Below are 139343 nucleotides of genomic sequence, written 5' to 3'. Positions count from 1 at the left end.
CATCAGGGGCTGGGGGCCGAGCCCGCCAGGGCTGGCAGGGCGAGGTTGAGCTCTTCATTGGGCACTCGGTGGCCCCAGCCTAACTAGGGCCCTGTTCAGACTTGGCATGGGCCCCTGTCTCTGCCTGCTTTGCCAGACTTGGTCCCAGCTCCATCTCCGAGCCCAGAGGGCTGACACCACCTCTGGGAAGGCCACACCAGCTGCCCTGACGTCAGGTCCATGCCTGTCCCCCCACATCACCACCTTGAACTCATCAGTGCTCAGGCTTTGAGTCTGGTAGTCCCACCCACCCAGCCTCCACCCGAGGGAATAGCCCCACCTGGGAGGCTGGGGGAATGGACAGTGAGTGTGGGTGGGGGAGAAACACCAGTTGCCTCACATGGGACTCGGTGTAGGGGTGTGTGGGGAACACTGTGGTCTCTGGAACCTCTCTGCCTGCAGCAGCTTGCCCCCCCCCTATGGGGAGGGCCCTGGGATCTCCCAGGACACCCAGGTGGGGGAGGGCAGCAAGCATGCCTCCCTGGTCACCAGGCCTGTCCAGCTCCTGGGATGGGGTCCTGTGGAGCACACGGGGGCGGGGGGATCTTGCCCAGGAAGGGGTGCAACCTAGAAGGGTCTGCGAGGAACGAGGGAGGAGTCCAGGCAGCAGGGCCCAGTGGGATGAGACCCTTGAGGAGCAGTCTTGTCTCAATGCCCCCGCTCTGTCCCGACAGCCAGGCACTGTTGGGGCTGCTGTTCGTGGCACCCTATGCCCTCTCCCCTAGCTTGCTGGGTCCCTGCCATGTGTCCTGGTGCAGAAGACATAGCCCCCAAGGCTGGGGCCACCTGCCCAAGGACCCTCAGCAAGGGTTCAAGAGCTCTGCCTCGGCCACCCCCCGCCCTGGGCCCTGGACAGTGAGGGGTGTGTCCTGCCCTTTTCTCAGGCTCTTCCCTCAATGATCCCTAGGTTCCGGCCACTTTTGCGACTGCCTGGCCACTGGGCTGCTTCCTGCCATGCAGGGGCCCAGGGCAGCAGAGTGGCCAGCCCTAGGCCATGAAGCAGATGACCCAGGGTGCTAGGGAGGCCCCTTTGTACAGCCTGGAGGCCAGTGTGGAGAGTCAGCCTAGCCTTACCTGCAGCAGGGGTGTGAAGCACCTGCTGTGGCCCCTCACTGACCTTCTGGACTTGGCACACAGGGCACAGAGGCTCAGAGAGGTGTGGGAGGGGGGTCCAGGGTCACCCAGAAGAGGTGGAGTTGGGCATCTGGACCCCAGGTCCAGTGGGTTTGAAAGACTAGGCATGGACCTGGAACTACCATAGCCCAGGCAGGGTGGGCAAACTCGGGGCAAGTGGCATCAAAGAAGGCTGAGTGCTCAAACCCCATCTGTGGACTGGGCACTCTGTGTCCTCCTGTGTCTGTGTGCGTGCCGTGTTCCCGATGAGGTGGCCCTCACGGCCTCCTGAGGCCACAGTAAGCACCGTAGGGCACTCTCTGCCCATTTGTTTGCATGATTATTCTGGTCTGTGGCCTGTTTCAGAATGCCCTGGCTGCTGCTTTGGGAAGCTCTGAGCTTGTGCCCACTCCACAGGAGCAGCCAGCCTGGTATGGAGTCCCCTGGGGTGGGGGCTCCAGACTGCCTGGCCACAAATCAGGTCCCAGGTGATGCCCAATCTAGATGCCCTGCACGCAGGGCTTTGCCCTGCTGGCCCTGTTCAGCAAGAGGGTCCCTTGGGGGTGTGAGCCAACACTGTCTAAGGAGGGGCACAGAGTCCGGAAGCCTCATCCTGAGCGCCGTTGCTCGATCTCAGCTTCCGCCATCAGAGCAGGCCCTCACTGAGAGCCTGGGTGGGAGGGAAACTCCCTCCTGGCCCTGCTGCTCCCCCAGCCTGGCCCTAACCCGGCAGGCGGCGGCTGCTCTGAGGCTACACGCAGCCTTTCCTGCCCCCTCTTGCCCACGTACGCAGCGCTCCTGGCCTGAGCTGCAGGCCTCACCGGAGGCACCTGGGAGGGTTCGCCCACCTCACAGCCAGCCAGTGCCCCACGCAGTCCCCAGTTCTGTCTGCAAGAGCCCTGGGCACATTTTGCAATGACTCCCTTCTTGGGGTTCCACTCCTCCCTGCATGTCCTGTGGCGGGCAATGCTCACCCCCAAGTTACCTGTGAGGAACGTGAGGTGCAACGAGGCCAAGTCACATCTGGGGTGTACCCTCTGCCCTGGGGGTCCTCCTGCCTGACTCCGGCCCACCGTGCAGGAAGCTGCTGCCAACCTCAGGGGCAGGGACCTGGACACAGATGGCGGGGAGGGCTTGTAAGACCCTTTGGTTGGGAGTGACCAAACACTGGGGGGCAGAATGGGGGCAGGTGAATAGGCCTGCCCCTTCCCCTCCCAGCCCTGCCCAACTGAGGCGGCCCAGCTGCTCCACGTCTGCCCAGCAGGCCAGCCTGGCCACCAGCCAGTCCCAACCACAGCCCCCTCGGGACCCTGTTCCTACTGCCTTCTCACAGGGCTGCGCTGCCCAGTCAGAGCTGGGTGGGGGCTGGGTGGGCCAGCTGTCTGGACCTCAGTTTCCCCATTCCTGTAGTGGCGGGAGAGGGCCAGGGCTGGTGCAGAGGGCCTGGCTCTGGGTGACAGGAGTGACCCTTTGCAGAGCAGCTGCCAGGTCTGATGCCCACCACCTGGCTCCCCTGCTTCCCCTGCTCCCCAGCAGGGGTCCAGGGAGGCTCAGAGCTTACCAGGGCCTTGGGCACCCCAGGACCTTGAAGGTGAGGTTGGGGGGAACCTGACCCAGCTTCGATCTAGCAGAAGCCCTTGCCAAATGAAGGAGTTGGGGGCCCAGCAGGGAGAGGAAGGGCGGAGGGGCGCCCCAGAAGCCGCAGCTGGCAGCCTTCTGTGAGCCGTGGGCCTCACACTTCACATCCGTACAATGGATCCCTGCGCTCTGGGGCCCCCAGCTGGCTTCCGACTGCCAGCTTCCCAGGCTCTGGGCAACCTCCAGCAGGGATGTGGGATGTGTGGGTGTGATGCCTGGCGTGAAGTGAACCTACTTCCCAGGACCAGCGCTGGAAGTCCCAGTCTGGGGGAGATGGGGCCGCAGGGGGACTCACCTCACCTCGGTGCTGGCTGGAGAGCGGGCAGGACAGTCTCCTGTCTGGAGACCCTGCGGGACTGGGCTTCCTCAGACCTGACGTCAGCCAGCCGCAACTCTTTTGGGCTAGGGCGGTGGGGGCGGGGCTGCCTGCGGCCCCGCCCCCAGGACCGGTCCCAGGCTCTGCAGGATTGCGCCTGCAAGCATGCTGTCCCCTCTCCCTACTGACGGTGGAGGAAACTGAGGCACGCGGGGGCTGAGGCCAAGCTTGCCTAGGGAGCCTGGGGACCACGTGCGGGGGTCCGTAGAGGTGCACCCCCAGCTTTTCTTGCGGGGGCGGGGCAGGTCCTTGGGGAGCGTCCCCTCGCGTGGCAAGTGGCCAAACTGCTCAAGGGGCAAGGTCTCCCGTTTGTGTGTCCCCGCGTGTGTATCTGTGGCAGAGGTCGGCCTGCACACGCGGTCCCTGGGTGGTGCCCCCTGACCTGGTGACTGCCCCCAGGGCTGGAGTGAGCATGTGGGGAGGTCTGGGTGAGGGGGTGGGGGGACCCAGTGTAGTGGAGTCAGTAGTCTCAGCCTGAGCTGACAGACCCCGGTGGGCGGACAGGTAATGGCAGTCTGCCCAGCCCTGGCCGAGTCTGTGCCATCTTCTGGCTGGAGGCTCAGTCCCCTCTGCACTCTGGGACAGCCTGCAATGGGACCTCAGGACGGCAAGAATGCAGCCGGCAGAGGGGTGGTTTGCCTTGCTGACCAGCTCTGGGAAGAAGGGTACTGCCCTGAGGGGAGAGGCCTGCTCAGGGAGGGCTTCCTGGAGGGGGCAGGCCAGCACTGTGGCTCAGGGGTGCAGAACAAGAGTCAAAGGACCAGCTGTCAGGCAGCCCGACAAGTTGGGGGCCTGAGAGATCTTTGTGGGTGCAGTTCAGGGGCATGGGCAATTGAATTGGGTAGGGGCAGCTCCTGTGGACCCTGAATGGTGGTCTTGAACCCCAGGATGCTGGGGGGCCATGGAAGGATCTGGGGGAGGGTGTTTAAATGAGTCTGGTGCAGCCTCCCTGCCCCCAGGTTTCCAAGGCTGGACCACGGCTCTGCTGGGGAATGGGGGCAGTGAGACCCTGTGTGGCCGGAGGGGGCGCAATGGTCACGTGGTGCCGGTGGGCAGCAAGGGCGGGGACAGGTCCCCTTCTAGGAGTCAGAGCCCACATAAGTAGCCCTAGGGCACATTTCTGGGCTCCCCCACATCTGCATGTTGTAGACCCCCCAGTGTAGTTATGGCTCCCACCTTACAAGTGGGGAAACTGAGGCTCCAGGCAGGGAGGCCACTGAGCAGTGTTCCCCAGCCAGAGGGGCAGAGCTGGGCTCAGAGCCCGGCTGAATTCCTAACCACTACAATCTTCTCTCTACAGTGACCCAGAGATACAGGGTCCCCTCCACTCCACCCCCACCCCCACCCCCTCTGCCCCAGCCCCAGCCCCTGTAGGGGGGAACACAGGGCACACACCCAGGTGTCGATGGACACATATGCTCATGCATATCTACATGGATGCACATGTGTGCTTACGCATGTGTACACATAGTTGCACGCACAGAGCTCCTAAGTACATAGGTGTGCAGATGGACATATGAATAGACACAGACAGACATGTAAATGCACACACATGCAACAGATGCACAAGCCCCTCACACAGTCACATTTGCATGCACACAGATTCCTGCACACACTAGCATACACTCATGCAATGTAAACAGATGCAGACATGTACACACGCTCATGTATGCATGTGTGTTCATGCTGGCATGCATAACACACCCAGACCCACACACTGTCATACATGCACATGCACACAAGTGTGTGTGCACACATGGGTACGTATCATACACATGGGTCCCTGCATGCATGTGCACGCACACACGGGTGCAGACTGCACACAGTTCCCTGCACAGAGACACACAGGCATAGACACACCCTCCAACCTCCTGGGTTCCATCAAGTCCCCCCCGACAGCGTCCCTGCAGCCCCCCGGGGCCGGGGCCAGGACTGGGACGGGAAGCATTTCTAAACAGGAAGAGCTCGCTCGGGCGACACTGTGTCTTCTCCATGTCAAACATCTCCCGGGCCTGGCCGAGGAGCATGGGCTTCCTGAGGGCCCTACAGCCCCCTCTGCGGAGCTTGCCCAGATCTGCCTGGTCCTGGTAGCCAGGGCCGGGTCTGAGTGCAGGGCTGTACCTGCAGGGCCTTGGGGTGGGGCTCAGAGTGGGTCCCACTATCGTAACTCTTCCACAGGCTCCCCTTGCCTGTGGTGGCCTGACCCTGGGACTGTGGCCCTGGTGCGGTCCCCCCGCAGAGTACTTCTTTCATCTTGGTCCCCTTTAAGCCTGGCTGGGCCCCTCCCTGTTCCGGGGGTCTGAAGAGGGGTCCCATGGGGAAGGGCTGTAGCACAGCCAGCCTACACACGTGCTCATTCCTGTGAAAGTCCCCCAGTGTCCTGAGGGGTCACACAGGGACCACTGGAGCCTTGAGGCTGGGCCAGGACAGGCGGGGGAAGCATAGCCTCTGGGCTTGAAGGGTGGGGGCCATCTGGAGGACATGGTTTGGTCACTACTTCCTGCCTCCATGGGCTTGCACACCTGGCCCGAGCCTGGAGGAGCAAGGCGAGGGAGGCCGGGCAGCAGCAGGGGTGTGTAGGAGACACCCTAAGCTCACCCACTGCTTAAGTCTGCTGGGGCAGAGGAGTGGCAGCGTGACTGCCCTGGCAGCCCTGGCAACCCTGCGGGTGTGACTGAAGTTTCACAGGGTGGTCGGCGGGCTGGCAGCCCTGGTGGCCATGGACCCTACGGAGCACTTGCTCTGTGCAGCCCAGTGTTACCTGTGGGCTCAGTTCCCTGGACAACTTGCCCAGGGGGAAGCTTATGTGATGGGAGGGAAGGCCGGCTCAGGAGCTGAGGCAGCTGTCCAGGGGGACACTGCCTGGAAGTGATGGAGTTGGGGTCCAGGTGGACCCAGTGCTGCCAGGAGCCCTGGTTCTTGGCCACTTCTTCCTCCAGGGGCCCACCCCTTAGGCCAGCCAAGAAGACCCCTCACCTGGAGAGCTCCACTGGGTATGGGCCCTAGCCTTGGGCAAATGAGCACCCTGGTCCTGGGCCCACCACGTGCTAGCCGGAGCGAGCCAGGCCAGGCTCAGTAGAGTCAGGGACCAGTCACAGCTTTGCCTACCTCTGTCAGCACATGACGCAGGGGCCCTCTGAGGACCAGCCCCGGGCATCTGGCTCTCCTAACTCCCTGCAGAGAGTAGAAAGGAATTGGAAGGAGAGGCAGCTGACTCTCTCCAGACTTTCTCCTGCTTCTGAGTCAAAGGGAGTGAGCTCCCGGTCACTGTCAGCAATCAAACAGGACCTGGACTGGAGCCTTCTAGAGCTGCTATGAGGGCTGCCTGGCACTGTCTGAGCAGGAGGACAATGGCTGTGGAGCTGCCCACTGACTCAGCTTCTGACCCCTACATCTGGATCCTCCAGGCTGCTCTGCTCCAGGCCCTGGATTCAGGGGACTCAGGACAGGAGCTGTTAAGACACTGACCACTAGATCAGGCTTCCCCACCCCCACAGCACCCCCACTAGGCTTTCTCCACTGCCTGGGGGTGGTCAGGCTGCCCCACCTCCACACCCTAGGCCTCACTGGGGCCTCTGCCTTGAGGGCCTTGCACTTCCACACTGACCTCTCAGTTTCAAGACCACTTCCTCCAGGAAGCCTTCTGGTGAAGCAGGCCATCTCCTTAGGGATGGAGGTTGTTTTTTTTTAAACTGTGTTCATGAGGTCACATTGGTGCAGAGGCTGGGACAAGCCAAGTCACCTTCCAGACAGGCAAGCCGACTGGACACAGCAGCACACAGAGGTGGGCCAGATGGCAGGCCATCGGGAGAGGGCCAGGGACCGAGGCACAGAAGTTGAGGAGATAGAAGAGAGAGCCTCCCACTAGAGCCAGTGCCTGAATTTGGGCTTCCTGCCTCCTACACTGTGAGAGAGCAAATGTCTGTGTCTTAGAGCCCCCCTCTTGGGTCACATCTGGTGCAGTAGCTCAGAGCCTGTCGTCACTGGCCCTGTGGGCTTCTCCCAGAGTCTGATCATCTTGCCTGGATCTCCCTGGGCCAGGCCAGCTGGCTGTTCAGGTCCCTCCACAGCAGGACAGCAGGCGAGGCTCTGATAGAAGCCCTGGCTGGAGCTGTCGGTTAAGCATCGAATTGCTCACTGCAAGGTTGGGACTTCAGCTCCACCCACTGCTCCTTGGGAGAAAGATGGAGCTGTATCTATTCCTATAAAGATGCCCAGTCTCAGAAACCCATCTACGGTTTCTATGAGTCAGAATTGACTTGTTGGCAGTGGGTTTGGAATGACAGGAAGTTCTCCCTGATGTCTAACCCCATTCCCTCTTGTTGCAGCTTCATCTCACTCTGCTGGGACTTGGTCTGATGAGTGGATCTACTTGCCTTGTCCTTGCTCTTGGCTGGTGAAGGGAGCAGAGGGGGCGGGGAGTCGTTGCCAATATGAGCCTCCTCTGAGGGCAGGGTCTGAGGGCACACAGTTACTGGGAGATGGATTTGTGTCCAGTGGTCAGGAAGGACTAGGTCAGGCTGGCCCTTGTGGTGGTGAGCCTGTATTTCTCTGAGCTGACCCCTCCCCATCTGGAAGCAGAGAAGAATGGTTGGCCCTGCCTCAAGGGGACCCACCAGCCTGCCTTCTCCTGGACATTGGTCTGTCCACCTGGGAAGTGGGGCCCAGCTCAAGTGTGGGTCCGGGCTGCCGGGGACACTGCCCGTGCACTGAGGGAGCGACCAGCAACCTCTGGGAACGGGCAGGGAGGCCACTGTTTCTGTTGGCCAGCTCAGCCACTTCCCCAAAGCCACTGCCAAGTCTCCGGGGCCGGTGGGAGAACTGCTGGGAACCAAGTGGGGGCCCTGGAGGATGGCATCCCACAGGCTGGTCCCACATGCACACCGCGCCCCCCTGCCCAGGACTCTGGGGTCCAGCCTGCTCCTGGGAAAATGGCCAGGTGGTCTGCTCCACACTGGGCCACAGAGCCAGGGTACATGGGGTGACAGCCTGCTATGCACTGCAGGATGCCCTGTGCTCGCCTGAGGGGTTTCCCAGGCCCCAAGGGGCACCATGCCATGCACCCACCCACCTCTGTGCCTTTCAGGTCTCATCCTAACCTGTTGCCATCTGTCAGCCTCCACTCACTGAAGGCCTTGGGGGGTGGGAACTCTGCGTGAGCAGACAGCTTCCTGACTCCCCAGGCTGGGGAACCATCCACCTTGTGGCTACTAGGCCTCAGCTGGCCGAGAGCATCACCAGCAGGCTGCTCTGGGACACACGGACCTCCCAGAGTCCCCAGAGGAACCAAGACCCCCCCCCCACCCCCTCGGTACATTTCATAGACGAGAACGCTGAGGGTCAGAGGGCAGCCATTGTTTGGTGGGGTTGCCCAGCAGGGCTGGAACACCTGCATGCCTCCCTGCCCCCACAGTTGGTGTCCCCCACCAGACTAAGCTGAGCCATCTTCCAGAGAGGGCCCCTGGAGAGTGCCAGCCTTGCCAGTTCTCGGCTCCCCGGTTCCAGCTGGCACTGTGCTTGGTCGGTCCGGAGAGTAGACCCCTTCCCCACATGGCTTCCCACGACCCTTGGCCAGGCCCTCAGAAGTGCTCAGGAGGGATAGACCACTGGATTTGGAGTCCCAGTCCCACAACTAAGAAGCAGTGGGAATCAGACCAAGGGACTCACAGACTGACCTGGAGCAGGGACATCAAGCCCTGTCCCACCACACTCTAGGGCAATGTGGGGGCAGGGCTAAGGGTGGGGCCAGGGTTGGGGCTTAGAGTGTGAGCAGGACCAGGGCTCAGTGTGTGATCAAAGTCAGGGCTCAGGGTATGACCAGGATCAGGGATCAGTATGTAAGCAGGATTAGGGATCAGAGTGTGACCAGGATCAGAGCTTAGAGTGAGAACAGGTTCCCTGCTCAGAGTGGGCCCAAGGTCAGGCTCATTCTTTGGTTGACATCAGCGGCCATGCCCCTAAGTCTGGATGTGCATTACCCATCATCGGGCCTGGCACCTCTTAGAAAGGTTCTCCTGTGACAGGTAGCTCCAGGTGGATATTTGCCTCTGCCCTCCGATGAGAAACGGGAGGCTGTGGAGGCTCTGTCCCAGGCCACCCAGGCTCCCTTCCCCCTTGAATGGGGCCGTGGAGTCTGCGATCTGCCCACCCACCCGCCAGGGGCCTGCTTTGCTTCCTGCTTACAAGGCCCGTCAGGGGGACAGAGACCAGGCCTGGACGTGTTTAGAAGGGCGGGAGGGGGCTGAGGCAGGGAGAAGGAGCAAGGCTCGGCGTAGGGATGGAAGCAGTCAGGAGGGTGGTCACATCCTGGTTCTCAGCCTGGCTGGGCCCCAGCTCTCTGGGTGACCTCTGGCAGGTCTAGGCCTGGGTCTCAGCATCTGGTGGGAGAGCAAGGGTCAAGTTGAATGTCTTCCATCTTTGCTCTCCCTCCAGGGAACTGGACTCCGGCCTTGGTGTCCCTTGCTCCAGACCCTGGACTGTGGACCCTTACCTGATGGGGGGTTCTGTGAGAGCCTTAATCCATCCGGGAAATCAGTCAACAGACCCACAAGCACCAATGGTACAGGTCATCATCCTTATCCTTATTATTACCATCACCATCACCTTCATCATCATCACTACCATCACCACCGCCGCCGCCACCATCATGACCACCATCACCATCACCATCATTGAAAGCTGATGTTTTCTGAGAACAGTGGACCCCAGGCAGCTTCCGGGCCCAGCCTGGCTCCTCCCACAATACCCCAAGGATGGCTGAGACAGATGAGAATGACCATCCCCATGGGTAGGGCTGGATGGAACCTAAGTGACTGGGGCGAGTGCTGCTTGCGGCCCCCATTGCCCAAGGGAGCAGGACACCAGGAAGGTAGAGCTCGCAGACTAGCTGTGTCAGGGTCCTGGGGCGGGGGGGGGGGGTCACAGGACTGACCCTTCATGCTACGCCAGCTAGGAAGGGCCATTAGGCTTTCCTTGCCCACAGTCCCTGAAGACTTAAGCAGAAGAACATTTCATGCACAGAAGCACACACGAGACCACTATGGGGAACAGGCCCTGGGGCCCATGGCTACCTTCTCAGGCCTGGTCGCAGCTTCTGAGGCCCAAGGAGCCTCTTCCAACACCCCGGGGGCTTGCTCAGCAGATGGGGCTGCTGGAGGGAAAAGAAGATGGGGAAGGGGCAGGCGGTGTCCAGGCCCGGAGACATTGCTGATGCCCAGTTGCTGTGCAATCTCCTGCCACCTGAGGGCCCCACAAAAACAGTCCTCCTTGTATGGTCTAGAGTCAGGGGGAGGGGAGGGCACTGAGAAGAAGCAGGCATGGCGCTGGGTGGGGATGGGACCCCCTCAGGCCACAGGAAGTGTGCCTGTGTCCTTGACACTGGTCTGAGCTTCCCTCTCTGCTCCGTGCACGTGTGTGCGCGTGTATGACAGGCTCTTCTGACACCTTCTCCCAGGAGTAGGTTTTGTAGATGGCCAGTCTCTTCAGTTGGACCTCCCAGAGTCCCTCAGGCAGGGTCTTCCCCCAGGTCCTGCTTGTCCCATGTGTTTGTGCATGAACTTGCACAGGTTTCGACTGTGAGGGCCCAAGACCCCCACCTAGGTCAGAACAGGTGGTGGTTCAACCCCAGCACCTGCCAGGTGAGGTGCGTGTCAGAGTGAACGCCCTGTCTGCCATCAGCCTGCCAAGCACCCTGCCCCCAGCCCCAGTCCTGGCTGAGCCCAGTCCAAGGGAGGCCTGGTGGGCCCATCCAGGAATGAGGGGCTTTCTCTGCCCAGGGTTGGTTCACCGCAACAATCCTCCCTCAGGAAACCAGTCCTGTCTGAGCTCCAGATCTCGGTCTGAGCAGCCACCTGCTCCTTGTCTCCAGCTAGCAGGTTGTTTAAGGCCCACTGACAGCCCTCTCCTGTCACCTCCGTGTGCTGACACGGGGCCGGAACTCCAGGTGCAGAGGGTGCTCGCATGGGGAGCCACAGCTGCCTTTCCGGCCACTGTCCCCATTCCACATGAGTTGTTGGCAGCTCGGAGGGGCCAAGTGACCGCTGAGGTCACCATGCCCACTGGCAGAACTCCAGGGCCCTGCCTGCAAAGGGAGGAGCTCAGGAAGGCTGTATGGAAGAGGTAGCACCTGTGAAGATGGAAGAGGAGAAACTGAATAAGCATGGGGGACAGCCCGGGCTCAGGCTTGTGATGCTGGCAGGGGGTGGGGTGTGTGGAGAGGGGGCTGCTCAGTGGGGGTCTCTGAATTCAGCTGCTTGGCTGCATCACCTCCAGGCTGTGTGGCCTCAGGGAACCTCTCTCTACAGCTTTAGGCTGAGGGTAGTGACCATGCGAGAGCCCCAAGCCTGGAGCCTTCGATGCCAGGCTCGAGTGTGGGCTCTGGCCTGCAGGCACTAGGGAGCTATAGTAGGTGGGTGAGCCTATAGCTGTCCATTTGAGACTCAGTTTCCTCGCCTTAGGCTCCGTGTTTGTCTCCGCCTTCCTGACCGTGAGTGTGGGCATGGCCTGGAGTTGCCTACACCTGGCACAGTAGGTGGACGCCTGATACCCACTGGGTGAGGGCAGCGGTGGGGTCAGCCACTGGGCTTCCCTGAGGGGGCATAGTCAACAAACTCAGGACTCAGTGCCTTTCCCATCAGTGCTGCCCAGGATCTGTGCTGGTCACTGTCACCTGGGCCGGATCAGGGTGGGCATCTGCTGAAGAGGGCTCTGGAGGGCATAACAGCCTGGGTCCTCCTGTACTTCATAGACCAGCTCCCACAAAAGGAGTTCCCATAGAGCCATGGAGGACTTGGTTACCTTTGAGGACGGGACACTCACTGCTTCGCCAGGGAGCCACTGCTGGCTCTTCCCTACATCCCCTTGGACCCCCAGGTGGCTCCCCAGCCTGAGGGCATCACTCCTGATGCTTCTCCTCTGTCCCCATCCACTGCCCTTGAACCTGCTGCCCGTTCATGGCAAGGCCTCCAGCATTCCCTTGGCAGCCCTGCAGGTGGACAGTGGGCGTGGGCACAGGCAGTGTAGGGCATCCTTAGCTTCCCGACCCCCTGCCCAAGCACGGGCTTGTCCCTGGAGGCCCTCTGCCACCTGGGTTCTCCCAGCCAGCATGTCCCCACACCCAGCAGTCCCAGCCCACCTTGCTGAGCTGGGGGGCCTGCACCTTCCCAGCCACGTGTATCTGCACCTTGGAGCCTCTGCGGGGCTGTTCCCTGCCTGGATGGCTTCCCTGTCCTGGGGGCGGCAGCAAGATCATCTAGCCAGAGGTGGGTCTAGGGTGCGGCAGACCTGGCCCGCGGGGGCATGCTAGCCCCAGACTGCCCACTGTCCCTTCTCAGACCCCAGAACAAGTCATAAAGAGATGGCCCCTGGGTGCTCCAGTGGGAAGGGGATGGGGGAACAGCTTGGCTATTGCCGGGGTGCTGGAGTTGGCTTTTATCGTGAGGTGCTGTCCAGTGGGTTCCGACTCACAGAGACCTGATGTACGGCAGAACAGAAGACCGCTAGCCCGGCACCCTCCTCACCATGCTTCTCACAGCTCAGCCTATCTTCCTTTTACTCTGAGTGTTGGGGGTGGGGGAACTTACGTGGTGCAGAGGATTCCACATTAGGCTGCTAACCACAAGGTCGGCAGTTTGAATCCACTCGCTGCCACAGCCTCAGGACCCTGTCTGGGTCGCTGTGGGTTGGAGTCCACTCGATGGCCGTGGGTTTTGGCCAGAATCTGATTCAGCTAGACCCGCATTCCCTGCCCCATCCCTGGAGGCCCTCACCACGCACAGAAAGCCCCCTCCAGCCTGTCTGGTGCAGGGGTGCATGGGGAGGGGGCTGCATCTGCACCTCTGCTTGGCTGGGAGTGATTCCATGGGGGCTCACTACAAGAGTTTCTGGAGAGTGGAGGCTCAGTCTCCCTCCAGAGCTCTCTGGGGTGGGGTAGGACATGGGGGCAGGGGAGGGCCCCCTCCTGACTGTGGAGCACAGGCCAGCCCAGCAGCCCAGGGATGCCGATACTGCTACTTGGTGCTGCCCCCCTGTGGCCACTTCCCACAGTGCTGAAACCCTGCGCCTGGTGCCTGGTTCACAGCTGGATGGTGGGATGGGGAGGGGGTGGGGGTGGACAGTGAGTGGGCCATGGCACCAGACCTTGCCCAAGGAGAACACAGACAGGTAGATGGGAAATTCCCACTCTGGGTGGCCTCCCATGCCCCTCTGGGTCCATGTGGGACCTGTCCCCAAGTTAGCTCAGGGTTCAGGGAGGGGGGCATCTAATCCTGATGGGACAGGCGGTGAGGTGGGAGCAAACCCACCTACCCTGCTGACAACCGGGGAATCTCCCCCTGAGCACTGGCCCCCAAGACTTCAGGCAGGCTCCTCTGTAGACTAAGGTCTATGAGCAGTGAGTGTGCTCAGGCACAGCTGCCCCCCCCCCACCCTCCGCTGCAGGAACCTACCTGCCTCTGGCACCCCACCTCTAGTCCAAGCCCCAAGTCCCTCCCAAAGCTGGCCAGTGGGCCCTGCCTGCACCCTGCTTCCCCATGCCTCTGCATCCCATGCCACCCCCACAGATACAAGCGTCTCCTGGACAAGCTCTAACCAACCCCTTGAATTGCCCCTTGCCCTTCAGAGTCCAGTACAAACGCCCCTTTCCTCCCACCCCCAAGCTCCCCTCCCCCCATGTCCCTGACCCTCCTGCAGCAGCACTCCCTCCCTGCCCCATGAAGAAGGAGGACCCTCGCAGTGTCTGCTTGGCCCGCCCTGGACAGGGCCTGGGAGGGGCAGCTCAGTCAGCTGGGCAGGTGGTGAGCTCTCAGGGCAGAACCAGTCTTCAGTGCTGGGGTGGAGTCGGGACGGGACGGGGGTGTGTGTGGAGCCAGGGGTATCTCTGCATGGAAGTGATGGTGGTGGTCACCAATATGGGCTGGTGGGGGCAGCCCTGTCACTCCTCCGCCCGGTCCAGCTGGCCCTGGGGGTCAGAGGCAGCACAGAGCCCAAGCTGACTTCTGATGGCTGGGGTTGGGGGAGCTATCCCTTCAAGGACCCTGATGGGTGGTCTGGTGGAAGTCCTGCCTCCCTTTATACCTACAGAATGGAAGGGGCTGGGGGCTGGTCTGACCTACAGCCCACACAGCCCTTTCTTCAACAAGCCCCTGGGAAGGTGGGGGTCACTGAGGACCCCAGAAGCCTTGTGGCCACCTGGCTGTCCCTCTTGGGGGGTGTCAGTGGACCCTGGTGTCAATGACCCCAGCATGCCTCACTGCCCTTGGAGCTGGGGTCAGTGCACACGGTGGACGGCAGAGTGGTGGGCAGTGTGTGGGCCGTGCTGACCTCCCCGGGGGTCCTGGGCAAATGGGGAGGTGGCCTCGCATGTGTCCGTAGGTAGCAGGCTACAGTGAAAAGGCGGATTTGGAGTGGTGTTCAGGTAGCTTGTAGCCTGAGGGCTAGGGGGCAGACGCTGGGGCTGCAGGGACGTGGGCGTGGCCCGCTAACTGGAGGTTCCAGCCAGGGTGCAGGCGGCCACCAGGTGGCGCCCCGAGGCTGCTCACCCGGGCCATGGACCGTGCCACCTCCTGCAGGAAGCCCTCCTGCCTGCCAGCCAAGTAGTCTCCTGCCAGGCCCTGCGTGCCCACCTTCCCCGCCCCGCCCCCACCCACCCCCCGCTGTCCCCTCCCTGCAGGTGCGGCAGCGGGATGCTGGGCTGCACCCGGCTCACCCCTCAGCTCTTACTCCTGTATGGCGCGTGGCAGTGCGTCCACCTGGAAGCGAGGGGGGCGGACGCAGCGAGTGCCCCCGAGGACCCCCTTAGGACCCCCTCCACTTGCCCACTCAGCAGGCCCAGCCTGCAGCGCTACCTCGCATGAAACTCCACACCCACCGCCCAGAGCCAGGTCCCTCCACACCACTCAGGCCCCTGGGGTCGCTGAAGGGTGGGGGTCACACTTCTGGGAGGGCGGAGGAGCAATGTGGCCAGCCAGCTTTCCCCAAGGACAGCTCTTGCAGGGACATGGGTAGTTCTCGGTGCCCGCCTTGGCCTGCTGCAGCCCACCCTGCCCCCAGTGCGGAGGAACCAGGTCTGGTGTGGAGCCCCTGTTCCCTGTCCCTGAGGAGTTGACAGTGACGGTGACAGTGACTTGATGGCTTGTGCCGCCCCCCAGGTGAGGGTGCCTTTCAGGTCCCACCTGAGTCAGACAGGGCCATAGCGGGGTCTCACCTCAGTTCCCCAGGGCATCAGTGAATCAGGGACCAGCCATTGGCCAGGGTCTCCGATCCCCCTTCTTCAGCATGGGGGCTTAAGTCCTCCGTCTCCACGCCCCGCCCCTGTCTCCGCCCCTTCCGCTCCAACGCCCCCAGAGCCTGTTCCCACGGCCGCTGCCCAGAGACCCTGAGCTGGCGCAGCAGGCGCGGGTGGCCCTGCCCTGGTCCCTTCCCGGGGGACTTGCCTCCTGTCTCCTCTGGCCTGGCGGTGGTTCAGGCTTCCAGGAAGAGGATCCCTGGCTGCCCTGTCCCGGCCCACATCTGCAGGAAAGAGGCACCCTGTCCTCCCAGCCCCCACCCTGGCACGTCCACCCCCTCAGTCCTGGAAGGAGTCCTGCTGAAACGGACACCCCTCTTCTTCAACCCCTGCTCCGGGCTTGGCCTCTGAAACCCCCGGTGTTGGGGGGCAGGGCTCTGCTTCTCTGACTGGCTGGAATGGCTAGTCAGGGGGTGGGGTTGGGAGGTTTTTTTGGGGGGCACCCAGTGGCCCTTGCGGCCCCCTGGGGAGCCATGAGGTCCCCTCTCTGGGTGACCTTGGGCCTGCCTGTTTTCCTTGCACCTCAGTGTTCTAATCTGGAGGACAGGGAGTCTGGGCAGCAGACCTGGTGGGATGGGGCTTGTTGGTTAAGTGGTCCTGGCTTGTGCCAGTCGCCTCCGGTAGGTCCATGATTACACTGGGGATGCCGAGACCTTGGGGGGCATTTCTGTGTCACGCTGCCAGGCCATGTCGAGGGCGGGGCCTGTGTAGACTCTGGTGTCTGTAGGGCCAGCAACCTGCCCTGAGGGGACCATGCGGGGGTGGGGGGTAGGGGAAAGGGACATTCAAACCCAAAGCACACACTACTGGCCACCGACTGGACCCTTACTCAGGGCAGCCCCGCCAACGAGAGTCTGCCAGCCTGCCGTCATTGTTTCATTGTGTGGACCAGGGTTTCCGGGCTCAGGCCCCTGGTGGACAGACTGGTCCTTTGTCATCCTGCTCCCCAGGGCTCCCCTGGCCTGGGGTTGGGGAGTGGACAGACCCTCTCAGTGTTGGCCTCCACATTGTTCCCACTCTGGGCTCTTCCTCATGAGGCCTTGGACAGTCTAGGATGGGCCAGGCACTGACCCATGGACCCAGTGAACTGTCCGAAAAGGGCCTGGCTTCTGGGAGCCAGGTGGGCTGGGTGGTAGAGCTTGCTGCTCCTGAGTGGGGGGTGGGCATGAGGGCTGGGCATGGGGCAGGCCTGAAGGGGAGCCTGTGCTCTCGGTCTGGGAGTTTCTGAAGGGGCTGGCATAGCTGAGGTGCAGTCAGTGTGGGCTTCTTAGAGGAGGTGGTATCTGCTCAGAGCTTGGAGGTAGTGCTCAGGAGGGGTCACCCGGGCTACAGGAATGAGCAGGGGACCTCAGAGCCTGACTCAGGCACCCCTACTGGCCCTGGTGGCACAGTGGGTTATTCATGGGGCTGTTGCCCCCAAGGTTGGCAGTTCAAAGTCACCAGCTACTCACAGGGAGACACTGGGCCTTCTACTCCTGTACAGAGTGATACTCTCAAACCCCACAGGGGCAGCTCCACCCTGTCCTGTATTTGACTCGATGGCCACCAGTGACCCCCAGGGAGACCCTGCAACACCCCCCCCACCTTCCTCACTGTGATGGTGAGGACTCTGAGGGTCACTGGGGGTGCGGATGACCCCGCAGGGGTCTCGTGGTAAGGGATGGCGAGGCTTGACAATGAGTCCTTGCAGGATGGCCTGGGCTGCCTGAAGACTAGCTGTCCCTTCACGCACAGAGGTGGCAGGGAGAGTCCTCCGTCTGCAGGGTCTCACAGGGTGACCCAGCATACAGTCTCTGCCTTGGTGTCCCCTCTTCAGGAGTGCTGGGGGATCCAGTGGGACTGTGTGTGGGGGGATGGGGTGGGCAGGCGGCAGTAGGAGCTGTGCTGTTGATGAGAAGTTAAACCCCAGCCCCCAGGGCCGGGCAGTTCCCACGCCCTTCCCCCAGCCACAGGAACCATCTGGAGGCTGGCTGACCCCGCCCCCACACCCTGGCAGGGAATCACAGGAAGGAAGGGGTGTCCCCAGGGACCCTGGGCTTGGTGGTCCGAGTGGCCAGGCGTGGAGGCAGGGAGGAAGGTCCTGGCTGGCTTTGCTGGGGGGTGGGGGGTAGGAGTGGCCACCTGTCTATCCAACCCACAGACAGCCCCAGCAAAGTCCCTACTAGGATGGGGCTGCCACAGAGTCAGCCCAGGGGAAGAAGGGGCCAGGTGGGGATGCAAGTAGAGACCTCCAGGCACAGCTGAGGGTCTCACTGCAGGTGTGGGGGGAGGGATGGGCAGAGAGGTCCAGGTGAGGAGGGGGAGGCCCTGTGAGTAGGGGGAGTGAGGGTGGGCAGGGGTCAGGGGCCACAGGACGAAGGTGTGGTCCGCAGACCTCTCTCTCCCGGCAGCCCCTGGGCCGACTGCAGTCCGACTGAGCCGGAGCTCAGTACACCCCTGTGCCCACCAACTGGCTCAGGGGTGGCTGGCAACCTGACCATTCCCACAGCCACTGCCAGCTGGGCCTGCCCCCGCCCCAGACCACACTGCCCCTCGGGGCTCTGTGTCCTTGTCTTTGGCTGCCTCCTGGTGACAGCAGGTTTCCCTGGCCCAGCACCCACTCAGCCTGCCTCCTTCTCCCCTCTCTCCCCTCCCCCTTCCTTTTCTGCCCCCCTTGGAGGCCGCAGGTCTTTATGGGTGTTGGGGGCAGGGGCAGGGGAGGAGATGAGTTGGGGCCCCAGGCCCCTCCCTGAGAAGAGGACTGTGTGTGTGTGGGAGGGGGGCTCCCTGAGAGGCTGGCTGTGATGTAATGAGGGGAGTGGGTGGACCCTGGACATGTCCAGGAGGGTCCCTGCTCCCTGCATCAGGCACCTGCTATAGCACCAGGCCGAGTCTCCAGCAGCCCTGAGGTACGGGCACCCTGCTTCTTGGAGGAGGTGAAGGGGTTTAGAGGGTTAGCTACATCTGAAAGACCAGACAGGGGTGTGTGGGGGCAGTTGGTCTGAGGTGACAGCCTCCCCTGTCCCTGTCTGAGAGGCCGAGGCCAGCAGCAGGACTGGAGCTCGGGGGCATGGACAGCATTCCAGGAGGAAGTGGCCCCTGGCATGGAGCTGAGCTCGACGGGGTGGGAAGTGGAGATGGGGCATGGGGGCTGCCAACATGGGGTTGTGATGAGGGGGGCGGGGGCCTGTAGGGACCTGGCCTTGGACAGGGCATCTCCCCAGTTTCACAGGTACGGTTAGTATACTGAAGGTCTGACTGGGGCAGGGGACTACCACGCCCCCTTCTTTGGGGTCTCCAGGGAGGTGACAGGTGGGGAGCAGGTCTCTGGGGCCTTCTTGGGAGGTGGGGACAGTCTTCTGAGTGACAGGGGAAGAGGTCATCATGTGTTAGTAGGGGAGCGGGGTGCTCAGGACTCCAGGGGACAGGCTTCAAGTAGATTCTCCAGGTTTCTGGCCACCCCAGAGTCCCACCTCCCACCCCCAGCTCTCACTGGTCAGCAGCCTCCATCCTGGGGTTGGCCAGTATTCAGCCTGTTTGGTCCCGGCCCCTCAGGCACCTGTGGCCATGGGCAGCACAGAAGTTGGGCACAGATGCCCACAATGTCTGAGGCTTGGGTGCCTGCAGGCAAGTGAGACGGAGGGGATACAGGCCAGGCGTCCATCCCCTGGTGGACTGTGTGCCTGGCATTCTCGAGAAGCATGGGGGTCTCCTCAGCCCCCCAGGGTGTTCCAAGATGGTGGACCTGGCCCCTGTCCTGCTGAGGGCAAGAACATAAGGCCACAATCCCAGAGCGGAGCTGGCCATGGTGGCCTGGGGGTGGAGTAGGGGTGGGGTTGGTTGGGGGGCAGAAGCGGTCCTTTACGGAGCATCTGGTGGGCTTGGTGGGCTTCCCACGCCAGGCTCGCTGTTCACAGGCAGTGCTGCACCATGCCACCAGCAGGGTCCCTTTGGAAATGGGTAAAGGGAAAAATTTTATTTCAATAAGACCCCTCCTCACCCCACCAGGGTCTGACAACGTGTACACTTGCTCCCCCTACCCCCGGGGCTGCTGGGTCTGCAGCTTTGGGCGAGACCTTGCTGGTCAGGCTCCCAGAGGCTGTGGATGGGGTCCTCCTCCCGGAGGGACTGCTCTGGGGTCCAGAAGAGAGGGGGCAGGTCCATATTGCTGTCTGAGGGACCGTCAAAGGTTCATGGAAGCACAGGATGTGAAGATGATGGAATTTCCACCAACTTTCCAGAGTCTGCTGGAAGAAGCGACCCCTCACTCTTCCCTGTCTGAGGACCCCCTCCCGCGCCTACGCGGACCTGTTTGCTGCCTTTGTCCTGGCCAACGAGGGCCTGGTCCCACCTCCCACACCAGAGTCTACTTCTGAGACAGGGGCTGTTCTCTGGGTGGTCCTGTCCACCCCCAACTTGGACAGGGATGCCCTGCCCCCACCAGTACATCTTGGGGGAGACTGAGTGGGGGCTCCACATTGGAGGGGGGTAGGTGAGGGGGTACGGGCCATTCCCAGCTCTCTGTCCATCTCCTGTCCTGTAAGGGTCTCCCAGGTTGCCGAGGGGGAATAATGGGGTCACCCTGAGTGTACCCTACCAAACACTACCCACATGTCACTGAGAGCATTTCTCCCTTCCAGTAGAAGGTGCACTGGGGCAGCCCGGCCTCTGGTCCCTGAGGACATGGCCTGAGACCGCTTCCTGAGCCCTTGACCTGACCCTGCTGGAGAAGGCCTGGGACCCTCGGGCCTGGCCAGCAGCTGCCAAGTGGGGCTAAGTTCCCAGGCCCTGGGGGACATGTCCTGGGCTGCTGGCCCAGGGGTCACCGCCTGGACACGCTGAGGAAAAGTGTCTGTGATCAGGATGCAGGGAGGTGTGGGGCCATTGGCACCTGGAGGTTCTGGAAGTTTGGCTTCCAGGCCACCTTAGGGGTTCCCCAGGAGAATCCAGGAAACCACAGTCTGTCAGCCGTGGGCTCTGAGGGGCAGCCCAGCTCCCTGGCCCCCCAGCGGGATCCTGGGGTACTCAGGGTGCACCCCCCTACTTGAGTCCTGTGGATGGTGAACCTTCATTGGGCCTTCCCTCAAGCTCTGGTCACTGGGGACTGGTCTCCTGCCAGCAAACCCAGAGAAAGCTGTGACTTTGTGCCCGGCCTGGCAGTGCCTGGGCCCAAGGCCTACGTGCGCCGGCCCAGTCCTCACCCAGGCACTGGCTATTTTGGACACAGCCCCCTGAGGCCACCAGAGCCCTTTCCCGAGCTCCTGAGGCCCCTCTGACGTGTGTCCCCCAGGCCTTGGCTGGCAGCCGGCTACTTCCCTGACCCTTCACTCCCGCCTGTCCCTCGGGTCCAGGCAGCCCTGGGCAGTGGGCTGGGGCTCCCAGGCTTCCTTTCAGGGCAGGGCTGGGCTGGACTTCCGTGCCCCCCTCAGGAGTCTGTCTTATGGAGAACATTCTCAGAAATTGCCTACTGGGGAGGTGAATGCATGAGGGCCTGGCGGTGAGTGACTAGGAGGATTGAGGCCCTAATATAGGTCTCCCCACACCCCAAATTAGACTCTTACTTCTGTAGGTATGGGGGCCTGGGTGTGGCCACCTCTGGGCAGACCCAAGAAAGAGCAGCAGGGGGTCCCTGGCCATTCCCAGTGTTGCCCGCCCGAGCCACAGTGCTTTGTCCCCTCAAAGGAGGGCCTCAGATCAGAGATCAGACCAGCTGGGCCAGCGCACATGTGGCCAGAGCAGGGACATCAACGCGGACTGTGGTTGTGCTGGAAGAGTTGCTGGACAGGGCTGAAGCTCTGGACTCGGGAGGGGCAGAGCGAGCCCCTTCAGGACGCTGGAGGACTGGCAGCACAGTGGCGAGCCACCACGTGCAGCCAGAGGGGCCGTCACCTCTGACTCTGCAGTTCAGGAGGCTTGCTGCTAGGGAATGGACACACTCCCCTGCTTTCCTAGGAGGGAGGTTAAGTTTCCAGGAGGGCTTCCCCTGAGAGTCCTCCCACCCCAATGTCATTGCCATAGAACACACTTCACAGAGTCAGTTGCTTTCTGGCTTTGCTTCCTGAGTCATGACAGAAGCAGGAAGTCATCCCTCAAGTGGGTAGGTGGGGGGGGGCATCGCCCTGCTGGTGGGGGTCTTTGCCTCCCAAATTGACAGAGGCTGGGTCCGCACTTCCTTCCAAGGCCCCTTTCCCTGTTCGTTTTAATTTTAAAACGCTAAGTCTTTATCTGACTTAAACATAAGGGAGGAAGAAGAGCTGTAGGGTCAGGGTACCGAAAGGGGAGCCACTCAGAGGTGGGGGGGAGGGGCTAGCGTGTCCCTGTGGGTTTGTATGGTGTGCGGGGATGTCGTGGGAGTGCCGATCATGGCCCTGTGTTGCCCGCAATAGCCACAGATAACGAATGATTTAAAAATCAAGGGCAAAAAAGCCTCTTCAAAAACGAAAGTGTTTGCAGGCTCTTTGTGAATGCTCTTGGCAGTGATGCCCAGCCTCAGTTTCCCTGTTGCAGGAAGGGAGGCTGCCCTCTGGGACTCCACACTAAGGACCCACCTCTGGCTGGCTACCAAGGGCCACAGTGGGCAGCAGGAGCCGGGACCCACCAGTTGAACTCCTTGGTCACAGCAGTGTCTGTCCCCCTCAGGCCCACCTCTGTGAGCGTCTGATGGGCGACGAATGATTGTTCTGTCTCTGTCCCATGGAGAGCCCTCGTGACATCGTGGGAATGTGTTGGGTTGCTAAATACAAGGTCAGCAGTTCGAAACCACCAGCCACGTGGCAGGAGAAAGAAGAGGCTTTCTACACCTGTGAAGGATGGGAGTCTCAGAAACCCACAGGGGCAGTTCTCCCCTGTCCGGTAGGGTCTCCGTGAGTGGGGTTGACTCGATGGCAGTGAGTTTGGATTTTCGTTCTGTCCCCTGGGGGAGTGCCATACTATGACGCAGCTGCTGTGTGGTCCTTACATCATTTGGTGCCAACTTGAGACTATGAAGAGGGAAGGGGTAGAGTTTAGCCCGTCAATCAAGTTGCTGCTTGATGACCTCATTTGGAGGAGATACATAGCTTGCTGGAGGCGGGACACAGACACTCCCTGGGAGACTTTCCTGTTGACCAGCCACATGGAAACACACTGATGGAGCCAGAGCCCTGGAGCTGGAAGAGCCACGTGGAGATCCACGCTAGCACTGAGATGCTTCCACCATCACTAGATCCACATAACTCTCCACCCACTAGTCCGTGATCTTCCTGCATTCAGCATTATTGCATGGCTGCGTAAGTCTAAAGAGGAATTCATGGACATATGGGGTGATACCAGATTTATGGACTTGATCTGGACCAGGCTGGGTCATGAGAGTCCATGAATTTGTTTCTCTAGTCTACGCAGACTAACACAGGTTGGGGCAGATGTGTGCTGGGCCATCCAGGCATCCATGTGCCCTTGGAGGGGCTGGGCGCTTACGCATGTTGGTGTATGCCTGGGGCTAGAGCTGGCCTGGCCCACAGCTCCGTGGCTGCTACACAGGATGCTAATTAAAACACACACACGCACGCACACGCACACACACACACACTTTTGCTGTGGAATAGGGAAGGCTTACAGAGCAGATCACCCCCTTTATGTGCAACAGGCACACACGTGTATTTACCGGTGTTCCTTCCACACCTGTCCCTATCCCACTTCCTCTCCCTTCACGCCCCTACCCCCAGCTCTGTCCTTGGGTCGGCGCAGGTATTCTAAGTCAAAGGCTTGGGGACACTAACACAGACATGAGCTCCCTTCCAGACCAGGAGGACTAGGGCCACAGTCCTGGGGGGCCAGCAGCCTCTCTGACCAGGAGGGCTAGGGCCACAGTCCTGGGGGGCCAGCAGCCTCTCTGACCAGTCTGCCCGCTCAATTTTAGGAGTCTGAGTTCTGCTCCCCGGGCGTCTCCTACTCTCCCCATGGCCTCCAAGGACATCCCTTTCAGAGTCCTTGGTGTTGCCGGGCACCAGCTAGTGCAGTCTCGTGCAGAGGCCTGTGGGAGGCAGGGCCTGGATGTGGGGGTGGTCCTGGGCAACACTGATCTTCATCTGTCATGTTTGCCTTCCTCTTCTCCCTCCTGTCCCCTCCCTGCACCCCACAGGACCAGACACCAGCGAGGCCCAGTGGGGGCGGGGGAGTGCCAGGGCTCAGGGGCCCAGCTGTGAGGGTAGCAGGAAGCACCTGATATGAGCTCTGGGACAGGGTGGCTGGCAGGAGTCTGTGGGTGGGGCTTGGCCTGTCCAATCCCGCTCAGCGCTAGAGACAACCTGGGGGAGACCAGGGGCCTCGTCCCCCTCTTGCTGCCTGAACCTGCCCACAGAGGCAGTGGTTACAGGTCTGCCGTGAGGCTGTGGCCTGCCTGGCATGTTGGCTGCAGGCAGTAAATGAGGGTGGTGGCAGGGGCCAGCCTGGCTGGGCTGGCAAGGAAGCAGCATGCTGATGGAGGCCCATTAGGCCACGCAGGTGGAGAGGGCAGCCAGGGCAGCGGAGCTCAGGTGAATGCCTTGTGGGCCCCCTTCTCGGCCGCCTGGACAGTGGGCCCCAGCTGGTCCTGCCCTGAAGTCCCCACGTGGCCTCGGCTCTAGGCCATGAGCGTTGATGGAATCTCTCCAGGCCTTTCGTCGTCCGTGCCCGGTTTGAAACCTCAACCTTTCAATCAGCAGCCGCTCACCTCACTTGCTGGAGCTCCTTCCATGTGCAAAGGCTTGATTACAAACCACCTCAAACTGGGGCTTAAAACAACAGAGGTGGGTCTTCCTGCTCACCCAGAGGCCGGCGCTCTGAGACCCCGAGGTCAGCAGGGCCATACCCCTTTGAGGGGGCCTTTCCCAGCCTCACCCAGCTCCTGGGCCCGTGTTCTTTGTGTGACCCAGCCTCGGCCCTCTGCTCGGCCTAAGGACCTCACCCACTCTACCGCTGCTGACCTGGCTGCCTGCTTTGTGAAGACCATGGCCTGGTCACTCTCTGGGCAGTGCCAATGTGGTGGGGGACTGAGTGGACGTTCCTGACAACCACTACCTCTCTGCTCTCACCTCATTGAACCAGACTAACGGCATGGACAAGGACCCAGCCAGCATCCACATAAGGCCGCGTTCTTGGAGCCTCCCAAACCCGCTGTCAGGAAGGCCATGTGGACTCACGGCCACTTTGAGCGGGTTTCCCAGGCTGTGTGCAGCCAACCACAGAGCCGTGCAGTGCTGACCCTCTGCACCACAGGGCCCCACGGGGGACAGGGTCAGCCTGTCCCTGAGTGCCCAGGTGGGTGGGCCATGCAGGCCACCTCTTTCTGCACTGTGTGTGCTGTATCCTGCTTGCCAAGCACCCAGGCCAGATGTGGGGGGGGGACACCCAGGATTCCTTGGGTATCCAGAACTCGACCTTTGCTCATAAGGGGACACACGGGGGAGGATCTTGGGGCTCCAGGTCCAGAAGTTTCCACTGTCGAAGGCTGGCCAAGAGGGCAGAGTGAGGTGGGGCCAGGGTCAGGCCTGGACAGGGTCTGCCAGAGCACCAATGTGTGTACCCTTAGGCTGTGGGCCGTGCTGTCACTGCCCAGCCCGGTCCTGCCTGCCCAGCTAAGTGACATTGGCCAAACTCTTGTTCCCTGAACTTCCCATGTTGTAGTCTGCAAATCGTGGGCCTACAGGCATGGTAGGCGGCTCTCTGGCGGCTGGGCAGGAAGACAGTACAGGTAACGGTCAGGGAGTGAAGAAACCTGGAGTCAGGGCGGGGACTTGTGATTGGGGGTTAGACCAGACATCTGTGCCCCCAGCTCTGAGTCGAGGCCTGAGCACTCAGGGATGGCTCCCCACTGACACTGCTCCTGCTAGATTGCTTAGAAGCTGCTCTCCCCACAGATGGGGTCCCCACTCTCCCTCCCTGGGGGTCCCAACAGGGGCCCCTTCAGGTGCAAACAGGCTGGAAAGGCCCTTGGGGGTAGAGCCAGAGCTGTAGGCAGGTGCCCCAGGCTGGATGGGTACAAGGAGGGAGGGGTGCAGGGGCTCTGCCTGGTGGCATCCAGACAGCATTGGGATGGGCTAGGCAACTAGGACTGGAATGGCGGATTTCAGGGGGCCTCCCTTCCAGAGGGCTGGCCTTAGGACAAGCAGGGCCTCGGAGACCAGCAAGCCACAACATGAGACTCGGGTGCGTGGCCTGGCTGTGTGACTACGTTGTAGGACTGGCCGTCTGGATGTATGGTTATGTTGTTAATGGCTGTGTGACTCGGCCATGGGACCCCACATCTCTGCGCTTCCTCAGTGCCTGTGTGCAGCAAGGTCTGGCCCCGTTGTGCCCTCAGGAGTACAGAAACTGATGACCCAGAGCTGACCCGTCCCTGTGGGGAGGCCTGTGGGGTGGCATTCAGGGACATGCTGGAAGCCCACAGCTGAGAGGATGTATGGGTGGGGGTGCAGCATAGCTAGGGTGAGGAAGGGTCCCTGGACTGGCAGGTAGGTGGCCCCTGGCTTGCGGGGGCGTGGGCCTGTGGGCAGAGGAGCAGGACAGCCTGTACATGTGAGGAGAGCTGGGGAGGGACTGTGTCCCCAAGCTGGGACCCAGGCCAGCACCCTCCCCTCCCCTGGGCTGACTGCTGATTGCAGGGCCAGGCAGGCTGTCTGGGAGCTGGGCTCCGCGCCGGGTTCCCATCAACACGGGCCCCCAGGGACCCTGTGTGCAGGGGGACCCCTTTGCCTGCTCTGACCCCTCCCTGCGACCTTCATGGTGGTTGTGCAGGTTCAGGGCGGGTATTGGGTCCCGGGGAGCCCTTGCTCCTGGAGGCAAAGGTGGGCCCAACTGGGGGCTTTGTAGGGTGAGGGGATTTCCTCATTTGCTTAGGAGAGCTAGCAAAGCCCCCAGGCTGTCATGAAAATTGAATAGGACACCATCTCAAGGCGTTGGTGGGGCCCTGGCTCCCTTCCTAGGGGGGTATCAGTGGACCCTGGCAGTTCCTCCTGGGGGTGTCAGTGGACCCTGGCTGTCCCTCCTGGGGTGTCAGTGGACCCTGGCTGTCCCTCCTGGGGTGTCAGTGGACCCTGGCTGTCCCTCCTGGGGGGTATCATTGGACCCTGGCTGGGGGTGTGTGTCCTGGAGGGGGTGACAGTGGGCCCTGGCTGTCCCTCCATAGATGTTGCCCTGCCCTGTTTCCTATCTACCAGGTGCTTCCTCTCCCTCTGTGTGAGAGGGTGTGTGAATGTGAGTGTATGTGAGCGTGTGAGGAGGGGGGTGGGGGGACACCGGACCCTTGGCGGGCAGGACCCCGCTATATTTAGGCGGCAGGTGTGGGAGCCTGGCCAGCAGGGGTAGCACCAGAAGCCAGGTCGCTTCCCGGTCACCGGACAACCCCCTCCCCCCGCCCACGTGACGACTGGTCGCTATAAATAGCCCAGCTGGAGCTGCTCCGCATCCGCCGGGAGGCCAGCAGCGCAGTGCCCGGTTGGTGGCGAGGGTGGGCGCGCCCCACGCCCCCTGCTAGGTACGCCCCCTGCTAGGTCTCCGAGCCTCCGGACCGAGGCTCGTGAGCGCCCGACAGACTCGGGTTGTCCGGGACCGCCGGCTGGAGCACAGGCAAGGATGGCGGCTCGGGTGAGCGCGGGTGGGAGCCGGGGGTAGGAATCGAGATTGGGGTGGGGGGTACTTGTTGCGACCCCAGTCTAGCTATGAAGGCAGGGCACCCTCCCGCAGGCTGGACAGGACACCCTCCTGATCGCGGGGAGCGGGGTGTGCGGCGCGTGGCGTCTGGGCGCTCCAGGCCAGCTCGAGCTCCCCCAGCCCCTGGCAGATCCCGTTCCACCCAGCCCGCGCCTCGGCGGGCCCCGGACCCCTTAGTCCCCGCCAGCGCCCCTCCTGGTACCCCGTGCCCAGTCTCTACAGAGGGCAGGGCCAGTGTCTGTAGGTGGGAGGGAACCGGGCTGGGTCCCCAAGAAGGGGCACTCAGGGAGGTGGAGGTTTCCGGCTGGACTCTGGTGTGGTGACCAGTGGGGAGCCAGGGGTATCGGAGACCCGGGGCTGTGATGCCTGTTCTCGGAGGTGGGGGGCATCCCTAGGGATCCAGCTGATCATGGCGGGGCCCCAGGGGCAGCCCTGCGTAGATCTGGTTGAGGCACCCACCCTTGTCCCCCTGGCTGGCTCAGCGGCCTAGCTGCAGCGGGACAGGGCATAGTGGGTAGGGGGTCCGGCATCACTACTCTATCCCCTCCAGGGGCTGCCCTTGGCCTGCACAAGTGGGTGTGTGGCCAGCAGGGCCAGCTCTGTGGCTCCGGAGACGGTTCAGGCTCCTCCCTCTTTGGGCGGGGTCAGACTGTGTGAGCCTCCCCTGGAGGGAGGCCCTGCCAACGGACCCTGGGGAGTCCCGAAGCCCCTGGGGCTCTGAGAGCGCCTCTCTGCTGTAAACATGCACACTCGCCCCGGGGGGCTCAGGTGTTTGTGCTGGGGCGTCCACAGCAGCTCGGCCTTTTCGCTCAGTGCTCAGAGTGGGGTGCACGCGCAGGGATTCCTGCTGCCTGGGCTCTACTCAGCCCCCAGCCCCGCCCCCACTTTACCCCTCGGAGCAACAGTGCCCAGCCAAAGCCAGTGAGGTGTGGAGGGGCCTGTGCTCAGCGACCAGGTGCAGGGTCTGTCTGGTGTTGGGGTTGGCCCGCTGGAGGGGAGGTGCTGAGGCACAGGTAAGAGGTGGGGGTGGGGCAGGGGTTGGGGGGGGTCTTTGCAGTGGGAGGCCTGTGGAGGCCCGTTTCCTTTGGCAGAGAGGAGGGTTCTGGGAGCAGGCAGGAGGGGTCCCAGCAGGGAGGACCCAGCATCCTCTGCCAGTCTGGTCTTGTGCCAAGGGTAGGGTGGGTACGTGGGAGCTGAAGCACACAGAGGCCAGGGCTACCCAAGACCTCGGGCAGCCTGTGGGTGGTGGGGGTACTGGGTGCTCTTGCTGGACTCCTAGCCCAAGAGGAAGACCAGTGGACTTGGAGGCCTGTTCCTTCCAGGGCCCGGGCACATATGACCCCACGTCTGGCCACCTGGTGCCGTCACCACCTTGGCACATGCTTTGGCCTACTCTTGGGCACTGAGAGTCTCTGAGCTCAGGAGGGCAGAGCTGGGCATGTTTATCTTCAAAGCTGGCATGTCCTCTCGGGCTGCTGGGTGGGGGTGACTGCAGGAGCCAGAGGGGGTGCATGGACAGCCTTTTCATGTCCACAACCCCTCCACCCCCTGCCCTTTCCCCAGCATGGCCTGCTGTGGAAGGCAGGGCGATGTCATGAGGGGTGCGGGGTGTCTACCAGGCACAGGCTGGGGCCAGGGTTGTGTGGGCAGGGTCCCGGTCTGTGTTGTGGGGCTCAGGTGCTCCATGTGTGCATATGCATGTTGGTGATATGTGTATGTGTGAATATGTGTTTGTATGAATGTGTTTACACGTGTGTGGTAATGTGGATATGTACGTGGGTGCATATGTGTGTGAGCACGTGTACTTGTGAATGTGTGTGTATGTGAGTGTGCACATACATGTGTAGCACATGGGTGTGTGTGATGTGTAAGTATGTGCGTGCATGCATAAGTGTGTATGAGCATGGGTACCTGTGAATGTGTGTGATGTGTGAGCCTGTGTATGTGGGGGTGCGTATGTGGGAGTGTGTGTGAGATGTGTGTGAGCCCCAAAGCCTGATCTGGGTCCTGTCCTTAAGCCAGAGCTTGTCTGCATGGACCACTACTCCTGGCCCCCCAGCAGCCTTGACCAGGAGCTGCCCCTCCTTGAGCTCTCTGTGGGGAAACTGAGGCTCAGGAGGGCCAGTGGGAGGGAGCAGCATGGATTGTGATGTGGGGCAGTTAGGAGCCTGGCTGCCCCGTAATGCTCCTCTGTCCTCTTCCCAGACGTGGCCTGCCGCTGACCAGCCTGGCGTCCATGGAAGGCCCCGTGGGGGGTGCCACTGAGTACTGCCACGCCCAGCACTACCCTCACGGTCAGTTTTGCTGAAGAGGCCGTGCCGCTGGCCCTCACCATTGCCCTCGCCCGCCCCTGGCCGCCGCTGCCCGGCCTGGGGCCGGCCCAATCACTTGAGCCCCCTGCCCTCCTCCCGGACTCACCGTGCCCCGATGGGGTAACGTGATTGGTGCCCCAAGCCTCCCCTGTGCCACCTGTTGATTCAAGTGCACACTGAGCCTCCTGCGGCTGCTGGGCTGCAGCCATCCACCAAGGAGGCACCTCCAGGGCACCTCGGCAGGGACACACCGCCCCCCCCTTCTGGACTGAGTGGCTCTGGCTTCTTCTGGTCCTTGGTGACGGCTGTGCTCTGGGAGTCCGGCTCAGGGGGGCCCTTGGATTTCGGGGTGGCCATTTGGAGCCTTTATTTTGTAAAGAGGTCGTGGCTTTGCTCTAACTGCCTGAACTCTGGGGGAGCCCCCTCCCACTATTGCACAATATTTGTGCGGGCCAGGGTGGGCTGGGTGGGGTTTTTAGGCGCTTCCTCTCTTGAACAAGCATAGCCGCTCCTCTCTCTGGGGTTTGGGGGCTGGTGGGTCCTCTCATAGTGACCCCTGCTCCCTACGGCCATGGCTCGCATGAATCGGCCCGCCCCCGTGGAGGTCAGCTACAAGAACATGCGATTCCTCATCACCCACAACCCCACCAACGCCACCCTCGGCACCTTCATCCAGGTGAGCGGGGCCTGGCCTGCAGCGGGGACTGGGGGCCGGCTGGGGCATGCTACAGCTGACCACATCAGGGTCAAGGGTGGCGCTTGAGACCAGACCTCGCTGCCCTGGTCACAGGACCATGGTGACCCCTGGGGGACGGCAGGGCAGACCAGTTTCGATGTGTGACAACTCTTGACAGTACAGGTGTGGCCTGAGCTCTGAAGCCGCCATCCTCTGCCCACCCAAGCCCACCTTCTGGCCTCTCGGCACTGGCGGGGCTGGAAGGAGTCGGGGCATGTGTGAGGATGGGACAGGTGGGTCTCAGCCTGTCACCAGGACCAGGGCTCAGTGTGTGAGCAGGGTCAGGGCTCAGGGTGTGGCCAGGGTCAGGGGTCAGAATGTGAGCAGGGTCAGGGGTCAGAATGTGAGCAGGATCAGGGTTCAGGGTATGGCCAGGGTCAGGGCTCTGAGTGAAGCTGGCCACAAGGGCTTGCTCAGCTGATGGATCCTCTCTGAGGCACTGAGGCGCCCGCCTACCCCCCCCCCCCATGCTCTAGGATGTCTTCTCTGAGCCTGGTGACCCCGTCCTGTGACCAGCAGGCCCAGCAGCTGACTGGTCACTCTCCCAGAATAGCTGTGGGGGTGGGGCAGCTGCACGTGGCCCCCGTGGAAGGGATTCCCCCTCTGCCTGGGTATAAATATCCCTGCCTAGTCCGAAGGCTCTCACCTTTCCCCCACTGGGGGCATGTGTGTTTGAGGAGCAAGGCTCCCCGCAGGGGCCCCCACCCGAGGCCCTGTTGGGCACCAATGTGGTTGGCTGACCAGTGTGGGCCCCTTGAGTGGGGCCTGTGCAGGACTGCCTTAGCTGGGGGTCATCTCAGGTGTGTGGGTGGGCCTCTGTCTGCAGAAAGGTGTGGCAGGGGAGGTTGGCGGGGGTATCTGGGAATGGAGTGGGTGGGGTGGGGCGGCAGTCCCAGAGGCTCAGGAAAGGGGAGGGTCAGGGCCCATGCCATGACTGGGTCACGACTGTGGGCCTTAGCCTTTCTGCCTCATAGAGGGGACCCAGCCCTGCTCAGAGTCCAGTCAGGGGCCCTGAACCCTGAGCCCTGTCTTCTCCCAGCAGGACCTGAAGAGGTACGGGGCCACCACCGTGGTACGCGTGTGTGAGGTGACCTATGACAAGACCCCCCTGGAAAAGGACGGCATCACTGTGGTGGTGAGACCCTCACGGTGGGGTGCGGTCCCTGCTGCCATGGGGGGATGCCATAGGGACTTTCATGGGGTCCCTGCTGTCATGGGGGCTGTCAGTCATGGGGTCCCTACCACCACGGGCTGTGATGGGGTCCCTGCTACCACAGGGGTTGCTGCTGGGGGACTGTCACTGGGGGTGTCCTATAATGGGGGGCTGTCAAAGGGGACTGTCACAGGGGAGGGGGGGTGAGGGCGCCAAGGAGCCCTGGCTGAGTCCCGTCACCAGGAAGCAAGCCGCCTGTCACCTTCGTGTGTTTGCTTGGGCCACCTAAGGGTTAGGACACCTGCCTTGCCCCGACTTGTCCTCTCTCCCTTTCCTCTGTCCACCCCCACTGTGGGCCCGAATGTCCCTGCCCTGTTGCACCGGGGATCTGCCTTGAGGGTCTGGAGAGGGGTCCTAGAGGACCCTTCCTATGGGATCTGGCAGGTGTCGGGTGGTCCCGAGGCCATGGCTGGGGCCCCTGGCAGCCCTACTGGCAGAGACCCCATAGCCTGCAAACCCCGCACCCCCCTGACCCGGGCTGTGGGCAGAGCTGGGTCCCAGTGGGCAGAGCGTGGCTGCAGGTGCCACATGGGCCTCTGCTGGGCCTGTCCCTCTGGCCCTCCAAGTCTCCATGCCCGGCCTTGTCGCCCGGCAGCCGATGGGGGTGGCGGGCTTGCCAGCGCAGCAATGGGTCCCTAGAGGCTCTGAGGAGGCTAGGGGAGGTAAGTGTGGGGGCTTGTAAGCTGTTTCCCTGGCTCATCTGGTGCCTGCCCGGCCAGGCAGAGGGGTGGTGGTGCATGGAGATCCAGGGTCAGCCTGCAGGGTCACTCTGGCATGCAGGGTACAGACTTCCCTGACCTTGCTGGTGGGTCCCAGTGGGGTGGCTTGGCTGGGCCTCAGAGCCCCCTCTGCCCCCTTCCCCCAGCTGGGGCTTGGCCTTGGGTGGGGACAGATCTGGATTCTGGGGTCAGAGGCTGGGTTGGATGGCCCAGCCCCTCCACTTGGGGTTGGCCCTGTGAGGTTCAGTTGCTTAGAAAGATGAGGGCCGTAGACACTCCGATTCTCAGCAGCAGCTCCAGGCATGTCTGTAGACACCCTGGTTCTCAGAAGTAGCTCCTGGTTTCAGGGCCACCTGACCCTCCCAGGCACCGAGGGTCAGTGGGAAGGACCCCAAGGATGCCCCCAGCAGGCCCTGAGGTGGCTAAGGGTTTGGAGTCCAGCAGGGCCCCAGGTTGTTTCTTCTTCTTTGGGGTACCCGGGCTGTGTCACAGGGTACCTGCTCAGCCTGGTGTGGGGGCAATGACCATGGTTGCCCTGCAGACAGGATGGCCTCAGGGGACAGGGCCCAGAACCTCTGGGGCAGGTCATTACATGGTGGGGGTGGGGCCAGGGGACCCCAGAGCCACAATTCATTGTGTGGGGAGGCTGCCAGGGGTCCTACTCAGTGGTAGAGGCTCTCAGGGCGGGCTTCCTGGAGGTGGTGGTGGGTTGGTGAGCAGGAGGGGTGCCCTCTCTGAACAGTACTCTCCAGGGCTCCTGTGATGGCCCCCCCAGGACTGGCCCTTTGACGACGGGGCACCCCCGCCTGGGAGGATTGTGGAAGACTGGCTGAGCCTGCTGCAGGCCACGTTCTGTGAGGAGCCTGGCAGCTGTGTGGCGGTGCACTGCGTGGCCGGCCTGGGACGGTGTGTGTCCACTCAGTTTCTTGGTCCTACGCGGTGGGTCAGGGGTGGCCTCACTGCCCCAGAGCCCCCTCCTCGAGGACTCCAGGGTCCAGAGCTTTCCTGCGGGGTTGGGGGCTGGGAGGGGAGCCCTCCCGGCTTGGGATGCCATGGGAAGGATTGGGGTGGACTCAGGGTACAGATTCTTGAAGGGCCAGTGTGTCTGGCTTCCCCTTCACCCCATCTCCAGCCTCCCACCCCATGTGGTGCTGTCAACAGCACAGGATCTTGAGGGGCCGGGTGGGGTGGTGGAGCACACCCTGAGTGCCAGGTCAAGATCCCCTACTACCTTCATGCCCTGAGTCCCACCCCATCTTCCCAACATGAGATTTCACGCCTTGTCTCTGACACCCCCACCCCCAGTCAGAATGTCCCCACCCCTGAGATTCACACCCGGACTCTCAGCTGCCAGTGTGTCGTGTCCCCACCCCCCACCCCCCTGATTCTCGCCTTATTGCTGAGTCTGGGTCAGGATGTGTTTCTGCCCTGCTCCCCTGATATTCACGCCCTGACTCTGAGCCGCCCAGGGTCCCCACATCAGATTCCCAGGCTGTGAACCCAGGTCAGGGCCTGCTGGCGTGGGCACTGGGCACCGCCCCTAACCTGGCGCTGTGTCCCCAGGGCCCCTGTGCTGGTGGCGCTGGCCCTGCTGGAGGGTGGTATGAAGTACGAGGACGCGGTCCAGTTCATCCGACAGTGAGTGGCTGCAGGGGCGAGGGCGGGGTCTGCTGGAGGGGCCTCCCTTGCCTTGCGGAGCTTGGGACCTGATGCCTGTCCCCTGCCTGCCCTCACCCCTCCCTCATGTGCACACCCCACACACATCCCCACACCACTCTCACATGCTCTGACGTGCACACTCGAACACACTGATGCTCACACACCATCCAACACACACAAGTGCACCTCACCATATACACCATTTACACAGATGCACACACGTCACGCACACACGCCACATTCACATGCATCTTGTGCTCACACAACACATGAATCACACGTGTCTCGTGCCCTCTTTCCAGTCTCCTTACTCGACCTCTCAGGCCACCATGTCTACCTGCAGGCCGTGCTCGGTGTGTGTCTGTCCCACAGCTGCTGGTTGGCATGGCTGCTGCCCCACAGTGACCGGCAGGCCTCCAGCCCCTGGGGTCCCCCGGCCAGCCCTACAATTGCTCAGTGAGTCCCCTTGCCCGGCCTGGGGCTGGGGCTCCGAGCCAGCTGGCAGAGGAACCAGGGCTGACTGCTCTCACACTTAGTCAGCCTTGCCTGAGGTCAGGGAGGGTGGGACACAGTGTCCCTAGCCTGTCACATGGCTGTCACCTGGTCTCAGCCTGCTCCTGGTGTCCCCCCCCTCCAGGAAGTGGCAGCTGCCCCCTGCTAGGTGCCTGCTGTCCCTCAGCTGTCCCAGACACAAGCCAAGAGCAGAAGGGACAGAGCCTGGCAGAAAGCTGGCCAGGGTCCAGGAGAGGTGGGGGCGGTGGGCCTGCTGGGAGACTCAGTGGGGGAGGGCTTGGGTGTTTTGAGTGACACCTCAGGCAGGGGGGTGAGCGCCTGGAAGAGCGGGGGTTTGAAGAGAGGCTGGTGGTGGCCTGCGAGTGGGGAGAGCAGCTGGTTTCCCTGGGCTTTGCCCTGAGGGGCACATGGCGGGGGTGGGGGGGGTGGGGCAGTGGCCAGCCTGCTGTGATGCTCTCAGGGCCCCCTCCCAGCCCTGGTGACACCCTTGACCTCTCAACAGGAAGCGGCGGGGTGCCATCAACAGCAAACAGCTCACCTACCTGGAGAAGTACCGGCCCCGACAGAGGCTGCGGTTCAGGGCACCACACGGCCATCGGGTCAGGTGCTGCCTCATGTAGCTCAGGCTGCCTGCAGGGGCACGGCTGCCCGAACAGCAGCTCTGGCACCCTGCCCCACCAGCTCCCCCACCCCTCTATCCTGGGGCCTATGACCCGCACTCCCCATCTGGCTGCCTGTGCCAGCCTGTCCCTCTTCGCTCATGTTCCCCACTCTTTTGCCCCTGCACTCTCTGTACCCCATGTCCCCACCTCTTTGACTTTTGTCTGTCTCTGTGCCCCTCCTGTCATAACCTTGTCCCTTATGCAGTGTGTCCCCATGTCCCCGAGCCTCCCGCCCAGACACAGCCCTCCCTGGAGCCTGCTAATGGGGGTGCCTATTAACCCTGGGCAGCAGCAACTCCAGCCGCACCCTGACCTGTTCGCAGCACCTCACACCTTGGTGCTCCTGAGCCCTGAGCAATAAAGAGGAGGCATGGCTGTGTGTGCAGAAGTGCTGGGGCCATCTCTGCGCGGGTCGGTGCAGGTTGGAGGGTATAGGCTGGTAAGGGGTTGGTATAGTTTGGGGGTGCAGTCTGCAGGGGGTGGCTGGCACAGGTTGGGTGCAGGCTGGGGGTGTCAGCGCAGGTTGGGGGTGCAGGCTGGGGCCACGACCAGCAGTTCCTCCCATCTGGTCCTCTTTCGCCCCCTGGTGGCCATGGCTGGCCCTATGCCTCAGGATCCGGGAGTCCAGGGCCCCAGCTGCCCTCGTCCACAGGGCTGGGATGGGGTGGGGGGTGGGGGGTACACATCGCCTTTAGACAGAGCTGTCTAATGGGTTCACAGTGTCACTCCATTGTTTTGGAAGCTAGGAGCAGGTGAGGCTGGATCTCTGGGGTGCCCCCTCTGCCTGTGTGGGGTTTCATGGAGCTGCCCCCTCCACCTAGGCTCACGTGGACACCCCGACTTCCTGGGAGTGGACTTCCTGGGAGTGGCAGCCAGCCCCCAGCCCTGAGGGAGGGGCACAGGAAGGGCTGCCGGGGGCCTGAGAGAGGAGCATGGGGGTGCAGGGGAGACCCAGGCAGACAGTTTGGGCTCTGGCTGTCTGACAGGCCTTGCTGTGGGGCAGGCTGGGTCTGCTCCAGTGCCCCCTTCCCCACACTTTGAAGATGGCCTCCCCAAAGGCCAGGACTGACCCCCACTGAAGGATCTGCAGCCCCGGCCTGGGGTGTTGGCCTCTGTCTGGGGTTGCCTCCCCCCGGCATCTGCCCACCAGTCTTCCCTCTGCCCTCCCAGTCCCCACACTGGGACACTTAGCCACCAGGGAGGTTGTGCACTGGGGGCAATCTCATGCCCCTTCCCCCAGGCCCAGCTCAGCACTTGAGATATGTCCTTGGGGGTGACCCTGGGGACACAGGCCTGGCCCTGTACCAGTGACCTGGGCAGTGCATGGATTTCCCCTGCAGCCATGGTAGATAGGGGACCCTCACCCCAACTTCCCAGAGCCTGGGGGACATGCCCACCAATAGATTGGGGCCCCGCTCCCAGTCCTGCCACCAGCTCCAAGCATGTGTGGGAGTGGTGGTGCTGGGTGGGTGCTGCCCACTGCCATGAGGTTGCTGGAGGGCATTAAGTTCAGGAGGGGCACTCTAGCAAAGACCCCTGGGGGACCCTGCCTGCACAAGAGTGGTTCTGGATTCCACATCTCCTGTCCACCGGCTGCTCCAGGTGCATCCTCAATGGCCCTGGGTCCCCGAGGAGTCTGTGCCAGAGGGAGAGGCCAGGCCCAGCTCAGCACCAGTCACAGCTGTTGGGGAGCCCCCCAGGGTCTCCCTCAGAGACAGGGGCAGAGCTGGCTGGCGGCCATCACTGGGCCATGAGCTCCTGGGGAGCCTGCCAGCTTGGCTGACCCTGTGGCTTCTCCACAGCCCTGAACAGAATGGATTGAAGTAAATCAGAGGTTTGGCCTCGGCCGCTGTATTCAGTCCATCATGGTGTTTGGGGTCCCCCTGGCCCTACTCTGAGGGGCTCACAATCTAGGATGTGGGCAGGGATGGGGTGCAGGGTGAGCTCAGCCTGGGGGATTAGAGATGAGGGGCAGCATGGTGCAGGGGCTGCCTGCAGCAGGGCCCTGCAGGCTGGGTAATGGGGACACATCCAGATGGTGAGGGTGGGGTCAGAGCTCAGAAAGGAGGGGCCGAGGGACAGGTGGGGCAAAAGGTCAGGGTGGGGGCAGGTTCATGGGGTGTCACCATTGGGGTGGTTGGCTGGTGTGGCAGGGGTCTTGGGACAAGGTGCAGAAGCTCAGTGTCTGGCCTGGGAAGGCCCATCTAGCCATTTCACAAATGGGAAACTGAGGCTTCAAGGGGAAGGGACCCAGGGCCCGGCCAGGAAGGACTCTTCTCTGGAGCTGAAATTACCAGCCCACGGCTCAGCCCAGGCTGAGCACCAAGACCCCAGGCCGGGGGTGGGCTCCATGAGAAGGGTGTTGGGGCCTGGTTGGCAGTGCCAGCCCCTGGTTCTGAGACCAGCAGGACAGCAGTGGGGAGAGGGAGATGGCAGGGTTCAGGCTTGAGGAGGCTGGTCCAGGGGCAGGATCAGCTCCCTGGTGCTGCAGATCCGCCTCTGCACAGCCACACTCCCTAGGGAAGGTGCTTAGAGCCAGTGATGGGGCCAGATCTTGGAGTGGAAGGGCTACCACCTCCCAGCCTGTCGCCAAGGTCCTGGCCTTCCACCCCCACTGTCCTGCACCCTGCCCACAGTCCCCAGGGGTTCCTCTCGGTCACAGCAGGGATGGTCATGGGGCTACTGGGCAGGGAGCTGACAGGGGGGACGCCTCTGTTGAATGTACACCTTTCTTAAGGAAAAATGCTGTACAATCAAGTTCTGGGATGGGGAAGGGCTACAGGGGTTGCTGGCGTCAGGGATGGAGTCTGGCCCCCACCTTCTGCAGGAAAGAGAATTGCCTGGCGGCGAACTCCCGGATTGCTGGCTCTGGGTCTTTCTTGAGCTCTTCAAAGGCTCCAGGAAAGAGGGGCACATCACAGGGGAGCTGAACTGCCAGTCACCCGTGACCCACCCTGTGGGGGGGCCTGGGACCTCTCTGTAACTTGAGAGGTGCCCAGACGCTGTCCCGCCACAACCAAAGCCTGGGTTGCCTCCCTCCCAGGCTCTGAGCTCCCCCTGCTCATCTGTCAAAGTCAGTCTGGGGAGGGCCCTCCTGCCCACATCCCCTCTGTCACCACTGAAGCTTGGCAAGGGGAAGGGTCTCCCTCACCCCCCAGTGTTGACCTGGCCGAGGGGAGGGGGGCTGTTCGGGAGGCCTGGCTTCTGATTGTGTGTGTGTGTGGGGGGGGCTGCTTACTGTAGAGGAGTAGGTTTGTATCCATGCTGGTCACCATTTGGGACACAGCCTGGGGGTGGTAGCAGATGGTGTAACCTGCAGGACAATTAGGGGCAGAGTCGGGGGCTGGGGGCTCCCCCGCACCCCGAGGCCTCTTCCCTCATGGGTGCGTGGGCAGGGCAGCTGGACGTGGGAGGGGGAGGACCGCAGCCAGGGGTCCACCTATGAAGAGTGCTGCCCAGGTCCTGATGTGGAGGTGGCCGCTGTGCAGGTAGCAGAGCGCCTGGCCCAGGTGGACGCTGAACTCCTCCTTGCTGTGGGTCATCTGCCGGCGGGGGACGTCTGTCAGCGGCGGGCTGAGCACCCTCTGCAGCTGCTACCTGCGCTGGCACCCTGCGCCCCCCGCCTCCGCCTCACCGCGCAGCTCCAGGGTAAGTGGCCAGCGCTGAGGCCCCGCCCCCAGGCTGGCGTCCCCGCCCCCGGGCTGGCGTCCCCGCCCCCGGGCTGGCGTCCCCGCCCCCTCAGGCAGCTCCAGAGGAAGTGGCGGGCGCTGAGGCCCCGCCCCCGGGATGAGGCCCCGCCCCCGCCTCACCAGGCAGCTCCAGAGGAAGTGGCGGGCGCTGAGGCCCTGCTCCCAGGCCAGCGTGCAGTAGAGCGTGTGACGCAGACGCCAGCGCAGCAGCACCGCGCAGCGGTAGAAGGCGAACTTGGCCTGCTGCGGAGGCAGCTGAGGGTTACCGCCCCGCACGCACAGCCCAGTGCCCCTTCCAGCCCCGGGACCTGGAGGGCCCTCCCTGCTCCACCCTCAGCTGGGACTGCACTGTCCCGGGGAACCTTCCAGACCTCCTCCCAGGCTGCAGAACCAGGCCCCCTGTACCCCCTTCCCCCCCTCCCCCTGCTCTCCAGCAGACTGAGGGCAGGAACTCAGACCCTCCTCCACTCACACAAGTGGATCAAGGGCAGCACCATCTCTCCCCTGCCCCATCTTCCCAAGGAAGACCCAGTGTGGGCAGCTCTAGTCTCAGGTGGCTGCCCTTAACCCTACTCCCTCTGGCTGGAGCTGGGAAGCTGGTGGCTCTAGTGTGTTGTCACATCAGCATGGATGTGGGCGCTGCTCCAGGGGGGTCATGTGTGAACAGTTCCCCCAGGACTTGGCACCTGGTGGCACAGTTGGAGTGTGTATGAGCATTCGTGCGTACTGTGGGAGGAGCAGGGAGGACCTGGGTGGGACCCACTGCCCCATGGAGCACCCCTCCACCGTGGGCACTCCCCCTGCTGTGGGCACTCCCCCTGCTGTGTACCTGGCCCATCTGATCGTCCCAAAGCCCCAGCCCCCGAGCCCCTCGGGTCAGAGCCTCTGGCCTGCCTTGCCACCGAGGCACTGACCGTGGCCACGGCTGGGCAGTGGTCCTTCAGGTGCAGCAGCAGGGGGACCAGGCTCTGGTAGACCTGGGCTCGCAGCCCGCTCAGCTCGTGACCCACCATGGCTGTCACGAGGTCCCCAAACAGCGCCATGGCGGCTGCGCGGATCCCATCACGATCCTGCAAGGAGGTGGCTCAGAGCCAGACCCTTGGGTCCAGCCCATCCAGCCACGGCAGGACCTCTCTCCCAGGGCTGGGCTCCTGGGGAGAACCTCACACCCCCCACTCACCCCACCCCAGACAGGACTCTACAGTGTGCTGTGCCTCCCCCCTCGGACTGGACCCTGAGGAGGGGCGTGCTCCTCCTTCAGACAGGATTTGAGGGAGGGCCTACCCCTACTCAGACAGCATTCCCAAGTCGGGCTGTGCCTCCTCCTCCAACTGGACCCTGGAGATGGGGCGTGCTTCCCCCTCAGACGGGATATGGGGGTGCCCTGCCTCTCCCCAGGGAGGATGTGGGGACAGCCCCCCATTATATTTCTCCCACCACAGGCCATCCTGAAGCCGGGGCGGGGTCTGTCCCCCAGTGTCACCCCGAGGGAACAGCCATCCCAAGTGGCTGTCCCAGGGAAGCTCAAGGCCCATGGTCAATGCCCAGACCAGGCCCAGGGCTCTGCCTGGCGGACCTGGGCCCCCTCCGGACCTGTTCCCAGCCTCCATCTCCTGCCTTGGCAGGAGGGTGGCCAGGGTCGTTAGCCTCTGGAAGGCTCTGGGGTGGGGCTGCTCCCCGCCTGCCCGCTGGTGTGTGCTCACGTCATCGAAGAAGGAGCGGGCGTTGATGGCGATGTTGAGGCCCTGGGTGCCGGCACCCAGCCTGCCCAGGCGGTGAAGCACGTCCGACACGGTGCCCATGACACGCACCACCACCTGCTCACTGTCCTGGAAGAAGCCGGCCAGGAAGGGTGGCAGCTGGCCGAGGAGCAGGCTCCCCTGGGGACAGGCACGGGGTGGTGGTGGTGGCGTGAGGGGCCAGAACTGGTCGCCCAGGCACCCTCCAGACTGCATTTGCTGCTCCTGCACCCACGGGTGGAGGGGCCCTGCTTGTTCCTGCTGTGGGGAGCGGTGCTGTCCACCGCCAGCTCAGGGAGCCTGGAGAGGCCCAGTGTGCTGCCCACCAGGATCTGGGGGTCCCCTTGGGCCTACAGGAGTTCCAGGGGCCCCTCGTCAAGCCCCAAGGGCCTGCTCTTCCCGACCTCTCTCCCATGGGCTCACACTGTCCAGGGGTGGGAGAGGGAGAGGGGCCCAGTGTGGGCAGGTAGGACCAGGGGTTGGACAAGGCCAAGACCAGCCAGCTGTTCTCAGCTTGAAAGGTCCACCTGGTGGTGGCTTCAGGCCTCTGGGTTATCACTGGGCCCTTCTCTGTTCAACATTGGAATTCATTCTCACCTAACCACCTCCGACCCACTCATCTCACCGCGCTGCACCCCCAATCTCCTGAGGGGCTGCTGGGAAGGGAGGTGTGGGCAGGCCATGCTGTGGCCCAGCCGAGGTGACGGGGTGAGGATGAATTCCAAGGTTGAACGGAGGGGGTCTGTTCTTGGGGGGAAGTTGGTGAGGTGAGCTGGACTGCCCTCTGGCATCAGCTGTTTCAGGGGCTGGTTTGGACCCGTCTGGCCTCTGCCCTCTGACACCCAGCATTGAAGCTCAGACCCCCTCACCTGGCTGGGGTCCTGCCGTGGCTGCCAGCCTACATTCCACTTGCACAGAGACCCAGGCCAGCCCCCTCCTTTGCTCCCAGAGCCCGCAGTGCCAGCCTGTGGGGGCTGGCCACTGCCTGACCCTGCTGGAGCACCCGGCCCAGCCCTCCTCTCACCTTCTCAGGGTGGAAGAGAATGTTGGCCAGGCCCTGCAGGCTCCACACCCGCACCTCGGCGCTGGGGTCCCTCAAGCTTCGAGCCAGCACCAACAGGGCCCCCTGCTTAGGAAGGGCCTCCAGCAGGACGGGGCTGTAGAGGAACTGGGCGCCCAGGCGGAGGTCAGCCCCAGCACCTTTGTAGGGGCATCCGGCCAGGGCTCCAGAGGGCAGCAGACCCTCACTCTGGGGATCTTGACTCCTGCCTCTGAAATCTACTCCCAGGCTGGCTCCCCTTCAGTAACCAGCTGGGGATGCAGAGGCTGGGGTGGGGGGGAAGGTGTCACACAGCAAGGCCCACATAGGTCCACAGCCTGGCTCCAGGGCTCTGCCCAAGTGGGCCCCCATGCTGGGGGTGAGGGCAGGGCTGGGAATCCTGCTGGTTCTTCTCCAGCTGAGGCCAGTGGAGGCCCGGCCCTGGGTGGGGTGCAGGCTGCCGTACCTCCGTGAAGATGAGCATGGCCACCTTCCTCTCCCGCTCTTCCTTGCACTGCAGGTTGGGCAGCAACTGGTCCAGCACAGCCTTGATCTGTGAGCAGTGGTTCTGCACCATGGCCCTGGGGAGCAAGGCAGGGACAGGTCTGGGCTGCAGCTGGCCCCCTGCAAGCAGGCCCAGGTTGGAAGGGGTGGGTGGCGACAGGCTGGGGTGGGGCGGGGGGCTGAGGGATGTTCTGAGTGGGTACACATGCTGAGCCTGCCTACTGTGTTCTCAGGCCAGCCCTGGGACCCCCAGATTCCAGGTACCCCCAAGAGAGACTGGGGAAGAGATGACCGTACCTGGCAAGGAGGCTCACGCCCTGTGGGTAGGTGGGCATTGTGGCGAACAGCTCCCAGGCCCCCTGCAGCTCTAGGTGGGCGAAGTCATGCCAGTGGCCAGTGGTGGACAGGAGGCTCTTGAGTGCCTCCAGTGACGTGCTGTGGATGGACAGGGTGGGAGTCAGGCCTGCCTGGGGCCATGGGGCCACCCATGCTCCCACGTCGGAGGCCATATTCCTACTCCAGCACTTGGCTGCCCCGGGCCACCCTGTGAGCACTGCTAGGGGACCCCAGAGGCAGATTTGTTAGGTTTGCAGGGAGAAGCAAGAGGGGCCTTTGAGACCCATTAGGCCCAGGCTCAGAGCACACTGGGATGGAGAGAGGGGTGGGTGGGGGTCTTCGGGTTACTGAAGTGGGGCCACATGTGAATGTGTGTGGTTGCTGACCAAAGACTTGATGGTTAATCCACCCAGAGGCAGTTAGGAAGAAAGGCCTGGAGATCAATGGGAACTTGGGCCCCTGAAGTGCCCGGATGTCCTGGTTGGCAGGGGTCACACCCACTCCCCAGCACCCAGGCTGGCCAGGAGTCATGTTCACTCCCTGAAAACTGGTGTTGGGTTTACTGAGGGGCTGCGGTGAGTGAGATAGGCACATAGATGCCCTGTATCCAGGGCACCTCTTCTATGAGAGCAGATAGCCCAGCAGAGAGCAAGGCTGAGGGGCTCAGGTTGTGGAGAGACCAGAGCAGGGAAGGGACAGGCAAACGTCTCAGTGGCGTGGCAGCTGAGACCTCCCAGTGGACTCTGGGCAGACACCTTCGGGGTGAGACTCTGGGGGTAGGGGGTGGGGAGGCTCCAGAGAGTGGGGCAGCTGTGCAGACGGGGGTGGGTGGGCCAGGTGGGGCCCATGGGGCCTCATGGGGACCTGGAGGGAGCAGGAGGGGCTGTGTATGCAGGCACGATGGGCGCTGACTTGGGCTTGCTGGGTGGGGGCAGCAGAGCTCAGACAGTCCCTCCACCCACCCTTAGCTCGCCTCACCCCCTCAGTTGCAGGAGGACTTTTGTTAGCTCGTTAGGGAAGATTCATGGCCTTTGCTGGGTTGCTCAGAACACAGCGAGGGACGTGAGGCTGGGAGAAGGGACAGAGACCACCCTCAGAGCAGTTGGACTGACAAACGCCGATGGGCGTGGAGCACCTCACGGAGTGAAGCACCAGGGTCCCGGCCCGGCTGCTGTCAAGGAATTCTGACTGGATTTCTCAAACTTAGACCTGGCAGTGGGCACGGACCATGCAAGCAGCCCCTCATGGTCTGTGGCTCCCACACAGCTGGGGGACCCCTAGGGTGCCTGGGGTGGCATTGGGGTGCTATATCAGCTTTGCGTGGACACCCCTGGGGCCCAGGAGCCTCAGTTTGCATGTCTATAAAGCAGGAAGGTGGACAATGGGCTAACAGGCCTCTCAAAGGCCCCTTGGGGGAAGGCCACAAGGGAGCGGCTGCCCTCAGTGTAGGCTCCTGGGGGCTGGCCCTGCTGCCCACCCTGGCCCAGTGTCCCTGCTTCCTGGCTGACCTCTGGGGGCTGGGCGAGGTCTCCTGGGCCTCCGGGTGGGGCTGTGGCTCCTGGGGCAGGTCCAGCTGCAGGACGTATAGCACCTGGCTCAGCAGGGCCAGCAGCAGCTCGGGATAGGTCTCCTGCACCGCCACTCTGTACTCCCGGGTGAACTGCAGCTCGTGAAGCGTATTCATGGCCTGTGGGCAGGGAAGGTGCCAGTCTGCGTGCACATGTGAGAGCATGTGCATGTTGTGTGAGCATGAGTGCACGTGAATGTAAGCATGTGTGTGCATGTGTGCAAACTACCTCATGGACCACGTTCATGACTTGTGGGCAGGGAGTGTTCAGGCATGTGTGCACCTAAGTGTGAACAAACATGCACGTGAGCATGTGTACATGTGTGCACGCTAGTGTGAACATGTGAGCATGTGACCATGTGTGCAAATAGTACCTCATGGACCACGTTCATGACTTGTGGGTGTGTGTATGCATGTGTGAATGTTTTTGAACATGAGTGTATGAGTATGACTGTGTGTATGACCTGCACTCATGGACACGGTGCATGCATGCATGAGTGTATGTATCCATGGCATGCGTGTAGGGGTGTGTGCATGTGTCTCCCCCAGCCATACCTCTCGTCCACTTCCCCTGCTCAGCTCCCAAGGCCTCCAGTGTTCTCAGGGACTAGACCCAATGTCCACCGGCTCCTCCTGCTGTGTACTGCCGCCCCCCACCAACTCTGGAGCCCCCACTGGCCTCCCTTCCAATGCTCCCCTCTGCAGGCCATGTCCTTCTGGCCTGCTGGGCTTACGAAGCTGGATATGGGGTCCCCCTCCCAGGGCCTAGCCTGAAGGTGGCTGGAGGTGGGAGCGGGCAGACTTACGGCCAGCGAGCGCAAGTAGGCCTTGTCCTTGGGCTGGGAGCCGCCCTTCTCCCCCATTGCAGCTGGCAGAGGCCGCTCCTGCAGCACGGTCAGCAGAGTGGCCAGCACGTGCTGGCTCAGGGGCACATCAATGCCCATGGCCCTCCACAGTCGGGAGGCATGGCTGCAGTAGACAGGGTGGTGTGAGGGCAGGAAGGGCTGGACTACTCCAGGGCTGTCCCTGCCCCCTCCCCCTCAGCACAAGGCAGGGTCCCTCCATCCACTTGCTCTGTGTCCTGCACCTCCACACGGGCCCTTCGACCCCTCCCCCTCAATCCTCGGTTGCTCCCTCAGCCCAGTGGTCACTGCTTCCTTCTGGAAGCCTTCCCTGACCACCTTTCTCAGGATCTGGGGCCCCCTGCCCTGCCCAGCCCAGGTAAGTCAAGTCCAGGGTCACCTGGGGCTCTTCATGGTTTGTACAGCCAAGGAGATGGGTGATAGCCAGGGAACGTGCCCTGCCTGGGGTCCTGCAAGAACCAGGGAGCTGGACAGAGGCCAGGGCTGCCCACCCTACGATTCCCCCTGCTTCCCGGGGCATCACGCTGATCCCTCACCCTAAGTGGTCTTTGGACCCCAGAGTACTGAGGACATAGGCGAAGGACATGATGCTTGGTAAGGTAGGAGCAGTGAAGGAGAGGAAGGCCCTGGACAAGACAGATGGGCACTGTGGCTGCCATGGTGTGCTGGGACATAGGCCCAGTTGTCGGGATGGCACAGGGTGGGGCAGGGGTCCATTCTGTTGAGCACAGGGTTGCTATGGGTCTGAACCAACTTGAGGATACTTGACCACCACCACAAGCTGGACGAAGGGGCCTAAGGGGGCCGTGGAGAGGGTGTGGGCCTGGGAGCCCTTTGGAGCCCTGCAGGAGCCCCTCCCTTGTCCCACATGACCCTGGGTCTGTAGATTCTGGGAGAAGCAGGCCTTTGGAGCCAGAGAGGCCTGTGCTCAAATTTGAGGTCTGCCCTTGCTGGCTGTGTGACCTTTGGCCGGTCACTGACACTCTCTGGGCCTGAGGCTCCCGACTGCACAGTGAGGTGGAAGGTGTCTGCGAAGGGCTGGGCTCCCAGCCACAGTGTCCTTGCTGGGCGTTCGTGCACTGCCCCTCTCCCAGCACAGATGAGCTCGCGGGAGTGACCCCCAGAGTGTGCAGATCAGAACGCCCCTTCAAGATGCACCTGACACAGACAGTGAGTGTATGTGCACCCAGGGGCCCAGAGCAGACACACAGAGGACACTTCCGATGGCCACAGGGAGCCCTGGTTGCCCTGCAGGAACATGCACCGTCACTCCCAAGCCCTGGACCTGTGGGGGGAGCCCCCGAGAGGCATCCCATTTCCCCGAGTGACGCCCCAGCCTCCTGGGTATGAGAGGGCATGCTCTGTCTCCTTAGAGGCGCCCCAGGGGACTGAGACAGTTAGGGCAGGAGGAGGAAGGGGCCATGGGTGTCACATCCGGGTAAAGGTGGACCAGATGCCGGGCGGGCTAGAAGAGCAGCCTGGGCACAGAGCGCACATGCCGAGCAGCTCCGATCCCCACTGTGCTGCAAGGTGGGGCTAAATCACAGGGAAGTCGGCCCCATGCCCTGCTGAACCGACCACCTCAGTCAGGGCAAGTCTAGGGAGGAGGGGGTCTCTCTGGAGGACTTGACTCGGGCAGCGGTCTGAGTGCAGACTGCCAGGTGGCCCTCAAGCTTGCACAGCCATGCGGCTTTCCAGGTGGTGGCAGAGCCCCCAGGTGACTTGCCGGCAGAAACGTGATAAGCAGACGCCCCCGCAGAACACACAGCGATGCCCGGGAGGTGGGGACAGAGAGCAGGTCTCAGTACCACTGCGGAGACACCTGCACAGCAGGTCTAAGTACAAGGGTGGCTGCCAAGTCCCCGCCTTCCGACACATCCTTGGAAAAGAGTAGACAAGAAGTGGAGCAGAAAGCTTGACCAAGAAGCCAGTCAACCAGGCGTCCAGCTGCTCCAAAAGCCGTGGGGAAGAGGGACGGAGCGTGGTCACACGGAGCCAATCAACAATACACAGAGCGTGGTGGGCGGGGAGTCTGATGGGACTGAGGGGGAGCCCGACTCCCCTGGTCTTTTTGCAAAAGCACAGTCGTAGGCTGGCTTCACAGGATGGGAGCAAGAGGGACCTGTGAGTCCCTGAGAGACGTCCCTCCCTGGGGGCACGGACGGTGAGCGCTGTCGTCTGGAGGGACCGTCGCTGGAGAAGGACATCAGGCCTAATATGGCAGAGGGTCACCCACAGAGGAGGCCCTCAAGGAGAAGGCTGGACAGGACGGCAGCCTCCGGGAGGAGGCTTTTGTAGGCGGGGTAGCTATGAGTTGAGCTACCAACACAGCAGGACTCACCCAAGGTTGGTGGTTCAAACACACTCATGAAAGAAAGGCCCAGAGAGCTAGTCTGGGAAGGTCAAAGTCAAGACTAGCCTCAGGAGCTCAATCCTGCTATGGCCATCGGCCACTGCGCACCAGGGCAGGCCCACAGCAGGGGGCGCCGAAACAACACTGCTCCGTGATTTAGTTCCGTTGTTGAGACATGACCCGAACATGCTCCAGGTCAACAGCTTTTGCACGCGCACGTCTGTGATGTTGACCGCGTGCTCTGAGTTGTGCGAACTATTCTCGTCCCGCTTTCCTGCGCTGTCCCTTCCCCAGGAAGATAAACTCCTAGGAAGATAAGTTCCTCTCTCACCTTCAACTTGCTGTTGCCAGTCTGACCCCAGAGAGGGGACCTGCAAAGGGCCAGAGCCCTGCTTGGTTCAAGGGGAATGCCAGAGGTCTCTTGGGACTAAGGTTTAAGGGTGACCTACCCCAGACACACACACACACACACACACACACACACGTCCCCTCACCACACCTCCCTCAGACAGACACACATACACAACATACCTGCCCAGACACACACACATCCTCTCCATACCTTCCCCACACACACAACACTACACAAACCTACTCCAGTCACACAACACACACCTGCCCAGACACACATCCCTCCCAAACCTGCCCTAGACACACACAACTCTCCCACACCCGCCCCAAACACACAACACACACCTGCCCCAGACACACATCCCTCCCACACCTGCCCCAGACACACACACACACACAACCCTCCCACGCCCACCCCAAACACACACACACACACACACACACACACACACACACACCTGCCCCAGACAGACAGAGACACACACTCTTTCCCCCTATCTTCCCCAGACACACACACAGAATTGACTAAATTATGGGACTGAAGAGGGTGCTATTGAACTTAAATTCCTAAAAAAACCCAAAAGCCCACTCTAGTCACATATGCACACTGCTGATACAAAGAATCAGAAAATAAATGTCAGTACCCATGAACGTGGCTATGTTCCCCCCACCCCAAGACAGAGAGGAGGGAGAAAACCAAACCATACGGCCAGACCACACCCCCAATTCTAATCAGCATGCTTAACCCAGCACTGGAAGCTGAAAAGCACCCCAAATTAGACATTCAGAAAGAAGACAAGCAGAAGAGAAGAGAGCTGATTGTACTAAGAAAAGCAATGGAGGAAAAGGCAAAATTATCTCAAGCATGAAGAAAAAATTACACGGTGCCCGAGGGAGATAAGACGCAGATGAGGACTTAATAACGGGCTTTGGGGAAGGGCAGAAACACCACGGGCAGAACGAGAATGAATGTAAGAAAGAGATAAAGAGCCCGGGAGAAAGCAGGGGCTTGGAAGAGAGACGAGGAGGACTGAGATTTGGGTCACCGGAGTCCTTCCACCACTCAGCGATCGGCGTGCGGCCCTGCGGTGGCGTGCCTGCGGCTGCGATGCTGGAAGCAGGGCCACCACAGTGAACAGGTTTCAGCCGAGCTTCCAGACGAAGCGGATTCCCAAGAAGGGACAGGCTGTCCGATTCTGAGGGAGCAGCCGCTGCAAACCTCATGAACAGCGGCTGAGCACGGCCAGCTCTAGTGACCGCCTGAGCCCCTCCGCTCAGAAGGCCCTCAAAGTACATTGAAGGAGGAGCTGCCTTCTTAAGGTTTGACCATGAAGACGCGGATGGAGTGACGCTCCGGGGACTTTCCCGTGCCGAGGTCATGACTCAGACCGGGAAGAAAGAGCTGCAAACATGGATCCATCATCAGAACGTGGGGCGCATGAAGCATGAATTTAGGAAAACTCAAAGCCCTCACAAATGAAATGCTTCAAGATGGCTCTCCTGGGCGTCAGTGAGCGGAGCGGCCGGCCGGCCACGTGGGGTCAGATGGTCATGCAGCCTCCTGTCCCAGGAATGAGGGCACCCCACCAACCTCTTCAGTGTGAAACAGATCAAACCTGCACTCGAGATGCATGGATAACGATTGGCACCTGGCGGGGAAAGCTGGAAAGAAAGAGGAGGGAACAGGTGATACCAGCGACGTCCGAACCCGCAAGGCCCAGGCCTTCATGGCAAATACCTTTTTCTGAAACCACCAGCGGTGACCATGCACGCGGGCTTCCCCGGAGGGAACCCACAGGGATCCAGTGGACTACGTCTACGGGAAGAAAGGACGGAGAGATTCACGCTCAGCCGCCCAAATGGGGCTGGCCGACTGTGGAGCAGGCCGTCTGTCGATTGCTGACATAAATTCACGTGGAAGCCTCAGAACATGAAAACAAGTTCACGAGAGCCAAGATCCGGACACGTGAAGGACATACTAGACTCATCGACACGAATGGCAGAAAACCTGATGAGTGCGGTAAGACCGAAGAAGAGCAAACACGCGGAAAACAGAGGCCACTGGAAAGACAGGAAAGGAGGACAAGACGGCAGCGGAGGTCAGGAGAGACTCGGAAACCTGCTCTTGGACACAGAGCAGCTTAGGTGAAGACATGAGCGAGCCAAACAGCTGATTTCCGAGGGCAGCCAGAGACAAAGTACTGCCAGGAAAATGTGCAGACACTTGAGGTACAAAGCACAAAGGAGAGCACGCTTAGCATCTTAAACTGAAGCGAGAAAAAAAACATTCAACCTCGAGCTGAAATATGGAAAGATTCTGTGGGCAAAACACTGAACGATGCAGTAAGCATCAAAGGAACATGGAAGGAAAATGCCGAGAGTGACTCACTGAACCGAAAAGAAATGGTCGACATTAAACCACTTCCGGAGGCAGCATAGATGGAGTCCTGAGGATACGGAAGGAAGAAGTCCACGCGCCCCTGAAGGCACGAGCCCCAAACAAGGCTGCTCCCGGAGTCCACGGAATCCCAGTGGAAATGTGTCAATAAGCCGAGGAAGCCCCGGAAGCTTGGCATCCATCGATGTCAAGAAATCTGCAAGACAGCTAGCTACCTGGCCGAATGACTGGAACAGGTCCATCTCTGTGTCCATTCCAAAGAAAGGTGACCCAACAGAATGTGGAAATTACAGGACAATATCATTAATATCACAGAAAATGAAATTTGGCTGAAGATCATCCCACCGCCTCGGTACACTCACAGGGAGCTGTCAACAATTCACGCCTGCTTCACAAGAGGACGCAGGGAAAAGAAGGCATTGCAGGCGTCCGACGGATTTGGCTGCAAGGGGAGAATACAAGAAAGATGTTTACTTGTGTCAGGCTGGCCAGGTGAAGGCGTCCACTGTATGGACAGCCTTGAGAAGAATGGGAATTCCACTTCATCATGCTCCCTCCATGGAGCGTGGCCATGGACCAAGAGGCTGTCGTGTGAAAGAACAAGGGGACAGGCACTGCCTGATTTAAAATCAGGCAACGTGGGCATCAGGGTTGTCTCCCCTCCCCATACTTCGATCTGTATGCTGAACAGATACACCGAGAGGCTGCAGATTATGAAGAAGAATGTGGCATCAGGATCGGGGGCGGCTCACACCCATCCTTGCGGACGACACAGCCTGGTTTGCTGAAAGCGAGGACTTGAAGCACTTGCTGACGAACATCAAGGATGGCAGCCTTCACTATGGATCGTAGCTCAATGTAAAGACCACCCAAATCCTCGCAACACGATGCATATAAACACGATGCATCAGGATCAACAGAGTGAAGGTCAGAGTTGTCCAGGATCCACTAGGATCCACATCCAATATTCATGGAAGCAGCAGTCAAGAAACCAAAGGATGCATCACTGGCCAATCTGTTGCCCAAGACCTCTTTGAAGTGTTGAAGAGCAAGCATGTGACTTTGAAGACTAAAGTGTACCTGGTTCAAGCCACACTATTCCCCCCACCTTATCGGCACGTGAATAAGGAAGACCGAGGGAGAATTGGCGCATGTGCTATGGTGCTGGTGAAGAATATTTTAAGTCCTGTGGACTGCCAGAGGGACAAGCCCACCAGACTCGGAAGAAGAGCCAGATTGCTCCTTAGAAGCGAGGATGGCAAGGCCTGGCCCTCATACTTGGAGCATGCTATCAGCAGAGAATGGTCCATGGAAAAGGAAGCCATGCTTGGTGAAGCAGAAGGGCAGTGAAAAAGGGAAGGGTCTCAAGAAGACGAATCAGTGCGGTGGCTGCAACTGTGGGCTCAGGCACAGGGACGCTGGAGAGGAGGGCGCAGGCTTGGGCGGTGCTTTGTTCTGTTGTGCACGGGGCCCTATGGGTCGGAACTGACTCCAGGGCACCTGCCCACCACAACATAAGAGTCCTGTAACCCTTTGGATTCTAGATCATTTTCTGCTTTAATTTTTGTTGGTGCCATGTGCTCTGTCATGGAGGGCACACTGAAATCAAGGAGAGAATTGGACCTTGAGGCAACGGGGGGCATGGATGTAAATATGAGAGACACTTATGGCCCAAGTGGACCCTGGAACTAGGACTGGTGCAGTCCGTTAGGCTCATTTCTTCGGGTCTGTGCAGCTTCCAGGTGCCGGCCCCTCTGCTCATGGGCACAATTGGTCGAAACATCTGCTCTGGTATTCTGTCAGTTCCTGAAGCCCTTGCTTTTCACAGTGTCTGCAGTGCAGCGCCGTTTCCTCCTTCAACGCTACCAGGTCTTGACCGTATTCTACCTCCTGAAATGGGTGGATGTTGAACAGTTCTTTGTGATACAGTAATTCTGGGCATTCCCCTTTGATAATCTCTGTGTTGTTCGTGGAATCATTCAATAGTTCAACTTGAGGTTTGAGTTTTTTCTTCAGTTCGTTCAGTTTGAATTATGCACAGCAAGCTTTTCCCTTTTGGCTTATTGGGAGAACCGCTTCCCAAGAAACTCAAGAGGCTGGAAATGTTAGCGAGCCGTTGATGCCCCACAGGTCATGGGAGGGTCGAGAACAGTGGGACAGACCCACATAGTTCTGCAAGGGCAGAGGCCACCAGGAAAGGACTCCCACGTGAGTCCACGGGGTAGGGCCTCTTTGGTTTCACTCACACTTTCCAGTTTTGTCTTTAAAATTACATGTAAGAAAACTTCACAGGAAAAAACAGAACAAACAAAAGTATGTGAGATTCTGAGGAATCCTGAAAATGAGACTTCAGACTCAGAGGGCCCTTTCTTCCTCCTCTTCCTCCTCCTCCTCGTCTATCTATATTAGATAGGAAAAGTAAGCAATCCCAAGGAGAAAACAATGGGACCAGGTTCTAGAGGTGGGCAGGGGAGGGGGTGGGGGAAAAGGAGGGAACCAGCAAACCCAGGGACAAGGGAACAACAAGAGATCTGAAATTGATGGTGAGGAGGGTGTAGAATGCCTGGTGGGATTTGATCAAGTACAATGTAGACAAGAGGAATTACTGAGAGCCAAATGAAGGTCAAACATGATGGTGGGACAGGAGGAAAGAAAAAGGAAATAGAGGAAAGAACTAGGAGGCAAAAGACATTTCTAGTGGTATAAATATAGGCAGGCATATATGTAAATATATTAATATATAATGATAGGGATATAGGTCTATGTGCATATATTTAAATGTTAAGTATAAGGTAGCAGACAGACATTGGGTCTCTACTCAAGTCTTCCCTCAATGCAAGAACACTTTGTTCTAATAACCTGACACTCTGTGATGCTCACCTTCCCGACATTATCACTGAAGACAAATGAGTGCATAAGAAAATGTGGTGAAGAAAGCTGATGATGCCCAGCTATCAAAAGATATAGTGTCTGGGGTCTTAAAGGCTTGGAGATAAACAAGCAGCCATCTAGCTCAGAAGCAACAAAGCCCACATGGAAGAAGCACACCAGCCTGGGTGATCATGAGGTGTTGATGGGATCAGGCATCGGGCATCAGAAGACCCTGAACAAAAAACCATATCCATGCGAATGGGGCGGGTCTGAGTGGAGACCCAAAACTCATCTGTTGACAATTAGACATCCCCTCACAGAAGGGTCACAAGGAAGGGATGAGCCAGTCAGGGTGCAGTATAGCACCGACGAAACACATATTCCTCTAGTTATTTAATGCTTTATCATCGTCCCACCCCCACTATCATGACCCCATTTCTACCTTACAAACCTGGCTAGACTGGAATATGTACACTGGTGCAGATAAGAGCATCTCGACACAGAATCCAGCATAGACAGATAAATCCCTCAGGAGCAAAAATGGGAGTAGCGGTACCTTGAGGGTAGGGGGAAGGTGTGGGGAGAAAGGGGGAATCGATTGCAATGATCGATGTATAAACACCCCTCCCCCAACCAGGGGAGGAACAACAGAAACGTGGGTGAAGGGAGACAGAGTAGGGTGTAGGATATGAAAATAACAATAGTTTATAATTTGTGAAGGGTTATTGAGGGTGGGAGGCTGGGGGAGGGAGGGGACAAAAGAGGAGCTGATCCCAAGGGCTCAAGTAGAAAGAACATGTTTTGAGAATGATGAAGGCCACACGTGTACCAATGTGCCTGATACAGTGGATGCGTGGATGGTCAGAAGAACTGTCAGAGCCCCCAATAACATGATTCTAAAACAAACCCCCAAACCCCTACGTGAGTTGCATGCTGATGAGACTCACTGGGCTTTCTGGGAAAACTGACTCAGCTGGAAGCGGTCTGCAGTCAGAGGGTCGGTTTCAGAGAAAGTTCTTCAGGTGTCCCGGCTTGGCGTGCGCTCCCCCAAAGTACAAAGCAAGGAAAGGCGACCCAGGACAAACCAGGCAGTGGGGTGGGTGGGGGGGCGTGTTTTCCATGCCTGAGTGAAAGCAAGCTGCCCGTAGGGGAGCAGCTGAAGCAGAGCAGAGCAGCCAGAGGAGAGCAGCCCCGCGGCCCCTCCACCCGGGTCCCCTCGGAGACGCGCGCCATCTAATGGGCGACTTGATGACACAACTTTCTGGAGAAAGGACACGCACACACGTGGACGCTACCAAGGAGGAGACAGGCGTGTCGCTAGCCACTGGAGCCAAGGAAGCAGTGGGGGAAGAGCTCCCACTTCCCAGGCCACAGATGGGCTTTTGGGGGCCACGGCCGTCACAGCAGAGGGGCCGTAACAACGAATGGAAGGGGAATACAAAGGAGCAGATGGAGGCCATCGAAAGGTTAAGAGTCAAAAGTAACAGCCAAGACAGACGGTAAACGCTTCCTATGTGAACGCTGTGCGTGAGATGGAAGACCAGCGCTCACGTGTCCGTCCGTCCATCGTGGGGGAAGAAGGACCAGCAGACTGACTGACACTGTGCGGCGTTGGCAAGCTGCTCGGGCAGCGGCAGGGTCCGTCTGGCACACATGGCCACGGGGACGCAGGACCAGACTCTCCTGTGCACTGAACACCACCTGCAATGCAGGGTCTTGGGAGGTGAGGCCACAGAGGTGGGCAGACGGGGAGCAAGTAAATAGAAGCCAAGGGACTAGCAAAGGTGGTGCCCACGGGGAAGGGGATGACGATGCAGCCGGTGATGGGTAAAGCGAGGCCAGCACTGTGTCCCCAGAGCCTGACCTGGGCATGTGTGTGTGTGTGTGGGGGGGGGTGTCCTTGCCTGTGGAGCCCCAGGGACTGTGGGGGCGAGGCTTTAGATAGGGCCTGGGACCAGGCCCCACCCCTACGCAGGCAGAGCAGAAGGTGGGCATGAGGAAGGGGGTGGGTGGGCAGGCTGGGGCTAGGCACCTGTCCAGCGGTATGGAGAAGTCCAGGAAGGCGGCCACCAGCTCGGTAGTGTGGCTCCGGGCCATGAGTGTGATGGCCTGCAGAGCACTCTCTTTGGCCTGGGGGACCCGGACAGAGCAGAGTCCAAGGTGGATGGCCCGGCCCATCTTGGCAACCTGTGGGGGCAGGGAGATGGCCCCTCTGAGGGCAGAGGCTGGCTCTGCCCTGGGGGGGGGTGTCTGAGGGGGCAGACATGGTTCTGTCTAGGGGGTCCTGAGGGGAAAGACACAGTTCTGTCTGGGAGGTCTGAGGGAGGGGTACATCCTTGCCTGGGGCGGGCCTGAGTTTGTCTCCCCATCAGATCTGTGTCCAGGTGTACCCCCTGGGCCCGTGGGCCTGAGCCTTGATGACTGACCCTTCCCTCTGCCCCATCCGAGTGGTGCCCCACCCCCTCACAGTGTCCAGCTTGGGCCCGTGGTCCTGGATGACTGCCAGCAGCATTTCAGCGGCCGCCTGCACGTGGAAGGGGCTGGGCAAGCCCAGGCCGTCGATGGTGGTCCAGATGAGCTCGATCAGCTCGGGTTTGCTGAGGTGCTTCATGGTCTCCTGGAGCCATGGGAGGTGTGGGTCACCTCAACTCAGTCCAAGGTCCCCCAGACTCTTGGATCCCCAAGTGTCTGAGCCCTCAGACTCCTGGGCCCCTGCCGGAAAAGGAGCTCAAACAGGAGAGCAAGGTGGAAGTAGGATGCTGGCAGTCACAATGAGGCAGCTGGGAAGCTTGCCTGTGTGTGTGTGTGGGGGGGGGGGGGACGGCGGGTGGTGGTATGGGGGATGTGCTCACGCCATGGGAGCAGCGGCCAGGGTCCCCGAGGGCTGAGAGCACTTTGTGGAGTGGCCAAGATGTCCAGCCCTGCTCCTGGGGGCCCTCCCGGGAGTCAGCGGGATGTCCTTGGTACAGGAAAAGACTGAGGACAGAGAATGCCTAGTCTATCGATCCTGAATCCCGGTGCCCTGGCCCTGGTAGGGGCGAGGGCTCCCCTAAATGCTCTCAGCCAAACAAGTGGGATGCAGAGACACACTGGCTCAGGGAGCAGAGCACGAACATCTCCTCCCCCATCCCTCCCCCTAGACCAGCCCAGGCGCCAGGGCTTTGACCTTGATGGCTTGGGAGCTGCCCAGATTGAAGATGTGGTCTTTGGGGGGCTTCTGCCCCGGGGCGTCCTCAGGGGCCTCCTTCTCGTCACCGCTGCTCAAGAGCTGCTTGGGGGCCCCCGAGTTGACCTTGGATGCTTTCCCAGCTGGGCAAGTGATTTGGGGGGTTAGAGGTGTCGTTAGAGGTGAGCCCCCGGCTGAGGGTGGGTGGGCTGGGGTCATGCTGATGTCACTCAGGCTGGGGTGTGCTGGGATGGTCCCGAGACTCACTTTTGTGGCGCATGAGCAGGAGGCAGAGGTGGCCCACCCCTTCCAGGCTGGAGCGCTGGGTGGCCCTGTCAGGGTCTTGACACAGAATCCCCAGCATGCCCAGCAGCTGTCCCATATGCCTCAGCTTCTCCTCGGGCTGCAGTGAGTGACAGAGGGACCCACGATGTCACTGTCCCTGGCCCCGGGTCCACCTCGTCCACTGCATCCCCCGGAACTGAGTGGCAGGTTGGGACTAGGGTGTGAAGCCATCACTCAGCGATGGAGAGGAGGATATTTCAGCACAATGTTTTAAAAAATGGAAATGAGCAAGTGGGATCTGACCCTATACCCAGGGCTCTGGTCGCCTAGCAGGTTAAGCATTGGGCTACTAAGCACAAGGTCAGCAGTTCAAAACCAGGAGGCTCTCCGAAGCAGAAAGGTGGGGCTGTATGCTCCTGTTATGAGTTAGCCTCGGAAATCCACCGAGCAGTTCGACTCTGTCCTATCGGGTGGTAATGAGTCGGCACTGAATGCAGAACTCTTGCTTAATCCTGTTCACTCACCTCACCCTCCTGCTGGCCCTGGTCCTCAGAGCAGGCACGCCTGCCTGGCACCAGGGAGGTGACCGGCTCTGTGTCCTGGGAGCCTCCAGGAGGAATTAGTGGTCAGTGCTGGGCCACGCACTCTGGGCACACAGATGCTTACCATTGGCCCCCAGGGCAACAGGGACAGCCCCTAGAGGGTGAAACTGTGATCTGATGGGCCTCTGAGGTGGGGTGGGCTGGGGTGCTCAAAGCAAGGGGCGCCAACCCGAGTCTGGGAGCAGGGCCTCCACCTCTCCTCACTTCCTTATTCTAAGTAGAAGTCGTGCCCCTGTTTTACTGGTAAGAAGCTGAGGTTCAGGAGAGAAGTACTGCTCCATGTCCAGGCACAGGAAGCAGAGACCAGGCTCTAGGGCCAGCGTGAGGCCCAGGGCAGGGGTCTTTCCTGGCTGAGTCTGTTTCCTGTTTTGGCAATAGGCCACCAAGCTTGCCACCAGGCCAGGTGTCACCAGGTTCAGAAAGCAGCATGTCCTTGGACCCCGTGAGCCTTGAGGAGGGCGAGGAGTAGGGGGAGGGCAACTCTGGCCAGGCTCCTAGTAGGTCCTGCTGCAGGGGAGAGGCTGGTGCTCACATTCAGGGAGAGGTGCTGGTTCAGGAACTTGAGGAGGTTCGTGCAGCTGTGCACCGCGCGCTGCCTCTCGTGTGCCTTCTCCGACATCAGCCACGTGTATATGCGCTGCAGGGTGCGCGGGGGGGGGGGGGGGGGAGGGGAGGTCAGCAGGAGCAGCTTGGGGGGAGCCCAGCCCAGCCCATCACGCAGATCAACAGGCCCTGCCCACCTGAGGCCACACCTCAACTGAAGACCTGCCCAGTGCAGGGCTGGGCTCCACCCACTGAGGGAGGCTCCACCCCAAAGCAAGGATCCACCCAATGCAGAAGATGCTGCTCCTTAGCAAAGCTCCACCCATCAATGGGGCTCCTGGCTTCCTCTGGGCCCAGGCTCCACCCGCCTTGGCTCAGGCCCCACCCCCTCAGCCTTCCCTTTCTAGGACTAAGGCGCACTCTCCCGCCGATCTCAGTGTCCGAGGCCGACAATTGCTCAGTCCAACTCACTGCACCCCTTTTGCCCCGAACTACCACGACCCCTATACCGGGCCGCCCTCTGGCCACCCGGACCCCAATTCAGGCCCTGCCTCCTCCACGTGGTGCTCCCAGCCCCTCTGGGCGCCTCGCGCTGGGCCCCCCTCCCCTCACCGACAGCAGGAAGTGCAGCTCGTGGGCTGTGGGGTTCTGCGCGAGCAGGCCCTGCAGCAGCTGGTCCAGGGCCCCCGCGGTCTTGTTGTACAGCACCTGTGAGGACCGCGTGGTCAGGTCCCAGAGCCGCAAGCATTGGCTGTTGGTGCGTGGCCTCGCTTCCCGTGCTCGCGGTCGCCCCGCCCCGCCCCGGCCCGCGCACAGTGCTGGCTGTAGCCTGGGAAGTAGTCATTGGGCAGAGCCCCGCCTGCAGGCCCCTCATTTTTCAGACCCCACCTGCCTGCCTGCTCCTCTCCCTTCAGACAGATCATTCCATGAAAAAGCACACAATCCCCTCACCTAGGAGGTGCTCTTGTGGCCCTGGCTGCCCACCTGGGGCCCACCTGTTGGCCAGCCTTTCCTGGGACCCATGCGGTTGGGAAGCTCAATGTGCCAGCTCCCTAGCACGCCTCACTCTCCCCCACTCTCCTCCTCCTGACCTTGCACCCGGATCTGCCCAGGCCTGGGCGAGCATCAGTGCAGAGGACAGCGTTGCCCAGTGGAGGTGGGGTGCATGGAACCCTGTGCAGAACTGAAAGGTTTTCCAGGTGGTGGGTGGTCACCAGGCCTGACTTCCGAGGTGTTCCTGGGTGGTTCACCTGCCATCTTTTGGCTTGTTGCCAGGCGCTTAACTGCAAGTGCTCCCAGGGACACGCTGGCACTGTGTGTGTGTGTGTGTGTGTGTGTGTGTCTACTCTCAGGGGCCCTGTGTGTCTGCATGGCTCCAGATTGTCTTGGGCTGTCATTGCTACGGGGGTAGACCATCAGTCGATGGGTTTGAACCAGTGACCTTTCCATCTGCAGTGGAATGCTTCTTACTTGTGCCACCAGAACCCAAACCAAACCCACCGTACGTCCAGCTCACAGCAACCCTGTAAGGCAGGGCACAGCTGTCCCACGGGGTTCCCAAGGGTGCTGTCTCCGGGGGAGCAGACAGCCTCACATTTCTTCCACAGAGCAGCTGGTGGGTTTGAACTGCCTACTTCTCAGGTGGTCATGGAGCTCACCCCACCCCAAACTCCTAAAACTAAACCTACTGCCACTGAGTCGGTACCAATTCATAGTGACCCTGTAGGGCAGAACCGGCCCTGTGCGTTACAGGCGCTGTAACTCATTTGAGGAGCCGAAAGCCTCATCTCTCTCCCTTGGAGAGGCTGGTGGGTTTGAAGCGAGGCCCTGCAGTTAGAAACCCAAAACGGATGCCGCCCCCCCAACCCCCTCAACTAGGGCCCTCCATTCCATGGGTGGACAAAGGACAGGCAGGGGACATGCCCAAGGTCCCAGTCCAGATCTGTGGGTTTGTCTGGGACCTTGCCCCTCCCCCTGCCCATCCCAAGTCACTTGGGGCCTTGAGCAGGGTACCTGTGGGTCAGGTGGCTCCAGATAGAGGCAGGTGTGCTTCTCCAGGACCTCCAGCATGGGCAAGGCAAACACACTGCGGAGGCAGACGGACAGGAGCCGCGACTTCCGGTCCAGGTCCAGCGGGGGCCTCAGTTTACTGTGAGCAGACAGAGGTGCAGTGCAGGAGCCCGGCAGCCAGGCAGGGACCCCACGGGAGCCTGGCCCTGGGCATCCTGGCTGCGAGGCCCCGTTGTCTCCATCTGTCCCTCACACTGTCCATGCTTAGTACGCTCTTCCGGTCCCTGCACTGCCTGAAGGGCTGCTCAGGGGGACTGTGGTGCTCCCACCCAGTCTGGCCTTTGGGCGAGGGCAGGTGCTCAACCTGCATGTGACCTGAATATGTAGGACAGTTGAGGGCTGGAACTGGTGGAGGGGGATTTGAACCTGTGTCTCTGCTCTCACCCAGTGCGCAGCTGCCTCTGAGCTAAAGACTCACCCCCTATGCCTTCCTCCTGGAGGGGTGGGGGTGGGAGCACGAGGGAGCATGGAAGAGTGACACCTGGGGCATTTAATGGGGACTGTCCCCCCAGTGGGGTTGTCATTGTGGGGGATTTGTGGCAGGCTTTGGATGGTGGTGGTGTCAGCTGATCACCCTGTCCCCACATTGGTCTGGCTCAGATGCTGCAAAGACTATTCTGTTTCCCCCCCCCCACCCCAGGACCAGGATCTGAGCCCCAAGACACCAGGGCCTAGTGTCTGCCTCGGGAGACCCTATGTCCCTGCAGCCTCACCTGTCCTGGCCAGCAGGGTGGCCAGGTGCACCCTGGCACCACCTGCAGACTCCTCAGAGCTCACCTCTTTCCCTCTCCCCCTCCCCCTCCCCTGGATGCTGACCGGGTCCAGACACAGGGTTCCTTTTTGATGCCTCTCTACACCTGCAGCCTGCTGGATACCCCCTGCCCATGCCAAGGGCTTGTCACCAGTGGTCACTGTGACCTTGAATATCTCCTGGTGTCTGTGGGCTGGGCTCAGCCTGGGTAGTGGTTCTGTCCCTGATCACAGACTCTGGCCTCCACCAGTTGCTCAGTCCTCCCAGCCCCACCCAGTACAACCACGACTTATGACCTCTCCAACTCCTCTGGCAGTGCCCCCAAGCACCCAGCCAGAGCGGAGATGCAGGAAGGCCCGTCAAGGGGCTGGGTACCGACCAGAGGCTGGAGGCGATGAGGATGGCCTGCTGGCGCGCTGGCGTGCACAGCGTGTCAGGGCACTCCTTCTCCATGAGAACCTGCAAAGCCCGGGCCCAGGCAATCACAGGAGCACAGTTAATCCCACTGCTGACACCAGACTCAGGCCTGCCTCAAAACCCCCCTGGGCGATATGACCTTGCCACCCCTTACAGCAGTGGTTCTCAACCTGTGGGTCGTGACCCCTTTGGGGGTTGCGTGACCCTTTCACAGGGGTTGCCCGATTCATAGCAGTAGCAAAATGACAGTGGTGAATAGCAGTGAAAATAGTTTTATGGTTGGGTGGGGGGTCGCCACCACAACATGAGGAACTGTATTAAAGGGTCATGGTATTAGGAAGGTTGAGAACCACTGCCTTAGAGAATCAGAGTTTGACCTTGTCATCAGATTATGGACTAGCTGTGTGTCTATGGACAGGTGTTCAAGTGTCTCAGCATCAGTTTCCTCATCAGGTAGGATGCTATTTCTCACAAAGCAAGGTGTGCACAGCAGGTACCAGTGCCTGGCCCACAAAGATGGGAGCTGCTCTTGCTGGGATCATTGGCCAGCCGCTGTGTGGTCTCCTCCACTCCCCTCAAAGCTCCCTTTGGCCAAGCTCTCCAGTAACCAGCTAGGCCAGTGCTTGCAGCAGGCATGGGCTCAGCAGCTGTGAGGTGGGTGCTTCTGGCCGGCTTGGGGCCGCCGTCAGCCATGTGGGCATGTTTCCAAAGGAGAAAGCTGGTGTGGGGGGTTGGGCACCCCCCAGAAATCCAACTCCACACTTCCCTGGGTTGTCTGTCCAGGAATGCTGAGGAAGGGTTCTACCCCCGGCCCCTGGAGCCCTCTGAAGCCCTGGACTTTGCTCTCACCATCAGACAGTCCAGGAGCTCGGGGGCCTGGGCAAACTCATAGCTGTGGGCCCCCTCATTTCTGTGGACAGCCCCCATTAGCATCAGGACAGCTGCCAGGAAGCTCTGCTTCAGGGTGTCATCCTAGAACGAGGGAGCTGGTCAGACACTGCATGGGCAGGGTCATCGCTGGATATCTGGTGGCCAGCATGGGGGCCTTTCTGAACTCAGAGGGTTAGTTAGAAATCTGGGCATTTTGACAAATTTTCCCTGGCATGTTGACATTTTATGTCCATGTGACTGGGCTAGGATTGGCAGTGGTTTGGCAGTTTAGATCCAATAACCCCCGTGAAGAGGTCTAATATAATGTAATGCTATGAGCAGCCAGTCAATTGAAAGGATGTCTTCCTGAGGCTGTGGCCTGCTTCCCATCTATATAGACACTGTGGAAAAGCTTGTCTGCTTTTTGTTGTACCTGGATTCTTGCATCTGGTTCATCATCTGAACATTGCTTGCCACATTGCCTGTGGATCCTGGGAGTCATCAGCACCTGCTACTTTACCCACTGACCTAGTAGAACCTTCCACCTTACCCACTGACCTAGGATTCATTCACCTCTGCAGCCAGAAGCTTGCTAGCTGACCTGCTGATCTTGGGTTACAGCCTGACATCTGACTCATTGACTTAGAACTTTTAGATTTCTGGGAGCAGTGGGAGGTGGGGAGGAGGGTCTAGATTCTGGGCATGCCTCACCCAGGAGCTATAGTGGAAGTAGAAGATCATCCTGGATAAGATGTTGTCCACCCACGGGAGGATGTGGTCCTTGGCCTTGGCTGCCATCTGGCCATACGTGAGCAGGGTGGTGCTGCTGGCCCATTTCCACCGGAAGTCCTCTGAACACTGGCCGCGGCAGGCGGGGGAGGGGGTGAGGGGACACACAGGGGCAGAGCAGGGGCATCAAAGCCCTGTAGACCCTTGGTGTGGGGACATTGGGAGGACCCCCATGCCCAGAAGTCTGTTGGTGGGACTGGGGAAGTAGGGAAATGAGATGAGGCAGTCTCAGGGAGCTCACTGGGCTGTATGTGGGGAAGCTGGCTCTGCTGGAGCTCTTTGGAGTCAGAACACCTTTTACCCCATCTTGTGTGTCCCTTCCTGGAGTCTCTCCTCCCTTCCTGTTGGGCAGGAGGCTGGGGCCTGGGGGCTGAGCACGGAGCTATTATCTGACCAATACCAGAGTGCCGAACAGGGTGGGGGCAGCTGCAGCGACCATGAGTGGAGTTCTGGTCCCTGCTCTGCCCATGTTGGCTGTGTGGCCCTGAGGAGGCTGCTGGCCCTTGCTGGACCATCAGTGGTTGACTATGGCCATTCTCCTGAACAGACCTGGCAGTCGGGAGGCCCCTTTCCTGCCTTTGTCCTCCCCATGGCACTGCTCTGGTGCTGATCCAGTCAGCTTGGGGGTGTTTGAGGGAGCAGAGAGGGGGCCTGTCCCTGGGGGCTGGGGGAGGTCTCCTGCCTCATTCTCCCGTTTCAAGAAAGTCACACGGCAAACCAGCCTCTGAGCAAACTCTAGCTCTGCACCCAGAGGCCAGGGTCACCCAGCAGGTGGGGGATGAAGAAGACAGGGACCTTCCTGTCCCTGCCAAGGTCCCTGAGGCTCTCCGAGTGCACACCTTTGGGGAGAAGCTGTGCAGACTCCACTTCATGGGTGCACTCCGCCCAAACTGCTCCAGGACAGCCCAGACATCGTCTAAGTGGCGGGCGGCAGTCAGTCCCATGGTTAATGCAATGCCCTGTTGAGGAGAAGCCACGTCACAGGCTGACCAGGCCTGGCCCCTTGCTGTCCAAGGAGTGCTCACCCAAGGTCACAGGTGACCTCTTCCAAATATGTCACTCTGAGCCCAGTGGAGGGGGTTCCCTAGAACTCACTATTATGATCCCAGACCTGCCCAGGGGTCAGAGTGAGGGTCCAGCAGGGTCAGGGCTATGTGTGTGAGCAGGAATAAGGCTCAGAGTGTGAGCGGGATCAGGGTTCAGTGTGAGCAGGGTCAGGGCTCAGGGTGTAAGCAGGATCAGCATCAGCGCTAAGTGTGTAAGCAGGGTTAGGACTCAGTGTGTGACTGAGATCAGGGCTCAGAGTGTGACCAGAATCAGAACTCTGTGAGCAGGGCTTAGGGCTCAGGGTGTGAGCAGGATCCAGGCCCAGGCTGTTGTCACCCAGGCTCACCTCCCTCTGCTGGGGCCACTGGTGGGACGTCTCCAAGAGCACCCGCAGGTGTGTCCGGATGGTGCTGCTGCTCTCCGCAGCCTGCAGGACTAGTCCGTAGAAGGTGAACAGGAAGGCCTGAGGGATAGTCGGGCCTGCTGAGCCTGACCCGGCCCCAAAAGCTGCCCTGCTCTGAGCAGCCTCCCTGCCACAGCCTGCCACCCTCCTTGGCTCCTGCTCTGCCCAACTTCCTAAGAGGGCCCACTCATCCTGCCTGGGACCCCCTCATCCCCACCTGCTTGGAGCCAGAGCAGGTTCAGGCTTGAAGGCCCTGTGGGGAGGGGCCCACCTTCTCTGGAGGCTGTTCCTGCTGCGTTCGCTCGGGCTTGGTGAGCATCCTCAGCAGCTCCTTGGTCCACACGTCGGTGTTCAGGAAGGGGACCGACTTGGCAGCTAGCTGTTAGCAGACCAGGTGGGCAGGGCTGGGCCATGGAGAGCCCTGTCTCCATCCTCCAGACCTCTCCCCTCTTCAGAGTCCCTCCTACTGGTCCTCAGCCCTCAGGCCTCATCCAGTGCAGTGCCTTCCCCGAGGGACTCCTGGCGAACCTGGGCCCGAGGCCACCAGGCCTGCCCGCGTGCCTGCTGGCGGGGTATCCTGGGAGACACCACTGCTCAGCAATAGCGGGCTGCGAGGGGGGACCACCAGCCAGGCTCTGCCTGTCCACGACTGGCCGTGTCTCTAGCACCCAGACACAGAGTGGGCACCCCGCCCTGTGTTTGGAACAAGGAATGCACAGCAGGACGCGCAGAAAGTCCTGCCCTGACGGCGTGACTGTAGAGCAGGGGTTCTCAGCCTTCCTCATGCCGCAGCCCTTTAACACAGCTCCTCATGTTGTGGTGGCCTCACCAACCATAAAATTATTTCGTTGCTACTTCATCACTGTCATTTTGCTACTGTTATGAATTGGGTGACCCCTGTGAGAGGGTCATTCGACCCCCAAAGGGGTCATGACCAACAGGTTGAGAAATGCTGCTGTAGAGCATTGACTGATGGGCTCCCTGATCCCAGGGACCCCCAATTCCACTCGTCCATCACCCACCTTTTTCTGCAAGATCTTAGGGCCATTCACCTGAAAGCCTGATCCTCAAACCTGGGATCTTCTAAGGGAAGGCGGAGAAACATGCGGACACGCGTTTAAGGAGTGTGTCTGAGCTGGGCACTGGCCCCTCACAGGAAGGACGAAGCCAAGGTCGTTGGTTCGGTTGGTTGGATTTATAGCGTCACCTTCAAAGCTGAAGCCACATGGCCAAGTCCATTCCCACTCATCTCGACCCTTGGGGGCAGAACAGAACTGCCCCGTGACCTTCAGAGGCTGCACATCTTTTACAGGTACAGAAAGCCTCCTCCTTCCCCTGCAGAGCGGCTGTTGGGTTCGAACAGCTGATCTTGCGGTCAGCAGTCCAACCTGTAACCTGCTCCACCGCCAGTGCTGCTCCTGTCACCGCTGACCAAGGATCAATAGCCGTAAAAGACAGGAGCTCCTCCAAACTCAATAAGAAAGAGACAAAGCACCGTGTGTCAATGTGAAGGCACAGATGTGACAGAGACCTGAGCCGTAAACTCCACCTCACGAGCTCATCCGTGCCCGAATTTGGACAACGGTGGGCAGAAGCTAGCATGAGGAGGGTGGCAAGGGAGCATGGGGTGAGGGGTGTGGCCCCCCTTGCCCTTTGAGGGGAGGCCTGGGGGGTCTACATTTTTCATTCACTGCCATCGAGTCAATCCTGACTCATAGTGACCCCCTCCTGTGGTAATTGGTAATTGTCCACAGGAGCAGAAAGCCCAGTGTTTTCTCCCGAAGAGCTGCTCGTGGTTTCGAACTGCCAACCACGCCGATCGCAGCCCACACATAACCACTGTGCCTCCAGAGCGCCTGTGGAAGGCTTTTGGCAAGATCAATATGCGATCCTTGCATGCACCCCCCCTAAGCAATTGCATTTCTGGGAGGCAGCCCTCTACAATGCAGCGCTGTCAGCAGGGCTCCCGCAACCTCGTGAGGGGTAAGACAAGCTTGAGGCATTCCCAGTGGGCCGAGCCATTTGCTCCCCTCTTCCCTCGCTCCTTTTGTCCCTGACATGGAAGCTTCTCCCCACTTTCTGCAGAAGTAGTGGACACGTTGTCAGGAGAGAGCAGTCCCTGGAGGACATCACGCTCGGTAAAGCAGAGGGGCAGCAGTGAGGCGGATGGACCCGTGGCTGACCATGGGCTCAAACATAACAATTGTGAGGCTGGCACAGGACCAGGCAGTGTCCCGCTGTTGTCACAGGATCACTGTGAGTCCGGGCAGACTCGGTGGCACTCAGCCACAGCAGTCACAAAAGACAGAGGACTTGTTGGGCCAGGCTGCCTCCTGGCCAGCCCATCTGATTGTCAATGCATACAGCAGGCCCTGAGCCCTCCCTGGCTTTCTTGTCCACAGGGCAGGTGTCCCAGTAGCCTCTGTCCTTGCTCCCACATCTGTGTGCACCCCCACAGACCCCAGACGGCAGCCCCTTACCCAAAAGGCATGTTCAGAAACTCAAAAGACCCTAAACCTCTCCTGCCTTTGCTGCAGCCTCGCCGAGGTGCCCGTATGCACGGGGGTGAGTGGCTGGGCTCAGCAGGGCGGTTTTGGGTGGCAAGGCTGGGCTGTTGGTGGTGTTGGATATGTTCCTAGAATATGCAGCCAATGGCTGTTTATTTTCCAAAAGCCTGAATTAAAAGCACACCTTTCCTTGAGGCTTTTATTGTCTGAGAGTTTTGTTGTAAACTAGAGGCATCTCTGGCCTCTTGTGCTCAGCTCAGACCTCTGAGAACTGTATGGAGCCTCCGGCGCCCCTGTGTTCAGTGGAGAACTGGGCTCAGAGGGGTTTCAATGGCTGACCCCTCAAAAGCAGAGCTCCACACCTTTCTGGGAGGGACTGCACTGCCAGCCTGTGGCCAGCCCCTTCCCTGGGGGTGACCATTGAGGTGGACTGTGGCTCTTCCCTCCTCCCAGCTGCTTCTAGACTTCCCTGGCCTTGGCTCTGGCTGGCCTGGGGTTGGGTGGGAGGACCTGCTGGGTGCTAGATGAGCTGCTTAGCACCCAACCCCTAGGAACCCAGTCCCCACCTGCAGCGTCCACTAGCTTATCTGTGAGTGGGGATTCCCCCTCTCCTGCCTTCTTGGGGTGCTGGCCGCTGCAGGTACCCTCTCCCCGGGTCCCCATGGCAGCCCTGAGCCTGCACCCCTACCTGGGCCAGCAGATCCTCCCAGCATGCCTTCTCAGTCTTGCTCAGCAGCTTCTCTGTGGGGGGCAGGGGGAGGAGTCACAGGCCAGGCCTCAGACTGGGAGCACCATCCTCCCCCCTGCTTCCTGGCTTCAAACACTACGGGGAAGATTCCATGGGGCTAAGGCCCTGACCATCTGAACCGGACTTTCAGGAGGGAGCTGCAGCCCGCAGAGTGCTGTGATCACAGGCCTGCCACGCAGCCCCTCTGTGTCCAAGGCTCAACAACGGGGCAAGGAGGGGCCCCTTTGAGATGCACTGGGGGAGCAGTGTGGGGCTGGAAAGCTTCGAGGGCCTTTGGAGACTCCACTCAGAGCCAAGGGCTGCTCAAAGAGACAATTCAGAGTCCCACCCCGAGGGGCCTGCACCCAGACTGCCAACCCTGGGGCTGGGGCACGGCCGACAGCCTGGTGGCTTCCCGGTGCACTCAGCATCTGCCACAGCCACCCTGGGGCAAGCACAGGCCTCTCCCCTCAGACTCCCACTTGGCAGCCTCCTCCAGGAAGCCCTGCAGGTTGGCCACTAAGGCAGTGGTCTCTCCCCAGCTGCCCCCGCTGCACACCCTCAGGGCTGTCCAGAATGAAGGAATGAGTGAGTGAATATGTCAACGGAGCAGTGTTGCCCCTTGGGGGACCATGGGCCTGTGGGCGGCCTCCCAGAGAGGAGGGGCCACATGCTCCTGCGGCCGAAGGAGAGAGCACGGGCATAGTGCCAGGTGGCGAAGGTACCCAGTGGGTGGGGGGCTCTGATCACCTCTGGGAACTTCTTGGTCAGTCGTGGCCGTGCCCAGGCTCATGGACTAGTGACAGACAGGAAGGGCACGCACGCCCCCTTGCAAGGGAGGCATGGGGGATGTGGCATGGCAGCGGTGGGGCCTCTAGAATGTGCGCCCCGCCTCCTCAGCCCCGGGCTGGCCCCCAGGACCCACCGCTGGAGGACACCATGCCCATCACATAGAGGAAGCTGCGGTGCGGGAAGTTGCCGGTCAGCACCTCCGCCTCCAGGTGCTGGGCCACCGCCCGCCACGAGTGCTTGCAGATGGCCACCAGCACGTTGCCGGCCGAGTCCTGGAAGACGTCCTCCAGCTCCTGGGCCGAGGTTGGGGGACACCAAGGCAGACAGGGAGGGTGGGAGGCGTTGACACAGCTGTCACGTGGGGCAGGCAGGCTGGCGGCTGCCCACCTACTGCTCTCAGAGGCCCTGTGAGTTGGAGAGGGCCAGGGGGACCCCCACAGCTGACAGGTGAAGGGCGGCCTCAGTCCCTGGTCTTTGGACCCCATTTGGGGAGGGCACCTGTTGCCCTGTGGCAGGGACTCTTTCCTGGGCAGTGCCTGGCCTGAGCCTTAGCCTGCACCTGTAAGTGGGGCCAGAGCACCTGCTTGGAAAGCTGAGTCCTGCCTGTGTCTGGACTTCCACAGGGTTTTCCTGCCACCCAGCCCCTCAGACAAACTGTACCCACTGCAAGCGAACCTGGGTGGCCCTTCCGCAAGCGAGTTGCAGAGGTTGCAAGTCTCTATGGAAGCAGACAGCCTCCTTCTGCTGAGACAGAGTGTCTAGTGGGTCTTACGGACCAACCCCATGGCTAGCAGTCTGATGCTTACCTACTCTACTGTTGGCCAGCAGGGGCCCATCAGGTGGGAGCTGGGGGCTGAGTCAGGGCACTGGCTAGAGTAGCAGGTCTTAACCTGGGTGTCAGGACCCTTTTGGGGGTTGAATGACCCTTTCACAGGGGTTGCCTGATTCATAACAGTAGCAAAAGTACAGTGATGAAGTAGCAGCAAAAATAATTTTATGGTTGGGGGTCACCACAACATGAGGAACTGTATTAAAGGGTCATGGCATTAGGAAGATTGAGAACCACTGGGCTAGAGGGTCTCATGGGGGCTGGAGGGTGGAATGCAGGGGTGGGTGTGGAGAGGGAGGTGCTGGAGCTGGGAGACCCAGAGCCCACCACAGGGGAGGGACACCAGGTGGGCTCGGCCACTTCCTGGCTCTGCAGCCTCAGAGGAGCAAAGCTGTCTATGAAAGTGGACACCTTGCCCGACCGCGCCCCCCCCCCCCGTGCCCTCCTTCCCCCATGAATGGAGGACAGGGGATTGGCCCTCGGGAGGGAGCTGGTGCCAGAAATGGGGCATTGGCCAAGACCCTGGGCAAACCACCCGCAGGGTGTCTGGCTCTCCTTGGGCCCTGGAGTCCTGGGGTCTGGGGCCTGCTGGGCAGGCGGGTGGCCCACCGTGACCATGGTCATGTTGTCCAGGGCCAGCTGCATGAAGGTTTTCTCCCAGGTCTCCTCCAGGAAGTCACTGGCTCTGATGACAATTTCTAGGACCTGGAACAGCCGGAACTTGTGCCGGGTGGTGATCTACGGGCAGCAGAGTGGACAGAGGCTGGGGGTGAGCCGATTAGCAGGAGGATGGGGCTCTGCATGACCCGAGGGGGGTGGTGATCCATAAAGGATGCTTTTGGCCATTCGCTCAGAATTGAACATGCACTGGGCCCCTACCGTGTGCACGCCCTGGACCAACTGCTATCAAGACAAAAGAATACAAGTTTCTCCTGACCTTCAGGTGGGTGGGTGGGTGGGGAGGCTTCCGTGGAGCATGAAAGCCGAAGTCAGCTCCTTCATGTACTCATCCTCTCAAGGAAGCTCTGACGGGCCACCCACCCCCCACCTCCTCGAATGGAGGCCTCTGTGACTCGGAGGAAGATGTCCCCTTCTCCAAGCCTCAGTTTCCCCACCTATGGGGACCACAATCTGCCCCGTGAGACGACTGGAGGGTGATGGATCCTCTGCCCTCCCACCCGTTCGGCCCGTACGAGGGCACAGCACTGGGGCTGCCCTCCCCGGACCCTGCGCCCACCCAACCTGTGGGTTGTCTGTGAAGAAGTCGTGGATGGTGTCCAGCACCAGGCTGGGGGACGCGTGTGCCATGGTCTTCACTTTCCTGATGATGTATTTCAGGCGCAGCGGGTCTGACCCACTCAGGTCCCGGAGCATCTTGAAGCAGATAGCTGCAGGGGGCAAGGGCGGGTGTGGAGGTGGGCCGTCTGGGGGAGGTCCCATAGGACACGGAGAGGGGGCTTGGCATGGGAAGGGGTCCTCCTGGCATTCAATCAGCCACACTGAGCACGAGAATAATGCAGGCAAGTGACCGTTGACCAACGGGGACTGTCTGGCTGTAAATCCTTCTCTGCTGTCTTATAACTCTGACTCAACATGCCTGTGCCTATCTTCCCTTGGGAGGGCATTTTCCACTATACTAATGGGCAGGAATAGGGTGGTACTAGGGCTTGAGCTGGCGGCCTAGTGGTTACTCATTGGGCTGCGAGCCGCAAGGTCAGTGGTTCGAAACCACCAGCTGGTCTTAAGGAGAAAGATGGGGCTTCCTATTCCCGGAAACAGTGGCAGTCTCAGAAACTCACAGGAGCAGTTTTGCCCTGTCCCAGAGGGTCATGACGAGTTGGCATCAACTCCATGCAGTGTTTGTGTTTGAGTGGGGGGTGTGAACTCAGCTGTACCTGGGTTTCCTTGGGGGGCATCTTGAAGGGCCCTGCCTGAGTAGAGGATGTGGCCCCAGCACACCCTGGGCTTCCCAAGTAGAGGGTGTGATGGGCACCATCCTTTGTTTTCCTCGCATGGCACCACCTTACTGTACTGACACACCTCCCCCCGAGAGCCAGCCCCTGTTCCCTGACTGAGCTGTCGGAGAAACAAGAAGACTTGGTGCGGCTTTTGGACATTTTTGGCTTCTGGCTCCTGGCCCTGCATCTGGCCCGCCTCGGCCTGACCCTCAGATTTGGAACTAGGCAGCAAGACGATTCCTGAGAGTTCCGTGAGTTTCTGTGGGAGGTGGCGGCGGTTCCAGAACCCAGGGTCCTGAGGGAATGTGGTCGCTCGAGAGGCGTGGGGGGAAGTGGAGCAGAATAGCCTCTTGGGAGGCTTGGGCATGGTCAACCTCCAACTCCTTGGGACTAGCCTGGTATTGATTCTTCTAGAAGGAATAACTGCAGCAGATAAATCTGTTCTTCCTGTCCAGTCACCCCTATTACCATCCTGCATAGAGCCAGCCATCTTTTATCCATCCATCCATCCATCCATCCATCCATCCATCCATCCATCCATCCATGTATCCATCACCCACCTATCTCTGTACCCACACATCCATCCATTTGTGTCTATCCATCAATCTATCTACATACCTGTACACCCATCCATTCATCCACTCACCCACCCACCCATTTATTCATATGTCTGTTCACCAACATATTCATCCATAGGATGATTGCGAATCAATCTGTTTTTCCATATGCTTGCCCATCCATCTGTCCACTTATCCACCCACTCATCTGTCCATCTACCACACGTTCATTCTTGTGCAGCTTTGTCCACCAATCCATCTGTCCACACACCCATTTACCAATCCATCCACTCATTCAGGTATCCATTCCCTCCTCCCTTCATTATTTCATTACGCCAACCCTCTCTTCTCCATGCAGTCAACTGACACTCAGTGATGTGCATTCTGTGTGGGCCTGGGCCGTGGTTATGGAATGAAGGTGGAGTCAGGCTCATTTCTGGCCCAAGGAGCCTGTAGCCAAGTGTTGGCGGGCTTTGGGTCATTGGGTGGGTGTGTAAAAAGGCTATGGGCAAACACACAGGAAGCATGGACCCGGACGGAGGTCAGAACTGGTTCCTCATACGAATGGGCTTTCAAAGCATCCCCAGGCAGGGGCCAGGCCCGAGTTGAGCTTCTGAGATGAAAGAGCCCTACTCCTTTGGCATACCTAAGCACCCAGAGAGAGCCTCCCTCTAGTCCTCACCCCTGTTAAAGCCTGGATAGAGGGGTAGGATGGGACCTTCCTGACCTTGACCCCTGTGGCCCCCAGCCAAAGTCCCCATGGTCACCTGCATTGTAGGCTTCCTCCATGAACATCTTGTGCTCCTGGGGCACCAGGGCAGCCTGGCTGCTCCGTGACTTGTGGAGCAGGATGGTGGTGGGGGCTGCTTGCCTGTCCTTGTGGGCAGAGCCCTGAGAAACCCTCATGGAAGACCAGTCCTTCATGGTATTGGGGGTACAGGAGATTCTGAAATGGAAAAATGGCCCTCAGTTTCTGCGTCTGGATTCGCTGTGCCTCAACATGGCTCCAGCCCAAGAAGGGACTGGGGTCTGAATCAGGCTTGACAGCCTCCCCCCACCCACCATCCCCCTCACCCATTGGCCATCCATCTTTCCACCAAATCCATCTATCATCCACCAGCCACCCACCTCTCGTCCATCCTTCCATCCAATCCATCCATCCATCCACCCATCATGCATACAATTGCCCACTATCTACCATCCATCCACTCACCCACCTATCCATCCATCACCCATACATTCACCCACTCACCATCTACCCATGTATGCATCTATCCATCACCCACCCATCTATTCACCATGAATCCATCCACTATCCACCATCCATCCATCATCCATCCATCCATCATCCATCCATCACTTGCCCATCTATCACCCATCCATCTATTTACCATTAATCCATCCACTATCCACTATCCATCCATCCAACCATCCATCACCTGCCCATCTATCCCTCACCCACCCATCTATTCACAGTGAATCCATCCACTATTATCCATCCATCCATCCATCCATCCATCACCTGCCCATCTATCCATCACTCACCCATCCATTCACTATGAATCCATCCACTATCCACCATATATCCCATCCATCCATCCATCCATCCATCCATCCATCCATCCATCCATCACCTGCCCATCTATCCATCACTCACCCATCCATTCACCACGAATCCATCCACTATCCACCATATATCCCATCCATCCATCCATCACCTGCCCATCTATCCATCATTCACCCATCTATTCACCATGAATCCATCCACTACCCACCATTCATCCAACCATCATCCATCCATCACCTGCCCATCTATCCATCATCCACCCATCTATCCACCATCCATCCATCCTCCCTTCAACAAACTGAGCCATGGGAAGGATGCAGGAGTCTTGGGGCCTCAGGACAGAGTTGTGTAGGCAGCATCATCTGTGGGGCTGGTGGGGCCTGACTCTAGCAGGTGCTGGTGGGACAGATGTGGCTGCAGGGATGAAGGAGGGATCTGAGAATGGGAAGCCCAGTTCCAGCTGGGGCAGCCAGTCTATTCAGGAGCCCTGTGAGACTGCCCTGGGGGCTCAGGCAGCTCTGGCCTGGGTCTCTGAGGGAGGCCAGAATGCTATAGGAGCAGGTGTCGTGAAGATGGGTAAGTTGTGCCATAGGGGTGTGTGCCCCACCCTCACAGAGCAGCCAGGTTGAGTGTGTGTGTGTGTGTGTGTGTGTGTGTGTGTGTGTGTGTGTGAGAGAGAGAGAGAGAGAGAGAGAGAGAGAGAGAGAGGTGGAGAGTGAGCTCCCAGCATTGTTAGGGTCACGGAAAGAGGCCTTAGCGCATACATCAAATGGTGAGGCTGTTGTTTCCGGATGGATCCTCAATCCGGCACTGCGCACTTCTGAAGTCGGTGTCTCCATCTCTCTAGCCCCCACGCCCCTAATCCTCGGCGCTTCAATTTACACCCTGTCGGAGCAGCAGTGTTCCTTTCCAGCGTGTCCTTTGAGTTTGGGGACCAAGAAGTGGTCTGAAGGGCAGCGATCAGGGCTGCAGTGAGGACAACGTCTGTGTGGAGTGTCCCCAGGGACGTGCTTCTGGGGCCCCAGGCTGCCCTCAGAACGAGCAGGTGCCAGGTCCCACGGAAGCCAACATTCCTTAGTGCACCCTCCTGGCCTCTCCATTTTCTGAAAACCTCTTCCTAATAAACCTCCGGGATCGTCTTCAAGAAAATCAACCAAGGCTCTCCCTTTAGAATCCCCAAAATGGGTTCCCCTAAGTTTCTGAGCTGCGGCCTCTGTCTTGAGGTGACCTGGCCCAGCAGATCCTTTGGAAAGCCACTGTTTGGATTGGTGTCCCGTCCCACCCCTTTTCCTTTTGAAGACACCCTAATGCAGTGCTTCTCCACCCTTGCACACAATTCCCCCTCCAGCCACAAAGTTACTTTCATTGCTACTTCATACCTGTAATTTTGCTACTTTTATGACTCATTCAACCCCCAAATGGGTCGTGACCCACAGGTTGAGAACTGCTGCCCTAATGAGACTAGGACACATGTTTTACCGACAGAACTTGTCTGCAGCCATCCCCGGACTGTAGAGACTTCTTGCAACATGTGGAACAGGCCTATGTGTGTGGGACCCAGGCTCTGGAAGCTGTGCCTTTTGACCGACCCTCCCACAGGGCACCTCCACAACTCCCTCCTTCCCGGACAGCACGAGCAATGTTTTCTCTGACTGGGCTTTGGTGCTGCCCAGAGTCGGCCTTCATTGAGAAGTCACTGCTTAGTGAATAAAAAGACAAGCCAGGGACGGGATAGCAATTTTTGCCAAACACATATCTGATAAAGGATTTTACCCAAGAGCCACTTCCATAAAAAGGCCTTACGATCCAGTGATAAGAGCCCACATACAAAATATGCAAGCAATCTGAACAGGCTCTCCACCAAAGAAGACCCAAACGCACTGGGGCTGGGTTGATTCTGACCCGGCGCTGTATGGGTGGAGCAGAACTGACCCCCAGGATCCCTCAGCTGTGAATCTGCCCAGGAGCGGCCAGCAGGGTACAGCTACTGACCTTGCATGTGACAATATACATGAGCAGTCCCATCTTCAGCCCACTTTTATACCAGGCCTCCCTCCCCTCTTCACCACAGCAGACACTCCCAGGCTCCAACTCCCCTGCCCATGAGCCCACCCCGAGTCACCATGACCCTGGAGGTTTCCTGGGCTGTAACACATTGGGCTCCTCACTGCAAGGTCAGCTGTTTGGAACCACCAGCCTCTCCGTGGGAGAAAGTTGAGGCTGTCTGCTCTCCACCAGACAGACAGCCTGGGATACAAACTCACAGGGATGGCTTTACTCTGTCCGTAGGGTCTTATGAGTTGGGTTTGTCTCCACAGCAGTGACGTCTTTTGTTTTTAATTCTTGACTGCAGCAGACGGCCACACCTGTGCCCTGTAGCACGGGCGGTGGGCTTCAACCACTGTGCTTGGTGTTAGCAGCCCAGGTCTCACCCCTCGGTGGCGCCAGGGTTCCTTCTGGTCAGACAAGGGTCACTGGGTCACTGAAATATCGCCCATGACAGGGAGCGATGGTCAAGTGGCCAGACGACCTCTGGTCACAGCTGGGAACTTGGGGAGACCCTAGAAAGACAAGGCCTTCCCGAGGGGTATCAGCCCCACAGGTGTCACTGTGTTGGTGACGACAGCGGATGGGAAAAGCAGCAGGTTATGGTCAGAGCAGGGGCCATGTCCTCGGTGGGGATACAGTGCCAGACGTGGTGGAGGACAATGCATCTGACCACATGTGAGTGGGAAAGGGCACGGAAACCAGTATAAACAAGAGGGAAGGGCAGGTCCTGCCCCTTCCTTCTAGAACTGACCGTAGAGAGAGGGGAGCCCAGGCCACAGCTGGCAGAGGGGAGGGCCGGCAGCCGGCTGTGTAGACAGCAAGGTGGCTGACCTGGGGTTCTGGGACCCAGATGACGAAGTCCATGCGGCTGATGAGCGGCTTTGCGGCGGGTCAGCCTGCTGCCTGTCCATGGTGGGGCTGCTGTCGGGGAGTCTCAGGCCCCAGCACCGCCTTGTCCTCGCTCGGGCAGCTCAGCCCTGTCTCTGCGTGCCCCTCCCCCGCCCGCAGCCTGACCTCACCCTGAGGTCACAATGGCTCCAACTCTGTGTCCCTCTGCCGGACAAGGTGGCGGGGCTGGCACCGGGTTCTGAGAATGGTGCAGGTTGGCATGTGCCAGCAGGTGCAGGCAGAATATGCACTGGACCTGGCACACTGGCCCTTGGTGGTGGTGGGGGGGCATGGCGATGTGGCAGGTCAAAGTGATGCCTGCCTGTTCTGTGACGTGCTGGCTGAGACTGCTCCAGGAGCTGGGTGGTCGGGGACAGACCCCATCCTCGGTCTAATCTCTAATGGTGTCTGTGTCCATCATGTCCTCTCCCCGTGTCCTCAGTCCTGCCTGTGGCCGTGATGACCTGATCTGACACCTTTCAAGAGTCTGCGATGGTCTCCTTTGTCTGCTGGACTCAATCTCAAACCCCCACCCCCGCCGCCATTGAGTTGACTGGCAGCGACCCTGTGGACAGGGCAGAACTGCCCCCAGGGATCTCTGAGACTGTCACTCTTTACGGGAGCAGACTGCCCCGTCTTCCTCCCGGGGAGCGGCCGGCGGTTTAGAACTGCTGGGCTTGTGTATTGCAGCGCAGTGTGTAACCCCTGCGCCCCCCCCCCCACCCAGGGCTCCTTTCTCGTTGGGCTGCTAACCCCAAAGTCAGCCATTTGAAAGCACCTTCGGACACCCACAGGGGCAGCTCTACCCTGTCTTGTGGGCGGCTCTGAGTCGACAGTGTCTGCGTGCCGGGAGTTTAGAATGAGCCACGTGACCACAGTGAGGACCGCATGCCGAGGGGCTCGCTCATTCCCATGCACAGCCCTTGCCCTGAGCCAGCCTCAATCAGCGCGTCTTTATGGAACGTTCACAAAGATCACGGCCCCTTTTAGTGGAGGGCTACGCAGCGTCCCTGCATCGCCCCTGGATGAAATACACTCTTCCTGCAGGCGCGCCGATGGCCCTGGCCAAGCGTGGGCGGCTCAGCCTGCAACACCACACCATGGAGCCAGGGAGGGGCCCTGGCCCAGTCCAGCCTCGAGTGAGACCTAGTCCCACCTGGCAGCTTGGTGATAGCCTCGAGAGATGTGGAGACAGGGGCCCAGCAAGCCTGGCGGGGCCTGATCAGTACGTGTTGCTTTTAGCGGCTTACTTGGTCACGTTTGTCACGGCCTTTTGTGGTTGGCATTCTGCGTGATGTAGACATAGGGTCACCCCTTCACACCCAGCTGTGGTGCTGAGCTGGGCCTGGGGCTACACAGCTGCAGGGCAGGCATGAGTCAGAAGGCAGCCTAGGCGCTCCCAGTAAGGCCCGCGTTCCTGTCCCTGCAGCTGGAGGACTTGGGGCTTCTTAGCCCGCGTGTGGCGGGTGAGGGAGGGTGCTCCAGGCTTGGTGTGGAGGGTGACTCCTGGGTCAGCTAGCTCACCCCTGTGCCTCAGCTGGTTGTGGACTGCCGCGTGCCTGCAGCCAGGGTCAAAGGGGAGAAGCTTCAGAAGCAACAGAAGGCCACTGTCCACCCCTAGAAACCATTGGCCTTTGGAGCTGGTCCCTAGGGTGCAAGTCCCTGTTCTGGCACTCCAGGCTGGGTCCCTCTGTCCCGGGTCAGTGCCACCTCCCCCTGAGAGGGCTGGGTGCAGGGTCTGAGGGAAACCAGCCAGTTCTCAATGTCCATCCCAGGAGGTGGCAGGGACACCCCTCTGTCCTCCCTGGGTGGTGGCAGGGGTCCCAGCTCGTGATAGGGTGCTGACAGGAGGATGGCTGGCATGACCCGTCCCCCAGGCCTTCCCCGGCCCCAGGAGCTGGCAGCCGCCAGGTGGCACCTGGTCTGAGCCCTCATCCTCCACAAGGTGGGTGCTGTTCTTGTCTGAGGCTGAGAGGGGGTGTGTATCCTGGGGCTTCCCTGAAGGGCAGAGACCCCCAACCCCCGGAGTCCTGCCTTTCCCCAGCCCACGGGGGGCAGACAAATGGGGTGCTTGTTATTCCACAGGCAGATGATGACAGACTGTGGCTGGGGTACACTAGCCTGACATGGACCAGGGGCTCCCCAGATAGAACATGAAAGCAGGGGGGAGTTCACTGGCTTGTGCCATGTAGAGACTCCAGGTCTCAGGGCACCCAGGACCTGGGGAGCCAATCTTTACAGGGCTGGCCTGCAGAGCCCTTGGGCTGGGCAGCAACCTCACCACCTAGGTATAGGATGGCACTCAGGCTGAGGGCAGTGGTGGGCCAAAGAAGCCCACATGTCCAGCTGTCAGCAGGAGGTCTATCCTGAGGCAAGGTTCCCACTTCCACTCAGCCTGGAACTCTGGGGGGGGGAGGAGGGGGGGGCTGGCCGACCTACCTCCAAGACTCCTGCTCTGACAGCCCCCCTCCCCCTCTGTTCCTTCGCCTTCTGGGCGGGGAGGGGGAGCGGACCTCCGGGCTGCGCCTGCCGCTGTCACCAGCAGATGGCAATGTGGGCCCGGGCAGGAGCCGCGCGGGAGGGGAGGGGCCGCGCCAGGGGGAGGGGGCGTGGACCGCCCGCCCGCCCCCGCCTCTGGAGTAACGACTAGGCAGAAGCCAGCGGCACCTGGGCCTGGAGCCACGTGCGTGGGGAGACTGTTTCTCCTTCCCTCCCGCCCCGCCCTCCTCATTTGTCAGTGGGCTCTCATTGCTACCTGGGACCACCATAGCTTCCTAAGCCCCTCCCAGCTCCGGTCTGGTCCTCCTCTAGCCTGTCAGACCCCCTACCCCCGCCCCCCCCTCCAGCAGGACTGGCCCCAGCCAGGACTGGCCCCAGCCAGGACTGGCCCCAGCCAGGACTGGCCCCAGCCAGGACTGGCCCCAGCCAGGACTGGCCCCAGCCAGGACTGGCCCCAGCCAGGACTGGCCCCAGCCAGGACTGGCCCCAGCCAGGACTGGCCCCAGCCAGGACTGGCCCCAGCCAGGACTGGCTCCTCTCCTGCTCCCCCAGCTCCTGGGTCAGCCCCAAGCCAGGCTAGCTCCCAGCCCCCAGCTCTGTCCCCAGGCAGGTCCATCCACAAAGCCTTGGTCAGCTTTTAACTACATCAGCCTCCCCCACCCCTCAGTCAGGTCCCACCCTGCCCAGAGTTCCTAAAGGGAATCCCTCAAGGGTGTCAGCCTAGCAGGCACCACCTCCGTGCAGCCCTCTGGATTTCTCCGGACTGAGAGCTCTGGCTTCCTTCATCCCGAACTCCGAACACCTGTTGGGGCTGGCCCAACAGTCTGGGGTCGGGGTGGTAGTTTCGCTGTTGGGGGTAGGGGAGGACAGTGTCCTCACTGCAACCCCCACGGGCTCCTCCATCTTTTTTGCTTCGCTACACTCCCTCGTCCCCCCTGTAATGGCTCACACACTGCCCTTTCCCAGGGCCCAGGCCCCTGATGACCCACTCAGTCAGAGGGCCCAGGAACTCATTGTCTCCATTGCTCGACCTCCTGGGGTAGGGGTGTCCTGAGAGCCCCTGGGGTCAAGTCCTCCCTCCCTGGATCTCCCTGCCTCTTTACTCTTCATGTCACTGCTTCCAGAAGCTTCTGTCCCAGGCCCTGCACCATGACCAAGAGGTCAGGGCTGCAGAATGGGGTCTTGTCCTGGGCATCCTTGGGAAGGGTGGGGGTGCAGGGCCAGCATCTGGTCCCTGTGTCCCCAAGAGGACTGCCGAAGGACTCCTCCTTCACACACACACCCCTAATCCCTCACAGAAAAAAAAATCAAGAGGGAAAATAGGAAACGGGAAAGGTTTTCTCCTCCACTTTCTGAAATGAGATTTTAAAAATAACTCAGAGGCAGTGGCCGGGCCAGGCAAGGATTATTGGGGAGCGTAGAGGAGTGGGTGTGTGGTCAGCAGCCGCACCCCCCCCCCAGCAGCCCCTCTGTATCTCTGGGCAGCATGGAGGGAGCCCAGCTCTCATGAAGGGGGAGGGAGGAAACGAGGGGCTGTGGAGAGAGGAGGGTGTTTGGATGATCATGAGGACCCTGGGCTGTTGTCCATCAGCTTCTGGGGGGTGGGGCAGGGGGTGCTGCATCTCTGGAGGGCCATGTCCTCTCAGTGTCCATGTCACACTTCCAGAGGTGGTCCTCTGCGCCCTGCTGGCCAATCTATCTCCAGGTTTTTAGCAGGATGTCTTCGACTTCTGTATTAACCTGTTTGTGTGCTTCTCCAGCTGAACTGCTACTGACCTGAATGGGGGTGAGGGGGTTGGGCAGGCACTCTTGTGCTCCCATCCACCCTAATCCGCACCTAGGCTCTGACCCTGTATCCCAAGGCAAGCACCCCCATTTCCTTGTCTGCCTGGCACGGCCTCTCCCATGTTGGCCAGGCTGGGTCGGCGGCACCCTTTGTCTGGTGTCCCTCAGACCCCCGGCCTCTGGCAGTGATCTCTTATCTGACACCACCTGGTCCCGCCTCCTCCTACCATGGGTTCTTAGGGTTACAGCCCTCAAGCCTTGTCTTGGGGTCTGTGTACTCAGGTGCATGCAAGACCCCCCAGAAATCCACGTCCCAATCTGGGATCCTCTGAAGGTGACCTTGCACAGCAAGGCTTCAGAGATGGGGAGATGAATGGGTGGGGCCTTGAGGTGGCTGCCTGCATCCTGAGAGGGAGGTAGAGGGTTCTGGCATAGGGAAGGAGCCAGGCGGGCACCATGGGGCCACATGCCAAAGACCCTGACCCACGGGCAGCTGGAAGAGGTGGGGGCTTGGGATGCTGCAGAGCCCTGGAGGCAGCGCCCCCCACCCCCCGGCCCCTGGTGCCCTGTGAGTGGGTTTGGTGGGGGTGGGGAGGAGCAGCAAGCTTCTATTGGTTTAAATTCCAGTGTGGGTCAGGGTACAGCATGCTTCTGGTGGTGGTGGATGGGGGTGAGGCAAGAAAAGACATGGCCTTAGTCACTACGGGGACTGGGGTCGGTAGACACTATGGGGCACAGGGACCATATGACTGATCACCCCCACAAGAGGAGGGAGGGGTACAGTTCCCTCTCACAAGTGGACAGGGGCAGTGCCAGTCCCCGGTCGCCTTCTTGCCCTCTCTCCAAGGACAGGGGGTTGTGCGGTGGTTGGGGTTGGATGGGTTCACCTTGCAGACAGACGGGTCTCGTCGGACAGAGCCCATGACCTGCCCTGGGGACTGCGTCTGGGTGGCAGGCTGTGACAGGCACAAGGGCCATCAGAGAAGGTCTTTCCAGCCCCGGCCTGGGGGTGGGGAAGCCAGCCTCGTCACATTGTATCCTTCCTTCCCTCAACTGTGCTTCTTTCCTGTTTCACTCCATTCCCTTCCCTTCCAGTGGGTTCTTCTCTCAGCCACGCAGCAGGACACAGCAGGCCTACCTCTGTGTGTGTGTGTGTGTGTGTGTGTGTGTGTGTGTGTCTGTGTGGGTATATGTCTGTGTGTGTGTGTGTGATTCTGTCTCTGATGGGCTCAAACAACCAATTTCCTGGGTACCAGCCCTTCACTTCAGTGCTACCTCCCAACAGAGACCAGAGCCACGGGGCCGGTTCTGACCCACAAGGGCCTGCCTGCACAGGGTGTCCGAAGCCTTTGGTAGCAGAGAGTGAGTCTCCAGGCTCCTTCATTTGACCTGGGGGCTGTTCTCTCTTCCCACTCTGCCCTAAGGATGCTGGGTGCTGTGAGCAGAGTCAACGATGGAGACGTGGCCAGGTGAGACATTCAGAGCCCTCCCAGCTCCCGCCCACCTCAGTGGGGACCCTTTAAATGTAGGGTTCTTTCCTAGAAACCAGCCCATCCCCCGCCCCTTCCCCACCGCAGCCAGGGAAACAGATGCCTGACCCTTGGGATACTGCCATGGCTTCTCCCTGTGCTGGGGACCCCAGCCCCGCAGGTCTGCCGCCTTCATCTTTGCCCTCCACCACTCCAGGTGAGGCTTTGGAGGGGAAGGGAGAGAGGAGGGAGGGCCAGGTGGCAGTGGCAGGGTGGGGTCTGGCTTTCTATCCGAAGTCTAGGGACTCCTGACCTGAGAGCTTCCAGGATCCACCCACCCCTGCCCCTGCTTATGAACCTCGCGCTGTCAGACTATAACCCCCAATGCTCTCTCTGTCTGACAGTCCTGAAGCCCCTAGGCCCTCTGTCTCCAGGTAAAAACCTCAAGCCCCCACCTCACCACCCGCTTAGTGCCCAAGCTTCCCTTGGCAACCAGGAGCCACTGGAAGAACTCTGCACCTGGGTCTGTCCCAAGTGTGTGCTTCCTAGGCACCCCAAGGCCAACTTCCTGCTGAGCCCAGCGCTCCTCCCACCAAGAGGGACAGCTAGCCAGCCCTTCTGCCCAGCACAGGACTGCCCCCCTCACTACAACCTCCCCTGCCTCAATAGCACATTGAGCTCACACCCCCTGACCCCTATCTTGGCAACCACTGCCCCCAGTTTACAGCGAGGCCACTTGGGGGCTGTTTAGACTTGGCTGCCTCCCAGTCACTCCTTCCAGCTTGCTCTTGAACACACGCTAATCTGCACTTCACTGGGACAGCTCAGGCTCAGGTCACCAGCACCACACGCTGCCAAGGCCCAGGTCACTGCTTAGGCCCCATGGGGGTGGGGTGCCTCTATGCCCTCCTCCCTGAATGCGTGGGACGGGGTAAGGCACGTCTCCTGGTCAGGCCACGAGCTGGGACAGGCCCCTGGCAGGCTGTGGCCATGGAGGGAGAGGCTTCAAGGAACCTGACACCCCCACTCCTTCTAGCCAGGGGCCAAGGACTGTGTTCCTATAGGATTGTGGGACATGGGGGCACACGTTACCCCCAAAGGCCATCAAACAGATATCTAGAGGTTTCTGGCTTCTTCTTGGACCACCCTTGGAGTCCAACAGAACCCCAGCCAGACTTCCCCAGTGGGACCGCACTCCTGGACCCCCACTTCTGCCAAGCCAGAAGAGGCCCGGCCTCACCCTCCTCCCAACTTCCAGCTCCTCTTGGGTAGGCCTTCACAGAGATGCTCCACAGAGGCTCTGAGGGCCTCCCCAGCCCCCGCCCCAACAACGCCCCCCACCAGGCAAACCCTCAAATCTTGTCTTGGCTGTGAGTTCCCTCATGATCATCTGATCAGACCACCCAATCTCTCCCATCTGGAACTTGCGACTCCATCACAGCTAGGAGTGCACAATGCTCCTCACACTGAGCCTGCTAGAGGGGGGACTTCCATGTCTTTGCTGCTGCCTGCCCCTCAGGAACGAGGCTCGGGCCCCTCCGTCCATGCCCCTCCCTGCCTCTCCGGGCCCTCCAGGTGGCACGTTTCAGGAGCTTCTCCAAGCTCCCTGGAAGGTTGGCCCCAGGCCTGTGCGTATTCCCATACTGTCCCTGCCACCACCCCATCCCCCGCAGGTGTGGCCGCCGTCCCGGAGCCCCCCTTCCCAGACATCTACGGCGGGGACCCCCAGCTCTGGGAGGCGCACTTCCGAGGCATCGGGCGCGCCTACCGCGCGCTGGGCAAGGAGGAGGACTTCGCTATCCGCGTGCTGACAGAAGACTTCACGCTGCCCTTCCCATTCGCCTGGCCGCCGGGCCCCGACCCAGCCCGCGGGCCGCTCTTCTATGACCCGCGGGACCGCGCAGGTTTTGACTTCCTGCTGCGAGGCCCGGGCGCGCCACCACCGGTGCTGCTTCGCCCCCTGCACCTCACTGCGCAGGCGGCCTTGCGCAAGAGACGCCTGGAACGGCTGGCGCTGAGCTATGCCAGCGCCAGCGGCCCGCGGCCCAGCCTGGTCCTGCTCGCTCCTGAGCCTGGGCCCCCCGCCGCCGCCCCGCCCTGGCCTAGCCCGGGATGCCAATAAAGAGCGGGACCCCCAATACAGAGGCCTCCGCTGTGCCCAACCCAGCCTCCTTGCGTGAGGGAACGGAGCACGCACCTTGCGGGGGGGATGGGGGGCTCCAACATCTTAGCAGGACTCCAAGCCCAGCCCTGTCGGGAAGACTAGGGTAGCCATGGAACCCCTGCCATCCAGTCCAGTCCGTGGCAATACCGGGTAGGTTCCTTAGGCCGTCCTCTCTAACTGCACCAGCTTGCCCCCTGGGAGTTCCAGCTCTGGGTTAGTGTAACCCACGGTGCTACCAGGTGCCTCCTCAGAGTCTCCACAGGGATGGTGGACCACTGCTGTAGAGGGGAGAGGAGGTGGAAATGGCCTGGTGCTGACGCTTGGGAGGGAGCACCTCCAGTACCCCTCATCCACCTGCCTGCAAGGACCAACGTACGCTTGGGAGGGAGCACCTCCAGTACCCCTCATCCACCTGCCTGCAAGGACCAACGTACATGCTACAGGCAGAGTCCCTGGGGTCTCCACACCTCCTGTTGCCACACTCGGTGAGGGCCTGAGGGGACAGCAGTGGGCAGAGAGGAGGGGGAGGACACAGGCCTGGGAGAGGGGCAGAAAAGGCTGGGAAGCATTGACAAGCAGGGGTCACCAAGGTGGGGGCTTTCCTGCAGATGACAGGGATACAGCTCCCACTCGCCCTTGGGCATGTGTGCTCAAAAAGGCCACCAGTGAGCAGGTCTCCCTCTGGTGAGTGTCCCTCTTCTGGGGACAAGCCCTGCTGGGGCTGGTGGAGGGGCAGAACCACTGTGGGACCTGGCCTGCCCTCCCCAGCCCCTGGGCAGGCGTCCACATGGCATATAGGGAAGATGCGCCCCCGCCCCTACGCCCCCTGTGTGGAGGCTGGCTCCTGCGTGTGTTGTGCCGCTAGGGTAGCCACACTGGATGGCACGGAGAAGGGAACTTCCTTCGTAGACTCCAGCTCTCCCCTGGGAGACAGAACAAGTTTCCCCCAAACCCTTTCTGGAGCCTGGGGTGTGACTGCTCTCTGCTTCTGCTTCAGTACCATACAGTGAGGTTTACCCCCTGCTCTCCTCTTACCCTTTTTCCCTTGGCTGCCAGGATGCTCAGAGCACAGTGGTGCTCAGATCCTCATTGAGCTCAGGTCCTGGTGGCCGGCAGTTTCGGAGGTCTTCCTGTCTGGGGGCAGCGGGAGGAAGGACACTCCACCCAGTTGGGAAACAGGAAGGAAGCACTCACTGCCTGTCAGCCATAGATTTGGGGGTCTGGGAGTCAGCACTTCGCCTGCTGCCTTTGCCCCGATGCACCAGGACACTGGTGGCTTTGTCCTGAAAGTCTGAGGGGTGGTGGCATCTGCTGTGCCCACTGGGGTGGGTGGGGCCTTCTAGACTAATACTGGAGTCCGGGCTCCTCACCAGCGTTGTCTCCTCACATGTTGCTGGGCAACCGTGAGAGACAGCACCTACCACGTCCCAGGCTCAGCCCCTGCTTTCCTGTCTCCTTCACTCAGCCCCAGGTCACCCTTGGGCTCAGGGTGCTGAGCCCCCTCCTGCCCAAGTGGATAGGAGGAAGTGTCCTTGGGACCCTGAGAGCAGAGCCCTCCCAGGGCCCTCTGTAGCCAGGCCTGGCTGCTGTCTCCTCTCTGTCCTCCTCTGGTACTCCTCCAGGGCAGAGTGGGTTGCCTGCCCCTTGCCCCCAGCTCCTGACCACTCTCAACTAGTAGCTGCTCAATGAGCCTTTGCTGTCATGACTGGTCCTAACCTCGCTGAGCTCAGGGCGGGGGCTTCCTGGGATGGGCCCCTCCTCCCCCGAGGGCAGGCTGACGTGGAGGTGGGACAGCAGTCTGGGATTCCCAGTGAGTGGGAGCCTGCCTGGGCAGAGGTTCTAGGAGCCGGTTCCCTCCTGTTTGATGCCGCAGATTTGGGAACAGGCATTGGAACCGCCCGCCGGCCCCCACCCCAACCCCTCCCAGGGCCCCTCCCATCGCCAGGAATGGACTTGGAGGATGTTTAATTAATTGCAATTACAATCTTCAAAGGACGTGGCGAGTTGAAAGTTGTTCCTAATTACTGTGCTGTGATGTCTGCCGGCTCCCCAAATTGATTGTGTTAGACTTTCCGATGAAGGATTAATTGAGTAGCTGTGAGGGCCTCCCCTCCCCCTCCTTTAGATAAAGTGGGTGCTAAGCGTGGGCCGAATGACAATGACATGAACTGGGTATGGCCTTGGTGGCAGACCAGATGAGGAGGTCAGTGGGAGGGGACCGGGCCAGACCTGACTTGGGGCTCCCAGGCGGTAGGCCAGCTGGGCTGGCTGGTGCACATCCACCGCTGCCCTGGCCTGGGCCTCATCTGCTCCTCCACTCAGGCCGCTGTCGTGTAGGATGTGGCCCTTGGCTGGCCAGCGGGTCCTGCAAGGTAACCTGACCAGTTCTGGGCCAGAGCATGGGTGGTTGCACCGGACTCTGCTCCCCGGAGCTCCCCCTCCCCTGGGCTGGCGTGGGAGGGGGAACAGCTGCTGTACCTGGGGCTGCGGGCTCTGCGTCTTAACCTGGCCGTCCTGCGGACGCTGGCGCCCCCCTGCCCTGTGACTCAGGGCCAATGGGCCAGAACACTCAGTAGAGTGGCCACTGAGCGTGACGGCAGGGGCCGTCCTGAGCTGGGCGCCCAGCACAGAACTGGGTGGCTTCTCAATGCTGCAGATACTGGGGTGGATGTGCCTGAGCTGTGCTGCTTCCTTGCTCCATGCCTTAGTTTCCCCACCTGTAAATAGGAGGCTGGATGGAAGGCCAGGGGCGGGGGGGATGGGATGCTTGTGGCTGTGTGGCATGGACTGTGGGGACCTGTCCCTTCGTCTCAGGGACTCGCTGTTCATGGACTTCATTTGTTCTCTGGGGGACCATCAGGCTGCCAGGCTGGGGGTGGGGTTACTGTTTCTGGCAGATGGCTGGGACCTCCTGAGACCCGAGGGGGTGGGTGGCCGGGCAGAGAACAACGGGGAGGACATGGGGGGCTGTCAGCCAGTGGCCAAGTGTGGAGGGGAGATGGGTTTGTGAGCTTGGGGTCTGGTGGAGGTGTGGACGCAGGGCCACCTCCCAGGTGCAGGACTGGGTCAACTCCTGGGGGTGGGCACTGACATCCTCAGAGCGGGTGGGAGCAGAGACCAGCCAGGGTCCCATTGGTGCCTGGGAACCCGGCTCGTAGAGAGAAGGGCGCCCGAGGGGCATTGCCGGCTCCGGGGGTGAGGCGGGAAAGCGCGCCCTTCGTGGAGAGCTTGGTTGTGCTGAGAGGTCTCGGTGGCAAATGGCCCAGGAGCCTGTGTGGGGAACCAGAACCCCCGCCACCGTGGAGCCTGCTGGGCCTTACTCCCAGGACACGGCGGGGTAGTCGAGCTGGCCCCGTGGCTTCTGAATTTGCCATCTTGACAGGAGCAGATGACCTCTTCTTCCCCCCTCGGAGCTGCTGGTGGGTTTGAACCACCCACCTTGTGATCAGCGGCCCACCGCTTGTCACCGGGCGTGACGTTGGAAAGGAACCCGTGCAGGGAGGATCGTGTTGGACTGAGTGGCGAGCTGGGATGGGGGATGGGCAAGGATAGAGGCAGGGTGGCTGTTTGGGGGCGAGGTGGGCACAGCACTGCTGCAGTGACCCAGACGAGGTGTTGGCGAGCCTACGGGGTGAGTGATACGTGGGGTGGGAGCAGTAGAGGTTCGGAAGGTGGAATGATGCTTTGGGATGAAGTGAGGGAAAGTGGGGCTACAGAGTGCCCATCTCTGAGGTAGGGCTGCGGATGGGGCAGTCTGTGTGTGTCAGGGCCCCCCAGGGCCGGCGGTGCTGGAGGGAATCGAGGCTGGTGCTGGCAGCCCTGGGGCACTTCATCTGTGAAATGGGTCCGCTGACACGTAGCAGGGGCGGCAGCTCTTACTCTAGCCTGTCTGCCCATTGCAGGCTGGCGTGACTGGCCTGCTGTGGTGGGGAGTGCTCCCGAGGCCCTTAATTATGGAGTGCTAACGAGCCTTGAGATTAAATGAGCAGAAGGAGCTGCTCAGCCCCAGCCAAGGGGAGAAACTGAAGCTCTGAGATGCCCAAGCCAGCGGGGTTGCCCGGGGACCCCTGAGGCAGGAGAGGGGCCTGAAGCGGGGGTACAGGGCACTGTGCCACTCTGGTGTCCACTGGACGGCGCCTGGGCCTATCATCCTGCCATCTACTGGCACGAGGCAGGGTGACCGTGCAGGCAGGGTGGCCCTGCAGGTTCCGGCAGCAAATGTCTGCCCCAGGCCATGGACAAGTCCAGGCACCAATGAACCTCATCTGAAATGAGGGAGGGGGCTCTATCTGGAACCCATGGGGCGGGGGCAATGGTTGGACACCGTCTGGGCCCAGTCCTCCCAGCTGGATGGACAGGAGCCCCAGGTGGGGGTTCAGAGGGCAGCATCAGGTGTGGCCGCTGCTCCACCTGGAAGTGTCCCCGGGTCCCCGCACACATGTTGCCTATCCGGTGTGGGTGCTGCCGCCCTTCGCTCCAGCAGAGCGTCCCAGCTCCGCTCCTTAGCGGCTTCCTTTACATCCATCACGGCTAACTGCTGGAGGGAGTCGCTCCTGGGAATAAAGAGACGTAAAAGATGGCCCCACTCAAGGAGCCCCAAGTTGCCTGGGAGGGTGCCCTGGTGGGCAGAAGGCTGCTGGCCAGTCCCCTTGGTCCTGGCTGGCCACTTTCAGGGCCTTTGCAGGCGTGTGACCAGAGGGTGCTCTGGCCTGAGCACCCCGGGGGCCACGGCGTGACGCGTGCCCCCACTGCGCCCACATGCTCCCGGAGCGGTTGTGAGTTTCCTTGAAACCGATGAAGGGTTTTTCTTGTTTTCTTTTTTTGGCAACAGCAGCTGGGAAGAAGTTGACACTTCCTAAAAACTGCCGCTTATCTCTCTGAGGACTGGGGGTGGGGGTGGGGAAGAGTCTGGGGGGGCATGCCTCAGAACCTGCAGCACAGCCCCACCCAGACTGTGCCTGCACTTGGGAGGGTGGTGTCTGTCCTGGCATGGGGAGCACCAGGCAGGAGGCAGGACAGGGCTCCAAGGGGCCCCTCCTAGGATTGTTGGTACACACACACACACACACACACACACACACCCCTGAGCGTTCCTTCCTACTGGCCATGTGGGTGTGTTCTCACAGGCAGGGGTTGTGTCTAAGGGCACTTAATATGACAGAGGCTGCACAGTAACATGGGCATGACAACACAGATCCTTCTGTGCACGTGTGCTTGCACACATGCGTGACCATGTGCTCACCTGCATGCAACCACATATGACACACATGCACACACATGTGTGAGAGCACACGGGTGCATGTATGTGTGCATATGTGCCGGTGTGCACATCTACTACATACATATGGGCACACATGTAGGACATGCATGTGTTCATGTGCATGTGTGTGTGTTCATGCATGCATGGGGCCACATATTTGTGCAGGTATGACAGTGTCCCTCAGAATGTTAAGCTGCTCCTGAGTCTGTCAGAGGTGACCCTGTAAGGACCCCAGGGCCTGAAGTGGGGCAGTGGTGTAGTAGGCAGGCAGGGGAGGGGGCACCAAGACAGGGATGTCATGGGTTTTATCACTGGTCATCAGTATAGGAACATGTCCCCCTGCATCCCTCCTGCTCAGCGGGCTGTGTGAGAGCCAAGAGGCCATCTCGTCTGCCTGCCTGCCTTTGGCCAAGAGGAGGATCTTCACCTTGGCCAAGGGGTGTGGGGAAGGTTTGTGGGGAGCTGTGAGGGGCTGGACTGGGAGGAAAAGGACATCTTGCTCATCCAGGGGGCTGGTTCCCTGGGCAGCCTGGAACCTGGGGGTGATGCCATGATTGGCTGCCTGGGGTGACAGTAGCCTTGGGGAGGCCACTGTGGATGGACCTGAGCAGCTTTCTCTGAAAGCACCCCCTCCCTTTGCCCTACCCAGCCCCCACCCCCACCGCTGGCTGGGGCCTGGGGGAGCATCCCAATACTACAGGGAGGAGGCTGAGCCGAGGGCGCTGAGGGCACTGGACTGAGAACTGCCGGCTCCTTCTGGGTTCAGGTCCTTCCCATGCCCACGGCCCCATGCATATGGACTTGGTGGCTGTGGAGACAAGGAAGCAGGACAATGGTCTGAGGGCCCCCTCCCCAGCTTTCCCGCCCCTTCTGGCGGTCTCTCCTCGTTTCTGGTCTCCTGGTCCACCTCCACCTGCCCTGTCTTCTGACCCAGCAGCTTCATGGGGGTGCACCCCAAGCATGGCTCAGCTCACTCCCCTGTCTGAGCCCACTCCCCACTGGCCTGGCTCCTGACCCTTGCCATCTGAGCAGCCAGACCCTGGGGTCTCTAGGCCACCTTGCGCCCTCCTCATCACCTTGCTCATGTCCCAGTCCTAGTCTCCTGCTCTTGTGGGACACTGCTTCCAGGGATTCCCCTGGGGCCTCCCCACACGCCGAGCTCAGGACCCCAGGTGGCTATCCCTCTGATACCCTGACTCTGCACCTCTGCCCGCAGGCTGGGCTCGTGGGCACAGGGAGCAGCAGGCTGGGTGGCCTCTGAACTTCAGGAGGAGAGCAGCTGATGGTTGCCCAGGCTGCAGCGCCAGCCTCACTGAGCAGACCGCCAAGCGGTGACTGGCATATACCAATGCCAGCACTGGCATCACTTTGCCCTGCTGCTGTGTTGGGAAGGATCCTAAGGCTCAGCTGGCACTCGTGCCCTGGTGGATCTGCGATGTCTGCTGGGTGAGGGGGTGGTGGTGGTGGCCTGCGTCCCATGGGGTGATTGGCCTGTGTGGCCCCGGAACACCCGAAGGGCAGACGTAGGGTCTCAGTCTGTGTGTGATGGTGCCAGGCCCGGGGTCTCAGCAGCAGGTTCTCCTGACACCTGAAAGGAAGGGTCAGAGGGGAGGACATGGAGGAGAGTGGGACTTTGAGCAGAAGAGACAATCTTGGGGGACACCCCCATCCTCACCACCTCCACCCTGGCCTGCTGAGCTCATGTGACCTGGGCTTTCTGCTTTTCCAGGGAGAGGCCCTGTGGACCCATCAAGCCTCCCGAGGGCCTCTTGGGGCTGCACCGCCCCTCCTTCCTGACCCTTGAACACCTCTGCATGGCCCAGGGGGTCTGCCTGCCGTGGTGGCCTTTTGCAGGCCAGTGGGCAGCCTGCTGTAACAGGGGCACCCCCAGGAGGGACTGCAGCACACACCTTTATCCTCCTCACATCGAGGAGGAGGGAAGGCTGCAGCTTGCTACTGTGGTGGGAAAAAGAAACATCTCGTGCACTTTCTCACAGGTCTCTATGTGGGCCATGCCACCCTCAGGGCAATGTCACTCTTTAATATTTGTGTTTTTCCTGTCACCTGTACCCACCTTCTTCACTCAACAGCAAGGGCCTTATGGAGGGAGACGCTGTGTCTCCAACACACCTGCATGGCCGAGGCCCGGTCCCGTGCCTGGTGTACAGTCGGCCTCCAGCAGATTAGAGCAGCCCATTCACGTAGGAAAAACACGCTGCAGGAAAACAAGATGCTTTGCTTGGTCCCTTCTCTTACAAAGCCCACGCTCCCCCAAGTCTGCCGCCACGGTGCTGACCCCGCTCCTGACACCAGCCATACATACAGCACAATGGTGTCCGAGCCTCCCCACCCTGGGCGGGAGACAGGAGAGTCAAGATCAGCATCAGCACCCCAGGTTGACCTCCAGGGCGTGGAGGCCAGACCTGTTAGACGCCCCTTCTCTCTCTTCCTTTCCACCAATTCTGACACCAGCTATCGCTGTCTCCCCCCACCTCTGGCCCGCTCCACCTCTCTGTAACGGACACAGGGAGCGTCCCAGACCCACTCACAGTTATGAGGATTAGGGATGTCATAATAGGTTCCAATTCTGGCTCAGAGTTGACTCGGGATGAAGTTCTTTGATGGGGACAGACTCTTCTCAGCTGTGCCCATGAGGAAATGGCATGCTCCCCCGGGGGGGACCCACATTTGACCTCCTCTAGCTACACAGAAGGGAAGGAGAATCCAAGTCCAGACCAGCCCAAGGCCTACTGCCCCTCCAGGCAGAGGCCAGATGCCTCTACCCGTCTACCTGCCACCCTTCTTCACCCTATTCGGACACCAGTCACTTCCTATAGCACTCGGCCACGCTGCTAGCTTCGATCACGCACGGAAATGGCCACACAGAACGCACAGGCCACCCTCATGGTCACGGGGGCTTTAGGAAAGCTAGCAGGTGACAACATTTTAAGGTGACTGTTGTTCGTTGTCCACCACGCCTCTTCTTGATCATGGTGGCAGGCAGATCTCTCTCTGGTCCCTGGCCTCTCAGCCATGTGCTCCCGTGGCCTGTCTCAGTGGGCCAGGAAGCCCACCGCTCTGACTCTTGGTCCTGGTACCGCTGCCACTTCAGATGGGGATCCTGTCCACTCTCTCCTGGTTGCTTTTCTGCCCTGATGTCACAGGATTCTTCTTCCTGCTCCAGAGACGGTCCACCTAGACATGCAGTGGGATGGCAACGGACAAATCGCTTCCATGAGTGTTTCACATACCCGATTATTTGGTGGGAGGCATGCCACAGATGCCCAGTTTCTCTTCACTACAACCCACAAGCAGGGCGCTCTCTTGCCCCCAGCCTGGCCTCTGCTCTGCTGGGGAAGGAGTATGAAGCTCTTTAGCACCACCAAGAAGTGCCAGGGGCACCTTACTCTGCCAGGAAGCCTCAGCCCCAAAGCATTCAGCTCTCTGGGTTCTGCATCCGACCCATTGTCTTCTGATCTCCACCTCTGGGCACCTGAGCCAGCAGCCTGACGTCTGACCTGCAGAATTTTAGGTTTATCAGTCCCTGAAACCACATGAGTCAGGAGAACACCACCCTTCCTCCGCCAGCCTGATGTAGGACCCACAGAATTGGGAGTTGGTGACCCCCACAACTGCATGAGCTGTTTCTCAGAAAGAAATCTCTCCCCACATGCTTATATCACTGTCTGGTTGATGCTGGGTGGGTGTCTCCCAGTCATGAGCCTCAGTTTCCTCATCTGCACAGTGGGGTGCCAGGAACACAGGGTGGGGTCAGGGGTGTACTGCTATGAATGAGTACCCAACGACTGAAGACTAGGGGGTGCGGGACCCATTCCGCCTTGCTACTGGGATCCTCCAGGCAGGTCTATGGAGAACCAGTGTGCCGGGCACCTCGGCAGTTAGGAGTTTCAGCTAAGGACCAGATGGTGTTTTGAACATTTTAATAAGAGCTATTTGCAGTGTTGCCGTCATATAAAAATCCTGCTTAATGAGCAGATGCATGTTGGTAGCCAGTTAAAGGCGCTCGGATGTTTTAAATATTATGTACGTTGTGTTCGCGTTAACAAACCTGATTTTTAATTACACCTTCCTCTGCTGCCTGGCTGGGATGAGGGTAGGGGAAGGGAGAGAATTTCAGGCAAAACAAGCGTGGTTTGTCGGCAGAAGCGACAGCCCCGTCTCCCCAGGATCTCCCCTCGCAGACGCGTGCTGATCACACATACACACACCAGAAGCATCTTGGCAGAAGCGTGTGATGGTGCCTCCTCCCCAGCCTCATTTGCAGTCAGACCGTGGAAGCATACTAAGCCGTGGTCCTGGTCACACTCTGAGCCCTGGCCCTAGTCACACTCTGAGCCCTGAGCCTGCTCACACAATGAGCCCTGATCTTGCTCATCCTCTGAACCCTGACCCTGCTCACACTCTGAGCCCTGATCCTGCTCACACCCTGGACCCTGACTGTGCTCACACCCTGAGCCTGATTCTGGTCACATTCTGAGCCCTGATCCAGATCACACTCTGAGCCCTGACCCTGCTCACACACTTGCTTCGGACGTCAGACCACTCTTGCTTTGCTTGTTTTTCTGCCCCTTTCTCCTACCCTTAGCCTGGCCAGGTAGCAGGGGGAGTCTCATTAAAAACCAGCCCTCCCCCTCTGGTACGAACATTATTGTGATATAGCATCCATCAGTTTCACCTCACAGTGACCACAGGATGAAAGGCCAACTGGTCCCGAGGCACCCTGACTGCAGGTCTTATCTTTGAACTCACTGTTGCAGCCACTGGGTCAATTCAATTTCCGAGAGGGTCTTCCTCCTCTTCGATGGCCTCACTGCACCGAAGGACCTCATGCCGTCCGCTATCTCTGCGGCTGCTACTTCACAAAGTAGACGTGGTCACTCTGGGCAGTGCGGCCCCTCAAGCCCCCCTCACTGCTGTGGGCAGTGCAGACTGAGCTCAAGGCTACTGCAGAGAGAGAGCAGGAGTCTCCAGGCCCAGTGGCCCCGGTGCTGACCACAGCAGTGTGGGCGATGCGGAGGCCCAGCTTAAGTGTGATCCTGCTCCTGGGGGACTGAGGATGCAGTCACAGAGGCGTGAGGGCTGGGACTTTGGGGCTGCTGGCCCTGAGTGTCAGGGAGGAGGTGGAGGACGTGTCTGGGTCAGAGCTGGCACCGTGGTCCTTCCAGCTGTTGCCCCTCCTCTCTGGTCACATGTTCTTCCTTCTCCTTGTCTTTGGCTGGCCTTCTTCTGGGGCTCAGTCCAGCTGTCCGCAGCTCCCCACCAGGAAACGGCGAAGAGTTTCCGAGCTCTGCTTCAAAAGACTCCCAGAGAAGGACCTGATTGCTTGCTGTTAGGTCATGTTAGGTCTCCCTAGCAGCAATGGAGTGGAGGAGTGCACAGCCCACTGAGCTGGGCTTCGGGGAAGGCGTGGAACCCCTGTCCCCACCAAGGTGCCCATCTCAAAGTCCAGAGCTGCACTCCCGGAGCAGGCCCAGCAGGCAGTGAGTGGGGGTCGGGCTGATGGGCTGGTGCCCAAGCCTCAACCCTCCTGCCCCGCAGCTCTGATGGGTGATGCTTCGAGGTCACCTGGCCGGTGCAGCCTTCTCCAGGGCACTGCAGCTCTGTAATAATGTTGTCACAGCCCCCACACCCCAGCTCTGAGATAATGACATCACCATCTGCGTGATGACATCGGCTGTGTGCAGCCAATCACTGAGAGGGAGTCCCCTAGGGGTGTGGCCTGCTTCCCATAAGCCTGGGTGCTCTGGGGGAGCTCTCGAGAGGGCTCCTGGCTCCATGTGGATCTGGCATCCGGCTCATCATCTTCCCACCTGCGGCTCCCTTGACTTGGCAGCCTGTCCTCTGAGCTGCCCTGCGTGGGCTTGTCCGCTCCAGCCGCCTGGGACAGATGCGTGACTCACAGACCCACGTGGGGGTTGCAACCGTGGGAGCCACTTCCTTGGGGCCTCTCTATACACACACGTGCATGCACATATATGTTCACACATATGTATTCTTTGCCAACCCAGCATTAGATATGCAGTATATGTTGCATACCAACTCATTGCTATCGAGTCAGTTCTGACTCAGAGAGGCCATCGGTGTGTGCCTGTGTGTGTTGCTGTGCATGTGTGTGTACGTGCCCACGTGTGTGTGTCTAATATGGCAGTGGTTCTCAACCTTCCTAATGCCGTGACCCTTTAATACAGTTCCTCATGTGGTGGTGACCCCCAACCTTAAAACCATTTTCGCTGCTACTTCATCACTGTCATTTTGCTATTCTTATGAATCGTCATGTAAATATCTGAGAGGCAGGATGTATTTTCATTGTTACAAACTGAACATAATTAAACATAATTAAAGCATAGTGATTCATCGAAAAACAATATGTGATTATATATTGGGTTGTTTGACCCCCAGAGTGGTTGTGACCCACACGTTGAGAATGGCTGAATGATGGGGTCAGCAGAGATGGTCGCAGGTACTGTGGGTTGCCAGAAGAACCAGTCGTGCCAGACTGTGTTCACGGAGGTTGGCAGTTAGCAGGGCAGGCATCATGCTGCTAAAGCAGAGGCCGCGACGAGATGTACAAAGGACACGATGGCCGCCTCGAGGGTGTCAAACCCCACAGCTGTGAGGAGCAGGCTGCCCCAGGGCTGCGTTTCCTTCTGTGGTCCGAAGGGTTGCTATGAGAAGGGACTCCTGCCTCTCACAGCAACAACATCGCAACAATGTATACGTTGTGGTGTCTCCGCCCCTCCAGGCAATCCTCCCTCCAACTGGCTGGGGCCAATGGCTGCTTGCTGACTGGCTGAGGGAGAAAGGGTTCCTTCAGCCCTCCCACCCACTCTCTGAGGGGCAGTCCAGGACTCTGACCCCCAGGGTCCTCCCATATGGCAGGGACCTCCTGTCTCCACCTCGCACCCCTCCCCCCATCACCTTGAACTACTTCCTCTGTGTCGTCCATGCTGCTCCCCCGTTCCCTCTGCCGAGAGCACCCTCCACGTCTTTCACTAGGCCCTGGGCCCTGTGATCTCAGCCCAGGGTCCTTCAGGGAAGTCGGTGGGGCTCCCTGGCCCAGAGCTGGCCTCCTGCTCCTGGCTGCTGGCATGGCATGCTCTGGAATGCACTGCCTCTTCCTGCATCCTGTAGCTATGGTGATAGCAGCTCCAGCACCGTGGTTGCCTGCCCTCAGGTCAGCTCAGACACCTGCTGGGCTCAAGCTCCTCCTTCGGGGGTGGGGTGGGGTGGGTGGCAGAGGGGACCTGACCAGGGCTCAGCACGCCTCCTTCAGTGGGGGCAGAGTAAACGGAGATGGGGACAACACTCAGGGCAGTTGGACAGTGGAATGGACCCTCGTTGTGGACAGCTCCCCACTCCCCACCCACTTTCTCGTACCTCAGACTCACCCCTGGGGTCACAGTGCTACCAAGACTGGAGCCCAGGCCAGAGCAGGGCACCTTCTCCTTTAGGGGCCAGGCGACCTGGGGCAGAGCTGCCCAGGGGAAGGAGACCATGGATGGACATGTGGAGACCTTGCTGCTGGCCGAGGGTGGTATGGCGATGGACTGCTGGTGTATCGGGGGTGGGCAGGAAGGGACCTGCAGGGGCGTCTGAGGATAGCTAGGAGATGGGAGCCCTGGACACTCGGGGCACAGCCGGTCCCTGACACCTGGCACCATGCAGCTGCAAGACCCAGGGACCAGAAGGGAGCAGAGGCTGGCCACCAAAGCATGCTAACCATCTCCATAAATGGGCTCCGGAGGGGGCTACCGTGGGGTTGGCCCATGACTCATGGCGCCCCCCTGCTCAATGAAATATCAGAACCAGCTCTGGTGTGACCCCAAGGCTTTGCAGGACTGGGACCTGCCCGGCCTTTCCTCCCGGTCTGTCTTAGCCAGGGCGCTCTGCAGTGCTGAACCTGCCCGGCCTCCTGACCACGTGCTCGCCTCCAGCAATGGTAGAGCAGCGGTGCCTGCACAGGAGACGTGCGGTCGGTGCGGAAGGCAACCTGGGTCTCCTGCACGGAGGTGAGAGTTCTCCCTCTCTGGGGTGAACCCAAGCCCCGCTGCTTTTTCCTGGGGGGTAACTGGTCCTCAACTCCCCCTCCGCACCGGGGGGTCTCGGGGTGGAGGAAAGACCCCTGCCCCCCTGCAGGGTGCATCCGGCCGATCAGTTCCCAGCGTATAGCCTGTGGTGTCTGGGGGTCCCCAAGTCGCTCTCTGAGGATCTGCAGGCCCAAGGGATTTCCCTCATCACAGGAAGGTGTTGTGGGTCTGTACCTCCGTGGGCGTTTGTACCGATGTCACGGGTGAAGGACAGCCACTCTGCTGTCTGGTAGCAAGGCTTTCTACAAGGGCACCAGACTTCATGCTGCCCCGGGCTCCTCACTGCCGCCTGGTACAGCAAAGGGGCAGCTTCCCCGCACGCTGTCCTTGGGGAGGCAGGGACAATCTCCTGGTCAGAGCTTGCCCTGAGAGTCCAGGCTTCTTGGAGGCTCTGTGTGACCACATGGGCATCGGAGAAAGCAACCAGGCCCGCCCGCAGAGACCGCCAGGCCTAGCAGGTTCCTGTTTCCGCTGCCAGCTGAACTTGCCGCTCTTCACGAAAGACCAGTTTATCGACGGGGCAGCTGGCACCTGTCTTCCGGCGATTCAGAGGCGGGGTCCAGCCGGTGGCGTTCTCCCCAGGGTGGACCCAGCAGCACAGCTGCCCCCCAAGGGCAGCCGAGACAGCGCTTCCCCAGCAATACGCTTGGCGCTACTGTGCTGCCAAGATCTGAGTCTTGGAAACCGGACAGAGCCAGGCCTGCTCATTGCCCAGCGTGGTGCCAGCTTGTGTGTTGCAGGAAGCACCTTCTTTACAACTGGAGGTTGGCGGTCACCGCCTCGGGCGAGGCCCTGGACTCTACTCTCCTGACCTGTGTGCTCATGTCGTGTCTCTGTGCCACACGCGGGGCATTCTCTCGATGGCCCGTGGTTCCATCATGCTAGTGCACACTGAGAAGGCACCACGCTGACTGCCATCGAGTCACTGCCGACTCACAGCGCACCCGTGGGTGTCCGAGACTAGCTGTCGACGGGTGTCTTTCTCCTGAGGAGCTGCGGGTGGTTTTGAACTGCCAACCATGCAGATCTCATGGCAGCCCCACTCGATGAGATCCAACGTAGAGCCAATGAGTATCGATGTAGATCTCAATGGAAACAGAGACAGACAGAGACAGGGGCAGGGACAGAGACACAGACAGGCAGTGTGCAGCTCCTCCGAAGATCTCGTCTTTCTTCTCAAGAGTGGCAGGTGGGTTTGAAGTTCCCACCTGGCAGTGAACAGGCTGACACTTACTCAACAGCACTGCCAGGGCTCCCTGAAGAAGCTAGTTCAAGACCATCAGCCGCTCCCCGGGAGAAAGAGGAGGCTTTCTGCTCCTGTAAAGCTGTAGCAAGTCTACCCTGTCTCATAGGGTCGCTATGAGTCAGCATCGACCCGGTGGCAGTGAGTTTTGGTTTTGACTACCTGATTCTAACTCATAGCGACCCTATAGGATAGGGTAACACTGCCCCTGTGGGGTCTGAGGTTGCACATCTTTACGGAAGCAGAAAGCCTCTTCTTTCCCCCACAGAGCAGCTGCTGGGGTCAAACTGCTGACCTTGTGGTTAAAACATCCTGCCGTGTACCTTCTGCTCCACCAGGGCTCCTGATTCATCTCTTATTCTATAAGTAAATCATTTTATGGGGGACTCTTAGCTCTCCGAACAATCCACACATCCATGGAATCAAGCACACTTGTGCATATGTTGCCATCATCATTTTTAAAACATGTTCTTTCTGTTTGAGCCATTGATAACAGCTCCTCTTCTTTCCCCTCATTCTTCCACCCTCCGACCTTCATAAGCCCCTGAAAAATGACAAATTATTATTACTTTCATATCTTACACTGCCCACTGTCTCCCTTCACCCACGCTGCTGTTGTTTGTCCCCCTGGGGAGGTGGGGATGATATGTCATTGTAGTCGGTTTCCCATTTCTCCCCCTGCTCCCCCCACCTCCCCCTCCTCCCCCCATAGCATTCTACTCCCCTTACGCTTCCTGAGGGGTTTATCTGTCCTGGATTCCCTGTGTCGTGAGCTACTAACTGTAACAATGTACGTGCTCTGGTCTAGCCAGCTTTGTAAGGTAGACCTGGGGTCATGATAGTGGGGGGAGGAAGCATTAAAGGACTAGAGGAATGGCCCCCAGAAGAATCCACTTCAGAGGCATCACTGAAGCTGCAGCTCAGGGAGAGGGACATGCCTGGTCACTGCACACAGGAGCAAATGAAGGGAGAAGAAGAGAGAGTGGAGCACATCCTGGCACACCAAGCCCTGAGGACCATATTCTTGCTCAGAGCAGTCAATGCACAGAGAGGACCATATGGCCAACCCCACCACGGGACCCGACATCCCTCACTGACCCACAACCCCACTGGGACAACACTGGAGGCACAGTGCGGGAATTATGCCCAATCTGACCCTACCACACTGGGGCGAAACACTAAGGGCGTGCAACAGAACAACAAGGGGAGCAGAGCAACGAAGGTCCCCGGGAATACAAAAAATAGGCTTTGGGGCCAGGGCTTGACACCCCATCAGACTCGACTGGAAAACACCCCTAAAGGTCAAAAAGCAGACCTTGAACTATTCATAGGCTTTTCTTTTGTGTTGTCTGTTTTTGTTGTTGTTTTGATTTGCATTGCCTTGTTTCTGTGCTTATTATTGACTGCATGTCTATCTAGATAAGATAGGTGGGAAAAACAATCTAGAGGGGGAAAAAAACGAGCTGATGGTTCTGGGGGAACACAGGAGAGCGGGAGGTGGGGGAAAGGGAGGGATGTTAACAAACCCAGGGACAAGGGAACAAGTGATCCAAAATCGATGGCGAGGAGGATGTAGGATACCTGGTAGGGCTTGATCAAGGGCAATGTAATCAGGAGGAATTACTGAAACCCAAATGAAGGCTGAGAATGATAGTGGGACAAGAGGAAAGGAAAAGGAAATAGAGGAAAGAATTAGGAGGCAAAGGGCATTTATATGTAAATATATTTTAATATGTTGATAGGGAAGTAGATCTATGTACATATATTTATAGGTGTAGTATTAAGGTAGCAGGTGGATGTTGGGTCTCTACTCACGTACTCCCTCAACGCAAGAACACTTTGTTCTAATAACCTGGCATTCCATGATGCTCACCTTCCTGACAATTGCTGAAGACATAGCAGGTACATAAGCAAATGTGGTGAAGAAAGCTGATGGTGCTATATCAAAAGATATAGCATCTGGGGTCTTAAAGGCTTGAAGGTAAACAAGCAGCCATCTCTGAGAAGCAACAAAGCCCACATGGAAGAAACACACCAGCCTGTGTGATCATGAGGTGCCAATGGGATCAGGTATCAGGCATCAAAGAACCAGAACAAAAAATCATATCATTGTGAATGAGGGTGTGTGTGGAGTGGAGACCCAAAGCCCATCTGTAGGCAGCTGGACATCCCCTTACAGAAAGGTCACAGGGAGGAGACGAGCCTGTCAGGGTGCAGTGTAGCACCGATGAAACATATAACTTTCCCCTAGTTCTTTAATACTTCCCCCCACACTGCTGTGACCCCAATTCTACCTTACAAATCTGGCTAGACCAAAGCATGTACACGGGTACAGATAAGAGCTGGAAACACAGGGAATCCAGGACAGATAAACCCCTCAGGGCCAATAATGAGAGTAGTGATACCAGGAGGGGAAGGGGAAGGGGAGAAAGGGGGAACTGATCACAATGATCTACTTATAACCTCTTCCCAGGGGGACGGACAACAAAAAAATGGGTGAAGGGAGATATCAGTCAGTGTAAGACATGAAAATATAGTAATAATTTATAAATTATCAAGATTTCATGAGAGAGGGAAGGGTTGGGGAGGGAGGGGAAAATTGAGAAGCTGATACCAAGGGCTCAAGTAGAAAGAAAATGTTTGGAGAACGATGATGGCAACAAGCGTACGCATGTGCTTGGCACATGGATGGATGGGTGGGCGGGATAAGAGCTGCGCGAGCCCCCAATAGAGTGATGGAAAATAAAGAACTAGAGGAAAGCTGTGTGTTCCACTGGCGCTGTGCTGCACCCTGGCTGGCTCGTCCCTTCCTTGCGACCCTTCTTTGAGGGCTGTGCCACTGTCTGCAGATGGGCTTTGCGTCTCCACTCTGATTCCCCACATTTGCATTGATAGGATGATTTGTTTTGGGTCTCCTGATGCCTGCTAGCTTATCCTTTTGACACCTCGTGATCACACAGGCTGGTTGCTTCTTCCATGTGGGCTTTGGTGCGTCTCAGCTAGATGGCTGCTTGTTTACCTCCAAGTCTTTAAGACCCCAGATGCTATATCTTCTAATAGTTGGGCACCATCAGCTTTCTTCACCACATTTGCTTATGCACCTGCTTTGTTTTCAGCAATCGGGTTGGGAAGGTGAGCATCACAGAATGCCAGGTTATTAGAACAAAGTGTTCTTGCGTTGAAGGGAGGACTTGAGTAGAGGCCCAACGCCACCAGGGCTCCTTTCGAGAAGCTGTAGGACAGTGTGGACATGACTCTGACACGCACCAGGAAGCACAACCACCTGTGTGGGCCGACTCGCCCCATTGACTGCTCGGGGACAGAACCTGCGAGACCTCTGAGGTCAGCCTGCGTCCACCACCATGGGCTCCACGCTTCCTGGTGCTCAGAGGCCACGGCTGTGCTGTGAGCGGGATGCTGGGTGTCCGGAGGTAAAAAGCATCACCATTCAGAATCCCCCTGCGGCTCAGTAAGCCAAGGCTTTCCAGACACCATGGCAGGAAGCGGCCCAGCCACGCACCGGGGGCAGACCTGGGCGGAGTGCTAACGGGACCGGTGGAACCCATCCCGACAGGGGAAGGGTGTCATCGGCATGGTTTGCGAGTCTGCATCCCCCCTGAGCTGTCGATGAGTTTTCTCGTGGTGTCAGAGGGGGAGATTCACAATGACGTCCACAGAGCAGTCACATGGTTTCCAACGACCTCCTGGAGGCTCCCTTCTCTTCTGGGACTTTCACTTACCGCGTCAGAAGGAAGACGGAGGCTGAGCTGGGGGCCCAGCTCCTTGCCCACGTCAAAGGGCTTGTGAAGATGTAGAACGATGTCCATCATTCTCCTCACCCAATTTTTGGGGTGGGGGAAATAGAGTGATTTCTGTATAAGAAGGCATCACTCACATCAGCATGTGGTGGGGTGCTGCTGCTGGTAACGGGCACTAGTCACTGCTGCAGGAGCCCCAGAGTTGGCGTGGCTGCTCAATGGTTTGAAACCACGAGGGGGAACGATGGGGGCTTTCTACTCCCATAAAGAGTCACAGTCTTGGAAACCCACAGGGCAGCTCTGCCCTGTCTGACACAGTTGCTAAGGTCAGCACGGACTGGATGGTGGTGCATCTTGGAGGTTTTCAAGAGATGCTTTAAACATTTCCCGATTTTAATTTCCCATGCTCGAACTGCCCATGCCTGCAGCCCTCCTAGGCTACCTCTCTGGGGTCGTCAGTGACAGTTACCAGCACAAAGCCTTCCTGCGATGGCACCTTTGGGAACCACTGTCCGGGTGGGCCAGAGTGGTGTGAGCTGTGACCCTGTGGCTGCCTGTGGGTGATGTTGGTCCTGGGACCCACGGTGACAGGACAGCCTGTGGGAAGGGGACCCGGAGACAGTGACCTGGCCTCGGTCTTAGCAGATGACCACCAGCTCCCAGGGACCTTCCCTCCCCAGGAAGTGGGCAGTCCCATGTGAGGAGAGAGAAGGTGTCAGGAGTTTGTGCACACTCCCTAACGGCCAGCAGTGACCACTCAGAGTGTGATCCATTCCTGGAGCCCTGCGGGACAGGCCCCCGGGGGTCTGAATAAGAAGCCTCGGTGGCCGGCGGGCTGCTCGCCGCCAGGCCAGAAGTTCTGATCACGTGGCTCTGCTGAGAACCAGGCTGTCTGTTGTGGGAGGAGGGCCAGCTTTGGCACCCTGCCTACAGGGTCGCCGTGGGTCAGCGTTGGTCACGGGCCGCTGAACGTCTGCCTCAAAGGACAGCTGAAGAAGGACACGTGTCCTGGAAGGGCAGTGCTGGCTGGAGCGTTCTGAGTGGACCACGGACGTCCTGAAGAACGGGGAAATGAGGTGTGAGTGGGAAACAGGCCCTCAGTGATGTGGGTGGACGCGGCGGCAGCAAGGGTATCAAGGATGACGTGGTACCAGGAGGCGCTGGTTCTGCTGCATGTGGGCTTGCTACTAGTTGGAAGTGACTTGATGGCATCTATCCACTACCATGATGACCACAACCACTACCAACACCACTGCCATCGGCACCGTCCCAACCACCACCACCATCACCACCATCTCTACCATCACCACCAATATCACCACCATCTCTACCATCACCACCAATATCACCACCATCACCACCAATATCACCACCATCTCCACCATCACAACCAATATCACCATCATCACCACCACCGCCATCACCACCAATATCACCACCATCTCCACCATCACCACCAACATCACCACCATCACCATCACCACCAACATCACCACCATCTCCACCATCTCCACTAATATCACCACCATCTCCACCATCACCACCAATATCACCACCATCTCTACCATCACCACCAATATCACCACCATCACCACCAATATCACCACCATCACCATCACCACCATCATCACCACCATCTCCACCATCTCCACTAATATCACCACCATCTCCACCATCTCCACCACCATCACCACCATCTCCACTAATATCACCACCTTCACCACCAGCACCACCAGCACCATTTGAGATTGTTAAAATGTATTGTGCCAACCTGGCCAATAAACACATATGGGGTTAATTGAAGGGCAGAGATATATATGGCTCAGTGAGCATCGCCTTTCGAGTTCTTGGGTCTCTTGCTTTGTGATGGTCGGACCAGGGTGCAGCTGCCTTAGCCAGTTCCCTGCTTTAGCTGGCAAGGCTCACTTCCTGTGAGACATCCCTGAGGAGAAGCCACATCACCATCACTAGCACCACTATCTACACCATCATTATCACCACCAGGAATCTGTCTCCAGAGAGGGAAATGGAGATACAGAAAGGCCCAGACCTGCCCAGTGTCACACAGGCCTGCCTGGCACCCATCTCCTGACTGTCTGACCCCTGGCCTTCTAGACCCTTATGTGGGGTTCTTAGGCCAACAACCAGTGCCTCCCACAGTGGGTGCCAGACCCTCCACAGCGACTCGGACATCCTGACAGTTGTCATGGGAACTGCTTCCTCATCTCTGGGGGTTTGTGACAGGCAGCCAGGGTCAGTCTGGTTGCCAGGGCTGTAGCTGAGTGGGCAGGAAGCAGGACACTGGGGGTGGGATGGGCAGGTTCTGGGTGGGCCTGGCTGTGAGGGGCAGAGCAATCACTCCTGTCTCTGACACTCAGCATGTCCACTGCGTTCACGGTGCCCAGGGCAGGTGAGAGAGCCAGAGGGGCTCCTGGTAGGGCTGCCCTGTGGCTGTGGCTACAGGGTGTGTAGGAGAAAATGGGCATTATGGGAGAATTCTCTATCATGCAGCGCCCCAAGCCAAGCCTGCCAATGACCCTGTCAGACCTGGCAAACCACCCAGCATGCCCCAAGAGCAAGCAGACTCTGAAGGATGCTCCTGGACATACTGCTGCGGAGTGGGGCCATCTGCAGGGGTGTAGAGGGCAGCCGGGTGGGGGTGAGGCCACTGGACCTGCCCTGGACACAGTGAGAGACCTGGGGCACCCCACACCCCCTAGCCCCCTTGCATTTGAAGTAGGTGTCTGGCCTGAGTTCTGGCGGTGGATGGGCAGGGCTGGTGCCCACTGGAGGGGCCTCTCAGATGCGAGCAGGCTGCACAAACAGCAGCCATCGGTGTTTGGCCCGCCCTGCTGGGAACATCTGGTGCCAGTGGGGGGTAGACGGAGACCGGTGGTGGGTGTGGGGCCAGGCTGGTGTGCGGGGAGAATGGCTGCTGGTCATGTGGCTGACCTTGGCCCGGTGCTGCTCTGCTGTCCTGGGTGCTGAGGCATGGGTGGCAACCACCCCCAGGTCAGACAGATGCCGAACCCCAGGGGAAGGTGCTATGGGCACCGGAGCCCTGGTCACACACTTGCATGCCCTTCATTCGTTCACTGGCTGGATCCGTGCCATGTGCTCAACCCGTGACTTCAGTTGGATGGGATTCACAGGCCACTCTGGGCTGTGAAGGACCCAAGGTGAGGGACCTCCGGGTGGAGGTGCCAAACCGACACCTGGGCTGGACCCTTCCTTGAGCTACTCCCACCTGACACCCCAGGGTGCTTTAGGGTAAGGGTACTGCTGGGGGTCAGTGGCCAGAGGAGTGCCACCCTGTCCCTGCCTGCAGAATCAGCTTGCAGGCGGGAATCGGCAGGGGAACTCAGAGAAAGAGCTTGGGGTGTGGGGCAGGGCTGAAAGGTTCAGGGTGCAGGGCGTGGGGTGCCAAGCAGAGGGTAAGAGATGCAGGGTGCAGGGTGTGGCGTGCAGGGTTGGGGTGCAGGCTCAGGTGTCTGGAGAGGAGAGGGAGACCCCTCTTCTTCTGGTGGGGCTCCTGCCTGCTCACAGTGACCCTGAGAGGATGCAGGTGTCTCAGGTGACATCCTGCAGGTCGCATCTCTGGCAACTCACAATCAACCACCCACACATGCATATGTGCTTTCATGATGCACACATAGTGGCACACACATGTGTGTACACCCTTCCACAACACGGATGTGTCTCATGACACACATGTGCACACACCCGCTCACAACACTCACACATGTATTCACACCCTCCCACCATACACACATATGAGTACATCCTCTCACAACACACATGTGTCCACATGCTCACATACTTGGGACCCTCACTAGAAGGTTATTCTGGAGACCCCACGCCCCACCTCTGCGTGGGGCTGTGCCTGTGAATCTCAGGGTTCCCTGCAAACCCACTCCTCACCTGCCACATGCTTCTAATCACGAGCTTCTCACTGCCCAGCCCAGGGCCCAGGGAGGAGCGCCTGTGTGGGTGGGGGCAGGGGCCGGTGGAAGCCCGTACATTGGGGGAACGGGCAGGTGGCACTGGGCCTTGGCATTGTTCACTGCTGGAGGCCAGGCTGCCGAGAAAGTAAATTTCTAATTAAAATAGAAATTAATCCTGTCCTCCAACTGCCTGCTATCTGCGGGTGGATGAGCGAAAGTTCTACGCCGCTAATTAATGTTATCGGCGCTCTCTTTATTTACATAAGCAGAGCGAACTCACAGGTTTTGCAGGGGTTGATGGGGGAACTAAAAAATCAAACCAAAACAACCTTTTTCCTTTATTTTTTTAAGTTAAAGAAATTAATTACCTCGCTCCTCCCGCTTGTGTTCTAATCGCAGCCTTGCAGGGACACTGGTGCAGCACGACATCCGCGGCCGCTTTGATGGGGCGGGGGCTCACTCCCCTTACAGGGGGGGGTTTGCAAATTGCTTCCACACTGCTCAGGGGGTGGGGGGAGGATGGTAACAGCTCGAACATGAAAGGCCCCGGGATGAAGCCGATAATTATTTACCGTGTCGAGTGTTTTGTTCCCCAGTCAAATAGACTCTAAATACTGCTTTACAATCTCAAAAAGTCCCTGGCAGGTTTATAAATCATATTAATGGCACTGGGCAGGTTTTCGGAGGGAGCTGGCTCAGGGATGGGCTGTGGCTTCGTTGCTCCCCTGGAGACCCCCCCCTCCCCGAGTCCTGAGAGGAAGAGGGACGATGGGTAGGCAGGTCCCAGGAGTGCCTGACCCAGTTGCTGGACCTGTGTGGGCCAGGATGCTGGGTTACCTGCCTGCCCTTCCCCTGAAGAGCCAAGAGTCAATGCCCAAGAGATTGGATCGGAGTGTCCCTTCTCTCTCTGTGTGTGTAGGGGGATTTGGGGGCTCTGGCTTCTGTCCCATCCACAGACTCTGGTGGTGTCACAAGCTCATGCCTGGTGGCAGATCAGACCTGTGAGGGCCACGGAGCTCTCATTGGCTAGTTTTCTGAAAGTCGATCACCAGGCCTTTCTTCCTCGCCCCTCTTTGTCTGGAAGTTCCGTGGGCACTTGTCCTGAGTCCTAGAAAGACGCAGCCTCTAAGGACAGACAGGCGGTGGGACTGGGGACAAACCGGGCACCGTGTGGGCATGGAGGGCTCCACCCCAGGACCAGAGGCCCCTCCTGGTTGAACTGAGTCGCCTAAGAGAGCTGGGGGAGTCCTCCTCCTGGGTGCCTGTGAACACAACATTGCTTGAAAACAGGGTCTTGGCAGATGGTTCCAGGTTCCGTGAGGTTGAGCCGGTGGGGGTGGGGGTCATTTGGTGCCAGTGAGCTGAGTCCTATAAAGAGGGAAGGGGGGTTGGGGCCAGCAGTCAAGAGCCTTCCGAGAGAGCAGGACTGCTGACCCCACAGTGGGGGCTTGGCTTTCGAGACTCTAAGAACACGGGTCTGTCTCTGCCCCGCAATGGGACTGTCACAGAGCCCCACAGGACCAGGCCACCTGTGGGTCCCTCGGTGTCTCCATGGCCTGGTGAGGCAGGTAGAGTGCAGGCAGGGGCACAGGGACTCAGGAGTGAGCTGACAGGAAGTCCAGGGCCCAGGGTATATGGGGGCGGGGGTCCTGGAGGAGGCAGGTAGAGCAGGACTGGGCCCTCATTCCTTCCCTCCCTCCCAGAGGCTGCTTCTGTCCTTTTCCCATCTGCTCCTCAACCTGGACCACCCCCAGCTCTACACCTCTCTGCTCCTGTGCCCCGCTGGGAGAGACCCTGCCCACCTGGCCAGCCCTGCCGACCAACAGAAGCAAACACTGCCCTTGGGATGCTGTCAGTCCATCTTGTCCACAGTCCCCTCTTTCTCCTGACCCCCTTTGGGTGTCCTCCTTGTCCGAGAGAACCACCCATCCCGCCAGGTCTCTGGGAGGACCTTCTGTACGCCCCCCAGGCCTCGCTGTGGCCTGCGTCCCCTGTCTCCAAGGTGATCCTTTTTGTCTGCCTCTGGGGCCGGGGCCTCCTCTGGCCCGGTACACCCAGTTCTGGCTGGCCCTGAACAAACGTATGGGGGTGGAGCAACCGGCACCATGGGGGAACCCATGGGTGGGGCAGGAGGCTTGGGTCCTACCCAGCTCAGCTCAGGCCTGATACCAGTCCACGCTCCCGCCCGGTCTCAGTCACCCCACGTGAGAAGTGGGGGCAGCCCCTCTGGCCTGTGGACCTCAGCAGGCAGGGTCCTCTCTGACCCCTGGCTGGTCATCTCCTGCAGGAGAGGGCCCGTGGTGACTGCTCCACCCATCCACCTGCAAATCACACATTAAAGGCTGTCTTGCCAGAAGCTTCTGAGGAAGCCAGGGCCTGAGCACTGTCAGCAGAGACCGCTCTCCCCCAGGAAGGAGAGAAAGAACAGGGGTTTCTTTCTGGGGACAAAAGGCAGCATAACTTTGAAGAGCTCCCCTCTGCTGGGACCAGCTGTGCGGATCCTAGAGCATCCCCCGCCTCCCTCCACCCAGAGATGCAGCCGAGTTGGCCGGCCCCCTCCTTGCAGCAAGAGAAGAATGGGGTTGAGTAGAAGTAATTACCCAAATTGCGGCGGAAATCAGGCATGAAAGGAGGGAAATGGTTTGGCCAGGCAGGAAGCAGCCCCTCCCACCTTCTTCCCGGCTTCTCCTCCACCTGCTAAGCCCAGGCCCCTCCAGCACTGCCTTCCTGGCCCCTGAAGCTGTGATCCTTTGCAGAAGCAGCTCTCAGTGCGGTCAGGGAGCGCCCTAAGCTACCCCGCTGGGCACCCAGAGGGGCTGCTCTTCCCTTGGTTGCCCACCACCCCAGCCATGGAACTACAGGCCCTCCGTTTCTAGCCCCCCAAGAGCCTGGAAGGTGATGGAACCTGGGGTCTGGCTCTCCCCATTGGCCTGCTCCAGGACCCCCCGGCGGGTGCAGTGGTTGGGGAAGCTGGGCTGCTAACAGCAAAGCCAGTGGTTCAAACTCATCCGCTGTTTCTCTGGAGAAAGAAGAGGCCTTCTACTTGGGGAAATCTGGTGGGCCTGGAAACCCTACGGGGCAGCTCCTCTCTGTGGTGCAGGGCCACCAGGAGGGGTGCAGGCTCAAGGGCAGTGGGCTTGGTCTGCACCCCTGCACTGTGGGAAGCTAGACCGCCCTCACAGCAGCCCCCAGCCCCACTCAGCCTGACTTGGTGCACTTGGTTGAGCTCCCATGGATGAGGCTGCTGGCCGGGCCCAGGGCACAGAGGTGTTTGCATCTGCTGGCCGGCTCCACCCTAGAGTTTCTGGAGGGGTTTCAGCCCCCATGCCCCTGGCGTCTGTCCCCTGCCCCCCAGGAAACCAGATCAACTGGAGGAAACGGGTGGATCTTGCTGCAAGACAGCTGCAGGCAGAGCACAGTGACACTGTGGGCACTGTGCCAGAGCCCCACCGCTACCAAGCCAGGGCACGTGCTCCTGGCTACTGGGTGTAGGCACGTGCTTCTGGCTTCCGGTGTGGGCATATACCCAGAAGCACCCTGGTGGAGCAGGAAAGGCTGGTCAGAAAGACAGAAGGCAGTTTCTACCCTGGGGACACGCAGGATGCTTGGTGACCCCCAGGCATGCAAGAGCAAAGTTTTTCCAGCCAGCATTTCTGAATTGTCCCATGGTCCCTTGGTCCCTCTCCTCCTAGATCCCCTGTGCCCACCAAGGGTTGGGGTGGGGTGGCAGGGCAGTAGGCGGGGTTGTGACAATGAGGCAGGGTTGAGGGGGGTCTCCCCTTCCTCCTGGTGGTTGTTCTGAGCCCCAAAAGTAGGGTTTGAAAGACTATTTTGATTAAATTTCCAAATGAAAAAAGCAAAAACCAAAACGAATGTTTTCTTTCTGCCCCTTCCTCAATTGTGACGGTGAGCGGTCACTTTTCACAGTTGCCATATGACTGTATGGTTTGCGACTTTCACTCAAAGGAGGTCTGGTGTCTCAGCAGTTATGTACTCAGTCACGATCCGAAGGGTGGTCCATGGGAGAAGCACCAGGTGACAGAGTGACAGTCTGGGAACCTGTCAGGAAGCAAGACACCCTCCACATGGCCTGTTCTCTCAGCTTTCCTGTGGGCAGTGCTGTGTCTGGGGGTGCGGACAGGTCCCAGCCCTCTGATGGCCTCTGTGGGAGTTACATGTCAACTTGCTAAATAGGTGATAGCAGTGGAGTCTAGCCTGTCAATCAGGTTTCAGTCTGATTGCTCTCTCCGTGTGGGCCTTGCCTTCTCCTGAGGACTCTGGGATCTCCTGTCTTCCTCCCTGGAGGCGGGACACATACTCTCTGCTTCACTTTCCTGTTGACAAGCCATGTGGAGCCACGCTGACGGCAGCCAGAGCCCTGGAGAAGCGTCCACCACCATTGGATGCACAGGCCATTCCACCCACTGGCCTGTGATCTTCCTGCATTCGGCATCTCTGCATGTGCTGCGTGAGTCTGAAGAGGAATTTATGGGCTAATATGGGACTTATGGGCTAATACCAAACTTATGGACTTGATCCGACGGGGCTGGAGTGTTTTATTGATACATAGTTACTTCTTGATATAAAGTTCTCTCACACAGATATGGCTGCCTCTGGATTTGTTTCTCTAGTCCACCCAGACTAACACCTCTCTCTGCACCCAGCCCCCCAGTGACTACACCCGAGCTTTGGATGCAGCAAGCGCCCGTCTGCAGATCCGAGGGCCTCCATCTTCCGGTGTCCGGCATTCTTCAAGCACACCTGGGACTTGCCCAGGCCACAGCAGGCAGCAGGACTCTCTCTGGGCCCAAGCCCGTCATGTGTGCGTGCTGCATCTTCACGAACCTTCATGAACAGCGCTGGGTGGGCACAGCTCCTGTGGGGCCCCTGCTTCAGTTCAGGGGCACACTGAGCAGCAGGATGGCTGGGCTCCGAGACACTGCTGGGTGAGGGGCTGAAGTGCTTCCCGTAGCAGCTTCTCTGAAGGTTCCCAGCAGAGTCTCCATGGCTCTGCCTCCCCGCCAGGCCCAACCCGGACACCCAGACTCCCTGCCATCGATGGGGTCCATGCTGACTCAGAGCACCCTAGAGGAAAGGGTTCCCACGACGGCCGGGTTTGATCGTAGCAGAGGAGAACTTAAAGCACTTGCTGATGAGGATCATGGAAGTAACATCAGGACCACAGCTGGACCCACGGGTCGCATCATGGTACACAGGCAAAAGCTTGAAGTTGTCAAGGATTTCACCACAACCAGTGCCCGTGGGAGCAGCAGTCAGGAAGTGAAAGGGCCGGTTGCAGAGCAGGGATGCGACTCCGAGGTCTCGGGTGCGCCGGACCCAGGCCACGGTGCTTTCACCCGCTTCATGCACCTGTGGACGTTGGACCTCGACTAAGAAAGCCCCCCAAAAGAATCCATACATTTCAATTACGGTGTTGGCAAAGAGTAGTCAAAGTACCATGGACTGCCAAGAGAACAAGCCTGTCTGTCCTGGAAGAAGTACAGCCAGAGGCTCCTTGGAGGAGACACTTGGCATGCGTCCTCAGGAGAGACCGCTCCCTGGAGGAGGGCACCGGGCTGGGTACAGTGCAGGGTGGTGAGAAAGCAGACCTTCCAAGGACCGACCCAGCGGCACAAACATAGCAGTGGAGAGGCTGGCGCAGGACGGGTGGCGTTTCCTTCTGTGGTGACAGGGTCGCTGCGGGTCAGTGGGACTAGTGACACCCAGCAACAACAGCAAGCCTCATCTTCCTCCCGTGGAATGGCTAGTGGTTTCGAACTGCTGCCTCTGAGGTTAGCAGCCCACCAAATACCCCTGTATGCCACCAAGGCTCAAGACCTTTCTGGCTGTGTCACGTGGGCGTAGATGGGGTGGGGGGTTCTGCTCCACAGAGACTCGCAAGGCTCCAGGTGCTTCCTCCTCGATGCTGCCTTGGGTCCATGAGTCGGTGCCCACCCTCAGTGGGCCGTGTGACAGAGGGACCTGCCCATGGTGCTGATCACCGGGACTTTCTCCTGAGGATGCTGGGTGGGCTTGAGCTGCCATGCCTGAGAGGGCAGCTGTGAATGAGCCACCTGCAGTCAAGCGGGGAGGCCCCATGTGGCCCCTGGTAAAGATGTGAGTGGGTGGAGCCTGTGCTGTGCCAAGCCTCTTTGCAGCATCTCTGCCCGAGAAAGTGGGGCCCCGAATAAGGAAGCCCAGAGAAGAGGGGGGGGCCTGAGGACGCTGGCCCTGTGGAGAGAGCTGATGAAACTTGGGCTGCCAGGAGAAGGAACCAGGCTCCTGACAGACATACAGCCAGAGGCCCTTAGAAATGAGGAGCAAAGCTCTGTCTTCGGCATCTGGGATCTGTTATCAGGAGAGACCTGCCCTGGAAGGGGACATCCTGCTGGGCAGTCAACAAAACAGAGGAAGGCCCCTGGGGAGATGGGCTGATGGCTGTGCATGGGATGCCCTCACAGGCCTGGGCAGGGTTTCAGTGTGCTGACCCCGGGGTCACTAGGAGCTAGAACTGGCCTTACCTAACTACAGCAGCCTCAGGTGAAGGTGGCCCATCAGAAGCCTGCACTTGGCTTGGGTCAGCACAGTGGCCAGACTGAGATGCAGGGACCACTGTCTCCTGGCTGTGGGTGGGCGGGGGCTGGAAAGGGCAGTCATTGGGCTGCTCAGGGAGGGTGCCCCATGGATGGCCTGCTGTCTGCCTGTCCCTGTGAGGACACACTGCTGGGGCTCCTCCCCTCTCAGAAAGCAACATTTTGAGGGAGGCGGGCCTAAGGCTCACTTAACATTTGAATAAGACTGCTGAGTGCTCCCTGGGTCCCCACTTGAGATGACTTAAGGAGACAGCCACAGGCTGGCAGGAGAATTTAGGGGTCCAGAGGAGTGCTTAGCACCCCAGCTGCTTCTCCAGCACAGAAGGGTTGCGGTGGGGGAGGGAGAGCCTGTCCCGGCCTTTCATGCCAGCCCCTAGGCAGCCGAGCCGACGCTCTGGGGGTGTCTACTCCCCCAGACCTAACCTTGAGGCCACAGGGGTAGTCAGGCCAGCCCCATAGGGCCTTACATTCCCAAGGCTCGATCTCGGCTATCCATGCATTTTCATAGACACAGACTTGCTTGGGAGCGACCTGGCTCACCACTGAGAATCCACCAGTGGGCAGCCACCTGGATCTACCTGGTCCATGGTCTGGGTCTCTGCCCCTCCCTCCATCGGTGACTCACCCCATCACTTTACTCAGACTCCCATAGCCCTTTCTCCACCATGACCCTCCTTCCACCCAGACCCTCCCTCCACCAATGTCCCGCCCCATTACTGCCCTGCAGGTAACTATTGACCCCTCTCCTGCACAACTGCCTTTCTCCCCCTCCCTCTCCTCACTGTGGCTCCTCCCTTCCACTAGGGCCCCTCCCACCAGCCTACCCCACCCCCTCCCACCTCCCGCCCCTCGACCCTGGGGCTTATACCCAAAGCCAGCCCTTCCCTGGGAGCCTGGGTCTCTCTGGGACTTTGGAGCAGGGGTGGGGTTGATGGCCCTTGTCCCCTAGGACGCTCACCGTCCAACTAGGCTTTGTCCCATTGGGACCACTCGCTAAGGCCTGCCCCACTCCTTCTTTGGGCATGTGGGGGGGGGGGCTGAAAAGGCAGCAGCCTCAGCTCCTGGTTCCTAACACCTGTCAGCCGGCGCCCAAGTGTCTACCACACAAGGTCCTGGCCTGCCTGAGGACCGCCCCCCACCCCCCCACCCCCCGCCCAAATCCCAGGCCCTGCACGGCCTGGGTCTCTGTGGAGGGGGCTCTCCGGTCTTTCTGGGAATATTTTTATTCGTCTTCATCTGGCATTTCGTCTTGACATTCTAAGAACAGTCACAAGATGAATGTCCCATCCTGGCTCGCATAGCCGGGCTGGCCGCCCCTCGCTGTAAATTAATTCCATCTACTGAAGGACGACCGGTCCGGTGGGGGCAGCGCTGGTTCTGGGGAGGGGGCGGAGCAGTCTCCACCTTAGGAAGTGCCCAGGGCTGGAGGGTGATGAAGCTCTGAGCCTGATAGCCTGGGACGGGGCTTCAAAACCGCTGCCTCCCACTGCCTGCGCAGCCTGGCAGTCACCCTGTGACTTGGCTCAGGACCGGTCCTCCCACTGCCTCCCACTCCCTCGGGGCCTCAGTCGCCTTATCTATCAGATGGGCTCACTAGTGAGGCCTCCCTGTGGACTGCAGCTCTCTTCCCCCTTTGCTGACTGTCCCCCAGGCTGGGCACTGGACCCGCGAAAGAGGGGCTGTGTGTCAGAAGCTGGTGGCTTGGCCTCCCTGTGGGGCGGTGGCCCCCCTGCACTCACCTGCAGGAAGGGGAGGTTGGGAGGGGAGGTGCCCAGCAGAGGCTGGCCTGTGCCCACCTGCAATACACACCCTGTTCCTGTGAGTACTCTGCTGCCCCTCCACTTTGCACCAGAGGAGACAGGGGAACCATGGCATGGCCCACAGCCCTGCCATAGGTGAGGCTGGACAGTGAACCCCAGCCCCGTGCCCAGACCCCTGTCCCCTGCCCCCCACTGTGTGCCAGGAATCTTGGGCAGAGAGAGGGCTGCTCAGTCCATCTCTGCTTCTCTAGCATGTGTTACCTCAGAGCATGGCCAGGGAGCTGAGGGGTCGTTGGGGCTTTGAAGGGTGAGAATTGCATGTGCACTCGTATAAGCTCACACACACATATATGAGACCTATGTGTGTATGGTAGGACACAGTTACACATGTGCACACACATGCAAACACACACACACACCTCTGCGCATAGACAGACACACACCTCATGTGAAATCCAGCTGGTAGAGGCCCTGGAACCTGCAGTGCCCAGACTTTTGGGTGGGAGTGGGGAGCCCCTGGGGCTGCCTTTTCCACAGCCATGCTTAAACATTTCCCTGGGCCAAGACCGCCATCCCCCTGCTGGCTATTTGTCCCTGTGGAAACTCCAGCATGGCTTTCTCAGCTATCTGCCCCTGGCTGGCCGCAGGGCCCTCTCTGTGCCTGGCTGGTGCAGGCCTGGCCGCTGATGTGTTTATCTGCTCTGCGGTGGCCTGGGTGGGCCGCGGGCGCCGTGGTAATTGGTACATCTTGTAAGCCATCTTCTCTTGGCACCTTCAGCGCGGCGTGTAGGCTGCTGGTGTGGTGCCTGGAGGCCCGGCGGCCCGGCCCTGCCTGACAGCCCATTTCTCTCCCTGGAATCATGGAGCTGCTCCGCTTGCTGCCCAGGGGTATGATCTCTTATTCCCATGGCTCCCCTGCCACTCAGCGGGGCCTGTGGCTGGTGGGCAGGCTGGGAGAGGGCCTCTTCTCTGGGGACTCTCCACCCAGAGTTCACCCATTTCCCCTCCAAGAGTCTGACCCATGTAGGAGGTGGTGCAGCTGGGGTGGGGTGGGCAAGGTGCCAGGTCCATTACAGCCGCCCACGGTCAGACCAGCTACCAAATCTGTGGGCTCCATGCAGACAGAAAGAAGCCTGGGCTTGGGTGCAGGGCTCATGAACAGTTTCAAGATTAAGCGAGGGAGCGTGGCATCAGGCTTGGGCCTTGCTGTGAGGTGGTCGGCCTTGTCCACATCCTTGCCACGGGCCTGTGCACACATGTGCACACACACGCATACCCGTGGCAGGCTGTGCTGGGCATCACAGCTGTGGCCACATCCATCCTCACCACATACATGTGGTAGGCATGGGCAGTGCTGGGTGTCACCGCTGTGGTCACATCCACACTATAAGCCTGTGCACACACAATCACACACATGTGCACATGTATGTGAACACTCTCCAAAACCCTTATACAAGTTACCGGCAGTGGCGGGTGTCTTGAGAGATTTTGACTCATGCTCAGGGCAAAGCCTCACATTGTCCTTACTCCTAAAGGGGACTATACCCACACCAGAGCTATTGGGGGGTCCCAAACACAATTTGGGGCTGAGCTGGGCAGCTAAGCAGGTGGTAAGAGCCACATGTGTCCCCAGTGATGGCCATCCAGGGAAAGGCAGCAATTCCACCCCTGCAGGATGGGTGCAAAGTGATGCCTTGTGTGTGATGTTAACGCCTGCACCGCACCATGCTCACTCACACACGTGTACACACATGCACGATGACTGGGCTTTCTACTCCCGTCAACAGTTACAGTCTCAGAAACCCACAGGGAATTTCATCAACTCAATGGCAGTGAGTTCGACTGCATACCATGCTGGGCCCATCAGCTGGGCTGCACCTTCCCCAGGAAACCTTCACTGACTCCATTCCAGCACGACTGTCCCCCACGCTCACTTGTTCTTGAGCACGCTGAGCATTCATATCTTCATCCTTCCACCAACCCACCCACCCACTCACCTGTCACCACCCATCCACCCATCATGTGTCTGTTTATCCACCCTCCCATCCATCCATTCTTCATTCTTTGATCCACCCATTCGCCTATCTACTCACCCATTCGCCTATCTACTCACCCATTCGCCTATCTACTCACCCATTCGCCTATCTACTCACCCATTCGCCTATCTACTCACCCATTCGCCTATCTACTCACCCATTCGCCTATCTACTCACCCATTCGCCTATCTACTCACCCATTCGCCTATCTACTCACCCATTCGCCTATCTACTCACCCACTCGCCTATCTACTCACCCACTCGCCTATCTACTCACCCACTCGCCTATCTACTCACCCACTCGCCTATCTACTCACCCACTCGCCTATCTACTCACCCACTCGCCTATCTACTCACCCACTCGCCTATCTACTCACCCACTCGCCTATCTACTCACCCACTCGCCTATCTACTCACCCACTCGCCTATCTACTCACCCACTCGCCTATCTACTCACCCACTCGCCTATCTACTCACCCACTCGCCTATCTACTCACCCACTCGCCTATCTACTCACCCACTCGCCTATCTACTCACCCATTCGCCTATCTACTCACCCATTAGCCTATCTACTCACCCATTCGCCTATCTACTCACCCATTCGCCTATCTACTCACCCATTCGCCTATCTACTCACCCATTCGCCTATCTACTCACCCATTCGCCTATCTACTCACCCATTCGCCTATCTACTCACCCATTCGCCTATCTACTCACCCATTCACCTATCTACTCACCCATTCAGCAGCTATTCACTCATCATCCACCCATCCATCTATCCATCCCCATCCTTTCATATACTGATCCATTCATTCTTTATCTTTCCAACAAATCTTCCATCCATCCATCCATCCATCCATCCATCCATCCATCCATCCACTCACTCCCCGTCATCTTTTATGTATTCCCCTGTCCTTTCCCCATCCATCCATTGGTTCATGTATCCATCATCTTCCTCCCTCTTGTCCTTTCTCCAATAAGTCCAGCAAACTTTCATCCCTTTTGCAAGCATTGCTCAAGACTCCCTTTGCGCCAGACCCTGGGGTGTGTGTGTCCTAGAATGAGCAACCCACTGGCCCCTGACCTCAAGGCCCTTCAAGGTTAGGGGATGGCTTAGTCGAGTAGGGCGTTTCTCCTCGTCCCTGAGCTCTGCTTCGAGACCAGCCAAGACGTGTGCTTGGCGGCTGTAGAAGTGGGGGCCAGGATGCTGTGGCTGCTCTTTAAGGAATGGGGGAGAACTCACTTAGGGGAGCATTTTCCTGGGTCTTGGAGTGGGAGGGATTTCCCAGCCTGGTGACGGTAGCATAAGCAGGGGAAACGTGCTCTGGTGTCTCCGGTAGACAGGGTTGGGCCTTCCAACCATGTTCACAGCACTCCATCTCTCTATGCCTCGGTTTATTCGTCTATACAATGGGCACAGCTAGAATACTCCCGCCCCAGGATGGTGGTGGGGATTAAGAGAAGTCAGTAAAGCCAGTATTAAAGATGGCGCTGGCACATTGCTGACGAGCACCACGTTGGCATCAAAAATCACGCAGCTTCTAAATGGGATCTGCTTCACTCAGAGCCTGCGCAGCTTGAGGGGTATGTTAGTCTGGGTAGATTGGAGAAACAATCCAGGGAGACTCATATGAGTATAAGAAAAAGGTTTATATATAAGAGCAATGGAATATTGAGAAAACATCCCAGCCCAGTCCAGATCAAGCCCATAAGTCCGATATTAGCCCATATGTCCAGTACCAATCTCTAAAGTCCTCTTCAGACTCATGAAACACATTCAATGATGCCGGATGCAGGGCAATTACAGACCAGTGGGTGGGAAGTCTTGTGGATCCAGTGACAGTGTAAGCAGCTCAGTGCTGACAGGGGTCTCCTCAGCACTGGCAGGGGTCTCCATATGTACTCCGACTCCAGAGCTCTGGCTCCATCAGCCTCTCCCCATGTGTCTTCTCAACAGGCATGTCTCACAGGGAGTGAGTGAGAGAGTGTCTCCCACCTCCAAGGAGGAAGACAGGAGTTCCCAGAATCCTCAGGAGAAGGCCATGCCCACACAGAGGCCTCATTGGCTCTGACCTGCTTGACAGGCTAGACTCCACCTTTACTCGCAATCCTCTCAAACTGACAAATGATGATATAACTACCACAGGTGGGGGGGTTTGGTCTGGCCCCAGCCAGCTCTAGTTAGGGAGATGGAGCGGGGAGTGCGGGGAGAATATTCCATGTGGGGCAGACAGATTGGGACAGTAGTGCTGAAAAGGTGGCTGGGTTGTGGCTGGGCAGCACAGGCTGGGTATGCATCTTTGAAATCTGCAGTGGTTCGAGCAGTGGCCATGAGGAGGAGGGGGACTGGCAGGAGGGACCCGCTGTCTGCTCCAGGAACACCCTGCAGGTCAGTCTAAGGCTGAGCCGAGTCTGGGCAGCTCGGAGGGTTTGTTGGGCAGACAGGGTAGGAGGGCGTTCCTGCAGGAGGGCCAAGGTAGAAGTCAGGTGACAGAAGGCTGGGTGATGAGCCAGGATCATAGTTGGTTAGCTAAGGCTGGCTTTGACCCTGTGTCTCCTGGCTCTTGGCCCTGACCTCTGTGCTCAATCCCTTGGCCACAAAGATGGTGTGGGGGAGGGGTGTCCAAGCATAAGGAGGCGACATGATGAATGTTTCTGGGTCAATGAGTCCCCAGCTTCTGTCCACTCTGAACCTTTCACACCAAGCCAAATGCTAACCCACTTTGTACGTGGTGGCGTGACCCCTTTAATGCCTCTCCGGAGGTCTAGGGGGCCGGCCCCTCCAGGCCTGGTGAACAGTGTCTCCTGATGGCCCTGTGGCCTGGTGTATGCCCACTGACCATCCTTCGTGAAGGCCGGGGGTCTGGGTAGCTCGGGGACCCTGGATGGCACCAGTTGGGGCCCTGGCACCTTTGTCCCAAGTTGAACCAGCTGTGCACAAGACTGGCACATTTCTGCAGAGGCCCAGCCTGTGCCCATGGCCGGCTTTGAGTGCAGGAGTGGAGGCCGCAGCCAGGCACTGGGAGGCCATGCAGTGGAGCCCCTCCTGCACAGAGCACAGGTCCCCTCAGCTCCCACTCTGTCTGGGTGCTGGGGAGTGGCTCTGGATCCCAAGAAGCAGCCACCTTTGCCCTTTGCCCAGAGTGAGGGCAAAGGCCCCAGAGCTGGCTGCCTGCATTCACTGTGCTGTGGCCTTTGACAGGTGATGTCACATTTCCCCATCTGTGAACTGGGGGACCCAGTGTGTCTTAGGTGGCGACTCACCCAGGAGCAAGGGAGACACCCTAGTAGTTGCCTGGCTGAGCTGAGGGGCACCAGACCTCCCTACCCAGGGGCTGGGGTGTAGTGGTTGGGGGATGGGGTGGCCAGTTCTCCTAAAACCTTTAGGGTTTGAGAATGAATGTGACCCCCATGCCCTTCCTTTGCAGAGAGCACAGCCGTCTGGGATTGAACAGCAAACCTCTGATAAGCTCTCCAAGCAATAGTGGTCTTGCACAGCATGCTGACCAGAGAGAGTAGGGAGGGTGCCAGGGGGCCCCCTAGAACTCCATCTGGTCTCTTTCAGCCCTGCCAAGGGGTCAGCGCCCAGGTCGCCACTGTGCAGGCGCCACTGCTCGGCTGCGGTCAGCACCAGAGACAGCACCCTGGGCATGAGCTGGGTAGCCCGGGTGAGGGGCAGGGGTGGGACAGGAGGCTGCAGGCTGGGGTGTTGTGAGGACCCCATACCCATCAGAGGCAGCAGGCTTCCTGAAGTGGTGCTGGGTCCATGGGCTGGTGTCTGGGGTCCCGAGGAAGGTGTGGAGGACCAGTCTGTAAAGGACCATAGGAAGGAGGGATGTGACTTGGCCACCTCCTGGCGCCAGCCCAGTGGAGCTCCTTAGGGATGAATTTCTTGGTCTCCCACCCTGTTGCCTTGTTCTAGGACATACCAGTGGCCTCCCTCCTCAAGGTCCAGCCCCTGTATCCCTCAGCACCCCCCCTCCCCCGCCCTGGGCACCATGAAGACTGACCACTCTGGCCCAGGAGCAGGGCTTCACCTGAGGGCACAGAGTAGACAGTGAGTGGACCGCTGGTCTGTCCGTGGTGGAGGGGGACACCAGGTCCTGGGTCACAGCCTTTAAGCTTCCAAGGCTGAGATGACTCCTGCACCCTAGACTCTGGCAGGGACATGAGGCATGAAGATTAAGTGTAAAATCTTCAACCCAGTCTCTGCCTCTCCCTTCCCCAAGCCCGAGCGTCTGCACCTGTCAAGTGGGCGATAGTGGCGAGCCCCCTGTGATTCTGGAATGCTTGTGCACGAGGCCCTGGGCAGGGGGCCTTGTCATGGGATGGCAGCAGGCCCCACCCACAGGGTTGAGGGTCTTCTGCATGGGCCCTCTGGGTCCACATCCACCCCACTGCTCCAGGCCTGGGCAGGGGTGCTCTCCGAGCTGTGAATGCCTCTGAGGGGTTTCACGGAGTGTCTGGGAAGAACTCATTCGCTTTGTGTTCCGTTTCTCCATGGACTCTTTGAAGCCCCTCGTGTGTCCTGCTTGTCAGAGCCTCCCCCGCCCCTGGTATGCTAGCTGGAGGGGGCAGCCTTGTGGGTCTGTTGTGGTCATCGTAGCAGGCGGCATGGGTGTGGACTCTGCAGAGCAGACATGGCTTGTCTCCTAATTACGGGGCCGTGAGTTTGAGACCCGAGTGCTGGCCTGGGACCCCATGGAAGCAACAGTGTGGCCTACCCCCAGCTTCTCGGCATCCTTCCTTGCCTCACCCAGCACTGCTCCAGTGCAGCCTCACGTCCTGCTGTGCCAGCTCACAGCTGCAGCTGCCCCAGGACAGAGGAGACCTTACCCTTGGGCTTTCAGGCTGTGAGCTCTGCGGAAGCTGGGGGCGGGGCCAGGCCCAATGCCCTCCCAGCCGAGCATTGCTAGGTACCAGCTCGCCAGCTCAGGACCACAGTGAGCCCGGGCACACAGAAGGAACCACCGCCTGGCCCTGTGCTGTCCTCACCATAGTTCCCGTGCCTGAGCCCAGGGACGCAGCCACGGTGTCCGTCCATCTCACGGAGGGCCTTCCTCTTTTCAGCAGCCCCTTCACTTTGCCAAACACGCTGTCCCAGCTGATGGTGGTTTTGAAACACTGACTGTTTGCTTAGCAAGAGGACACTTAATCCTCATGCCACCAAGGCCTGGAATAACTTCTTTCAAGAACGCTGGCCATGGCTCCAGGCGCCAGCCACTGCCTCCCTCCTGGTCAGTGCGGTGGCTGAGCAAGGACGGCCTGGGGCCCATCACAGGGCAGTATGTATGGCTGAGCTGAGCGAGGGTGGGCACGGGGAGCTGGAGAAATACGACCTGCCCTCCTGGCAATGGAGAGAGTGGAGCTGGACATCAAACACTGGGACTTTTACATGCCCAATAAAGCTGCGACCCTCATTCTCCCTGGCTACAAGGACCCTGGGGACCAAGTGCCCTCTGAGTCACCTCCGGGAGTAGCCCACTGCCCCCCACTCTCTCTCGTCTCAGCCAAGACATGAGGTGCTGGCATCCTAGAGGACAGAGGGTCAGTGAGGGGGCAGGCGCCGGGGCCGGGGCTTGTGGGGATAGAATGCTGATTCCAGGAGGGGCAGGGGGCAGAATGGGCCTGCTGCATGTAGCCACCGCTGCAAGGACCTGAGCAGGGTTGGCTGCCACCTGTGTGCTGCCTCCTGACCCAGGCTGGTCACCTCTGAACAGGGCATTGTGGGCCAGGAGGGTCCCGGGAGGGCATTAGGTAGGCAGGCGGACACCAGACAGGCAGATGGGCATCAGGTGAGCACCAGGAGGGGACCAGGTGGGAGTCAGATAGGCAGGTGGGCACCAGGTATCAGTCTTTCTCAGAAACCTGCGCCCCTCAGCAGCAGGTGCTCTGACTGCTCTGCAGGGAGGAAGCTGAGGTTCAGAGCAGTCCAACCGCCTCCTTGGAAACCCCCTGTCCCCCTGTCTCTGCTTCCTTGACCCCAACAGGGCCTGACCCGGCAAGTTTCCACTCTCCTGGAACAAGCAGCCCCGGACATTCCTCCAGAGCCCTCTAAAATGAGAGAGGTGTACTCCAGAGGGGTCAGTTCTGGGGCTCAGTCAGGCTCTCCCAGAAGAGGGACCCTGGACTCAGGGCGACTGGGTCACAGGGGCCAGAGAGCCTGCAGCCCTGGGGCATGTGGATGAGGCCATACAGGGCGGCGCCTGGGTGTAGAAACAACCCAATCTTCCCCGCCCAGCGGGGGTGGGGGGTGGGGGAGCATGGGGGTTGTGGGGAGGTGTGATCCGTTCAGTGGAAAGTTAGCATCTCAATCTGCCAGGGTCTAACTCGACACCCACGCAGCCCGGCTATAAATACCGTGCCATGTGACACGCTGACTGCGTACCCAGAGGGGCGTGCCCGTGTGGACCCTCCCCCCTGCCCCTCCCCGCTGCCCTCGTGGTGCCCAGCGCAGGAGCACTGAGCCCCGTCCATTCCGACTCTGAGCTACCTGTAGCTCACAGCCGAGCTGACCCTGCCCTCATCAAGGGAGCAGCTGGTCGGGCCTTGCTCCAAACCGCTGCCCCGTGGCTCTCGGACAAGCGCTTGACTACTGCGCCATCCAGGCTCCTTAGCCCTCTCCAGCGCCACTGCCATCCACTCCTCGTGACCCCACGGGAAGAACCGAGCTGCCCCAGTGGATTTCCAAGGCTGTAACTCTTTGTGGCAACAGACTGCCTCATCTTTCTCCCATGAGCAGCTGGTGGGTTTGAACTGCCAAACTCTGGGTTCAAAGCCAAGTGTTTAACTCACAGTGCCACAAGGGCTTTGACAGGGACCCAGAGACAGGGACACAGAGGTGGCCATGGGTGGTTGGAGGCAGCAGCTGGAGTGATGCTGTGCTGGCCCTGGGGTGCCCAGAGCCCCCTCTCCAGAGCCCGTGGCAGGAGGGGCCCAGCTCACACCTTCTCTGACTTATGGCCACAGAGTTGGGAAAGCAGGGATGTCTGCTGACAGTTCAGTGCTTGGTGCCTGTGTTGTGGACTGGCCTTAGGGGATGCTTACAATGCCCAGCCTTCTGCCCCGCCCAGCCCCCCCGCCCCGCCGCCCCCCCGCCCCCCCTGCCCTGAACACCTCTTCTCTGTGTCCTAGTAGTTTATCTCATGTTCTCTGTCTGCTCTCCCCACCCCGGCAGTGGAGTGATGTGGGTGGCTCAGGACCGCCCAGCCTCCGCTGGACGTGGTCTTTCCCCTGGGCTCTGGGCCCCTTGCCTGGTCCCTTCTGCTCCCACCCAGCCAGCATCTTGGGAAGGACACGCTGGGTACTCCATGTTGGCCCACCCTGGCCCCTCCCTCTTGAGTTCCCTTGCCCTGGGGCCCTGTCTTCTTACCGCTTGTTCCCTGCCCCTCCCCCTGCTCAGCCTCCACACTCCATCCCTTGTATTGGTGCCCCACTCAGCCCAGCCTGGGGCACCCCATCCTGTGCCCTGGTCACCATGTGGGTGGTCCTTGCTGTGGTGGGCAGCTGTGTCTGCTCCTTGCCCTAATTCTGGGGGCTCTGGGGTGCTATATCTGGACTCCCACCTGGATCCTCTAGATGGGCAGCACTCCTGCCCTGACCCTGGGGGCCCTGGGGGACACTGGTGTGGGGGGGCAATCCTGAGCATGCAGGGTGGGGCGGGTTCCAGGGGAGCTGCAGTACATTTTATGGGACATCACCGGTCATTAGCTTTGATACATTGAAAGCCTGTTTTCTGGGTATTAAACTTTACTGACCGTTTAATGCCCGAACAGGTCCCGGTGGACGTGGGAGCGGGCGTCTGCCACAGCACTTCTCAGATGTGTATGGGCTGTGCTGGCCAGGGGCTGGGACATCTCAGTTTGCCATGGGCCCGGGGCAGCTGGGAGAGGTGGTCCCGGGCCTGACCTGAGTGCCCACTGGTCTGGAGCAGGGCTAGTGAGGAGGACTGATTCCTGGGGGTGGGGGTGGCGAGCAGCTCCCAGCAAGGTCTGGTGCTCTCACCCCCAGGGTATGGCTACAGATGGGGAAACTGAGGCTGAGAGGGTCAGGGTGGCTGCAGGCCTGAGATGGGACAGGGCTGCCCACTCTTGCCTCCTCCGGCCTGTGGTCCAGCATAGAGGGCTTGGAGCCCCACTCTAGGGTTTTCCCTTCAGACAGGTGTCAGGGACACAGCCTTGGGAGGGCTGACCCCTCTCCATGGGGGCTGCACACCCAGCGGGAGGGAGGCCTGCAGCCAGCACAGGTGGAGCAGTGTGACCTGTTCCCCCCTCTCATCTCATGGTAGGTAACCTTGCTCCTCTGCAGAGCCTGGCATTCCCCAGCTACATGCACACTGCCCAGAGCGTGAGCTGGCCCTGGAGACTTCACTGACCGGGCTGCTTCCCAAGATGACCCCCGGGAGGCCTTGGGACAGCACTGAGCCTCGGCCGTGGTCCAGGAGTCGGATGGCCAGATGCCAGCTCTACCCCTGTCTGCAGCTGGTGCTTTTCCCTGAAGGGAGGGGTTAGCTTCCAAGTGGGGCCATCCCAGCAGGGGACAGGAGGGATTTCAGGAAGAGACTGGGGAGGACATTTACCCAGAGGGCCCTGAGGAGTGTGTGGCAGAGGGGCCAGTCCCAGAGGAGGTCAGTGTACATCTGGGTAGGCTGCCTGGAGTGGGCATTGGGGACCAGGGGAAGCAGCATGGTCTTCCCCAGTTCTTTTCCAGAGGTTCCGGTCAGCACTCATCTCTGCATTGAAACCCCACTGACCTGGCGTGTCTGCATCTGAGGGTCCCAGCCCTGCCCCGCCATGTCCACCTGGGCAGCCACACGAGGGCCCCAACCCCTGAGGGTCCCAACCATTTGCCCTCATCTCTTCCCAGAGGGCAAGTGAGCCAACCCCTTCCAGGGTTCCAGCCCCTACTCATTTCCTCCCTCAGGGATAGGGTCCCAGCCCCTGCCCTCATCTCCCAGGCTCCAGGCTGGGACAGATGTGGAGGTGGCTGGGTCGGCATGGGGGCCCACCTGCAGCTATCTGATGGACTAGCCATGCACACCGTGAGGTACATGTTTCTAGTACACGAGGTCGGGACCCCTGTGAACGGCACCTGGCTTCTCCTGACATCGCCAACCCTGGAGCCTGGAGCAGGTCTGGGGCCTGTGCCAGGATGGCTGTAATTTATACCAGAAAAAGCAGGACTCTGGGAAATTCCAATCTGCAGCAGCCCTGGCCCCTCGCACCCCTGAGTGTGGCAGGCCTTGAACCCAGGCCTCTGATGGCAAGTGTTAGGTGGTTTCCCAAGAAGCTAGGCCAGCTGGAGCTGGGTGCCCTGTCTGGCTGGGTTCTCTGCTCTCTGACCCCCACCGGAGCCGCAGAGCCCAAGCTCTCCTAACCTGGGTGATCCTCCTACCTGTGGCCTCTGCTCCTCCGGCCTCGACCCTCCGGGAAGAACGAGCCCCTTGCCCCCTCTGGGCGCCAGCCCTGGGGCAGCCACACTCTGCTTCCTTCCCCAGATCCGACACTCGTGCCTGGAGTTTCAGGTGGCAGATGGCAGCTGACAAGTGGAATAAATTAGGGGACGATTACTTTTTAGCAGACGTCATATTAAGCAGCTTGAGGTCTGTTAGTTAAGCACGTAGGGATTCAAGTCGGGGGGGCTTGCTCCGTGATCCAGGAATGTTCCAGATTCTGGGCCCTGTCCAAATCCCTCGGGTGGGGGAGGGTGCTGTTTGGATGCCAGGGGCCGGAGCTGACCAAGGACCCCGTCCTTCTCCTCTAACCTGTGGCCGGTGGGTCCTGGTTCAGCAGGGACCAGTCTGGGGAAGAGGATGTGTGGGGTTGTGTGACCCCGTCTGGAGTGGATGTGACCCTGTAGACTGGTTGGGCCGGGTTGGAGACAGAGACCCTTAGAGAAGCAGCCGGGTCCCATTCTTCCCCAAGTGCGGTAGGCGGGGAGGGGGAGCCACAAGGGTGTGCACATGGAGGCAGACAGTCTGGGATGGGTCTTCGCTCCGGATGGACACAGAGCCTGCAGCTCTGGAGCCTGAGCTTAAACCTCAGAAAACAAAGCCATTACAATTCCATTGGTGCTAAGCCCTACCTGGCTGCACTCGGCCTGGGAGTCTTTCTACCTCACCTGACATGAATATTCATGTTCTGCTACAGAGGGCCGTGTGTGTGTGTGTGTGTGTGTGTGTGTGTTACTGCCCTCCCCCTAGATCCCCTGGGGTGCTTCATGGCATACAGCACATTCTCCAAGTTTTCCTACCATGCACAATGTCCCAGCTCCCTCCCCTGGGACCGAGAGGGTAAGGGACCAGGGGTCTGGGAGCCCACAGCAGGAGCAGGTGGCAGGGGTGCTTCAGGTGGGGCCCTGTGTAGACCTTCACTGTCATTGTCACCATGCCCGGTATCCGTGCTGTCATGCTCTGCAGTCTTCACCCCCGAGGGGCATTGGTGGGGCAGGGGGAGGGGACAACCAGGAAAGTCCAGTCTGCAAATGGGGCCACAGAGTCGGTCCTGTTTGTGTCTGCCCATTGGTCCAACGCATCGAGTACATCTGGAGCGGGCCCTGGAAGGGAAGCTGGGGGACTCAGCTCCCAGGCTCTCACATGTGGTCAGAAAAGACCTTTCAGTGCAGAAGGGTGTCACCATTGTAAAGTGGAGGGTGAGAGGTCACATTGTGTGTGGAGTAGCCTGTAGAAGAGGGCTGCGTGGCAGTGTGGTCCCAAGGTGAGTGTCCTGCTGACCACCAACACGTTTGCCGGCCACAGAGTATAGCATTCTGAAAGTGGATGCTTTGAAAGACAGCAAGCCCACCTGGGGCTGCTCCAGGAGACGGCTGTGGGGCACGGATGAACCAGTCTTGCAGAGCCCTGCCCACCTGCATCACCCTTGACTGTTGTCGTCATAAGCCCGGCATTCTGGGTCATTTGTTCCACGTGGCCAGGTTAGCTGAGTGTTGTGAGTAGTCATGGGTCTGAGGCCTGTCCCCCTGCTCTGCTAAGCTCTGTAGGCCCAGCCTGTCCTGGACCTCTCTCCTCCATCTCCTGGGGGAACCCTCAGAAAGCCCTGGGAGTGTGGGCAGGCTGTGCAGGGGAGGGGCCCTCTGGCTGGTTCAGAGGGGCAGCATGCCCAGTTTTAAGAGTGCTAATGGCTCTCAAGCTGGCTCCATGATGGCCTGCTTGCCACATGCCACCTACGCCCGGGCCACACCCATCTGAGCTCTCTCTGGCCTTGATGTTTATGACCCCTCAGGAGGCATGGGCCACCAGACAGACAGGAGACTGTGCCTCACTGTCCTCTCTGGGATGAGGACCCTGCTCTTGACCACCATGTGGTCGAAGAGGCCCCTCAGGTCCAGCACAGTGCTGGGAATGGAGTGAGGGGCACCATGGATTCCCTGTGGGCTTGGGTTTCTGGGGACCCCTGGACTTCCGGGCTCCAGTATGCCAAGCCCTGCAGGTGTTCCTCATGAACCAGAAACTTCTGGGCCCTCAGTGTCATCTTCTGCCTTGGGCCATGGAGATGCTGACTCTGCTTAGCTGGGGGTGGGGGCTCCAGCAGAGCTGGGATCCTCTCTCCACCGGGGGCTCGGTGCCATCGCAGGCCTGCAGTGGCATTTACTCTGTGTGGGGACGGGCGGAGGCTGTGTTCTGGATGGCTGGGAGGGAGGGAATTGTCAGTGGTTTCCCAGGGGCTTGGAGAGCAAATAGGACAGTTTCTCTGCAGGGAGGGGAGAAGCCCCTCTCTCCCTGTAGTGGAGGCTTTGTTGATGGGCCCCTCCCTGCTCCAGGAGCCTGGTCGACCCAGCCTCCCTGCCCTGGACACCTGGGTGGCCGAGCTCAGCTAGCCCACCCTTTGGGCTTTAGTTTCCCCATCTGTCTGTGGGGGCAGGTGATATGGAGTTTCCTGGCCAGGGAACGAGGGTCCTTCTTCCCAGCTGCTGGGGACACCGACCCTCTTCCCAATGCGTCTTCTGCCTCACTCCCCTCCCCTCAGCCCCAGGCAGCAAGGAAGAGGGGGCGGCTGTGGCATTTTCCTCCAGCTGATCCGGGGGAGGTGAGATTTGCATATGATTTGCATGAATATGCATGTAGCTTTCATAAAGGCATTTAGAGAATTCCGACAAGCGGAGCAGGCAGGCGGAGTGGCTGCCTTGACTTGGAGCGGAGGGAACCTTCCTGAGGTGCCTCCCCTTCCTCTGCTCCTCTGGGCCCCTCATCAGACCCGGGACCCCAGGACACTCTCAGGACAGGAGTCCCCAGACTGCAGGCAGAAGTCAGTGTCTGCGCGCAGGACAGACTCACAGGGATGCGTGTGGCGCTGGAGCTGCCCTGCGAGGTCTCCTGGGCTCTGGTCTTTGGGTCTCCGGATTTCTCCATGGAGCCACTACAGGTTAGCCCCAGGAACCCATGTGAGCCTCCCTCCCCCAGGCTCTTGCCCCCCCACCCCCATTCCAAGCCCAAACCTTCCCCTGGTCTCCCCACCCCTTCTCCCCCAGGGTCCGAGCAGCCCTTGACCCCCACCCTGGAGACACCATGACCTCATCACATCAGTTTAAGCCTGAAGAGTGACACTGGTGATGCCCCCAACCAGACCCACCCCTGCTTCTTCCCCAAACTCACATTGGTCATGTTCTTCCTGCCTCTCCCCCAGACCCCAGGTAATCAGATCCTGGACACCCCTCAGATCTCCCAACCAGACTCATTCCTGTCTTCTCCTGCAAACTCCCACTTTGGCATAGCTCCCTCGTCCCCCAGCCCAACTCTTCCTCCCCTCTCTGTCCCACCCAGCTCCCCAGCAGGGTCTCCTGGCTCTGTGGATGAAACCAAACTCTCCCCTTTTGTGTCTTGGCTCTGACTCCAGCCTCTCTCTCTCTCTGGCCCCAATTTCAGGTGGCCTCTGCCAGGTGAGGGTACCCAGAGGAGGGGCCACGCCACAGCCTCAGGGAGCTCCCAGTCTGCATGATTGTTTGATGCAATTCCAGCCACAGGTGCCTCCTCCCACATCTGCTGGCTGTGTCGCTCTGCCCCCAGCATGACCCTCCTGTCTCCACCCATCCCATGCTGTGCCTCTGCCCACAGTGGGCCCCACCGCCATCCTGCCCAGTCCTGAGCCTCCTGGTCACCTGTGGGTGTGGATGGAAGCGTGCTGGTCCCTGTCTCCCTAGGGCCAGGCACAGAGTACATGGTAGGTGCTCCCAGAGAGATGGGTGGATTTGAAGGTTCTACCTTGGCATCAAATACCCATGCAGACTGGGGCTCCCTGAGGCCAGGGACATCCTCGCTCCTCTGGGAACCCTAACCTGGCAGAGGCCATCGTGGAGGCCCCTGAGTGGGCTCTGGCACAGCCTGTCTGCCACGTCGTCCGTGGGGACACTGCCTGCAGTCTTTATCTCTGGCAGTAGCACAGGGCTGCTATCTGCCGGCCACTCGATGGTGCCCACAAACGCAGCTGCTCCCGAGACCCACCCCAGCTGTGCGGAATCCTGTTCTGATCCCTCTGTGATACCCACGGGAGCCCTCGTTCCTGTTGGCAGAGTGGGTAGGCATTGGGCTGCTAACCTCAAGGTCAGCAGTTGGAATCCACCAGCTGCTCTGGGAGAGGAAGGTGGGGCTCATTGCTCCCGTACAGTCACATGCCGGCATGGAGCAGGGAACCAGTGGAGAGGGCTGAGGGCCGGCCCCAATCCCAGCTACGTGGACACCTGCCCCTCCACCCAGAATAATTTACTTCAGAGGACAGCACTGAAGCTGCAGCTCAGAGAGAGGGACATGTCTGATCGGAGCACACGGGAGCAAATGAAGGGGGAGGAAGAGAGAGTGGAGCACATCCTGGTCCACCAAGCCTTGAGGATGATATCTCTGCTCAGAGCAAGCAATGCAGAGAGGACCATATGACTGGCCCCACTATGACACACGACATCCCTCACTGACCCATAGCCCTACAGGGAACAACACTGGAGACACAGTGTGGGAATTTTGCCCGTCTGATCCCACCACACCTAGGCAAAACACTAAGGGTGTGCAACAGAACAGCAAGGGGAACAGAGCAACGAAGTCCCCAGGGAATACCAAAAATAGACTTTGGGGCCAGGGCTTGACACCCCATCAGACTCGACCGAAAACACTCCTAAAGGCCAACAAACAGTCCTTGAACTAACTGTAAGCTTTTTGTTGTTGTTGTTTTGTTTTCTTTTGTTGCTTGGTTTTGCTGTCTTATTGAGTGCATGTTGTTATCTCCGCAGGTCTGTCTAGATAAGATTGGTTGGATGAACAATCTGGAGGAGAAAACAATGAGACCGAGAGTTCTCAGGGGAACATGGGAGAAGGGGAGGTGGGGGAAAAGGAAGTGGTGTTAGTAAACTCAGGGACAAGGGAATAACAAGTGATCCAAATCGGTGGTGAGGAGGGTGTAGGAGGCCTGGTAGGGTGTGGTCAAGGATAATGTAATCTAGAGGAATTACTGAAACCCAAATGAAGGCTGAGCATGATAGTGGGCCAAGAGGAAAGTAAAAGGAAATAGAGGAAACAGCTAGGAGGCAAAGGGCATATATAGAGGTCTAAAAAATGCATATCTATATCTACATCTATATGTAAATAGATCGATGTGCATATATTTATAGGTTTAGTATTAAGGTAGCTGATGGACATTGGGACTCCACTCAAGTACTCCCTCAATGCAAGAATAACGTGTTCTACTAAACCGGCCTTCCATGATGCTCATCGTCCCAACACGATTGCTGAAGACAAAGCAGGTGCATACGCAAATGTGGTGAAGAAAGCTGATGGAGCCTGGCTATCAAAAGATATAGCATCTGGGGTCTTAAAGACTTGAAGGTAAACAAGAGGCCATCTAGCTTGGAAGCAACAAAGCCCACATGGAAGAAGCACACCTGCCTGTGTGATCACGAGGTGTCGAAGGCATCAGGTATCAGGCATCAAGAACAAAAAATCAGATCATTGTGAATGAGGGGAGTGTGGGGTAGGGTCCCGAAGCCCATCTGTAGGCAATGGGACATCCCATTATGGAAGGGTCTCAGGGAGGAGACGAGCCAGTCAGGGTGCAGTATAGCAACGATGAAACATACAACTTTCCTCTAGCACCTAAATGCTTCCTTCCCCCACCCCCCATCATGATCCCAATTCTACCTTATAAATCTGATTAGACCTTAGGATGTACACTGGTACAGATAGGAACTGGAAACACAAGGAATCCAGAACAGATGATCCCTTCGGGACCAGTGCTGAGAGTGGTGATACCTGGAGGGTGCAGGAAGGGTGGGTTAGAAAGGGAGAACCGATTAAAAGGATCTACATAGAACCTCCTCCCTGGGGGGCGGACAATAGAAAAGTGGGTGAAGGGAGACGCCGGACAGTGTAAGATATGATAAAATAATAATTTATAAATTATCAAGGGTTCATGAGGGGGTGGAGGGAGGAGGAAAATGAGGAGCTGATTCCAGGGGCTTAGGTGGAGAGCGGGTGCTTTGAGGATGAGGGCAACGAGTGTACAAATGTGCTTTACACCATGTATGTATGTATGGATTGTGATAAGAGTTGTATGAATCTCCAATAAAATGATTATAAAAAAGAGTTGCAGGCTCGGAAGCTCACAGGGCAAGTTCTACGCAGTCCCACAGGGTGGCCATGAGTCGGCATTGGCTCGATGGCAGTTTGGCTTTGTTTGTCGTCATTCCCACAGTGACACCTTGACAAGGGACGGACAGCTGATGGGCTTTCTCTAGAGAAGTAGTAGAAGAGACGGGAGTCTATTTCAGTCTGAAGTCAGTCTGCTCAGATGTGCCAGCACCTAACATCGATCCCTCCGCACACCTAACTCAGATTCATCAGCGCACACCTAACAGACTGCAGCTCGCAGCTCCAGCCCTGCCCATTGTGTGTCCATCTTCCACATGCACCTGTGCCTGCAGCTCCAGTTATTGGTTGGATCAGTGCTGCCTGCTAACCTTCAGGTTAGATGAGGGCGGGGCAGGCCTGGAATACCCAGCTCACAGGTGAGCCCCAGCACCTGCCGACTGGCCCTGACTCAGGACAGGTGTCTGCACTGCCACGCAATATGGCCCAGCCCCACATGCGAGTGGATTTAAGGGACAGGCCCTCTCTCACCAGCTGGTGCTTCTGGCGGCCAGAAGACCGGAGTCAGCCCACCAGCAGGCTGGTTTCCACCAGGCCTCAGTGAACTGAGCTTGGCTGCGGGGTCCAGGCCCAGTTTGCAGGGAGTTGTAGCTGGTCTTTGCTGTTTTCTTTGGGAAGTCAGAGATTAAGGTAGCTTTCATCGAAACGATTGAGGTAACAGGGAATTAAAGAGATTCATAGTAAATTAAACGAAGAGTGGGCTAGGGGTTATTAAGGCCTTTATGATCGAGTATAATTAGTTAAGGTTCCTTTTGTCTTCCAATAATTGACACAATTATCAGCTTGGACCTTTCGGCCAGAAGAAGAGAATTCGGCTGGAAGGTTGTTCTGCCAATCCCTTACCTCTCAAACTCAATCATCCGTCTAGGCAGCCGAAGTCCGTGACTACAGACAGGCAGAAAAAGTAACTTTGAAATCGGTAACTACACACAGGCAGGAAAGTAAGACCAAAATGACCTTAGAGCAATGGTTCTCAACCTTCTTAATGTTGCCACCCCTTAATACAGTTCCTCAGGTTGTGGTGACCCCCCAACCATAAATTATTTCATGGCTACTTCATAACGGTCATTTCGCTACTGCTATGAATCATGATGTAACTTGTAATGTGTTTTTCGATGTCTTAGGGGACCCATGTGAAAGGGGTCTCGACACACAGGTTGAGAACCACTGCCTTAGAGTGGTAACAAACAAGTTCATTTCAAACAACAAAAACAGACACCCCCACACATACAACCCCAAATCAACAAACAAACACCACCCCCTCCTGCCCCAAGACAAAGCAGAACAGAGGAGTCTGAAACCTGTTCTTTTGAGTCCCAAGGAAATAATGATACTCAGTTAATAAGGAGCATGTCTCCATCCTGCTGCAGCTGCTGTCTGCTCTGGCGGCCTGTGGGCTGTAGCCAGGACGGTTAGGAGAGGGGAAGCACCTGGGGGGGAGGTGAGGTGGGGGCCCCAAGCCAGCGCAGATCACATCTCTCCCAACAACGGAAAAGATGAGCTTTTAAGGGAGTTGAGGAGGGAAGGACCTTATGTTAATTCATGGAAGGAGGTGGGAAATTCTGGGAATTGAGTCCACCTGGGTGGGGCTATGGTAATTGGGTGTATGTGGGTGGGGCCATGATAATTGGTTACACACACACTAGGTGTTTAAAATGGGGACTGTGGCAATGACTTGAGGGGCCACCACCCCTCATGTGTGGCATGTATGTGTTGGGCGGCTGATTCCTGAAGTTGGACACAAGGTCACGAGGGTCCACTACTGCTCCTATGTGTCCCATCTGAGCTGGCCTTGTGCCGCACGCTGCACATCAGGAAGTGGGCGGGAGAGAAGCATGCTACTTCTGCGGGAGAAGGCAGGCAGGTGCCGTGGGCTCCCGTAGGAGCCAAGTTTTTGTAGGGACTGGCTGTGGGAGTGGGTCTGCCTGGGCAAACTCCTCAAGGTCACCCACACCAGAGATGACCCCTGCCCTTCCTAGTGTGCAAACCTCTCCACTCTCTGTTGGAGAACAGAGTTCTTTGCTGGGCTGGACCCACCCTGTCCCATGGAATATGGGCATTCAGTAAATACTCTTTCTCCGGCACCTGTCTCCTGGGGTCACTTACTCGGGACAGAGAGCCCGGGTCCCCCTCCCTCAAAGCCAACCGGGGAAGATCCTCTCTGGTCTCTTCCAGCTTCTGGGAGCCCTGGGCGCACCTCCGCCCTCTGCAGACGCGCACTCCTGAACCTAACTGACCACACCTGCAAAGACACTGCTAATTCTAAGCAGGCCGTGGGGTTGGGATTTTGGCCACACCAGTTCCTAACCCCCATCTCAGCAGACGCACCGGGATGGGAGGGGCTCCTTTTACTCTGTCTCTGTCTCCAGCCTTGGATTTTGTCTTTCTTAGAGGTCCGCCCTGTCCCTTCAGGATGAGCCCCCCGGCCCGCCTTGGGATGTGATGTCTCAGAACACAAATGCATCATACCTGTGCCTCTCTCATGGCATGTTTTACCCCATCACTGCCCAGGTGCACGCAGGGGCAGGGGGGCACTGCCCCTCTCATCAGTACTCAGCCTCCCTGGCAGCACAGACTTAGGTAACATGTAAGTGGTTGAGTGGCTGCGTTTCAATAAAGTTTTATTTACATAAGCAGGCAGATGGCCGGGTTTGATTCATGGGCTGTAGTTGGCTCACCCTTGGTCAGAGCAATAGGCGACGCCTTGGTTTAGGCTCCAGTTCTGGAGGAATAAGGATTGCCCTTGAAATGTCTTGCCTTGACCTTGCCACCAGCCAGGTAAGTGTTTCTCCCGAGGACAAACACCCCTGGGAGAGCGGAGATCAGAGGGCTTCTTGGAGGAGGTGCTATCAGAGAGGCCTGGAAACGGGAGAAGGTGTGGTGTGGCAGAAGAGGAGGTTCCAGCCAAGGAGTCTCATTCGGCAGAGGGCGGGGAGCGGGAGCTGTGATTTGTACATTCCAGAGTGTGCCGGCTGTCAGCATCCGGGACTGTGATCAACGGAGGCTGGGCTCCCCACTGGCCCACGTGGCCCTGAGTGATGGTGATTTATGACGGCTGAGATTTTTCTTAAGTAAGTGGTTTTTGGAGAAAAAAGAAAGGTCACAGCAAGTTAGGGCTTACATATCTTATCTTGTTTGAGAGCAGCCAGCAAGTCCCTGGGAGCTGGGGGTGGGTAGTCACACCTGGTAAATAATGCAGACAACCACCTGGTGGAGCAGGGGATCTGGCTAATATGGGGGGGGGTGGGCTTTGGGGAGACTGGCGCCTGGGAAGGAGGCGGTGAGGGAGGTGACAGCTCTCCGGGTATCTGCAGGCTTAGTCTTGGTCCCCCTGTGGCCAGCTGCACAGGGCCTGGTCTTTGTCTTGCTGGGGGGACTGCTCTGAGTGTTGTCCCCATCACCCATGGCACGCGAACATCCCCAGCCTGTCTGTCTACATCTGTCCACTCGACTGTCCACAGCCAGGCCCAGGGTCCTGAGGCCAGTGGCACAGGTGGCTGTGGACAAGTCTGGCTGAAGGAGATGGGACAGTGTGGGAGTGAGTGGAAAATGAGGGGAAGCCTGGGGGGCCTGATGGTATGGGGGGTCCCTTCGGCACGTGGTCTCCCCAGCACGTCGGCCTGCAGAGTGACACATGGCACAGACAAAGGGCGTCTGGTCAAGAAGGGACACAGTTGCTAGGTGTTCCGGTACTAGTGGAAAGGTTGATGCTTCGAGCCCAATAGCAGCTTCCGTGGCAGCAAGGTCTGGGGACCTGCTCCTAGACAGGTCACACGCTGGGAAAGCCTGCAGGGTGGGCGGGGGGCGCCGTGAGTTGGACGCCGAGAGCCCCCACACTCACACTCCCTGCCCGCCCGTCGGTGCTGGCTCATAGGACAGGGTGGAAAGGTCCCTGGGGATTCTGAGACAGCAATGTTACAGGACTAGGAAGTCTCCTGACCCCCCACCCAAGAACAGCAGCTGTCCACAGGGGTGTAGACAGGACAGTAGAGCGTGGGGAGCACCCAGTGGTGAGCAGTCTGACCCCTAACGCACAGTACCACCCGTCAAAACCCCAACGCCCTGCCGTGGAGTCTGCTGACTCACAGCCACCCTGTGGCTCTCTAGGGGAGCGGAGAGCCCCGTCTTTCCCCGAGGAGCAGGGCCCTGGCATCACTGGCCCCGTGTGGGAATAAGTCACTGCTGCTGCCGGTGAGGTTGTGATCCATAATTAGAACCTGAACAAGTGAAATGCTTGGTTCTCATCTTTCCCACGCAGGAGCTCCGGCCTCCTGGTGGCCTGGGCCAGGGACCACCTGGGTCAGGGAGCGGGGTAGCCTTGGAGGGACAGAGCAGCTGCTGAGCCATGAAGGGCCATGGGGGGGGGGGACTGGGCCAGGGCTGAGCGTGGGTGCTGGGGTGCCTCTGGTTCTGTTGCACACAGGGTCACTATGGGCTGGAGCTCACTCCAGGGCCCCTTGTCACAGCACAGAGAGGAGGGAGGACCTCAGGGTCTGGGGCAGGGGTGAGTGGGTCCTGGACCCCGAGAAACACATGTGTGGTGCTTCAGGGTCACAGCAGGTCACCACCAAGCCGGGGCTTTAAGAACAGGGATTTCTTGTCCCAAGTTCTGGTACCAGAGTTGGCAGGACCATAGTCTCTTCCAGCGTCTGGAGGCCTCTGTGCTCCTGGGTGTCCCGGGCTTGTGGCTTTTCACTGGGTCAGAACCACTCAGAAAGGACCAGAACGTATAGTCTCCAAGGACCGCCTCAGCTGATGACAGACCCCACGTCAAGCTCACTGCCCTCCAGCTCAGTCCGACCACAGCTTCTGGGGAAGGCCGTTTCTAGCAAGGCCAGGGTCTCCATGTGGAAAATCAGGGGATGATGGGTCCCCCAGCTCCCACCCTAGCTCCACAGCATCAGTGCAGACAGACCTGCCCCAGCTCCTCCTTGCTCCCTGGGGCACTTCTGCCCTGAGGGATCATGCTGCTCAGACTGCCGGGCCATGGCCTGTGGTCTGGCTGTGGCTGTGCAGCCTCAGGGGTCAGGAAATGGCCTGGTCACGAGGGAGACCGCTTGTCCTCCCCAAGGGAAGGACCACCAGCAGGAAGTCAGAAGGGCAAAGCTGTATGCTGTCTATAGACTCCGGGGTGTCTGGCCTCACTTTCCCTGTCTCCTGACCCCCAATTCTGGACCTGCCACCCCCACAGCTGTGAGAGCCCGTCTCTGAAAATGGATGTTTGTCTATCTCCGATCCATGGCCAACCCCACAGAAGCAGCTGCAGAGACCTCTAAGGATGCCGTGCGCTGTCCACCAAGCTCACTGCCACTGATTCTGAGCCACAGTGACCCCATAAGACAGGGGGGACCGCCCCTGTGGTACCCCAGATTGTGACTCTTTCCAGGAGTAGCAAGCCTCCTCTTTCTTCCTCAGAGCGGCTGCTGGTTTCAAACTGCTGACCTTGGTAGAACCTCTTGAAAGTGTTGAAGAGTGAAGATGTCCCTTTGAGGACTAAGGTGCGCCTGACCCACGCCGTGTTTTTTTTCGATCCCTTCATGTCCATGTGGCCTTGAGTAAGGAGACGGACGTGGACTCAATACATTTGAGCGATGGTGTTGAGAGGAATATCGGCTATGCCATGGGCTGCCAGAAGAACAGGGTCCTCGACCAAGAGAAGGACGCTCGGAGACAGATGGATGCAGTGGCCCTGACAATGGGCTCTGGCATAGCAATGTCTGAGGATGGGGCAGGGTCCAGCGATGCTTCACCCTGCTGTACTCGGGCCTACGAATTAGAACTAACTCAGAGCACCTGGCTACAAAGACAGTTTACCTACCTACCTACCCACCCACCCATCTACCCACCCACCTACTATTTACTTACCTACCTACCTACCTACCTAAGGAGCCCTGGTGGTACAGTGATTACCAGTTAGGTATGAACCAAAAAGTCAGCAGTTTGAAACCACCAGCCACTTCAATGGGACAAAGACGGAGCCTTCTACTCCCATAGAGAGTTACAGTCTCAGAAACTTACAGGGGCAGCTCCGCCCTGTCCTGTAGGGTCACTTTGAGTCAGCACCCACTCAGGAGAGAGAGAGAGAGAGAGAGAGAGAGAGAGAGAGAGAGAGAGAGAGAGAGAGAGAGAGAGAGAGAGAGTTAGTTAGTTACTGCCATAGGGGTCATGCGTTGGACTGCTGACCATGAGGTGCATAAGTTCAAACCCACTAGTCACCCCGTTGGAGAAAGGCGTGGCTTTCTACTCCCTTAACGATTTGTCACCTCGGAAACCCACAGTGGACAGCTCGACTCTGTCCTGCAGGCCCTCCATGAGTGAGACCTACCCACCGATCACCCTATAGAGCAATGGATTTGCGGATTGATGCTCTGGTGCTGGTGGGGGGGGGGTGTTCAGACCCACCCTGAGGCTTCCCAGGAGAGAGACCTGGGGTCTGGCCCCGTGAGGATGGTGGCCCAGGAGCGCCCATGGGCTGGTCCACTCTGTCATATGCACGGGCTTGCTGAGAGTTGGAGTCGGCCTGGCCGCAGTGGACCACAAGTGTGACCACTGCATCCCCACACCCTCATCCTCTGCAGACCCGAGACGGAGACACGAGGTGACTGTCCTCTGGTTCCCCAGCAGAGGCCGAGCGCACAAGGACCCCAGCCCCGCGCTGTGTCTGCCGCACCACCCAGCGTCTCCCGACCCAGTCAGACTGGGTCAAGTCCCTGTGCACACAGGGAGAGTCTAGAGGCCACCCAGGGCCTGGGAAGGGGTCCCGACACCCTGTAGGAGGGTACATCCAGGCCCAAAGAGCCGGTCGCAGACAGGTGGCAGGAGCCCCTTCACACTCAGTGCCCTGTCTGTCTGGGGGCAGACTCCCACTGCTCCCGGGGCATGTGTGCAGGCGTGCTGGCAAGCAGAGTCCACCCCTTCCCTCCTTGGCCTTGGGGCAGGAGAGCCAGAAGGCAGGCATCTGTGGAGGGTGAACCATTGCTGACATATTGGGGGAAGCAGAAAAGCCAGTAGCAAGCTCTGCTTGGAAGGTGGGGCCGGGGTCACACATACACCCACCCCCCCGGGCTCCTCTTGAACCCTGTGGCTTAAGAGAGTCCTCGGAACTTGTGCCACAACTGGCAGGGAGGGGCTTTTCCTGTGGCCCACTGGGCTCCGGAGCCCACCCTGGGCCTCTCTGGTGGGCAGCCCTTGCTCAGACTGCACCTGGAAGTGAGAGTCCTGGCTGTGGGGGGCGGCTGGAGCAGTGCCCCCAGTGGGCGGGGGTGGGGTGGGGTGGGGGCTGACTCACCTGGCTGCTGAGACTGCAGAGTGAGTCATCTCATAGGGAGGGGGAGGACTCAGGCCCATAGCCACTGAGAGAGGGCATGCAAATGTACCCCTGAGCTCCCCAGCTCTCCCTCTGCCCCCTCCCTCCCTTGCTCCCACTGGGCTTCACAGTGCTGGAGACCCCTTGTCAGATGGAGGTCCAGGGAGGGCCAACCCTGGGAAGAGGTGTGGGGTGGGGGACCAGAATCCAGTACTGGGTGCTCTTCTGGCTGGGGGTGGGGGTGGGGCAGGGAGAGCAGAGTCTAGGGTGACACCCTCTAGCCACAGACTGGGGTGGGAGAGGAAAAGCCCCATCTGGCTGGGACCACTGCCCCGTGGG

At 59.4% G+C, this 139343-nt stretch overlaps 3 protein-coding genes across 3 annotated transcripts; 2 read left to right on the top strand and 1 right to left on the bottom strand.

Moving 5' to 3' along the window:
• Window positions 1–29305: 29305 nt before the first annotated feature.
• Window positions 29306–35281, top strand: PTP4A3 (protein tyrosine phosphatase 4A3). Its single transcript, XM_075550565.1, has 5 exons — window positions 29306–30083; window positions 31186–31278; window positions 32851–32981; window positions 33639–33713; window positions 34750–35281. Exons 1-5 carry the CDS (start codon window positions 29979–29981, stop codon window positions 34865–34867), a joined length of 522 nt encoding a protein of 173 aa, XP_075406680.1. The 5' UTR covers window positions 29306–29978; the 3' UTR covers window positions 34868–35281.
• A 2422-nt stretch (window positions 35282–37703) lies between these two features.
• Window positions 37704–72071, bottom strand: LOC142448573 (maestro heat-like repeat family member 5). The gene is made up of 30 exons (XM_075550528.1): window positions 72061–72071; window positions 71700–71878; window positions 69660–69805; window positions 69027–69155; window positions 67722–67881; window positions 66758–66810; window positions 63834–63941; window positions 63506–63622; window positions 62952–63071; window positions 62035–62181; window positions 61303–61425; window positions 60416–60495; window positions 59182–59364; window positions 57828–57981; window positions 57205–57309; window positions 56053–56188; window positions 55786–55928; window positions 55087–55236; window positions 54652–54806; window positions 44590–44752; window positions 43725–43903; window positions 42178–42315; window positions 41843–41957; window positions 41362–41505; window positions 40302–40478; window positions 39513–39668; window positions 38719–38841; window positions 38349–38451; window positions 38148–38222; window positions 37704–37804 (listed from the first exon to the last, which is right to left on the bottom strand). Exons 1-30 carry the CDS (start codon window positions 72069–72071, stop codon window positions 37704–37706), a joined length of 3873 nt encoding a protein of 1290 aa, XP_075406643.1.
• Window positions 72072–81333: 9262 nt separating this feature from the next.
• Window positions 81334–83311, top strand: C5H8orf90 (chromosome 5 C8orf90 homolog). Its single transcript, XM_075550527.1, has 2 exons — window positions 81334–81416; window positions 82861–83311. Exons 1-2 carry the CDS (start codon window positions 81334–81336, stop codon window positions 83309–83311), a joined length of 534 nt encoding a protein of 177 aa, XP_075406642.1.
• Window positions 83312–139343: the final 56032 nt, after the last annotated feature.

The sequence above is a fragment of the Tenrec ecaudatus genome, chromosome 5 (genome assembly GCF_050624435.1).
Source record: "Tenrec ecaudatus isolate mTenEca1 chromosome 5, mTenEca1.hap1, whole genome shotgun sequence".
NCBI lineage: Eukaryota > Metazoa > Chordata > Mammalia > Afrosoricida > Tenrecidae > Tenrec > Tenrec ecaudatus.
This window is presented reverse-complemented; position numbering and strand designations above follow the sequence as displayed.

Excerpts from the sequence above, each read along its gene's own strand:
- LOC142448573 (XM_075550528.1), bottom strand. Across the intron at positions 66,811-67,721 it reads GGGCATGGTGTCCTCCAGCG|AGAAGCTGCTGAGCAAGACT; the intron begins GTGGGTCCTGGG and ends TGCCCCCCACAG. Across the intron at positions 40,479-41,361 it reads TTCTCTTCCACCCTGAGAAG|GGGAGCCTGCTCCTCGGCCA; the intron begins GTGAGAGGAGGG and ends GCCTGTCCCCAG.
- PTP4A3 (XM_075550565.1), top strand. The coding sequence starts at position 29,979 with ATGGCTCGCATGAATCGGCCCGCCCCCGTGGAGGTCAGCTACAAGAAC. Across the intron at positions 32,982-33,638 it reads TGCGTGGCCGGCCTGGGACG|GGCCCCTGTGCTGGTGGCGC; the intron begins GTGTGTGTCCAC and ends CTGTGTCCCCAG. Across the intron at positions 33,714-34,749 it reads GCGGTCCAGTTCATCCGACA|GAAGCGGCGGGGTGCCATCA; the intron begins GTGAGTGGCTGC and ends ACCTCTCAACAG.
- C5H8orf90 (XM_075550527.1), top strand. The coding sequence starts at position 81,334 with ATGGCTTCTCCCTGTGCTGGGGACCCCAGCCCCGCAGGTCTGCCGCCT. Across the intron at positions 81,417-82,860 it reads ACCACTCCAGGTGAGGCTTT|AGGTGTGGCCGCCGTCCCGG; the intron begins GGAGGGGAAGGG and ends CCCATCCCCCGC.